Source organism: Erpetoichthys calabaricus, chromosome 4 (assembly GCF_900747795.2).
Source record: "Erpetoichthys calabaricus chromosome 4, fErpCal1.3, whole genome shotgun sequence".
In the NCBI taxonomy this organism is placed as follows: domain Eukaryota; kingdom Metazoa; phylum Chordata; class Cladistia; order Polypteriformes; family Polypteridae; genus Erpetoichthys; species Erpetoichthys calabaricus.
Window position 1 is genome coordinate 221411383 of NC_041397.2, and position 144179 is coordinate 221555561.

The following is a 144179-nucleotide window of genomic DNA, read 5'->3' on the forward strand; positions in this document are numbered from 1 at the left end:
TGAACACTATTAACCCAGCCGGATTAACACAACACAATCTTAGCCTTAAAAACGGAACAATAATCATGCTATTAAGAAACCTTAACACTAAACAGTGTTTATGCAATGCTACACGTTTAGTCGTCAACACCATGCCACACAATGTTATTGACGCAAAACTTCTTACAACATCACATGCTAACAATACTGTTCTGATTCCTAGAATTAACCTTACAAGTTCTGACCTGGAATTACCTTTTACACTTAAACGGCGACAGTTCCCCATTAAACCAACCTTGGCCATGACCATCAACAAATCACAACGACAAACAATACACAAAGTTAGCAACTACCTCTCTGAGCCCCTTTTTTGGACATGCACAACTTTATTTGCTTCCTATATGCGTCATCTACACCTTCACACTATGCTATATCTCATTCATACATCACGCTGTTTGTAATTTCACAACACCAGGGGTTGGCGAGCGAAGCGAGCAGGGGGCGGAGCCCCCTAGTATAATAGATCACAAAGTTTCTTTCCTGTTAAGAACTTCTCAGTGTCTCATCTAATTGTCGTACCAACATCCCTTATGATATATAAACACACACAAATATACATATATGTACATTTTGTTAGATTTTCCACATATGTGTGCAATGGTTGGGGTGCCAAGTCAGCTATACCCCATTTAATAGGTATTTTTTAAAGCAAAAGTCCAAAAACAAATATGTTTTCCTGTTGGCAACACCTCCCTTATTGTGATACAACAGTTGGTTGTTTAGAAATCCATCTACTTGTATTTTTGGGGGTCAAAAGACAACCCTTTGAAGCAGAGGTATGCTTCCTCTCCTAGTGACTGCCTGGACCTGAGGGGAAAGCAGGAGATACCATTAGCAACAGTGCACCTTCTTGTCCCAGGGTGGTATTTGTTGACTTAACAGAGTCATCCAGACAATCGTAATGGACATGTTCGTGACATACAACGCCCCCCCAAGAAAATCCCTTAGCAGACATGTAGACATAGCCCTAAGGCTGTGGAACAACTGATATGGAGTGCACCATCCTGATGGAGGGCCATGAACCTGTAAGGCTGGAGATCCAAGAACCATCAGGTGATGTGGGGGTTTGATTCCGGAGCGACAGCCACTGGAGAAGCGTGTGATTCTTCACCAGAGTGAACTCCCTCCCCTAGAGGTAGTATCGCAATAATATAAAGGCCCATTTGGTAGCATGAGCCTCCTGTTCACTGGAAGTATACCTTGTCTCCTAGTCCAGTAGCGTCCAGCTGAGGAACATTAGGGGATTCTCGGCTTTGTCGAGGATCTGACCCTATCTTGTACCCCAGAAACTTAGCTTCAGTAAGCTCAAAGTAACATTTCTGAGGATTGATTTTTAAACCTGCTGCACAGATGGTATATAGGAGAGCCAAAACATGATGTATAGGTTTCTCCCAGGTGCAGATAGATAGATAGATAGATAGATAGATAGATAGATAGATAGATAGATAGATAGATAGATAGATAGATAGATAGATAGATAGATAGATAGATAGATAGATAGATAGATAGATAGATAGATAGATAGTCTCAAGGGGAAATTCACATGACAAATTCAGATGACTGTGTTATTAATGTAGGTAGCACTTTAGGCACTATGGGGTCATAGTACAGTAGTTTATCCACCAGACACCGGAAGGTCACAGAGGCCCCATGCAGTCCAAAGGGAAGGTACTGAGATACCTGGTTAAGCTGGCAGAAATCATTGTAAAAGTGCCAACTTTTGTCTGGTTTGGTGACAAGAACAATAGAATTGGACCAGGGGTATGGCTCTTCTCAATGACCGTAAAGTTTAACATCCTCCTGACCTCTGTCTCTACTTCAGCTATTTTCACCTCAGGATGATGACAGAGGCTTTCTTTCACCATGACTACAGGCTCTGTGATGATGTCATGAGACACCACAGTAATCTGCCTGGGATTCAGGACAACCACCTTTTGCACTGAGGCTATGGTGACTTGTAGCTATCATTTCTGGTTGGGTGTTAAAGTCTCCCTGAAACTGAGCTTCCCAGCATCCATGCAGAGTGCTGCATAAGGTGCAGCCTCAGTCTCCACCAAGTTGACCCTTCATGATTTGAGTAGGTTCACATGATAGATGTGCTCCTTGACCTTCAATGGACTTTGCCAGTGAACCAAAAGATTGAAGGCAGATGTGAGGTCCAAAACCATAACTGTATTCCCCGGGCAGAATTCATAGAGGTTCGTTCCTCAACAGCACAAGCATGCAGGGCTTTTTCCAGATGTTCTAATACCAGGGTCCTGATCTTCAAAAAGTCCTCTTGCAGGTTGGCCACATATTCCACAATGCTTTCCAGGGTTGCCTGTTTTTTCTCCTAGTACTCTTTCACAAAATCCAGCAGTCCCTGGGACTGCCATTTGTATGAAAATTTGAACAGAGAATACCTAGTGGAGAATTGTGGAACCTTGTGATATGCAAAAAGCACCAGTGGAAGGAGCTGCTCCCAGTCCCTACCATCCTCACACACCACTCTGTGCAGCATCTGCTTAAGCATGCATGTCAAGCACATGTCAAGCCTATCCATCAGGGGGTGGTAGATGGAGGTCTGAGATGTGTTATGCTAAGGAAACTGACAGTATTCCTAAAAGTGTTCAATATGAAGTGTGTACCCTGGTCTGTGAGAATCACTTTAGGGATACTCAACCATGAGAAGACCCCTACGAGTTCCTGAAAAGGGGGATGGCTTCTGGATACTGGATTCTGGGTGGAGTAATCCACAAACAATAATAAATATTTATGATCCCATGCTGAAGGTTCAAGCAGAACAATGTCAGTCCCAGCCCACTCAAATGGAACTTCAGTTAGAGGCAGTGGGACAAGGGGTGCTCATTTCTAACATGGAATTTGGGTAAGCTGTCATCGGGACACAAAGCACAAAATATGAGCATCTCCTAATGAATACCTGGTCAGTAGAAACTCAGTTTAATGAGTTCAAAGGTTTTCTTGTCTTCCAAATGCCCCCCTAGGAGTTGGTAATGAGTTATCTCACATAACTCCTTCTGAAAGGGCGAGGGAATGAGAAGCTGACGTCATTCTTTGCCCTGATATTCTGCTTTCCGGTACAACAGATCATTGTTGATGTCAATATTAGCTCCTGTTGGTACAGACTCAGAAGTCAATTGACCATTAACTGAGTTAGGAAAATCTGAAATTTTTTTAATGGCTTGAGGGTAGGAGAGAGTGTTAGGGTGGAATGGAATGACCAGTGGATTTCATTATTGGGGTTCCACTTAGAGTGGATGTTACAAGCGCCGGTCAAGACACATCAGACACACAAGGATACAGAATAATGGTGCTGAAGGTACACGTAGGGCAAGAGATAACAAAAATTTTAAATGAATTCTATTCTTGTCCTTGACAGATAGCGTGTTTGATGACTAATAAAGGTCTTCATGGCACTGACACTAAGACATGGCTACTTTTTCATGTGCCATCCATTATATACTGTAAAAACAAGTTCTGGTTCTGTATTTTGCTATTACTGCTGAGGAAGTCTACAGGTTCAATTGACTTTGTCCAGGAAAAACTGAAGTAAAGAAATCAAAAGGATAATTGAAACTTTTATCTAAAGATAATGTGGCCTAGTAACTACTGAACCAGGGCGTAGGGGTCAAGTTTGTAGGTTGAAACCCAATAACTAAGTGTGTAGCACGTTACCATCTTGAATTCTAATTTAGGAACACATTCAAAACCAGTCAGAAGTTTTAGAACACCCTTAGTTTTCCATTACAATTTAAGTAGTTCAAGCCCAGCGAAAAGCCTGAGATGGTACTAACATAAGCAGCAAACTACAGGAGGTGAAAAAATTCAGTGCAGATTACCAAAAACTGAAAAATAATGTCAGCTATACAAAAATGCCTTTTTAAGGGAACAAATGATGGGGTAACAACTTATAGCATTTCACGTCTGGCATACCCAAAGCCACAATAGAACCAGAAGACAAGTTTCTGAGATTCACCAGCTGGCATGAAAGGTGCCCCACAGGACAGCTGTCAAAGTAAGTAAGAGAAGACTTTGAGCTGCAGGTTTGACAGTTAGAAAAACATTGCTAAAATTGCAAGATAAGAAAGAGACTTGACTGGGACAGTAACCACCGCCAGTCTCAATGTACTCTAAAATTAAAGTATAGAACAAATAATTGAAATATGAATACTGCACAGCTGTTGTCTTGTGAAGTGCCTTTCATGCAAACAGTTGACTTACATGTATGTAATTAGTAATCTGTCAAGATTGTAGTTTCATTCTGCTTTGAACTTGTTACAGCACTCTGAGCCTGCACTCAGTGAAGAGCACTATCCACAAATAAACTGAACTGAATTTAATTGAATGCTGTGCATCAATTCTATATCATAAACACAAGCATTAAAAAAACCCTTTTATCCATGTGGCTGGCTGAGATATTGTGTTTCTCACAAACTGAAATAAACAAAAAAGTATGATCAATAGACAAGGTTACGCGGAGAACAGGATCTAATTTTGAAATACAAACAACTTGAAGCAGGATTTATTTATCATGCACTCTTAAAGAGCTCATTAACATAAGTGTCTTTGCTTTTGCTGATAATTTAGTTTTTTAAATATTAGTAAGAGAGTGATACTTAATTTTGTAGTATCATCTTCTAAAAAAAGCTCAGTGTATCTCAGAAGGCAATATTGTTTACTTCTAAAAAGGTTTCATTAAATGTAATCAATTATTAATAGGTTCTCTAGAATGCATAAAGCTTTTTAAAAAGTCTATAAATATTTATTGTGCCATCACTATTCTGTCACATTGGTTTGCCTGAAGAAGGTTACAAAAAATTAAGGTAACATATTTACATTTCATATTACACTCATAATTAGATGTAATGTATTTGATAGTGATCACTAGGGCAAATATATTTTCCATCTTTCATTTTAATTTGAGCAATTCAAAATAAATCATATAAATCATAACCTGTTTTTATTCATTTGTAGAATAGAATATTATTGTTGACTTAAGACCCACCAGAACTATTAGATACAATGAAATCATTCAGTACAAATATTTTTATCTGGCTCCTGAAATGTATTCTTAGTTTAATTTAGTAGCTAAGCCTGCACTACTATTTTTCCCTTGAATATTTCTTTCTTTTCAGGCGGCACGGTGGCGCAGTGGTAGCGCTGCTGCCTCGCAGTTAGGAGACCCGGGTTCGCTTCCCGGGTCCACCCTGCGTAGAGTTTGCATGTTCTCCCCGTGTCTGCGTGGCTTTCCTCCCAAAGACATGCAGGTTAGGTGGATTGGTGATTCTAAATTGACCCTAGTTTGTGTGTGTCCTGTGGTGGGTTGGCACCGGGATTGGTTCCCTGCCTTGTGCCCTGTGTTGGCTGGGATTGGCTCCAGCAGACCCCTGTGTTCGGATTCAGCGGGTTGGAAGATGGATGGATATTTCTTTTTATTTTTCCTTTACCCCAGTGTTGTACAGCTTGTTTAGGTAATACAGCATATCAATCCCTTTACTGTTCCCATTTAATTCAATTACAGTGTTGTGTGGTAGCAGACACAGCCAGGAACAAATGTGTTGGAGTGCAAAAATTTGCTCTAATATGAAAAAAACAAAATTAATCCTGTATAAAATCTAAATATTAAGCTGTTAAGAGAGTCCTTGTTGCCTGTATGAACATTACAAACTTTAACATGCTCTGTTACAGAGAGTGCCTCATAAAATGCATACATTACATTTTTTCTTGTGAGTTTACCTGAAAGGAAAATAATAATAAAATAATAAATTTTATTTATGTAGCGCCTTTTCCATGCTCAAGGCACTTCACAGAGTTTAAGATAGAATGGCAGAATATACAATATATAGCATTATACAAACCAGATGAATAAATAAAGAAAATTAAGACAGTAAATTCAGAGAAAAAAAAAGCCTAACAGACAACATAAGTGATGGTCTCGCACACACACACAGGTTACATGAGCATCTTGACATAAAGGTAAACTGAGAGAAGGGTAATAAAGTCAAGTAGAGCTAAAATCTATACTATAAAAGCTGCTGTTATGATTTAGGGATTTTAGATATCACACATTTTATTTCTGTTCTCTTTTTGCTTTTAAATGTCTCATTTAGACTTGTTTTTAATTTTTATTGTGACTGTTATTTCTTTTCACACTACCATTTAGTTTATTTCAAGGCCTCTATTTTGAGTACTTTTTCATAACAGCAGCAATATTGTTGTTGGCAACAGTGCTTTGTTACTACCATGTTACTATCACATTCATATAAATAACATCGTGTGACATAATCGTGTGGCACACTAGTCTTGATGTCCAAGATTTTTAGATTCAATTAACAAACATTTTTTTTCTCTACTAATTAGTGCTTCATTTTCCTAGAGAGTTAGGACTTTGCCTGGGTTTCTGACTTTGAGTTTTGGTTAGCATTTTTGGCTGAGCTGATCCATTTTGATTATTTGCTTAAGACTCATTCATCTCCTAATTTTTTTTGTGTGCAAATTTCTTCCCTGCTGGTTCCACTCTGGCAGTCTAACCTGCCACTGTAAAGAGCTATGGCAAGCAACTGAATAGAAATGTGAAGCAAACATCTTAGTGGATGTTGTAAGAACACTTATCTGAAGATGTTAACAGTGCATGAATGCCAAAGATGAACCGATTAAATATTCTGTAAATGTCAAGTGTCTGAACAGTCACAGCATGTTGCAGAATTTTATAATGTTATAATAGCTCAATTAAGTAATAGATATTGTCCATGAATAATCAAAAAAGAAATATGTGAATCAGCAGTCAATAAAATGTGCGCACATTTGACTGAGACATTACATGTAAATAAATTGAACTTTGCTTATTGAGCCGGAAAGACACCATCTATAGTGCATTTGCCACCAGTAACATGCATGATGCAGACTGTCCTAAAGGGTGTCAGACTGAGCATTAAGGATATGCAGCACACAAGAAAAATAATCAGTGTGTGAAGTGATATTCTCATTGTCAATAACCATCAATAAGCATTGCACTTTTGAAGAAACAACATGTTTTAATGCAGACATTTTCCATATTCATTTAAAGTGCTTAAAACATGTACGACTGTCTCTGGCAAATGATGTCATTGCCATATTCTTCTTAAAGAAGAAAAAAACAAGTAAGTAAATGATTTAGACAGTCTTATACAAGACTTACTCTTTACCTAGGACTAGAATATTTTGAATGAGTAATGTCACTTCACACACTAAGACATACAAATGTTCTCGAATGCTGTAGAATCATGAATGCGTTATTTGGAAGCAAGCAGTGGCCATCCTCTTCTTAATGCATGATATTTTGGACAACCTACTAATGAATAAACAATCTGAGGCAAGTACAGCTGCATATCACAGCCAAATTCATTGTCACTTTTTGTGCCTGCTTTTTTTTTTAAACTGTACATTGCAAGTATGTGTATGCATACTGTAAATTTCTGGTTGTTCTGTTCCTGGAAAGGAATCTTTAATCAGTCAGTCAGTCATTTTCCAACCCACTATATCCTAACACACAGGGTTACGGGGGTCTGCTGGAGCCAATCCCAGCCAGCACAGGACGCAAGGCAGGAACAAGTCCCGAGCAGGGTGCCAGCCCACCACAGGGCACACACACACACATGGTTCTATTCAATAAGGGCGCGCACAAAAAGGCGACCTTCAAAAGGGCAACCTCAATTGGGCGCGGAGAATAAAAGCGCACATAAATAAAAGCGATCTTCAAAGGGGCGACCTCAATTGAGCGCCGAAAAAATGCGCGCGCAAATAAAGGAGCGCTTCAAAAGGATGACCTTCGGAGCGAATTAAATTAATTGTCCTTGATTATGCTAATAGACCGCATCTCGAATATCTACGTGGCATTGCACATAATCTACAGCTTCAAGTGTAACTTGCTTTCACCTTTTTATACATTCAGTCATTGCCTTAATCTAATTTTCTGTAATTTTGAAAACAAGGAAATATAGAAAGCTTTAGAAATAGTTCGTTAGAAGTAGTTCGTTAGAAGTTCATGCATTAATTAATTGGATGTTTTAATATTCTTGCTTTCACCTTTTTATACGTTCAATCATTGCCTTTATCTAATAAATTTTCTGTAATTTTGTTGCATTTGCCTTTATTCGCTGCGCCCAATTGACGTCACCCTTTTGAAGCACTCCTTTATTTATGCACGCATTTATTCGGCGCTCAATTGAGGTCGCCCTTTTGAAGATCGCTTTTATTTATGTGCGGTTTTATTCGCCGCGCCCAATTGAGGTCGCCCTTTTGAAGGGTCGCCTTTATGTGCGCGCCCTTATTGACGGATACCCACACACACACACACCCACACACCAAGCACACACTAGGGACAAGTTAGGATTGCCAATGCACCTAACCTGCATGTCTTTGGACTGTGGGAGGAAACCGGAACACCCAGAGGAAACCCACGCAGACACGGGGAAAACATGCAAACTCCATGCAGGAAAGACTACCACTGCACCAACGTGCTTCCCGGAAACTTTAGTTTCATTTATTTATAGGAAGGACCATATATATTTATGTTGTTTTTTTACATATGTCATTTTTAGAGGCCCTACTCTTGTCTGCCTGTACAGACAACCCCTCACTTCACCTCACTCTGGAATTGTTGATCATGTGTCATTTCTAACACACTTTAGGTTGATATTAAGTACAAGCCACAGCAGTGCAATTTTCACTCTTCTGAACAGAAATCACAAACCATGCCAATTAGTTACTTTGCTATTTTTGTCAAAGATATGGAAGCATTTTCTTACCACAAAATTATAGAAGTTAGATATCTCTTTCTCATTGGAGTCAGTACTTTTAGTCTCTCTGTCACTGTACTGTTTTTTTAAGTAGGGCTGTTGAGTGCAAACATGGCATGAAAAAATGTGTAAGTGCATGTGCACTGTGCCTTTGCATTGGAACCTACTGTTCAAGTCATTTTTTATAAAAAGATATTGTTATGGACAGGCATCTGAATGCAAGATCGGAATGGAGTAAAATTATATTTTTGAAATAGTCAAGTAGTGACTTAAGTTATGGATGGTTAGTGGGGAACAGAGTCACAAAGTATGCTGGTAAAAAACAATAAATTGTTCTTAAAGCAAACTGAAAAAATGCAGGAGTTTGGTGCAGGAAAATATGTTTACTGTTTAAATAACCAAATCTCCAGATATTATAAGCTCACCTTACAAAGGAACAGCTGTCCATTATAAACTCAGCATAATGCAAGTCATCACTGGATACAAATTACACTTTAAAGTGTTCATAGATACATGGATACAGTATTTTTGCATCAGAACCTTTTGACCTTCTACACTAAATTTACATACAATATATGTTCAAATAATTTTGAACTTAAAATTCTAGGTGAATTTAATTAACTATTTTAAGGCAAAGAAATAAAGTCAAAGCTTTCACTTTTTATTCTATTATTTATTTTGTGAACCTTCTTTTTTCATTTTAGGGTTGCAGAGAAATGAGAACTTACGTTAGTGCAATGGAAAAGTCACCAGTCCAACACATAGCACACTTCAGCACAAATGCAGAGTTATTTTGGGTCAATTTAGATCCACCAGTTAACCTAACATGCACATGTTTTACATTTTATATTAAAACTAGTCATTTAGCCCGTTACAATAACGGCCGCTAGAACAGTAGTGCATAAACATTAGTAGGAACAGTCTATATTAAATGGCAAGGGACTTTGACCTCATTCTTTTTGTTGGTCGTATTTTTCTTTCTTTCAGCCTTTCTTTTGTTGATGTTTACTTGCTGAGCTGACCGTTCTTCGTGGGCTGCCGCCGTGTATTGTGTGTCTTTAATTTTCTGTGACAGTAATATTGTCTTGTACGTCCGCTGGCTTGTACGTCCGTAATATACCTTTAATTTTCTCTGGCGGTAATACAGGCGTGCGCGTCGGTAATATGCCTTTAATCTCCTCTGACAGTAATACTGGCTTGTATGTGGCTGTAATATGCATCACTGTACTGTGTGCCTTTAATTTCCTCTCGCAGTAATACTGGTTTGTACTTCCGTAAAACGCGTCTAACTTTCTCTGACAGTAATGTTGCGCATCGCACCGTGCCCCGCGCATGCGCACTTCACCAGAAGACACGCGCATACGCACTTCACCAGAAGACACACACACACGTACACCTGGACACACAAAGGGATTTTATTAAAGAGGATAGCGTACTCATGGAAAGCTCAGACAGACATGGGAAGCATATAAACAAAGAACCTGAGCAGGTTAGGAATTGAACCCAGGTTCTTAAAGCCATGAGGAATTAAAATTAACTACTAACAGCACCATGCACATGTTTCATTCTACCATGCTTTGTTAAATAAGCAAACAAGCACACTCTTTAATAGTAACCCATTTGACTGAGAGACATGCTTTATAAAACTTGTAAAATACAATGGTCATTTAGTTTAGATCCATCCATCTATTATCCAACCCACTATATCCTAACTACAGGGTCACGAGGGTCTGCTGGAGCCAATCCCAGCCAACACAGGGCGCAAGGCAGGAAACAAACCCCGGGCAGGGTGCCAGCCCACTGCAGGGTGCACATACCAAGCACAATTTAGGATCGGCAATGCACCTAACCTGCATGTCTTTGGAATGTAGGAGGAAACTAGAGCACCCGGAGGAAACACACGCAGACACGGGGACAACATGCAAACTCCACACAGGGAGGACCTGGGAAGTGAACCCGGGTCTCCTTACTGCGAGGCAGCAGTGCTACCACTGCGCCACCCATTTTAGTTTAGTTATCCAATAAAAATATTACTGAAAGATGAAAAGATTACAATTTAATTCCTGACTGAGAATACCTTTGTAAAAAATCCTTAATAAGAATCATAATAATAATCACAAGACTCTCATAATAACTGGCACCAGTCCTTAAACACAAAAGACCTCTAAAAACTAAATGCTGATAGCAGAGGTGATAGAACTGTAGTGCTGACTGAAGAGAATGACATACTAAGACACCAGCTAAAACTGAATTCCTAAAAATGTGCACTTTCAACTCAGGCTACTATGAGCTTACAATGTATTTAATGTATACTTTCCCTACCTTTTAAAAATGATTACTAGAAACCAGAATGAAAGTACAAGAATAAAAGTAATATTAACTGGCCTGGTGTGCGTTTGTGCGTGTAAGAAAATGCGAACAGGGCTTCTCTCTAGGGGTTGACCTAGACCTAGACCTTGTGGTTGACCCTGTCAGGAAAGACTGTAGAATATGAGAATTTAAAAGATGGAAGGGTGTTTATTTAATTTTAATTCTCAGATGCTTTCTGTTCATAAATGTTGATTACACATTATAAAAAACAAAACAAAGAATCAGCCTTTTCAGACTCCATGTCCAGCCACAGATAGAATCTGTTGTGCTATATTGCATAGCTACTCCCTGTCTCACTATTATTGCATTATAGTGGTAATATATATCTGCATATACTTTTGGTTGTTTATAGTGTATAGTAGTAATATTTGCATATATTTTTGGTTGTTTATAATGTATAATATAACTGTATATTAGCTTATTATAATTATAATGTGTGCAATCTATAGGAATTTGTTTACTTGTCCACTGCTCTGAGATAGTCTATTTAAAACTGGTGTTATGAAGGTAAACATCATTAATATTTTTGACGTATTAATCTGTTACTTTTGTTGACAACAAAAACACTAGATAAAATGATATAGATATTATATCAAGTGATATAGACATAGATATAGATATTATATATAAAGTGATAGACAGAACATTTGCATATGGACTGTAAGATTGTCTATATAAGGAAATACAATGTAACAAGAAAGAAATTAATTTTTGACATATCTTTCTTTAAATTTTAATTGCACATTTCTACTGCTTATTCCAGGTAACCTCATGGAACTGAATATCTCCCAAAACAATAACAGTCAAGGATTTATCTATGGCAAAAATAAACAATCTAATTTTTACAGGGTAGTACTGGCACAGGTACTTGTGTGTGTCTTCCTCTACATCAACTCTGTGATGCTCTTTTCATTCTTTAGAAAGGAGGCCTTTCGACAGGATACTCGGTACATTTTGTTTGCTCACATGTTGTTTGTTGATACTTTGATGCTGATAGTAACAGACTTAGGAATGCTCCTGATGTACTTTTGTATATTGGTTCCAGGTGGGTATTGCATCCTATTCTGCACATTTATGGAAACCCTTACTTTCTACACACCATTAACTCTGACCGCCATGTGCCTGGAGCGCTACATTGCTATCTGTATTCCATTGAGACACGCAGAGATTTCCACAGTTCATCGCACCCTTTTTGGTATTCTGCTTATTTGGATACTTGGATTCATCTTCGGCAGTACTTCTTTATTCACTGTATTTGCTACACAGCCTGTGAGTTTTTATGTGGAGAGTTACATCTGCAGCTATGAAATAATGCTAATATACATCTGGCAATCTGATCTGAGATCATACATCTGCCTGGTGGTGTTCCTAGCAATATTCTTCTTTATTGCGTTGACTTATGTAAAAATCATGTTTGCAGCAAGAGCAGCTTCTGTAGAGAAAACCTCTGCCTCCAAAGCTCGAAATACTGTGCTTTTGCATGCTGTTCAGCTTGTTTTATCTTTAATTGTTCTGGTTTGCCCTTTTATTGAAACACCCATTTTGCAAATAAGTTTTCACATTTTTTCAGATGTGCGATACTTTAATTTTCTTAGTTTTACATTATTTCCCCGATGCTTAAGTCCACTTATTTATGGTATAAGGGATGAAAAATTCTGCTCTGTTTTTTGCTATTATATAATCTGTGGAATTAATAAATCTGTGTCTCCAAAATTACAGATGTAGAATGTAGATGCATTTTTGCAGTACCTAAAGTGTTAAAAACACAAGGAATTTATGAAATTTTTCTGACCAGTTTCATGAAGATTCTTATATGGGCTTAGGATTTAATACTGTAATAAATGCTGTCCAGTCAAATGTGCAATTATTCACACAAAACTGGAAAAAGTAATGCTAAATTAAAGCACTGTTTATAACACATTACATTTTATAAACAGCAACTATACCATGTTTAGTTACTTTCTTTGTAAGTAATGAGTAGTGTAACTACGTTGCTTTTATAAGCATTTATCCTTAGTGATATCATTTATTTATTTAACATTTTGGCACTCAAAATAGACTGGAAATAATACTATTCTTTTAATAAGATTTGAATTATGTTGTGATGCTTTTCTCTCGTAATAATTTAAAATATTAAAACTGCCTCTAAATTGTGTGTTATATATACTGTAATAATTGGTGTGCTGTATATAATAAATGTAAATATTTGCACTATTTTTGTAATAAACAGTAAATATGTTAATGTGTACTGTACAAAATGTGTAAGTAAAAGGTTATCAAATGTAATGGGAGTCAACAAACTCATCTAAATATATAGTACAATATTTATGGCCAGCATCTGTACCTCATACCTCAACTACAAAGAAACAGGAATCAGATGCTGCATTTCCGACATTAAGGTGTCCAGTACAACAGTTATTTTATTTCAAACACAGAAAACTTGGTTTGTATAAATCAAATGCAGTAATGCTGACCTTTAATCCATCACAAAGATGACATCACGCTTCATGCACTCTCAACTCTTCCACTGTAACAACACAGTAGCAGCTGCAAACAAAATGACCACAGACCAGCAATACTCATAAAAATCTAGCTCAAACCAAAATGAAAAGAAAAAATAAATGATATAATTGAATTTAGTGTCAAACAACAAAACAAAACAAGTGAAGAAAGTACAACAAAGAATGTAAGGACAATTTAAAATTGTATATAATCATAAAATTATGGAAAAAGAATAATATATGTTTACACATTTACCTTTACACATAGCTTTCTCTTCCATTTTAAGATCATTAAAGTACTAACATTTAAGATGGAAACTCCCAAAAGAGTTTATTTCTTTGCAGAAATGTATATTGTTGTAGGTGTAAAGCATTGTACATTGATGGGTATTATCTACAGTAGTATGTTTTTCTAGCAGAAATAGCAGACAGAACATAACAGATGATGGAATGACTAAATATACATAACAAAAATATTCAATACTCAGTATTGTAAACACAAAACACAATGTTGAATTACTCTTGAAGGTTCAACCATATTCTTCTAAACTGGATCATTCTGCATGCATACAACAGAAATTTCTATTTGGATAGAAGGTATCTGCAACTAGATTGGTATTTTGTGATGTACTGTAACTATAAGATAGACCGAGACAATGAAACTAAATTAATGCTAAAAGTAATGTTCTCATCCTTTTTAAGGCCTAGGATCTCTGAACAAATTTAAAACAATGTTCAAAGAAAACATTATTATTCACATTTTTTATAACAATAAAACATAATTTGAAACTGATACTGACAGGCAAGTATAAGATAAGAGAGCAGCAAAAAAGTTCTTGGGGAAAGTCAAGCTCATTATTGTAGATAACTGTCTTTTTAAAATTCATATTAAGTTCTAGATTTTTTAAAGTAATATTTTCAGTAGAGTCTTTCATTTATTACAAAGAAACTATGAACACAATTATACACCCAACCAGTCTCCATGATGTCATACGTTATGCAGTACAAAGGTCACATCCCTAGCATTATTTTGTAACAACTGCCAAACAAATGTTTTCACTTGTGATGTTACTATTATCATCAATACTATTAAAATAAATAAACACAAAACTGTACCAACACATCATAAACCAGCCCTAGCCTTAAGCACTTTGATGCTAATTATTTAAACTGTTTTTTCAATGGTTAAAGTTAGGGTGAGTGAATTACACACATATTGCAATTGTTCACTCTTCCACCATAAATGAATGTTGACTTGCGCAGTTATCTCATTTATTTGGAGGATTTAGGAAGTAATTTTTTTGTTTTGTGTCATTTTCACTTTTTCTACTAGTTTTCCTCTTTTTTGCTGTGAAAGTGAAGGTTGATGTTAAAATAAGTCAGATGCTGTCAATATGAGAAGTCGTGCAAGTCATCAATTTAAGGTAAACATCTCAACTGTGTGAAACCCCATGCAGTGAGAATTGGCGCCAGGCTACACTTTGGGCTCTAGTAGTTCATGTGTACTGAGTGTACCCATGTTTAGATCCAAAAGACTCTTTATTAACAGGTGCTAACAAACAAAAATAGTGAAAAAACAAAAATCAAAATCATTGACTAAAAAATCTAGTTGTAATGACACACACACACACACAGCAAAAATGGTTAAAATCAACAAAAAGCAAATATTTTCAAAAATACCATTCTTTCCTCCTATGCCACTCAAAAATCAGGAATGGAAAAGAAAAAGAAAAACAATTATAAGATCTTATTCAAAAATAAGCAAAAATTAAATTTTCTTCCTCCCTCCACTAAGCAATAATAAAGAAGAAAGATGAAAAACTATATACAACAACAGATGTCCTTCTTTCTCTTTCAATGAACGATCAGGAAAAAGGAACTCACAAACTATTTACATTCTTCTTCTTCTTTCGGCAGCTCCTGTTAGGGGTTGCCACAGTGGATCATCTTCTTCCATATGGTTCTGTCTTCTACAACTTGCTCTGTTACACCCATCACCTGCATGTCCTCTCTCAGCACATCCATAAACCTTCTCTTAGGCCTTCTTCTTTTCCTCTTGCCTGGCAGCTCTATCGTTAACATAATTTTCCCAGTATACCCGGTATGTCTCCTCTGCACATGTCCAAACCAACGCAATCTCGCCTCTCTGACTTTGTCTCCCAACCGTCCAACTTGAGCTGACCCTCTAATGTACTCATGTCTAATCATATTCATCCTCGTCACACCCAAAGCAAATCTTAACACCTTTAACTCTTCCACCTCCAGCTCCGTCTCCTGCTTTCTGGTCAGTGCCACCGTCTCCAACCCATATAACATAGCTGGTCTCACTATCGTCCTGTAGACCTTCACTTTCACTCTTGCTGATACCCGTCTGACACAAATTACTCCTGACACTCTTCTCCACCCATTCCACCCTGTCTGCACTCTCTTTTTCACCTCTCTTCCACAATTTCCATTACTCTGAATTGTTGATCCCAAGTATTTACACTCATCCACCTTCACCAACTCTACTCCCTGCATCCTCACCATTCCACTGACCTCCCTCTCATTCACACAAGGAAAAAAATCTAATTTCCCCTATCAGCATACTTGGGATTTAACTCATGCTCACCACTCCACCTTCATTCTGCATATTGTTCTGAAAGTTAGCCAGACACCCAACCCAGTCAAAAGACAACCTCTAGTGTCCACACTTCTGTTTTATAGGTCAAAGGGGGATTATAGTGCCCAGTCCCCACCGAAGCATTCACATTCCCCAATCATGGAGCACATAGCAACGTGACCATGGAAAGCGACATATCGATCAAACTGAAAGAGGCTCTAACAAACCGTCAGACAACTCAAAAGGGAAAGGCAGGGCTTCACCCAGGCAGTTCTCAGCAACAATGGAGAAATGCTGACCTGGACTAAGGATGTACAGTAGTCTGGCAATGGAAGGAACATTTTGAGGAGCTTCTGAACCTGATGGACTCGCCCTCTGTGGAGGAGGCAGAGACAAAAGTTAATGGGGAATCAATACCATTTCCTTAATGAAGGTCGCTGAGGTAGTTACCTCCACAGTGGCAAGGCCCCAGGGGTAGGCCTAGAAATATTGAATGCTCTAGACATTGTTTGTGTTTACATCATTGAAATGCCATTTCATTGTTGCGTGGTCTTTGGGACATATACCCCTGAAGTGGCAGACCAGGGTGGTGATACTCATTTTTAAAAAGCGGAGTTATAGAGTGTGCTCCAGCTATTGGAGGATCACAACCCTCAGCCTCGCTGGGAAAGCTAATAGCATGGCACTGGAAAGGAAACAGCCCAATTGTTGAACCTCAGATCCGGAAGATCAATGCAGATTCCATCAAGAACATGAAGCAGCGGACTAGCTCTTCATCCTCATGAGGATCCTGGAGGAGGAGTAGGAGTACACCCAGTCATGGACCACTATGGAAGGGTTGGTCAATGTTAACTGAGAGGCACCAGACCTCCTTGCAGAGCTAAGAACCCAAGGAGAAAAAGCAGCCTAGACCTGAGCTTGGGTCCAAGGAGACAGACCCCGGGTAGACAAAAAATAGACTGGTCCACTCCAGCCCTTTACTGTCACCAGTATTGAAAGTCAGGCTACCTAACTTACACCTGTCCACGACTAGATGAGCCCATGGACTGTGAATGGGTTGCTGGCAAAAAGGTACTATTATGTAGCTGCTGCTTTTCAGGTGCAGCTATGGTTAATGGACAGTCAGTCACTGTACAATACAATACAATAAAATTTATTTTTATATAGCCCAAAAATCACACAAGAAGTGCCACAATGAGCTTTAACAGGACCTGCCTCTTGACAGCTGCCCAGCCTTGACTCTCTAAGAAGAAAAGGAAAAACTCCCAAAAAAACCCTTCTAGGGAATAAATGGAAGAAACCTTGGGAATGGAAGTTCAAAAAGAGACCCCTTTCCAGGTAGGTTGGGCGTGCAGTGAGTGTCAAAAAGAAGGGGGTCAATACAATACAATACACAGAACAGAACAAATCCTCAATTCAGTATAAAAATAAAAATTTTACAAGTATGGAGCAGAATTTAACAGTAGATTATATCACATAATATGATTTGGATTTGTTTAGAGTCCTGGAGACCTCAGCCATCAAGCTGCCTCCCCCATTTGGCCATTCTACAGCTGAAACAGCGCTGGGCCAGCCAATCGGATGAAAGGACCCCTCTACCCCATGATTCATGCGATCCTCCATCAGGGATGACTTTACCTTAGGCAGGCAAAACTACTTGGCAGGTGGGCCGTGGCAGCAAGTGCCACATTTGAGTACCGAGAAGAGAAACAGAAGAGGTGAGGGTTAGTAACAAATTATAACTATCATGTTACTTATGTTTTAGTGCTAATGACTAACAGCAGAGATGCAGTCTGTACAGTTAGTCAGCAGCTCTAGTCAGGATATGCTAAACTGAAGTAGTGAGTCTTCAGCTGGGATTTGAAAGCTGAGACCGAAGGGGCATCTCTTATAGTAGCAGGCAGACCATTCCACAGTTTAGGGGCCCTGAAACTAAAAGCTCCACCTCCCACTGTTATTTTATTAATCCTTGGAATCATAAGCAGACCGGCATCTTGAGATCTTAATGTGCGCTCTGGTTTGTAAGTCATGATAAGTTCAGATAAGTAAGCCGGACCTCTGCCATTTAATGCTTTATATGTTAAAAGGAGGATTTTGAAATCTGCCCTAAACTTAACTGGAAGCCAGTGTAAGGATTTAAGAACTGGAGTTATGTGTTCATATTTTCTTGTTCTTGTAATTCTTGCAGCAGCATTTTGGATTAACTGGAAGCTATATAAAGAACAGTTTGAGCATCCAGTGAACACCGCATTGCAGTAGTCAATCCTACTAGAAATAAATGCATGAATTAATTTCTCAGAATCCTGTTTATTTAGAAAGCGCCTTAATTTCCCAACATTTTTAAGATGGGAGAAACATGATTTGGACAACTTTGTAATATGCGCTTTAAATGACATGCTAGAGTTAAAGATAACCCCTAGATTGCAGGCTGATTCAGTAAAATTAATGGTAATTCCAACTGAGTTAAATGATGACAAAATATTGTTGTGATCAGCATCATTCCCTCCAACAATTAACATGTCTGTTTTATCTGTGTTTAAAGATAAGTCGTTCTCATCCATCCTCTCTTTTAATTTATTAACACAACTAATTAAAGACAACATCGGAGAAACTTCATTTATCTAAATGAAAGGTATAAATGGGTGTCATCTGCATATGAGTGAAAATTAACATTATGTTTCCTAACAATAGATCCCAGTGGAAGCATGTAAAGTGAAAACAGTAAAGGTCCCAGTACTGAGGCCTACGGGACACCATATCTCATTTCTGTGTATAATGATGGAGTACTGTCAGCACATTTCTGGACATATTGGAATCGATTTCATAAATAAGAACTACACCAAGTGAGCACAGTGCCTGTAAGCCCAACATCATTTTCTAGCCTGTGCAGTAAAATAGAATGGTCAGTAGTGTCAAATGCTGCATTTAAGTCTAATAACATAATTACAGTGGAGTTTCCTTCATCAGAGGATATCATAATATCATTTACAGCCCACATTAGTGCCGTTTCTGTACTATGACCAGTGCAGAAACCAGACTGGAATTTCTCAAATAAATTGTAATGCGTAAGGTGTGACTGAAGCTGATTGACGACTACTTTTTCTAGTATTTTAGAGAGAAAGGGTAAATTTGAAATAGGCCTATAATTATTTAGTATGTGTGGGTTTAGGTCTGACTTTTTAAGCAGTGGTTTAATGACTGACACTTTTAGGGCATCAGGTACTGTGCCATGCAATAATGAACTATTGATAATGTTTAGAATAGGCGCTGCAAGAACATCCTTAGCACTTTTTACTAGTTTTGTTGGCACTGGATCTAGGGAACAAGTAGTGGGTTTCATTTAAGAAATTAAAGTTAACTGCACTTTTTGACTCTGGCTACAACATCTCCATTGTTGCCTGATGGTTTATCTACTTATGGCAATATGTTGGGAAAAGGGCTAGTCTTACCTGCAAACATTGTAAGACATTTTGCTATCGACTGCCACTTGTTCCATAATTTCCAAGGGCTGCACCCACACGTTACAGGTACAGACTACTAACTGCCTCCTTCAGATGGGAACTGTGGATTGATTACTTGCTGAAGTGTGATAGAAATGCTGCAAGTTTTGCCTAATGGTCAGCTAACCAGGGGCGGCAAGGTGGCGCAGTGGGTAGCGCTGCTGCCTCGCAGTTAGGAGACTCGGGTTTGTTTCCCAGGTCCTCCCTGCATGGAGTTTGCATGTTCTGCCCTTGTCTGCGTGGGTTTCCTCCGGGTGCTCCGGTTTCCTCCCACAGTCCAAAGACATGCTGGTTAGGTGCATTAGCGATTCTAAATTGTCCCTAGTGTGTGCTTGGTGTATGTCTGTGTGTGTGTGTGTGTGTGTGTGTGTGTGTGTGTGTGTGTGCGTGTGTGTGTGTGCCCTGCGGTAGGCTAGCACCCTGCCCGGGGTTTGTTTCCTGCCTTGCGCCCTGTGTTGGCTGGGATTGGCTCCAGTAGACCCCCGTGACCCTGTAGTTAGGATATAGCGGGCTGGATATTGGATGGATGGTCAGCCAACCACTGAGAATGCTCCATTTAGACAGCATTTCAAGCTGGACAATAACTAGTTTCATTGGGTAGTAGAATATTTATATGAGCTGGTGCATGCTCATTTGCTAGGTGCCTACTTAGGGTCTGATAAAATGTAGGAAAGCATTAAAACCAGATGATATTAATGAATGCTAACCGACCAAATTCCTCAAAGAGACTGACCACCCCTCGTCCCAATGTCAATAACTGACATGCCATTTGAGTGGGTCAGAACTGATATCGTTGGCCCACTTGAACCATCAGCTTGGGGTCACAAATACATACTTGTCTTTGTCAATTATGTCACCCAGTATCCAGGGACCATTCCCATAAGACTGGCTAGTAATAAAACCACTGCCTGGGAACTTGTGGAGGTCTTGGTGCAGGTGGGTACCTCTAAAGAGGTCCCTACAGACCAGTGAACCCCATTCAACTCTGGTACTTTCAGGGAAGTCGAAAAGCTCCAAAGCATCACCCATCTCAAGCTATCTGTCTACTGTCCACCAGACACAGACTGATAGGTTGGTTGAGCATTTTAACTAAACGTTCAAACAGAGGTTGATTAATGTGGTGCATGAGGACGAGAGGGATTGGGATCAGCTGCTGCCTCTTGTGCTTTTCGTTTACCAGGATGTGCCTCATGGCTTGACAGACTTCTTGCCATTTGGGCTCATATCCTGGAGACAGCACCAAGCAATATTTGATTTATTGAAAGAGGGCTGGAAGTAGTCACAACCATCCTTCAAAATACTCTAGTACCTTATACAACTGCACAAGTGACTTGACAAAGTACACTTCCTCCTAAAAGAACATTTGGAGTGCGTGCAGTGAACCTATTCGCGGTAGTATTGGCACCAAGGGCCATTATGGGCTTCTGTGAGTTTCATCCATGGGATTGGGTCATGGAGTTGGTCCCCACATCACATTCCAATGTTCAAGCTCACTGGCAGAGGACGTAAGAGAAGGAGCAGGGGAGGATTGTTGAGTACTCCATGATACAGCCCAACTGGCAGCTGTGGGAACTTGTGTGTCATGTAAATCTGTTAAAACACTGGAGGGAGAGAGACAAGGGGCCCTCCTGTCCACAAGGAGGATGTTCTTTGTGGACACCTTGTCTCTCAATTATGGGGAGCAACTCACTCAGTATCAAAAATGGGACCTAGAGGCAGCTATTCTGTCTGTTTTTGATATTGATAATATTCTTGACATAGTAAATTCGTCATTAGATACGGGGGTCTTCCCAGACTGTCTTAAGACTGCTGTAGTTAAACCCCTACTTAAGAAAAATAATCTTGACCCCTCTGCTCTTGAAAATTTTAGACCCATCTCTAACCTGCCTTTCTTAAGTAAAATTCTAGAGAAGTCAGTCATTATACAGTTAAATGAGCACCTCAATAAACATGCTATTCTTGATAAATTTCAGTCAGGTTTTAGAACAAATCACATCACAGAAACTGCACTCATTAAAGTAGTAAATGACTTGCGAGTAAATGCAGACAGAGGCCATTTATCTGTTCTCATCCTCTTAGATCTGAGTGCCGCATTTGACACCATTGATTATAATATTCTTAGAAATCGCCTTAGTCAATGGGTGGGCCTCTCTGGCAGTGTCTTAAATTGGTTTGAATCCTACCTGGCAAGGAGAAAATTCTTTGTTAGTTGTGGTAATTACAACTCAAAGACACATGATATCCTATATGGTGTTCCACAAGGCTCTATCCTGGGTCCGCTGCTCTTCTCAATCTACATGCTTCCGTTAGGTCAGATTATCTCAGGGCACAATGTGAGCTACCACAGCTATGCTGATGACACACAGCTGTACCTATCAATAGCACCTGATGACCCTGATTCTCTTGATTCACTAACACAATGTCTTACTTGTATTTTTGAATGAATGAATAGTAATTTTCTAAAGCTAAATAAAGAGAAAACTGAAATTATAGTGATTGGCAATAATGGATACAATGAGGCTATTAGAAACAAACTGGATGCATTAGGATTAAAAGATCAGGACGGAGGTAAAACGCTTAGGGATAACTGTTGACTGTAATCTAAATTTTAAATCGCATATTCATCAGACCACTAGGACAGCATTTTTTTACTTCAGAAACATAGCAAAAGTTAGACCTCTTGTATCATTGAAAAATGCTGAGAAATTAGTTCACGCATTTGTTTTCAGTCGACTAGATTACTGTAACGCACTCCTCTCAGGACTACACAAAAAAGACATAAATCGTTTGCAACTAGTGCAGAATGCAGCTGCTAGAATCCTAACTAGGAAAAGGAAATCTGAGTACATTTTCCAGTTTTGATGTCACTACACTGGTTACCTGTGTCATTCAGGATTGACTTTAAAATTCTGCTTATGGTTTATAAAGCCTTAAATAATCTCGCCCCATCTTATATATCGGAATGTCTGACATCTTATATTCCAAATCGTAACCTTAGATCCTCAAATGAGTGTCTCCTTAGAATTCCAAGAGCAAAACTTAAAAGAAGTGGTGAGGCGGCCTTCTGCTGTTATGCACCTAAAATCTGGAATAGCCTACCAATAGGAAATCGCCAGGCTAATACAGTGGAGCACTTTAAAAAATTGCTGAAAACACATTATTTTAACATGGCTTTCTCATAACTTCATTTTAATTTAATCCTGATACTCTGTATATCCAATTCATTATAATAACTATTCATGGTGGCTCTAAAATCCGTACTAACCCCTACTCTCTCTTTTGTTTCTTTTTCCGGTTTCTTTGTACTTTCTTTCTACTCAAAGCACCGTGATGTTCCAACATTGATGGATTAAAAGCCAGAAGTCTGCATGACCATCATCATCAAGTCCTTCCGTGAGAACTTTAAATACAAAGAGGACTATTTCATTTATGTTAGGTAGAATGCCTAGAAGGGACTGGGCGGTCTCGTGGCCCGGAACCCCTGCAGATTTTATTTTTTTTCTCCAGCCATCTGGAGTTTTTTTTTTCTTTCTTCTGTCCTCCCTGTCCATCGGACCTTACTCTTATTCTATGTTAACTAACGTTGTCTTATTTTAATTTCGTACTTTGTCTTTTATTTTTCTTTTCTTCATTATGTAAAGCACTTTGAGCTACTTTTTTGTATGAAAATGTGCTATATAAATAAATGTTGTTGTTGTTTTGGAGGTGATGGACACGAACCACAATCATGGCCCTTCCTCTAGGCTTCATGCTAATGCCAACGGGCTCTTCAGGGTCCACCACCTCATGATTAGATTCATTCCCCCCACTGGGGTGGCTCTGTAGAGGGGGTCATGTCACACATGTGCACAAAGGGAGCACTTTCAAGGCTCTGATAAAGGCTCTAATAATACTACAAGAGGGGGGGGAGTGTTAGGTGGTGATGTCGCTAACATTATTGTCTTTCCATCACAGCATTGAAGGACCACAATCAGAGGTGGGCTGATAATACCCCACAATCCTCTCAAGCCCTGACCCTGCAAAGTCAAGGGATATAGAAAGAGCAACATAAGTCAGGATCCTTTGCTTTGCACCAAACAGGAAACAAGCCAGGGAGAAAGAGTGCTACAGAGACTTACTTTACTCAGTAACCACTCGCCAAAGGAAACATATCACAGTCCTGATTGCCATCTGAGGCCAGTCATCTGTAAAACCTCTCAACATATTAATTAAAAAAATTAAAATGCCATGTGGTCTGGTTGGTCCCAGATGCAGCGTTTCTGTTGAAATTCAAATGATGGTGTGTCGCTGCTTTCTTGATTCAGAATCTCAGGTGACTATCAGCTTTGGCACTTTTTCTACTGAATAATATTCTTGAGGTAGAAGGTACAGGGGGGCAGAGTATTCCTTATTTAGGATATATTGAAGTCAATATTTTGTTTTCTGAAGTCACTGTAGGAACCTTAGAGATGGTGTATGTTCTTGCTCTTGTTCCTGAAACTAGATACAACAATGAAATTCCCTTTTTGGTGGTCACAAATGCATTAAACCAGATGAACAGGACAAGAACTGAATGCAGGACATGCAGTAAGCCAAAATTCCTAGAACACTGTATTTATACACAATGTGTTAAAAAACTGTGTTGTAGATATAAGATTGAGGAAAGGAATAGTCGAGTTGGAGAAGTAAAATTAAGAGGTAAAACCAATGTAACTTTGCTTACTTGAAAAAATACTGTAGTTGATAATTACATAAAAAGTTGTTCAGTAAGAAAGGATGCTCCAATCCTAATTAAAGCCACTTTGTGTGTAAGTCTTCACAACAGTCTTCAATTTTGCAGCTACTGTGTGTTTTTGGAGCTTCATTCCATAATTTACCTGAAATTCTTGTTTTGCTGATGATATCACACTTCATGCCCATCAGAAGTTAGCTGAAGTATATTGGTTGTAGAATACATTCCCTACAGTGCCAACTGGGAGATGTTCTAGTATGTCTAACACACTTATTACTTCAATGCAGAGCAAGTTAGTTTGTGAAGAAACTAGACCAGCAACTGATATATATTTTGACTTTACAGACACTCCAGTTGGAGATGAATGGGAAGCTTGAATGTCTAGGAAACTAAATAGTATTTCAAAGGTCTTTACTGTGCATGATTTAGATCTTGGATACACCACCAAGGTAAAACACTATATTCAGTTATCAGATCCAACACCCTTCAAGCAGAAAGCTCAACCTATTCACCTTTCTGATACTAAGGCCGTTAGACTCCATTTAAGGTGCTATGTTATGGTAAAATCATAAGGGAGCCAGAAAGACCCTTTGCTTCTCCTTTAGTTGTTGTTAAAAAGTAGAATGGTGTAATCAGATTTTGTGTTGACTATCATGAAATAAACAATCAAACCATTAATGATGGCTATGCCTTACCCAATATACTGTAGAATATTGCAGACACTTTTCAGCTTTAACAGAAGCCATGTAGTTTTCTGTTATGGATTTAATGTTTAGGTATTATCAGGTAAAAGTAGAAGAGGAAGAGAAACATAAGACTGTCTTTGAAGCCAAAGCTGTGGAATGGTCTGTCTGTTACTATGAAAAGTGTCCCTTAAGTCTCAGCCTTTAAATCCAGGCTGAAGACTCACTACTTCAATTTAGCATACTCTGAGTAGAGCTGCTGTTAAGCTGTGCATACTGCATTTCTGTTGTTAGTCAACAGTACTAAAATATAAGGAATATAATATTTATAAACTGTTATTAACCCTCCCCTATTCTGTTTCTCTTCACTGTATCTTCACGTGGCACTACTACCAAGTTGTTTGCCTATGTGTGGTAAGTCATCTCAGATAAAGGACCACTGGAATCATCAGACAGAAAGGTCCTTTCATCAGATTGGCCGGCCCAGCACTGACACAGCTGGATAATGGCCAATATATTGTCCTTATGGCCAGTAGGGGCCAAATGGACTCTGACTGTTTGGCTTTTTCAACAAATCTGCCCATGATTCTAAAATTAGCCGAGGGACAGATATTGTTGTTTTTCATTCATGTTAATTAGTTCTACTTCGTTTTGATGTATTTTAACAAAGAAGTATCCTTTGTGAGCTCGAGTCCAAACACCATCAGACAAACACCAGCACTTTATCAAACACACATTTATTAAACAAGTTCCGCACAGCACACAGTGCCCCCAGCACCAATCATCCTCCACAGGCCTTTCTCTTAATGTCTGTGAGCCGCCTTTCCTCTCCTCATGGGAGCCTCGTCCTGCTCCCACTCCCAACTCTAGCACCCTGATTGGAGTGAGGCGGCCCCTTTTATTCCCACCCGGATGTGCTCCAGGTGCCTGATGACACTCTTCCGGCAGCACTTCCTGGTGTGGCAGAAGTGCTGCCCTTGCAACCAGAAGCACTCCAGGCATCCCTGGAAGGTCCTTCCTCCACCTTCCCAGGTGTGGCGTAAGTGTCAATCTCCCAGGCTCCATGACACTCGGGGTGCCCCCTGGTGGTGGCCACGGGCCCCAGTGGGCTTGAGGCTTCTTGCTCCTTCCCCGTAGTCCCCTCAACATCCAGGGCGGTTGCCCCCTTGTGGCGCGGGAGACGTATAAGCTACCTCCTGGTCCTTCCAGGTGTCCCAGCTGGCTCTGACCCCCAGCTTCCTGTGACACCTTATACAGTATTTGATAGTTCTGTATTTAGTGAGTGGTATAATTTATTCTTGCACTTGGCCTTGAGAGTTGTCGCGGCACTCTGCATCTACACTTGGTGTACACTTGGGCTATACAAGAAATAAATTATTGTTGTTTGTTGCACCCCTTCAATTTTGGCAATTCAACTGAATGCACCCTGGGAGTCACAAATGCTCCTAATATGTTTCAGAAAGTTATGGAAAAGTCTGTTGGAGACATGAATCTAAAAGAAATGATTACCTGAGAAGTGTAATTTTTCAGGACATCTGTCAAGTTCTTTGGTCACATAGTTTCTGACAACGGAGTGGAAGCAAGCCCAGACAATGTATGTACTTTATTCACATGGCCAAGACCTCGCAAGATTAAAAAACTGAGGTAATTTCTGTCATCTTTGTAAAAGATTATTTAAAAATTGTATAACCTCTTAATGAATTGACTGTTTATTACCTACATCCAAACAAGCTGTCTCATCTGAAGAAGAAAACTAGTCCATGTGTAAATGTTGATTTCAAGACATTATTCATGAAAAAAATCACAGTAGAATGCCTAAACACTATGATACTATCATGGCTAAGCCAATGAAAGCTCCAGTCCTGGGTTTCACAAACTCTAAACAATCATGCACCCCACTTACCCATGCATGTCTACAGTGTCTTGGAGCTGGCCTCCACCAAGAAGAAGAGGGAAGATTACAAGTGATTGCATATACTAGCAGAGGAATATTCAGATATGAAAAGAGGTATGCCACACACAAACTAGTATTTTTGATATACCCTGTAGAAGTGGGCTACACATGACAAGGTTTTCGAGTTCTTGTATGGAGCAACATTCAGAATTGTAACTGATAACAATCCCTTGACATATGTAATAACTACAGCTAAATTAGATGCCACAGAATATTAATGGATGGGAGCTTTGGCTGTTAGCACATGTTTTCAATGACAGTACATTTAATTTAGAGCTAATGTATAATAATGACAATCAAAAGGAAAGTAGTGAGGGTGAGAAAATATCAACAATGCTAACTGTGGTTAATACTAGAAGTCGTATAGAACCAGATATCACCAACCAATTTGATCTGTGTATATCAGAATTTTAATAAGATGTAGTTGAAGAGACACCTGAAGCTAGATCAAATGATTTAGTTCCTGAACAAAATGTTTTCATAGATCCAAAACCGAAAGACTGAAATTATTATAGTTCTTCAGCAGATGATACTGATTCAACAGAATCAAGATTTGCTCCACAACTGAGACTACAAGGCAATGGGCTACCCCATTGCAATGTCATATTCATAGGAGTCCTATCTCAGTTGTAGAGCAGCCTTTATTGTGTGGTCTAAATGAAAGTCTTACCCAGGTCCTAGATAGTGGTGGTCACTTAGTGGTTAATAACATTCCAGAATTTAAAAAGTAGGGGTATTATTTATATTGCAGGAGGATGCCTGAGGACATACATCAAGTAAAGGCAGGAGAATGCAACTTGCATTGCAACAAAGTCCTACATATGCAAGTCTGAAGTAAGCTTCAAGTTCTACCTTCAGGTTTTAAATCAAAATTTAAGTTATAATGATTACATTCAAGCATGTCAAGTCAAGTCACTGGATTAAATTCAGCAAGTCAAGTAGAGGTATATTTGAGAAGACATGAGTAAAAAAGTGTTTACAATATCACCATTGTCTGCAATAAATCTAATTCTAATAATGACTGATGAACACCAGCATACAAACTGAGAATAGTCATTTTCAGAGATGACTATTCTTAATAAGAAGTAATAGTGATTGGTATATAAAAAGTTGCTTAACTTTAAAGAAATTAGTATTGGTACTATCACTTCTACAAAATTTTTCATTGGTAAACTGTGTCTAAAAAACACTACATTAAAAAATTGTTAAGGGCAATGCCACCTCAGAGTAATGCAGCTACATATTCTACATTAATTTAAAAAAATCTTTAGATAATTTTGCATATATATAAATGAACAACTACGGTGGGCTGGCACCCTGCCTGGGATTGGTTCCTGCCTTGTGCCCTGTGTTGGCTGGGATTGGCTCCGGCAGACCCCCGTGACTCTGTGTTTGGATTCAGCGGGTTGGAAAATGGCTGGATGGATAAATGAACAAAATATATCAACAATCCCCAAAAATTTACAATGCATTGTAATTACAAAAAAGTAAGTTTAACAGGATTTTATCACACATTTTTGAACAATGTGGCTGCATTATCTCTCCTCCACAACTAAACATTTGTTGTTGAGCTCCATCATCACTGAAATGGTGTAAAGCCTTCAAAGAAGTCAAATAGAGTTCTGAAATAACTCAAAATGTCCACATTTTCGGGGAGGAAACTGTCAAACCTTGTCCAGTCATGAAAAGTCAAGCAAATAAAAAAGTGTATTTTACAAAAGTGTTATGATCAAAAAAAGGCACAGAAGAAGATGCCTGTAATAGGCAATCCAGTAGCAAACGAGCACAAAAACAAAATTCAAATTAATGGTCTAAGACAAAGCAAAAAGGTCACCATATCCAGTAGTCCACAAAGGACCAAATCTCAATATACAAACAAGAAATCAAATGTGAAAACTATAAATTTTGGTTCCCTAAAATGATTTCATCACTAGTTAACCATATGAAAGGTTTGTTTTGTGAACCCAGAATCCACACTACCATCTTAAATAATTGTGGCCCGATTACATCAATCATCTTAAGTCCAGTCATCATGTAGTAGCAAAAAATTTGATAAAAATTAAGGCTGATTAATCCTCGTTAACACATTCAATTAACGTTCTAATATGGAACTTAGAATTCCCCTGTCATGTGTGCGCACATCCCTTTATACAAGCAAGATAATCTTTTGTGTGAGCATGCTGAGTTGTACTTGAGACAGTGCCATTGTTCACCTACAAACATCTCCCGGCTCCAGCATCTTCCTTCCACATAAATAAAAAAAGAATACTAAAAGCTGCATTATAAAAAGAATATCAGTATATATTGTTTTATGTTATCAACCTGATCAGGAACGGAGTAGCTATTTTTTCAAGGAAATTGCTTTATTTTGATTACAAGTGTGGGTTTCATATCTAAAAGTAATGCAAAAGTCATGCATTATTTGTAAAAAATGATCATTTATAATAATTACAGAATAGAGAATTACATATTTAGTTACTTGTTTGCATGTAACGAGTAATACAACTAAGTTAATTTTAAAAGTAAAGTTTCCCAACATTGGTTTCTTGTGGATTTTTGCTTTCTAGATCTGGATATGTTGTTAATAAAAAAAGAGTATCCCTCAAATGACCAGTGTAAATAAACTGCTGCGCTTAAGCAGTTGCCTGAATAAATAGTCAGAAAATGAATAGTGTCTTATTTTCCATCTTCATTTCAATTTAAAGACAATATTATTACTAGAACCAGTCAAAGTGGTAGAGTATTTTGCATTATGAGCTGGCTTAAAATAAATAAAATATATATTTTGTACTGTTGATTGATTAGTGTTTCACTGTTTATTCAGCTGTTTCTGTTACAAAAGACTGTTAATAAACTAAATGAACTAATTCAAAATGCCTAGGAAAGTATTTATTAAAACTGTTTGTATTAGAAAGTAATCAGTGTTATTTCCGCTTTATAGAAAAATATTAATATGCTTGAAGAAATTACAAATAAAAATTTGTATAATACAGAGTTAAAGTTGATAAAAGACTTGTTATTGTGCAATTAATCAAGTAGAATCCCAAAATTAAGTACAAAACAAAATTCTATATATATAAAAACTTCAAAATTCTAACAAAAAATAAGTATTATGGTTGAATATTGCAGTATTTTGCATTAATTTTGTATGCTGAAAATTTTAGTGGACTACATGAATGTTTGTTTCCATATACAGTATATGTCTTTAAATCATGAACATGCTGTTTTCCAAATAAAACTATTCTGCCACAAAAAAAAGCAGCAAGGCTAAGTAGGCCAGGCAGGAGTAGGAAATGAAGCTCAAAAACTAAACTTTAACAGTGTTCTAGCTGATGTGTGTGTCCAGCAGTGATGTGCAGGGAGGTTCTTGGCTGGTGAGGCACTGACTCCTTCAGAGTGAGATTTACAAATATATGAATCCAAAAGAGAGGCTTATTTACTATTTAATTGGCAGCATGCACACTGGCTACTGGCTATGTTTCATATCTCATCAGCATTCTTTACATACACATAAGTAAGGTACATATTTGACTAAGAAAGAACGTTACATTTACAGCGGCAAGAGAGAGTGGAGAGAATGCATTTGCTCTGCACCCTCCATGTGTTCTAAATTTGCCGTTGCAATCCCACAATTCATACTTATTCAATACAGATGAAAATATGGAGTGGTGTACAAAAAAAATGGATTCCAATTTTGACCTTAATTGAAATATTTAGTTGTATTTTAATTCTGATGCTTTATTCAATTTTAACACAGACTGTTCAACAAAAGGATAACAAGAAAAACAAAAGAATATTTTATTTAAGGTCAAAATTTAGTTTTTAAATATTGGATTTTTTTTCTTAGTCTGATACCATTTTTTATAAAATTGAAAACCATTTATGGTCTTACCTTTATTTGTAAATTAAGTCCACGTGCCTATCCTTCTCCACGAAAATCTCCATCACTTTCTTGTAAAAGTCCTCCTTATTTTCCTTTAGTTTTAAAAATCTTAATCTTCTATGTTGGCAGTCAGTTGGAACAAAAAATAAAAATAAACAGACCGCTGAAGTGCACTTTCTGATATCGCTAACTTATCGGCACCTAGAGCCTCTGCATAGAACAGCAGCAGCAATTAGCACCTGTTGGGCTCACATACGCCCTCTTCAGTGCGCCACGGTACTGTCTGCCTTAGCTTGTTACTTTTCAGTGAGGTTTTATGTCCGATCAGCAAGACTGAATATGTCACACATATTCATTAAATATATTATCCAGACTGTGTGTAAAGTCAGGGTATATAATAAACGTGTCTGCAAACATTATATTGCCGACATACAGAGAGACAGCAGCAGGCACGTGCCAATTGCGTGCATCAACCCAGTGTATGAGGAACATTGCAGTCCAAGGTGAGGTGAGGCTTGTTGCTGCCGCACCTCATGTTTCTCCCCTGTATTTGAACAGGAAATGAGCAAATTCATCAATTTTGACAATAAACATGATCAAAATTATTGGAATCATACAGAAAACAAATTTATAGCACAGACCAGTGGACAAATTTATTTTATGTTATCATTATTAGTTTTTTTACTTTTCATGATGACAGGTGAGGGTCCGCCTCCCCTGTCTCCCCTGACTGCACATCCCTGGTATCCAGATTTCCTCTCCCCCATGTACTATTCTCCTCCATACTTTTGTTGTACTTCTCTTACACTACCTCTCACTCTCTCTTTCTCTCTCTCAGACTCCTCTGCAGTTCTGTGAATCGGATAGCATCATAGGGCTGCTGCAGCCTAACGGAAAAGCTAACTAAAATTCTCTTACTTAGTATCTCCAGTTTTACTTCCATATTTTCAGCATCCTGGCTGTATTTAGAATTTCTCAGGGTTCCAACTAAATTTTCTATATATAGGTTGGTGCATAAAAATGTACCCCTGCACAAGCTATGGTGCACTATCCTGATTTTGGCATCAGTACAGACATAGTCAGGTGAAATTGTATGTACTTTCCCAAAGCACTTCATTTTGCTAGGTCTACTGCAGCATCTGTGTGCTGCCATGAGAGAAAACATGCTGTGTTCATTGAAAAAGCATATTTCTGTACTATTGTTGTACAGGAGTAGTATAAAGTGGTACAAAAATTGATCAAAAAAATTTAACAGATGTCCTAGCCAATCAGCATTTGGCGGAAGTCCCATCCCCTGTGTATTACCCGTCCACCCATAATGAACCCGAGTTAGCAGAAGTTTCGCCCTTTGGTCTGTATATGTTTAGTGGGGTTTTGAGAGGCAGTGGCCATTTTGGCTGTCATCTAAATTAGGTGGGTGACAATGTTGACCGTAGTCTGGAAATGAGGGTGGATGAAGACAGCCTTGTAAGTCAAGGCGGTAAGGAAGAAAGGTAGTCACCTATGGGCGGAGCAGGTATCCTAGTTCTAGGTGACCACAGGCACAAGACACAAAAATGTGACACGTGTTATTACAGGTAAGGTATTCCCTAATGATCTATAGATACATCTAGTAACATGCAAAATCAAACATACTTTTTACATCAGCCTTTTTGTCAGAAAAAAAAAATTCCACTAAGCCAGGTGTCCTTTCGGCGAGGCTTTCAACATCATTAATTAATTCTTTAACATCAGGTAGTAAATCATCTTTCTTTCTGTCAATAAGATATTTCAAAACAGCTGAAAGTTCATCTTTCTAATAATGCTTATGCTCCCCACTTGCAATCTGTCAAGTCAAAATAAAATAAATGAGAAACAGTTTTTTTATGGCCATGCATATAGACTTAATGCATTTTTATTAAAGTTCAGACTCACCTTGTCAAAAAACAAGCCACCTTCACCCTGTGTTACAGTTTCTTTTGCAGACTGATGAGTTGTTTTTTTTTGGCATCTCCTTTAAAGACAAAAAAAACAGTACTGGTGTGAAACCCAAGAGAGAAAAGAAAAGAAAATCTGTTTAACAGATGTATACAGTTAAATTACCGTTTTAGACTTTTGTGGTTCAGGTTGACACTTGTCTACTGAATGGTCATCTTCTACCTTTAAAGGAGAAACCTTTGTCTCTTCTGCAGGGATGTGTTTTGTTGCTGCAGAATCCATGTTTTGTTTTCTTCAGGTAAAAAGAAAGGAGATAGGAGATAGTGTCTCCATGATGGACTAGCAAGAATGCTCTACTGAGAAAGGCAGAAGGAGACAGACAGAAAGAAGAAGACAGAGAGCAGCACTTTAATTTATCTTTTGTCATCAGTACCTGTGTAAGAGATATATTAAATGGGTCTTGATTGGCACATCATTTACGTTATAAATCTCATGATGGGCACATCTGTCTTTTATTGGAATCAGATCCTGAGGAATTGCATCCTTCTATTGCCAGCATCTACCATCAAAGTCAAAGCAAACTTTATTGTCATCTCAACCATATACAAGTATACAGATAGACGAAATTGCGAAGCTCAGGGTTCACAGTGTAACAACATGAAGTGCAAATAAAAAATTAAAATTAGAATTAAAATTAAAATTAAAATTCAAAATTAAAACACAAACAAGACAAGACATTGTGCAAAGACAAGACAAAGAAGTAGCAGCAATATTGATGTGTAGTAAGCAATATGAACATTGATGCAATGTATGGTATTATGCAATCTAGATACATAAATATAGTCAATAAATATGTTGAAAGATAAGTATAAAAAGATTACTGTTCATGGCACTTTATATGGCTGAACCTTTGTGTGGTTTTATTCTTGTTAATCAGACTAAAGTTCAGATTCTAAAATGTCTTAAGCAATTTGTTGTAAAGGTAAGCACTTTTCAACAGAGAACGCACAACAGGGCTGTCCAATGGAACTACAGTTCCCAGTAAGCTCTGTACATGGGTGCATCAGCTCAGGAATTCCACCTTCTAACATATTAAGGGAATATACCACCCTGGGAGGCTGCCTCCCCCTGTCAATCCATTATACTGGCCTCCCACCCAGGTGATAACAATTAAATAATGTACAGATATTGCTGGGCTTCATTTATGTTAATCAGTTTTGAGTCACTTTTTTCCCATCTTTTTTAAACAAATCTGTCTTATGTGTGCTAATTATGTAATTAGCAATCTGTAATGTTTGTAGTTGCATCTATCTGTGAACTTGTCACAGCACTCAGTGAAATTACAAAAATAAGTTGAATTGAATATAATACTGTGCAATAAAATATTAATATAATATTCTTTAAATGCAGTATCTCATCAGTTACTGTACATAATAAACATAATTATTTAAAAATTAAGTAAAATACCACTCTTTATCTATATGACTGGCTTCCAATTTGAAATAAACAAAAGGTTTGCGGAATAGGCAAGGACTCAGATAACTGGATCTAACTTTGAAATACAAACAATTTGAATAAGTGCTCTTTTCAATAAGCAACTTTGCCTTTGCTGATGATTAAGTTTTTAAATATTAGTAATGAATTCTGTGTTATCTTACATTATCTAAAAAAATTGTGACTGTCTCAGGAGGCAATGTTGTTGACTTCTCAAAAGGGTTCATTAAATGTAATTAATTATTAATATGTTCTCTGTAATGCATTAAGCTTCTTAAAAATCCATAAATATTTGTTTTGCCTTCACTATGGAATCAAACTGGCTTTTCTGAAGATTACAGATAATTAAGGTAACATTTATATTTCATATTACATTTACAACTTATTTAATAGTAATCACTAAAGCATTTTTGAAATCTTTAATCTTAGTCTGTGTAACTTGAAAACACAATTGAAATAAATCAAAACCTGTGTTTTATCCATGTGTAAAATAGTTTGATGGCTTACCAATATTAATGTTGACTCAAGACACACCAATACTATCATGTGCAATAAAATAATAAAAACACAGTTTAACTTAGTGGCTAAGCTTGCACTGACATTTTTCATTGTATTGTTATCTTTACCAGAGTGCTGCACTTCTTGTTTAGGCAATACAACATATCCATCCTTTTATTGTACCCACTTAATTCAATTCCACGTTTGTGGAATACCAGTGGTAGCCAGGAACAAACCTGTAGGGGTACAAATTTGCTCTATTAATGAAAACCAACATGAACCCCCTGTAAAATCTAAATGTTAAGCATTTAGGAGGTTCTTTGTTGCCTCATAAAATATATATATTTAGTTTTTACTTGTAAGTTTACCTGAAAGGAAAACTATTTGACTTTTATTATGATTTAGGGATTTTAGACTTCCAAAATTTTATTTCTGTTCTCTTTTGCTGTTTTTATGTGTCTTACTTTGACTCATTTTTATATTTTATTGTTAGTGTAATTTATTTTCAAACCACTTGTTTGTTTATTTTGGTGCTGCCATTTTGGATACGTTTTCATAACAGCAGCCATATTGTTGCAGGCAGAAGTGCTCTCTTACTACATCATTCATATAAATAGCATCATGTGATGTCATGCTTGGACAGGATTAAAGATGGTGGCACACCAGTCCTCATGCCCAGAATTTTAGATTCAATAAACAAATGTTTTCGATCTGCTACTTAGTGCATAATTTTCCTAGGACTTTGCCTGAGATTCTGACTTTGAGTTTTAGTTAACATTTGCGGCTTTGGTGAACTGATTCATTTTGATTATTTGGTTCAGACTTTCATCTCCTAATCCTTTTTTCATATTTTTCCCAGTTTTCTCCAATCTGGCAGCAGCAATTGAATAGAAATGTACTGCGAAAACCTTACAAGTTATTGTAAGAACACATATTTGAAGATGTTAACAGTACATGAATTTCAAGATAAACCAACTGAACATTTTATTTGCAGTATTTGCAGAAATATAATATAAAATAGCAGAATTAAGTAATAGGAAATGTCCCTGAAAAACAAAAAAAAGAAATATATAAATTATAAGTCAATAAAATATGTGCATGTTTATTTATCTGAGACACTGCATATACATATATAAGGTACATTCACAAGTAAATTGAGCAGAAAAGACACAACCTATATACCCATCCCAATAGTATGCATGATGCAGACTGTCCTAAAGGGTGACAGATTGAGCATTAAAGGTATGCAGCATACAAGAAAAATAATCACAGTGTGCAAAGTGACATTCTAATTGTCAATAAGCATTGCTCTTTTGAAGAAACATTTTTTTAAAGTATGCATTTACTGTATTAATTTAAAGTGCCTATAAGATATGTATGACGGTCTTAGGCAAATGTATTTATTGCCATATTCTTCGTAAAGCACATTAAAAATGTAAGAAAATTGTTTAAATAGTACTATACAAAACTTACTGCTTATCTATGATTGGAATACTTTGTAATAATTGGAATATTTTGTAATAATAATGGAAATAATTTCTGATCACAAAATGATTATAGTCATTATTGCTAGCCTCTGTCATTGTACTCAGCCTATTTACTGAAGGCTGTCGAGTGTAAATATGGCATGAAAATATGTTAAGTGCACTTACATAAGGCTTTTGCATTGGAATCTGTTGTTCAAAAATACAGAAAAGCAGAATTTCGAATTTGTGAGGTTAGTGACCTAAGGTATGCGTTGTAGTGGAGAGTCACAAAGCATGCCTGTGAAAAAATGATATACATCGATTTTAAGGCAAACAATTAAGAAAGGCAGAGATTTATTAATGACAAGTATGTTTATTGCTTAAAAAAAATATCTCCAGACATTATAAGCCCACCAGATAAACAAAAGGCTTTCCAGTATAAACTCAGCATAATGCATACCATCACAGAATAATGCATACCATCACAGAATACAAATTACATGTTAAAGTGTGCATAGTTTTTATGGATATTTTATCTTTGCATTTGAACCTGTTTTACGTTCTAAACTGAACTTAAAAACAATATATGTTAATTTATTATTGAATTAGTCATTCTAGATGCAAATATAGTTAATGCCCTCACTTTCTGTCCCAAAAAAAGTCATAAGTCCACCACAGGGTACACTCCAGCAGAAATGCACAACTACTCATATTGGGCCCAATTTAGATCCACTAGTTAACCTAAAACATATATTTTTGGCATGTTAAAAGAATCTGTACTACTCAGAAAAAGCCCATACAGACACAGGAAGCATTTGAGCAGGCTGAAAATTGAACCCAGGTTCGTAAAGCTATGAGTAGTACTAACCACTAACAGCACCATGCATTTTTTTCTCTCTAACATGCTTTTGTTAAATAAGCAAAAACATCCATCCATCCATTTTCCAACCCACTGAATCCAAACACAGGGTCACGGGGGTCTGCTGGAGCCAATCCCAGCCAACACAGGGCACAAGGCAGGGAACCAATCCCAGGCAGGGCACCAACCCACCACAGGACACACACAACAAGCACACACTAGGGCCAATTTAAAATCGCCAATCGACCTAACCTGCATGTCTTTGGACTGTGGGAGGAAACCGGAGCACCCGGAGGAAACCCATGCAGACACGGGGAGAACATGCAAACTCCACGCAGGGAGGAACCGGGAAGCGAACCCGGGTCTCCTTACTGCGAGGCAGCAGCGCTACCACTGCACCACCGTGCCGCGCAAAAACATGTATTCTGTAATTATTGGAGACAATGAGAAGACATTGGAGGTATTATAAACAAAGACATTGTGCAGGCTGACAACTGAACCCAGGTTGTTAAAGCCATGAGGAAGCAACATTAACGAAAAGCAGCACCATACAAATTTTTATCTCTATCATGCATTTGTAAGCAAAAAAATACACTGTGTAATTATAATTCATTTGACTGAGATACATGCTTTTTAAAGCGTATAAAATACAATGGTCATTTAGTTTAAATTACTTATAAAAAGTTACTCGAAGAGAAAAATGATGAAGTATAATTCCGGTTTGAGAAGATCTGCACTTATAAATTGTAGAAATTCACTGCTTAACCATCAATAAAAAGACAATAAAATAACGAGACTGTTACAATAAACAGTACCAACCCTAAAATGCAAATGATCTCTGAAACTGAATGGTCATAGCAGAGGGCATATAACTGTAATGCTGACTGAAACGAACTATGTACACCAGCCTCAAATATGACAATTATCTGATGTGCCATCAGATGGTTTAAGTAATTGAATACCTAAAAATGTGCACTTTTAGCTCAGGTTACTGTGTGCTTATACAGGGGTGTCGAACTCTGGTCCTGGAGGGCCGCAATGGTTGCAGGTTTTCATTGTAACCACCTTCTTAATTAGTGACCTGTTTTGCTGCTAATTAACTTTTGCCTTAGTTTTAATTAACTCGGCTCAGACCCTTTAGTTCTTTTTTTTCAGGTGACCAAATAAGCACATTATCTGAACATAAAGAAAGGTGATGGTCTTGGTAAGGTTGATCTCTCAGGTCAGTAATTAGAAACAGAAAATCAACAGTTTGGGAAATGTCTGTTGTGAAAGAATGAGAGCAGCAGCAAGCCATGGATTTAAACATCAGGTTTAATTAACAGCCAGAATTGGCTTCTCATTAAGGAACTGGTTGGAGTGAAATTGGTTGGAGTTTGAAGCCCCAATTTAGCTGGTCACCTGTTGGCTCGTTTCATATCTCATTTTTGTTTGGCTACCATTTAATGAAGAAAATAATCAATTGAGAGGACTGAATCCTTAAAAACAGGGCTATTAAAATGATGGGAAAAGGAGATAATTAGCAGTGAAAACTGGTCAACTGTTAGAATGAAAACCTGCAGCCACTGCGGCCCTCCAGGCCTGGAGTTCAACACCCGTGGCTTATAATGTATTTAATGCATTCTTTTCATAACTATTAAAAATGATTATTGAAAACCAGAATGAAAGTACACTGCCAAAAATAAACTGTGTTATTATGTTATAATGTGCAATCTATAAGAATTTGTTTATTTGTCTGCAGCTCTAAAAGGTTATACATAAAGGTAGATATAAACATGCTATAAAGGTAAATAATTTTTTATATATTAGTCTGTTGGTCTCTTTGGGAGCAAAAAACTGTACAAAAAATGATATACTGTAGATATTATCCAAAGAAGGAAACATGAGATACTGGGGATTTTAAAAGTAAAGTTTCTGGTGTTGCTGTGTATTGATTTATTACTGAACTGCTACATTCTTGATACAAATTTAATGCATGTATTTGTATGAAGGATTTATTATGCATATATAGTATACCATCTGCATATAGACTGTAAAACTTGCCTAATAGGAAATACACAGCAAAAGGAAAGAAATTAATTTTTGACATATACAGTATTTCTGTAAAATTTAATTGTAATTTCTCTGTTTAATCCAGGTACCTCATGGAGCTGAATATCTCCCAAAACAATAACAGTGAAGTATTTGTCTATGGCAAAAATATACAATCTAATTTTTACAGGGTGGTATTGGCACAAGTACTTGTGTGCATCTTTCTCTATGTGAACTTTGTGATGCTCTTCTCGTTCTTTAGAAAGGAGGCCTTTCGACAGGATACTCGTTACATTTTGTTTGCTCACATGTTGTTCATTGATACTTTGGTACTGATAGTAACAGACTTAGGAATGCTCTTGATATACTTCTGCATATTGGTTCCAGGTGGGTATTGTATCTTTTTTTGCACCTTTATGGAAACCCTTACCAACTACACGCCATTGACTTTGACCGCCATGTGCCTGGAGCGCTACATTGCTATCTGTATTCCATTGAGACATGCAGAAATCTCCACAGTTCAACGTACTCTTTTTGGCATTCTGTTTATCTGGATACTTGGATTCTTTCTCAATAGTACTGATTTATTCATTATACTTGCAACACAACCGGAGAGTTTTTATCTGGAGAGTTACATCTGTAGCTATGAAATGATGCTGCTGTACATCTGGCAATCTGATCTGAGATCATACATCTGCCTGGTTATGTTTCTAGCAATATTCCTCTTTATTGTACTGACTTATATAAAAATCGTGTATGCAGCAAGAGCAGCCTCTGTTGAGAAAACCTCTGCCTCCAAAGCTCGTAACACTGTCTTCTTGCATGCTATTCAACTTATTTTATCTTTAATTGTTCTGATTTGCCCTTTTGTTGAAACACCCATTATGCAAATAAATTTTCAGATTTTTTCAGATGTGCGATACTTTAACTTTCTTAGTTTTACGTTATTTCCTAGATGCTTAAGTCCACTTATTTATGGTTTAAGAGATGAACAATTCTGTTCTGTTTTTCGCTATTATATAATCTGTGGATTGACTAAATCTGTGTCTCCAAAATTGGTGGAAATGTAGAATTCTGCTCAAAGTGGCACTCATTGATAATTGGGTTAATTATGCGATTTCTCAAACAGGATTAAGATAGCTAAAATCCAGAATGCTGTATTCATACATTGCACATTAATATTCAATAGCACTTTTATAGAATGTAAAATAACACAGTACTCTCAGTGCATATTAAACATATCAAAATTCCACCCTTGCAATGTTTGATCAAAGAACTAATATTTCTAAGTCTGTATAAATCACTTGCATTATATATCTAGTAACTCCACTTAATTTATATCAAATGGATTTGAGGTATAAACTAGTTACTTCATAGTTACAGCTAATTCAGTGTATAAGTAAAATGTACTGTAACCTGCAAAGAATACAATGAAAATTGTGTTCATGTGGTCTTTCTTGATATGCTCAATGTATTTACTTACTGATGGTGTTTTCTCTGTTCTGCACTTCTACCACTTTTACAATATCTAACATATGTCTTTACCACCTCTTCATCTGATGATATATCCTTAAAATTCTTTTAAAAGAGGAGCAAAGTAGGTCTGTATTGAAAAATGATTTATTTAGCAAGTAAACTGAATGCCTATTTAATTTTATTTAATAAGGAAATTTTAACAAATATCTTTATTACTTTATTTGGTATTTTAGCACCATAAATGTTTTCCTATTTGATTATTTCTTTCAGACACTTAAAACTGATGATTTGAGCATTATATTTGAGAAAAAACATCATGATCTGACATTTGTTTGTTAAAATATTTAAGACTTAAAGTTCCAAGGACATGAGTCCAGTTCACAACCAACCCCAGCTACACCCCGCAACAAGTCATTTGATTTTCTCCCACATTAAAAAACATACATGTTGGGTTAATATGTAACTAAACTGATTTGTTACAACAAACTGTAGGTGTGAGTGTGTTTGTGTTTATTGAACGACTGTCACTCTCCCAGGACTCACAGCACCCAGGACTGCTTGTTCTTCTTTACGCTGAAGATAGTTCTTAATAACTTTGGCTGTATGTTTGGGGTCGTTGTCCTGCTGCAGAATAAATTTGGGGCCAATCATATGCCTCCCTGATGGTATTGCATGATGGATAAGTATCTGCCTGTATTTCTCAGCTTTGAGAACACCATTAATCCTGACCAAATCTCCAACTCCATTTGCAGAAATGCAGCCCCAAACGTTCAAGGAACCTCCACCATGCTTCACTGTTGCCTGCAGACACTCATTATTGTACCGCTCTCCTGCCCTTCGACAAACAAACTGCCTTCTGCTACAGCCAAATATTTCAAATTTTGACGACTCAGTCCAGAGCACCTGCTGCCATTTTTCTGCACACCAGTTCCTATGTTTTCATGCATACTTGGCCTTGTTTCCACGTCGGAGGTATGGGTTTTTGCCTGCAACTTTTCCATGAAGACCACTTCTGGCCAGACTTCTCCAGACAGTAGATGGGCGTACCTGGGTCCCACTGGTTTCTGCCAGTTCTGAGCTGATGGCACTGCTGGACTTCTTCCGATTTCGAAGGGTAATAAGCTTGATGTGTCTTTCATCTGTCTGCACTAAGTTTCCTTGGCCGACCACTGCATCTACAATCCTCAGTGTTGCCCGTTTCTTTGTGCTTCTTCAAAAGAGCTTGTACAGCACATCTTGAAACCCCAGTCTGCTTTGAAATCTTTGTCTGGGAGAGATTTTTCTTTTGTTCGCTCACTTTGCATTTTGTAAATTGATAACAATAAACAATCATTATTTATATTTCTGAAAGCATTCTTTGTTTACAGCATTTTTTCACACCTGCCTAAAATGTTTGCACAGTACTGTATATATATGCACAGGGTGGAGTGGTGGCTCTGAGACTAAGGATCTGTGCTGGTATCCAGAAGGTTGCAGGTTCCAATCCCTGTCACTGCCAAAAAGAGATCCTACTCTGCTGGGCCTTTGAGCAAGATCCTTAACCTGTAATTGCTCCAGGGCACTGTACAATGGCTGTCCCTGCGCTCTAATTCTATGCAAAAACTAACAAATTCCTAATACAAAAAATTGTATAAGGCGAAATAAAGAACAAAAAAATATATACAGTATACATATATACAGTACACACATATATATATATACTGTTTATATATTTGTGTGTGTGTATACTGTATATGTGCCATAACAGAATGAATTATTACACAAAAAGAAAATAACTAAATGTAAATCAAGGGTAACTAAATGCAACTTAAAACTGAAAGTGCAAGAGGAGCTACCAACAGAATTTTGGAAGGTTAAAATGAGGTAAATGAGTAATGAACACTCCATTAGATAGCAGGGTTAAACTAATGGGGAAACCTATGCATCCCCTCCTATGAAGTTGTGCTAAGATCAATAGGACAATCTGCAGAACACCCCCCTTAGCGAAGTGGTGTTGAGAATAATGGGAGAATCGACAAGAGTCAGAAATTACTGGTGGTGTTAGCTGATTGGAGGAGGTAATAAAGTTCTGCATATTAAGAGTCAGATGATGTGATGTACTTTTGGAAGTAATGGTAATTAGAGAAAGTATAAAAGCAGATGAATTGCTTAATTGATCGCTCACTTCATTGAGTGAGACATTTGTGCATAACACTGTGCAAATAAAGACATGTTCTTCATTCTTATCTAGGCTCTGTGACTTCTTTAAAGATGGAGGAAAGTTTGTTCCACAACTGTGGCCAGTGAACAGACTGTAAGTGAGCCAGCAAGAATAGTTGGGGCACCAGTCAGGCTACCCCATTTAATCGTTGGTGTTTGCCAAAGAAAAAAATAAACAAAAAGCACATCAAATTCACAGCCAGATTGGCCAGTTTCAAGAAAATACTCCACATGGCGTGTTAAAGGGAGCTCCATCTCTTTTGTCATTTGGTTCCAGAATGAGCTGCCTTCCTGTAGGGTGGCTTGTTTATGTAGGTTTCAAAGCAAAAGACAGTGTTAGCGACAGCACCCCCTGTTATTGAGGGGTGATACCGCTTACCTCAATTGAGCCAGGAAGATGATCCCCCAGACACACATGTGACACTACAAACTGTAGGGTGAGTGCTCGACAGCTAGTTGCTATGAGCACCTACACTGTCCTTTATTAGGCATTTTTTATTTTCACATAAACTAAAACCCCTTTGCAAGTAAGGCCCCTGGGGGCACACCTAAGTTACCCTGATGGTAGAACAAAGAAACAAGAATTATGTACTCTTCTTCAGACATGCTTGGGCCAAATAAAAGTTATTTTACTTCAAGCAGAAAAATGTAAAATTTAATCAAATGCCATAGCATTGACTTTTAAACTGTCACAAAATTACATCATACTTCATGCTACATGGCAGGAACTGCAAACTGTAAACAAGGTACACAGAATAGTGACTTCCATAAAAAACTAAATTAAGGTATAAAAAATTACAACTAGCTCAAAACAAAATAAATTAAATAATGATGGCATTGAATCTAACATCCAACAAAGCCCCAAAAGAGAACAAAACAGTTGAAAATGTGCAACAAAGAACATGGGAACAATTTAAAATGATGGATAATCATATAAATATGCAAGAGGAATAACACATACTTTTTTACATGTAGCTTTCTCTTCCATTTTGTAATTAAAAAGTACCAAAAACAAGATTGAAAGCAAAAACATCAGTGCCTTTCCTTGCAGAAACTTATGTTGGTGTAGGTGAAAAGCATTGTATTTTAATTGTATGTGTAATCCACAGCAGAACTTTTTGTAACAGATCTAAAAATTATTAGGCAAAAAATAACATTTCATAGAATATATGTTGTATTCTTATTAAATGTACTTCAATTTAAGAACCTAGTAAATGATAAATTAATTACAAATATGTTATGAATAAAATAAATGTAAAAAATACAAAACATGTTGAGTCAGTATTGTGGGAAAACAATAGCAATTTTTATTTGGATAAAACATGTCTGCAACTACTGTAGGTCCATCAAATGTGACAAAGCGCAACTAATCAGATAGACTGGGAGAAGAAAAATAGTTTCATTCTTGTTAATTGTTAATATAGTAATCTTTTTTAAGGCAAAAGATTTCTATAAATGTGCAAAACAGAATATTCAACAAGCTAAAAATGTACGCATGGTATAACATTCAGGTGCGTTTGAGACTTGTGCAGGCACTGTAGCCCTCAGTGGGTTAGGTTGAGAAGGTACTGTAGGTTCTAGAACCTTCTCAATCCATTTCAGAGTTTCGGGGGCCAAAGGCTATCTTGTCTCATCAGGATTGGACGAAACGCTGAAAACAGGCTTGGACAGGACTCTACTCCATCACAGAGACCAATTTTCACACACACACACCCTCAAACACATTTGCATAACTTAAACTATATAAAAAGAAAAAAAAACTTTTGTGATTAATATCTCTTTCGCTTGAGCATGTCTGGCCATTGTCATTTTTATGAAATGGGACTTGAATATATATATATATATTGGCAGAGTTTCTTTGCAGCCTTTGTCAATTTTCATAAAACATTCGACTCGGTTGATCGAGCTGCCCTGTGGGAGATCCTGAGGATCCCCTCGAGGTTACTGGATATCATGGCCGGCCTGTACACTCATACTGTGAGTGCTGTGTAGAGTGGAGGCAGAACATCTCTGTTTTTCCCAGTTGATTCTGGGGTTCATCAGGGGTGTGTTCTTTCTCCTACTCTGTTCAGTGCTTGTATGGACTGTGTATTGGGCAAGGTCGTGGGGTCCAGCAGCTGTGGGGCATCTGTTGGGGAAGAGAGATTCACGTATCTTGACTTTGCTGACGATGCTGTGATCTTCGCGGAGTCGGTGGAGGCTCTGATCGGGGCGCTCGAGAGACTGAGCGAGGAATCTGAGTGTCTGGGCTTGCGAGTGTCCTGGACAAAAACCAAGATCCAGGCCTTTAATGACCTCTTGGCTATCAGCAGTATGTCTGTTTGCCGAGAGAGTGTCGACCTTGTCGAGAGGATTACTTACCTTGGCAGTTACATTCATGTCTCTGGTGACTCTTCCTATGAAGTCAGTAGATGGATTGGGAGAGCATGGGGGGTCATGAGCTCGCTGGAAAGGGGTGTGTGGCGCTCCCGATATCTATGCAAAAGGATGAAGGTCCAAATCTTTAGAATCCCGGCACTTCCTGTCTTGCTATATGGTTGTGTGACATGGACGCTATCCAGTAACCTGAGATGAAGACTGGACTCCTTTGGTACCTCTCTGGAAAATCCTTGGGTACTGTTGGTTTGACTTTGTGTCGAATGAGCAGTTGCTCATGGAGTCCCGAATGAGGCACATTATCTTCATTGTGAGGGAGCATCAGTTATGGCACTACAGCCATGTGGCACGTTTCCCTGAGGGTGATCCAGCTCGTAAGATCCTCATTGTTGGGGACCCGAGTGGCTGGACCTGGCCAAGGGGTCGCCCACGTAACACCTGACTGCGGCAGATAGAGGGTCATTTCCGGAGGGTGGGACTGGGCCGCGTGTCTGCCTGGGGGGTTGCAAACGGGGATCCCGAGTTGTTTTGTTGTGTAGTGGATGCGGCAACGCATTCTACCAGTGAATGCTCCCTGACTTGAACTTGTTGGACTTGAAAAGCTATTCAGTTATAAGAAATGTTAAGGAATAACAAAAGTGTAAGGCAAATTTTATTAAAGTGGGTTTCCATTTTGGATATCAGATAAATATGACACTCCAATGGTAAATTACAGGGAGACCAGATTTCCAAAGTCCCAAACCTGGACACGTGTGTTGTCATCTATGCCCACATATAAAGCCTGATCTCTTTTGTTTAATGCCTGCTTTATCTCATCATCATCAGAGAGAGATTAAAAAAACACTGTTACAAATTAACACAAATGATTCTACACAGTGGTTGATGTGGAAACAAGTAAATGTCAGTACTCTATTTTTGTCCTGGTTGTTAGTCCTCGTTGCAATGCTGTTCAAATTTAACAGAAGTTCTTCATCAACATTTCCTCCTTGGAAATTTTGGCCATGCTGTTTTCATCAGTTATTTATTGGAAAACATAGCGTGATTGGCCCTGTCACTGTGACCTCTTGTCACCCTAGTAAATTATACTGTGTGGCATGAACCCCAGCCAGGATGCCCAGGAGGACCGGAGGAGGGCTTGTGCCTCCTCCAGAACACGATGGGGCGACTGCCCTAGTTGCTTTGGGGCCCGTGGCCACCGCCAGGGGGCGCCCCAATGCCTTGGGAGCCCTGGACCTGAGCACTTCCGCCATACCCGGAAGTGCTGGGGGGAAGAGGAGCAGGGACGCCCGGAGTCCTTCCGGTTGCGCAGCTGGCACTTCCACCACACAGGGGAGTGTCGATGGAAGAGTGTCGGGAAGCACCTGGAGCCCATCCGGGGTGTATAAAAGGGGCCGCCTCCCTCCAGTCAATGGCAAGAGTCGGGTGGAAGAGGACGAAGCTCGGTGGGGAGGAGTGAAGGCGGACCAGAGATTGAGAAGGCATTGTGTTGTGTGGCCAGGACTTAAGGGGTGATTGGTGCTGCGGCACTGGGTATTGTGTACGTCAATAATTGTAAATATTGTAAATAAACGTGTGTGTGGTGAAACCATCATGTCTACCTGTCTGTGTCCGGGCTGTTCCCCACAACTGACAGTGAAACAGTGAATCATTGTAATCTGCAGATAATGGGGTTTTGAAGGTGGCTTGGTGTAAGGTTAATACTGAGTAAATATTTATTTGCTCTTGTGCATAACATCACAGGTTAAATCATTCATACCTAGATAACCTTTTGTTTTCCTTGCTTCCATTTAATACTTTTACATTCTGGAAGTTCATTTAACTTACCTGTTACAACTTAAAGCATTACTAGGACCGAAGTGCCGATGCACTTACTCTCTCTTGTTTGAGCTCAGACCACTGGGAAGACGTTATAAAGCAGAAACAATTTTCTGATACAGAGGTTTCTGCATAGGCCTCACTGGAATTGCAGACAGAGGATTCACGCGACCAGCCAGTGACAGTGACTTTCTACCCGTCTGCTGGTGTTTCATTAACTCGTATTGGGGTTCTGTATGTTATCAGTAGTGGCTATCGGGGTAAAAAAAGAGGAAAATATACAGAATATACAAGTTAGTGTAACCGCTGTCAAATTGAAACAGCAAACTTATTTGCTGTTGAAATCACAGAGAACATTTCTTCATTTTAAGACAGGTCTGTTTGCAAATTCATCAATGCCTTTGAATGGGAGAATGTGAAATTTTAAAACTGTCTACAGCACAATCTGTTCAAAATATCACAATGGAAATTGAACTGTCTCAACAAATTTCCTTGAAGAATAATTGTGCCACATTTCAACAAAAGTCTAGACAAAAGCTGTTTCACGCAGGCAGACTAATGTTTAGATAAACACACAGAAATGTTTATCTCATCAGGTGCTTTGTGTATTTTAAATATTGTTTTTGTAACAATGAAACATAAATTTTGAAGCTTGTGTTGATAGGCTAGTGTAACAGAGTAAGAGCACAGAATGGTAAACTTGTTCTTAAGACAGTTATTGCAGATACGTACTTTAATTAGATCAGATTTAGATTAGAGTCATTATTTTAAAGTAATATCTTCAGTAGAGTATTTCCTTTATTATAAGAAAAAATTAGCCATACTTATACATGTTATGATCTCTGATTTTAGTGGAGTGTCTGAATAATTGTATATCAATTGTAGGGTTTTGACATGTTTGACAGTTATTTCAAATAATTTCAACTGTGAGGTTTGTTTTTCTGTTTCATGCACCATAAGAAGGTTTTAAAAATTGTTCATATTTTTTGTGAAACTATTATTTTATTATAGATAAATTTAAAGATTTTAAGATAGCCCTATTGAAACAGCAACATTTGTTATTAAGTGTATAGGTTTGTCTTGCATTCTAATTCTTAAAGGTATATCAAACTATTGTTAATTTCAAAGCAAAATGCGTCCAATCATTTTGTTTATAACTAAATTAAATAAATAAACCTTATAAATAGAACCCAGTGCTTGATAATACTTAACACTAATTGATATCATTAAATGTTACTTCTCTGTTTCATTCAGTTTTAATATTTAATATTTTTAATTTGCCTTTTGCAAGTTTTATTTAAAAATTAACTCTTTAAGACATTATCAGACTATTCCAGACTGCACATGTCAAAAAAGCTTATTATTTATTTCAAAAGTTTCTTTTCATGCTGGTTTTGTCACCTGTCCAAGTTTTTTATACATCATTGCTGTTTCTCAAATTGTAATAAATCCTTTATAACGCCACTTTTTCATGTTCTTCCTGAATCAGGAGGAACACAAACCCCGCTTTTAGTTCCAGATAAGATCCTAACAATATCAGGCTAATTAGCATAATACTATCAGATGTTAAATAACGTTTTCCCCAACTCTTTGCAACCCCCGTGGAACTGGCTAAATAGATGACAGTTTAGCTAATAATATACTGCAGAACACGTAGGTTCAGTTGCAGTGTGCCGTGAGCTTGGGGTGATCCCTTGTTGCTCCGTTCTATGTTACTTAATTTCCTCTGTGACTTAGTATTTGTAAATTTAGTTTTTTACTGTCTTATATTTGTGATACTTGCTTGATATGGATATGGGCGAGTCACTGTTTCATTTTGAAATAATAATGTCTAGCTTAACTCTGCCCTTGACCATGATCACCGCACAAACCCTGGTCCTTTGACTTATATTCAAGAAGAATGCATTCAGTTCTTAACTCTTGGAATCGTAGTTCAAACTTACATCCCCTTCACCCTGAATGTTACTAAAACAAAGGGTGATTTTTCACAAACAGAGGGTAAAAGCCGTTTTCAAAGATAGTTGCCATATGTAACCTGGACTACCTAAAAGAAAGAATAACCCACAGTTTTAGTAAACTTTTAATCCTTGTGCTACTGCATATAATAGATATTATGTAACTATTCACTAAAACTTTTTCCTTCCTGATTTGCCTAACGTGTCCAAAATACGCCGTGTAGTGTATATGCTCATATAACATACTATAACCATTCTTATTTTCAGGGGTTCATAACTGCTGTAAAATGGAATGCTATTAGCAAGTCTTAACAGAATTTCTAAAAACTTGTATTATACAATGTACTCTGAATACCAAAGTGGTTATAGCATGTTGTTGAAAATGCTGATTTAAATTAAAGCCTGAACAAGATAACTGTTTTCTATTCAACAAATAAAAATGTTTAGTAAATAAAGAGAGGCTAAATACAATTTATAACAAAAATGGAACACCGATGGACAGCTGAATAACCAAGGAAATCTAATTTACCTTGAAGTGACACAGAGTGTTTTACAAATAAACCCCTACAACCTAAATCTACAAAGAAGAATGCCCAATTGCAGTGGTGAGCTGGATCCAAAGCTGACATATTGGTTGAAATGGTAAATTCATAGCAGAGCTTTTAAAAGTGAGTAGTCTGGATTTTTGCACAATATGATTAAGTTACTACTTACTACTGTCACAGAGACATTTTCAAAGGACTGCTGAAACTTAGAAATGTAGGGATAACAGTTAAAACCCTAAAGAGAATAATGAGTGGAGTGTAAGCAAAATGTTCTGATCCACCAAAAAATAAGGTTTACTGAACAATGCATGAGATGGAAAAAGGAGGTGCCAGATTTAAATAAAAAGAAAGTGCAATCCTGATTCTCAATAGCCCTGACTAGTGCCGTGTTAATATATTGGATACTCTGTGCCTGGTAAAGTAGCTTAAAACAGACCCCAGTAAACACACGCGCACTCAAAAACCCTCTGCTGAAGAAGCAGCGTTGCACCATTAAAAAACTCAGCGACAAAATTACCGTTAAAAAGAAAAAAACCCTTTTAAATCAGAAAGGAGGGTTTCTCGGAGCCTTATTAAGCGCGTCCATTCCTTTCATTACTAGTTTAATAGGTTCGTGAGTATAAATATGAATACAAATGCAAGATGTACCTGGTACCTCAACAACAACTGGCTCAAGTGCAACAGAAAGCACAAGCTTCCAGCGACCTTTTAAGCACTACGGAAAGTGAACTGGATAAGCAAATGAAATTCATACTTGAGTGCCGATGCAAAAGTAAAACTTTATACAACCGTCTTGCATCCGAGTAACCAATCTCTCTCTCTCATTCTTCCTAGGGCATGAAGCGGAAGCAGAAGCAGACAATGGCCGACAGTGAGATGAATCGCGTTGCAGTTGTAGTAGAGGAATTCCAGGCACTCGACGAATAAATTCAGAAACTCCTGTGCAGACGAAGATACCTTAGAGATCTGAAGGCTCGGCTGCTGGATAAACCGTCCTCGCCATCTGTAATCGGCGTAACATCAACCCCGCGTTGTGCCGCTCAAGTGAACTTCACCCCCGCGCCTCGTAGGAGCAACACCGATGATGACCTCGGCGTATTTCAGCTATGCAGGTGGGGGTTCAAGGCCAGAACACCTCCATCGACACAGGCAAGCATCTTAACTCAGAACCGGTTCGACCCTCTCCGCGTCCCCAGTTCACCTTCATCCCCTGTTGATGTAATAGTGGTAGGTGATTCTATTGTTAGAAACCTCAATATCGCATGCCCTAATAGAAAATTGTTTGTTTCTTGTTTTCCTGGTGCTCGTGTCCGAGATGTGATGAGATGTGCGTCGGCAATCTACGAGAAGCACAAGAACAGGGCAGTTGGAGCAATTGTTTTGCATGCCGGCGTAAACGATATAAGGCACCGACAACCGGACATCCTCAAGGCTGACTTCACAGCATTAATTAAAGACACGAAGGAGAGGACCCCATCGGCAAAGATCTTCATTTCGGGTCCACTGCCTCTCATCAGATGATCAAACGAGTACTACAGTTGTCTGCTAGGATTAAACAACTGGCTGCAGGGCTTCTGCAAGAATCACGACATCAGGTTCATCAACAACTGGGGCCTCTTTTGGGAAAAAACGTGTTTTTTCAAGCGAGATGGCTTGCATTCGAACAGTTTCGGCGCCCGGGTCCTCTCCGAAAACATATCTAAGGTATTTTGTTTATCTTGACTATCTATCTCTGCTCTTAACCCCTTCCGAAATGCTACTGCTATGCCAGGACATGATAATTGTTTAATAAAATCTTCCATAAAAGTGCACAACATAAATACTGTAATAACCAATCTCAATGCACGTAGAAAATCTAGGCAATACGGCATAAACACCAATAATTTAATTAAAATTACTACTTTAGATGAACAATATATTAAAACTATAAAAACAGATTATAGATTAAACAAAAAATACACACAGAGCGGCGCTAATAAAAATAACTTAGTTCCTGTTCCAAATATCAATAATGCACATAGTATTCATCTCTGCCCCTCCGAAATATTAAATATGGCTCTATTAAATGTTAGAGCTTTAACTAACAAGACGTTTTTTATCAACGATCTTATTAGTGATAAAAAAATAGATTTTATTGCACTAAGTGAAACGTGGCTTAGCTCAGATGGCGCAGCTGTTTTAATCGAATCTGCGCCTCTGGATTACAATTTTACTCATGCAGATCGCCAAGGAAAAAGAGGTGGTGGCTTGGCAAACATTTACTCAAACCGGTTAAAATGTAAAGATGTCAGTTTTGGTAAATTCAAGTCCTTTGAGTATCTCGCCGTTATTATCCATGGAGATTCTCACGTTCTAGTATTATCCGTGTATAGACCTCCAAAATTCAACGCGTCTTTTTTTGAGGAATTCTCTGACTTAATGTCAATTTTAATTACGAACTATGACACACTCTTAACAGTTGGCGACTTTAATTTTCATATAGATAATCAATGTGACCAAAAAGTAAAAGAATTTACTTTTTGGTTACATTGAAACTTAAAGAAAAGAAAGAAACTTCCTGGACTCTTTTGATTTGAGACAGCTCGTTAATCAGCCTACACATAATGCAGGTCATACGTTAGACTTAGTGATTACTAAAGGACTAAAAGTTGATATAAAGCAGGTCATTGATACGGGTCTATCAGACCATTTTCTTCTACTTTTTAATATAGAAATATGATAGAAAACACTCATGAGAAGCATATTGTTAAAAAACGCTTCTTTGACTCATCAGCAGCTTTAAAACTTACAAACATTCTAAGCAATCAGTCCGTTTATAGTGCCAACTATAATAGCGAGGATAATGTAAATAGTAAGGTGGAAAGATTTAATACTAAGGTGTGAGCTGCTGTTGACATAGTTGCACCTGAAAAGACAGTTAAAAAATTTTCTAGCATTGTTATACCATGGAAGACCCAAAGAGTGTCTGATTTAAAGAGAACATGCCGTAGAGCTGAGCGTAAATGGAGGAAGACTAAACTAACTATCCACTATGAAATATTAAAAGTTAAAATAACAGAATTCAATAACACAGTCCGTCTTGAGAGGCGCTGCTATTTCTCTAAGATTATAAATAACAATGGTAGTAATCCTGCGGTGGGTTGGCACCCTGCCCAGGATTGGTTCCTGCCTTGTGCCCTGTGTTGGCTGGGATTGTGACCCTGTGTTCGGATTCAGTGGGTTGGAAAATGGATGGATGGATGCTAGAGTCTTATTCTCGACGATTGATCGTCTGTTAAACCCAGGTAACTCAAAGGAATGCCTCCTAAGTACTTCCAGTAAAACCTGTGAGGCTATCACTGTATTTTTCAATCAAAAAATTAATGATATTAGAAATAACATATGTGGTGCCCGGCGGGCGTCCATGCCTGGCCGGGACGCCCAGGAGGAGTGGAGGAGGGCTTATGCCTCCTCCAGGACACGAGGGGGCATCCTCCCTGGTGGCTTTGGGGACCACGGGTACGGAGCTTGGAAGCTCAACCCTGTAGGGGCGCGTGGTCACCGCCAGGGGGCGCCCCAATGCCTTGGGAGTGTTGGCCCTCAGTACTTCCGCCACACCGGGAAGTACTGGGGGGGAAGAGACTTGTGGACACCCGGTGGACTTTCGGCTTCACCATGGGAGCTTCCGCCACACAGGGGTGTGGCTACGGAAGCCCTAAGGATGCACCTGGAGCCCATCCGGGGCATATAAAAGGGGCCGCCTCCCTCCAGTCAGGACGAGAGTCGGGAGGAAGAAGACGAAGCGTATTGGAGAGGAGTGGAGGCGGACCAAAATACTGAGAAAGGCATTGTGTTGTGGCCAGGACTTGAAGGGGTGATTGGTGCTTCAGCACTGGGTTTGTGCACTTTACTGCATTTATTATGTACAGTAATCCCTCCTCCATCGCGGGGGTTGCGTTCCAGAGCCACCCGCGAAATAAGAAAATCCGCGAAGTAGAAACCATATGTTCATGTGGTTATTTTTACATATTTTAAGCCCTTATAAACTCTCCCACACTATTATAAACATTTCACGCACAATTATACAGCATAAACCCTTTGTATTCTCTTAGATATTAGGTAAGATTCGTTGAAATTATGTATGTAAACACAGTTTACATACAGTAAAACCTAAATATTATTTTAAAGATATCGAGCGTCTCCGATATCACATATGTTACAGCCATTACGACAGACAGGCCACCATCAATAAATACGTACAATGCAAGAAAAATTGTATACAATAAAATGTGTGTACAGTGACACTAAACTATGTACATGTAATAAGTATTGTACGTAAATAATTAATTATGGTTACTCATCAACAATGACACGATGACTTGTCCGATAACGATGAGTTTAATTTTACTGCACAACAAAGGATAGCGTTACAGCTCTTCTAAAGGAGACTCTTCAGGCGACTGTTTAGCACCGCTGTTGTTCTTCTTCCATCACTCTTCAATCCAAATCCCTAAAGCAGGTTCCATCCAGACTACTGCCTTACAACGTCCACTTGCAACTCATTTTGCGCCCTGGTTAAAAGACACTGCGGCCGTAGATCTTATATGCTTTTCCTCCTTTTAAATAAAAAGAATCGTGGACTCATTTATGCTGTAATGGTGTCCTGCAGCGGTGTAGCTGTTTCCTTCCTTCAACATATCCAAAACTTTTACCTTTTCTGCAATCATTTGCATCTTCTGTTGGCGCTTGTGCACGTTAATTCTGAATGAGTGAGATTAGTACTTCCTGGTTAATGCAGCACTCCGTCGCTGAGCCAATCAGCAGCACACAGGAACTTAACCGCATGCTCTGATTGGGTAGCTTCTCAGCCATCCACCAATAGCGTCCCTTGTTTCAATTCAAATGCGTCCCTTGTTTCAATTCAAATGGGCAAATCAACTGAGGAAGCCCACTGTAGACCGCAGACATCCGCGAAGCAGTGAAAAATCCGCGATATATATTCATATATGCTTACATTTAAAATCCACGATGGAGTGAAGCCACGAAAGACGAAGCGCGATATAGCGAGGGATCACTGTATAATAAACGTGTGGTGGACTTTAATACGGTGTCCGTCTGTCTGTGTCCGGGCAGCTTATCACAGTGGCATAGTCAGCAGGATGCTCCGCCTGGTTCAAGGCGGGGACCTGCATCCAACAAATGTTCTGTGAGCGGCCTAGTGCAGCAGCGGCACCCCCACACGCACCGCGGGAGCGACGCATGCACAACCCCGTGTGAGCAATTCACCTCACGGCTCGCCACCGGTTCCTTAAATGGCCATGTTCTCCTGGTGCGGGGAGAAGAACAAGGACATTGCCGGAGTGCAGCGGGCTCCAGCAGGCACACTGTCGCCGAAGACGTCCGGTTCGGCAGCGCGGCGAGGACGGCGATACAAGAAGGCGAGTCCCAGGAGGTGAGTGCCCTGCCCAATGGCGACAGGCCCCGTGGGGGAAAGCTTACCTTTTGTGTTGCAGGCAGGGACTACCTGGGACTGCGTCAGTGGCAACGGTATGCCGTGCCTCAGGCTGTCGACGGCGCCGAGGCGGCAGTAGGCAGTACCACGAGAAAGGAGTCGCTGCAGCTCGATAAGCAGCAGCTGCTGCTGGAAACCAGGAAGGCACGTCGCCGCATCAGGAGACGAGGAAACAGAGCCAAAATGGCCGCGGACCGGAAGCCGCTCCCAGAGACTGGCTCGGGATTGGGCAGTGTGTCTGACGTGTCCGCCGATGATTGGATGGAGGCGGGCACAAGGAATGTCAATCCCGGGCTGAGAAAGGACACGACGGGACCGGTTGGAAGGACCCCCAGAGAGCAGCCGGCGGATTTGCCTGAAAAAAAGGTAAGGCAACCGCCGACTGGCAATCTGTCTTTGCTCGCGGCGCTGTGTGAGTTGGAGGAATGCCTCCAGCCTGCGGCGTCATTATTCCAGGTGTTACGCGTCCTCCGAGGGCGATTGAAGGAGCTGGAGATGAAGGCGACCACAACCCTGACGTCGCTGCGACAGTGGACAGATCGGCGCGGCGCTGGAGGCTTCAGCCGGAGGGACAAGGCGGGGACGGTAAGTAAGACCGCCCCCATACAAAGAAAGGGAGATCCTACCGATGGGGACCGTGATTTCAGTGATTGGGACCATGTCGGGAGGTCTCCGACAGCGGATGCCTCGGTGCAGGCTGCGCGCGTGGTGAGGGGAGTAACAGCGAGAGGGCAGGGCGGACAGGGGCTGACAAGTGCCCTGGGTCCTAGCGCCTGACGCCCCGAGCCCGCGGCAGACTCCCGTCGCTCTGCATGGACGCAGACGGGAATGGGGCTGAGCGTTGGTCATGTGCAGACTCAAACCGTCAGGGCATCCAAGAGGGAAAGGAGGGATCGAGGGCTGAGTGCCGATTCCTCCAACAGGAAAGGACGTGCTGCTGGGTACGCACGTCCAGTGAAGGGCCACTCCCCAGAGCCAGCGGAAGGGAGAGAAAAGCAGGCGGTCCCGTCAGCTAAAGGGACACGCAACCTGCCGAGAGGGTTCCGAACAGGCAAGTTCCGGGGTCCTGGTAAAGGGGGGGAGCGCTGCCAGAATGTGGCACAGAGGGACACCCGAGGAGGGTGTCCAGGCAGCGTCTCTGCCCCTGTGTTTCTATCTGTTGCAGGATGGGGCCCGGGACGAGCAGTAGGACCTGCTTCGTGGGAAGCCATCCCTCATCAGATGGACTGTCTGGCCGGACAACACTTCGCTGGCGATGGGGCAGCCTCGCAACCGGCGGAGGCTGCGAAGGCACGAGCGGCACTGAACAGCGGGGCGAGGAGATCTTGGAGGGGGTGCCGAAGAAGAGAGTTCCGGGGTGCCAGATTGGACCCTGGACAGAGAGTAGGACCCACTTCGGGGTTGAGCCGCCCTAACGGGGTGTGTCGCTCGGACCAACGGGTCTTCGCTGGCAATGGGGCACTGTGGTGCCCGGCGGGCGTCCATGCCCGGCCGGGACGCCCAGGAGGAGTGGAGGAGGGCTTGTGCCTCCTCCAAGACACGAGGGGGCATCCTCCCTGGTGGCTTTGGGGACCACGGGTACGGAGCTTGGAAGCTCAACCCTGTAGGGGCCCGTGGTCACCGCCAGGGGGCGCCCCAATGCCTTGGGAGTTTTGGCCCTCAGTACTTCCGCCACACCGGGAAGTACTGGGGGGAAGAGACTTGTGGACTTCCGGCTTCACCATGGGAGCTTCCGCCACACAGGGGAAGCCCTGAGGATGCACCTGGAACCCATCCGGGGCATATAAAAGGGGCCGCCCCCCTCCAGTCAGGGCGAGAGTCGGGAGAAAGAAGACGAAGCGTGTTGGAGAGGAGTGGAGGCGGACCAAAAGACTGAGAAAGGCATTGTGTTTTGGCCAGGACTTGAAGGGGTGATTGGTGCTTCGGCACTGGGTTTGTGCACTTTACTGCATTTATTATCTATACATATTAATAAAAGGCAAAGCCCTCACTGACTCACTGACTGACTGACTCACTCACTCACTCACTCACTCACTCACTCACTCACTCACTCACTCACTCACTCACTCACTCACTCACTCACTCACTCACTCATCACTAATTCTCGAACTTCCCGTGTAGGTGGAAGGCTGAAATTTGGCAGGCTCATTCCTTACAGCTTACTTACAAAAGTTAGGCAGGTTTCATTTCGAAATTCTACGCGTAATGGTCATAACTGGAACATGTTTTTTGTCCATATACTCTAATGGAGGAGGCGGAGTCACGTATCGCGTCATCACGCTTCCTACGTAATCATGTGAACTAAAAACAAGGAAGAGATTTACAGCACGAGTCAAACGCGGGAACGAAGGTAAATGACGTTAATTTTTGACTGTCTTTTAATACTGTGTAAGCATACATATTAACACATGTGCAATTAAACGTGTGCATTTACGGGGTGACTTCTCAGGCTTAAAAGCTCGCCTTTTATCAAACGCGGGAACAAAGGTAACTGACGTTGTTCACTGTCTTTTAATACTGTGTAACCATACATATTAACACATGTGCAATTAAACGTGTGCATTTACGGGGTGATTTCTCAGGCTTAAAAGCTCGCCTTTTACTAAAAAGGTAAATGCAAAACTATTTTCAATCATTCTATGATCTGCTTCTCACAACTGAAGGCACCGTGGCTGATGTTACGTCACTTGCTGTCCAACCATAAGCGTTACCTGGTAGGTAACCGGCCACTCACTTCACTCCCTTACGGGAATCGAACCTCTGAGGTTTTCTTTTGTTCTTAATTAAAATTTAAAAGCAATACTTCACCGCTGCTAAGTCCCTCTAGCGCTGATGTCCGAGGTTCGATTACCGTAAGCAAGTGCAGTGTGTAATTACATTCACGGCATTCGTAGTCTGATTCTCAATCTGATTGTATGGGTGGTTACCTACCAGGTAACGCTTATAGTTGGCCACCAAGTCAGGTCGAAGTGATCACTCGAGTAAAGGCAGCTTCACAAAAAAACAGATCCTTAACAAACTGTTATTAGTATATTTTCCCTCAATTTAAAAAGGTTTTATTTTCTTCTTAATAAAAATTTAAAAGCGGTACTTCGCCGGTGCGAAGTGTGTGGATTTGACCAACTGACACATACAGACATATTCATGAGTGCAGGTACTTCGGAAAGAAAGCACCGTGTAAACCTAAAGTTTAAATTAACTTCATAGACCTACAAAAGGTTGCCATTCATTTGAGGCAAGATTGCTTTTCTTCTGTACAACTATACATTGCATTCTCAAGAGTGTGCTTGCACGGCTTCGGATATATATATATATATATATATATATATATATATATATATATATATATATATATATATATATATGTATGTCTATTGCGGTGGGTTGGCACCCTGCCCAGGATTGGTTCCCTGCCTTGTGCCCTGTGTTGGCTGGGATTGGCTCCAGCAGACCCCCGTGACCCTGTGTTCGGATTCAGCGGGTTGGAAAATGGATGGATGGATGTATGTCTATATATAAATATGTAAGCTTATAAGTACTGCCTTACTTCTCTTTAAGAAAGGAAGATGTAATGATACTTGATTTAAACGATTCCATGTCTTCCTGGGTTTGCTTAGCTTATTGTCAATATCTTTACACGTTTTTTTAAGACTTATTGACTGAAACGGGCTTTCACGAAAAAAGTTAGGGCTTTGCTACAGGATACACCCTCCACAAGTTAAGCAAGTAAAAATAAAATATATATTTCTGTTTTATTTAAACCTTTTAACTTCGTATGCATAGCCCCATTTGGCTGTTTAATTTTTTTTTTCTTTCTTCAGTAATATTTAATCTCCTTAAAGAAAAAGAACATATCCATTTTACTTTTTTTGTATCTCTTTAGTAATATTTTAGTGTAAAAGGATAACCAGTATTTAAACCTTTTATGTTACTTTATACATTTATTTTACACAATGTTGAAAAATTAATAACAAAGCTACATATTTTGGCAGCTGCTGCTTTCATTTTCAATGAAATGAAAAAAGCTCTCCAAGACAAAACGTCAATGAAGAAGAAACAGTTTGCACTGTATGTATGTATGTATATATGTACATATAATAAGGAGCAATTAAAACACTGAATGCAGCAGTTTAAGATTGAAATAAGCAATTAAGGTTGGAGAACCTTAACAAGCGAGACCACTAAAATGAAGCATTAAAATGTCACTTAAGCAATATGTGCTTCATCAGCAATAATTGAGTTCTCGTTAAGGAACTGGGTTGGAACAAAAACCTGCACATACTGTGGCACTCCAGGACCGACGTTGCCTACCCCTGGACTAGATTACTGTAACGCACTCCTCTCAGGACTACCCAAAAAAGACATAAATCATTTGCAACTAGTGCAGAATGCAGCTGCTAGAATCCTTACCAGGAAAAGAAAATCCGAGCACATCTCTCAAGTTTTGATGTCATTACACTGGTTACCTGTGTCATTCAGGATTGACTTTAAAATTCTGCTTATGAATTATAAAGCCTTAAATAATCTCGCCCCATCTTATATATCGGAATGTCTGACGTCTTATATTCCAAATCGTAACCTCAGATCCTCAACTGAGTGTCTCCTTAGAATTCCAAGAGCAAAACTTAAAAGAAGTGGTGAGGCAGCCTTCTGCTGTTATGCACCTAAAATCTGGAATAGCCTACCAGTAGGAATTCGCCAGGCTAATACAGTGGAGCACTTTAAAAAACTGCTGAAAACACATTACTTTAACATGGCCTTCTCATAACTTCACTGTAATTTAAACCCTGATACTCTGTATATCCAATTCATTATAATAACTATTCATTGGTGGCTCTAAAATCTGTACTAACCCATACTCTTCTCTTCTATTTCCTTTTCTGGTGTCCAAGCCACCACCATCTACTCAAAGCACCATGATGTTCCAACAATGATGGATGAATTAAAAGCCAGAAGTCTGTATGACCATCAGCATCAAGTGACTCCATGAGAACCCTAACTACAAAGAGGACTATTTCATTTATGTTAGGTAGAATGCCCAGATGGGTTAGGGTTAGTTAGTTTTAGGGGTTAGGAGTTTTTTTTTTGTTTTTTCTGTCCACCCTGGCCATCGGACCTTACTCCTTTTCTATGTTAACTAATGTTGTCTTATTTTAATTTCTTATTTTGTCTTTTATTTTTCTTTTCTTCATTATGTAAAGCACTTTGAGCTACTTTTTGTATGAAAATGTGCTATATAAATAAATGTTGTTGCTGTTGTTGTTGCAAAGACACCTTTGTGAAATGCATACAGAAAAAATGCATGTATAGATACAAACTTTTTAAAATCTAAAGACGTAAGTAAAAACAGACAGCCTGGTCTCAGGGTCCCTGTGTATTAAGATATAATCTCATAAATACAGGAAGATATTATAATAATCATTTAACCAATTATTCAACAATACACTTGATACGTCTAAAAATCATCCGGACTTTGGGGCTACTAGTCTGTATTAAAATAATTACATTTCATTTAGCGAAATGAGTGGAAACACAGTTGCGGCATGTCTATTAAGCATTCGCATCGATATAAGCTCCTGGGCCCTGTTCAGGGTTTAGTCAATCGGTCTCCAACCAGCTGTCCAAATGAGAGTATATAAAACAAAAATGTTTCGTCATCTCAGACTTTTAAAAACAGAGAATTCCCGGCTTCTGTGAGATTCTGTTCGAACGAGTACGCATTTCACAAGCGGGTCCTTCTGTACGTAGTTCAGAATACTGACATCTTGTTATGTCAGAGCTAATACACAACCTGCCTGCGCTTTTAAACCATGCCTGAATATTCTCAGAGGAGAAACCCTGGTTGAATTTTCAGACGTCGAGACAAAACTTAATTGATTGAAGTACCCGTTTTTCGGTAACAGAAAAAAAAACTTACTATGGCTTACTTCAGTCCTATGAACATTGTACATTATGTCGTACACGTAGATAGATAGATAGATAGATAGATAGATAGATAGATAGCTAGATAGATAGATAGATAGATAGATAGATAGATAGATAGATAGATAGATAGATAGATAGATAGATAGATAGATAGATAGATAGATAGATAGATAGATAGATAGATATAAATATAAAATGCTACAACTTATACTCACACACAAGTGCGCTCACACGCCTACACACGCGCACGCACGCACTTCATGCGCTTAATTAAATCCTGCACGTTGTAAACAAATAATTTTTTAAAAGGGTGTTACCGGAGAATCAACTTGGAAATATTAATATTAAGAATAAAATATAAGGACTCAGCCATCCATTTTTTTTTTTAAATACTTGTTTGATGCGTATAAGAATCAATAATATGCCATACCGTGATCCTGGATGTCGGTGCTCTCTGGAGAATAGAATGTATTAACAATAATTATTTTTCATTTAGTCCTATCCATAAAAAATAGAAATCATTGTTCTAAGAAGATTTTCAAAGATGCACCATTTTCCCTTTCGAAGAGCTTCAGAGTCCTCTTTCAGTATTAACGGCATGCTGTGTAATGGAACGGTCTGAATGCTTATTTATATACCGAAAAGAGCGGTGTTTTTTTAAAGCAGACTTTATAATAAGGAGCTTGATTTCTTTTAGCAAATGTGTGTCCCTAGCACCGTTTTAAGACCGTTTTACATTGACCACAGGAAGATATGAACTTATGTTAAAGGCCTATATGTGTGATCCTGTTTCTTGTGTCAGAAAAAGGCTTGATCAGGTCACACCTGCTGCCTCTGAAGTGTGAATCAGACCCAGCCAGACACCCTACCCCTTAGCTTCATGCGGACAGTACATGTTTTGGAAAGGAGCTGAAAATGTCCGCCGTATTCGTGGAATAGCGATATGGTATTTTAAAGCTTTAAATGGGCTTGTTTTTGATCGATTTTTATACGTATCAAACGTAATTTAAAAGGGAACTGATGCATAATATTTAACTCTGTGTGATTTTTAAAACGCTTATATCGAGCTAGTTATCTCGTGCTTTACAAGCTATTCCTAAATTCTTTTACCTCTCATGGACAGAAGGTCTGGGCGCTCACGAACAGGCAGGGGTAGGGGTGGAAGATTACACACAGATGTTTGCAAGCATGCACGCACCGGGACTCACACAGCAGGGGCCTGTCAGTTTCCAGGCCTATGCCGGCTCATATGCACGTAGCAGCGCGCCGGCCCTCACACAGGTTGCAGCTTCCAGCTACAGACATTTGGCTGCTCGCTACTGCGCAGAGCACAGGCACTGGCCGGCTCATACTAGAGGGCACACGCAGGGGCTCACCCAGCGGGATACCTGTCAGCTCTCTCTACACATGCTCGCAGGGGCTGTCAGCTTGTATTTCTGTGAGATGAAAGAATCACATCTAAGGCTGTTTTACTGCAGAGTCTGTCTGTAAAATGGGGAATCAATGGGAAACCTGATTCACTGCTGCGGCTAGAAGCTTATACCTTTCTGCGAAAGGATTTTCTGTGAGATGGGAAGCTGTTTCATTTCGAACTGCGGCTTCCAGAGAGCAAATAAAAGTGGTTTACAAATGATAAAGTAAAGGTTAGATAGATATTTTAATCTCGTGATAATATTAAAAGCTTAGATGAAGCCGAAGAAGATGAACCGCTTTTTTATACCCCACTTTCAGAAGGGAGGGGACTTATTTGAATGTGTTCTTTTCACCTGTCAGAGGCAGGCAATTCATGCCGGGACATGTCGATCAGGCCGGCAGGGTATGGATAGGAACATGTCTGGACATGTCCTCGGGAGAAGGGGCAGGGAGGTGTGGGGGACCTGCCACAAACAGGTGTTGACAGACCAGGGGACTGACACCCATCAAACTGCTCTTGACACAAAGGAGGCCCAAGCAGGTGGGTGGGGGTTGAGGGGCAGGAGTCTGGGAGGGGTGCATCATTTAAATACCCCAATCAGGTGGAGGGGGTGGGATTAAGGCGGAGTCGGGGCAGGGGACAGGTTGTCATTCAGAAATCCACCGACAGGGGGGTGGGGCACATCCTTTAAATCCACCAATCAGGTGGAGGGGCAGGGACAGGCTGTCATTCACCAATCCAACACCTTAAGGTAATCGATCATCTTTGATTGACAGTTTGACAGACTGTGCCTGGCTTATACTACTTGGGTGGAACTCTTCTTGGGAAATTTCTTTAAGAATTTATTTTTAATACTAAAGTTAGTTAACAGTATAGAAGTTAGTGTATATATTGATTTAGAAGAGGCAGAGAATTGTATTAGTTCTACCTTGGTTGATAAATTGAAACTGCCCAAAGTTTCACTGAAATTTCAACCCAAGGTTTTTTTTTGTGGATGGTAAACGAATAGGCTTCTTATCTTCATTATTTCTGGTCTTTCATGGCTCCATAACCATAATTTAATTATATATTTGAAATTAAAAGACATTGTTTAGTGGAGCTCTTTTTGTATGAAGCACTGCTTAAATAGGAGCCTACCTATTTTTAGCCTTCAACAATACATCTTTCCAACTCTCATGAATGTACTACCTTTCAGGATGTGGTCAGTAAAAGCAAATTATTAGATGTTCTACCACACTGAAAATATGATTGTGCTATAGAACTATTATCAGACCCTAACTTACATAAAGGAAAGATTTACGCATTGCCAAAAACAGAACATGCAGCAATGGAGCAATATATACAAAATTCACAAACTCGCTTCATAAAGACATCTATGTAAGGTTTGAAAAGGAAATTTTAAATTAGTTAATTAATTATCAGTTTTTCCTTCAGCATTAATTTATCAAATAATTTGGCAACACTCCTACTTTATTTACCTTACTTTTCTCTGTTGTAGTAGGTGGGTGTCCAGAATTTAGACCTATATCAAGGTTCCTGAAGCACACTCATTTTAAGAAACAGAATAATACAATTTATTGATAAACACAAGGATTATAGAAATATGAATACTGCATATATATGTTGACATAAGATAGGACACAGACAGACTAGACAGACAGTCATATAACATAGAAAGGCTGGTTGCTTACCTACTATTAAGTTTTCTAATTTATCTTGGCACAGATAAATAGTTGTACGATACCAAGTCTTTAAAAATGATGTCCGATGGTGTTTGGTGTTGTTGCTAGGTTGCTGGTCCAGGTTCAAGTGGAAGATTCTTCATGCTACGATAGCACTCTTTCGCCCTTCTACATGATTCTCCATGGTGTTCTCTGATGCTGCTTTCTCAGCTTGATTTCTGCTGTTAGACCTTTTGCTGTGTCATCTGCTATTTTGGGAAAAGCATTACTGTTTCTGGCACAACAGTTTGGATACTGAAGTTTCCTTCTTGAAGTGATGGCAAACTGGATCTCAGCTCTCAGGATCACAAAGAGAAGAGTTTGTTTGATTCGGCTGTCCAAGGAAGAGAGGCTCATAACATTTTAGGTTTTAGAAGGTCATTTTGCATATTTCCCGTCCCTGAGAGAATCCCAGAGAGGGTGGCCTGAGAGAAGCCCTAGGCAGTTCAGTGAATATCCAGCGAATATCCCAGAGAGATTTTTCAGCATAATGCAGAGAGTTTTAAGGGAATGTATAACTTCTCTTGATTGGATTAAAGTCACTTCCATTTAAAAAACCACTCTATTCTAAAAAGTAAGTTATTCTGGCCCAGTTTTCATCCCTTGAATTTTAGGGCTTTATCCTTGTTTGAATCCATTTCATGCCTTCTGGCTCAAGAGGTCCGCAAAAGGATCTCTGGAAAGGTGTCAGTTCAACTGTGATTTACATCTTTGCTATCAGAGGATGTCCAGGCAGATCTTAGTGCAAAGAGTTAAGTCACTTAGCATGGAATACAAGTGGGTGTTTTTTGCAAGTGAAGGTCTGCTAAATCCGTTGTCTTACAGACCAGGGGCCTCATGTATAACGCTGTGCGTAGAACTCACACTATAACATGGTGTAAGCACAAAAGCGGGATTGTGCGTACGCACAGAAAAATCCAGATGCAGGAATCTGTACGTACGCAAAATTTCACATTCTTCCACTACATAAATCCCGATCAGCGTGAAAAGTAACGCACGTGCACGCGCCTTCTGTCCCGCACCAACTCCTCCCAGAATTACGCCTCTTTGAATATGCAAATCAATATAAATAGCCTTCTGTGAAAAGACAATGAGAAAAGCACAGGGGAAAATATAAGAATTTCAGCGAATACCAAGTGAAGGCAAAGGAAAAACGTACTATTTGTTGGTTTAAACAGTGGTATAATCAACATTGAAAGTTGATCGAGTGACAGAGTGTCGGAAAAACTCGAAAGATCAAATTCACAAAGTCGCACAGTGCCCGAAATAAAAAAGAAATCACATATCAAAGTCGCCATGAAAAGGCAAGTCGTAGCCCGCCGTCTGAGTGTCATATGAAAGCGTATTAGGGTACAAACAAAAAACATAGGCACACAGTGGGAAAAAAGCACGAAATGTCAACTTTAATCTCGAAATTTCCACTTTAATCACGTAGTTTATTTTGCCATTAAAGTAGAACATCATAAACTTCATCTTAAAATCGTTTATTTTACTAGTTTCTCAAGTAGCATGTTAAATGCTTTGTTTTGTGTTTGATCTTCTATGTGTGTGAATCACTACGTGCTTCCGTTCTTTCTCTTTCTCCGACAGGACACAGAATGCATTACATTCGAGATATTACAGCTCTCTGAATAATTAAAATACTGAGTTGTATACGTGATATCATTTTCATGATGATAGGAATCAAAGCATGTTATTAAACATGGGAACACGGTGGCGCAGTGATTGTTCATATCTCACGCAAGAGGCTTGCTGCACCATGTGCGACCTTCCATGAAATTATTTATTACAGAAGTACTGTCTCTTTCAAACGTACTAACCTCCAATTCCTGTCCATACTTTTCTTTCTCCAATCGCCACACAATCAGCTCTGTAATAGACGTTAAGCCATTTGTAAGCTTAGAACGCCAATTCTTCAAAACTTTTAAGGAACATTGAAATATCTTCGTAGTACATGTTTCATTATTCTATTCGTCTATCCTTCCAGTGTCGCGTCAGCACCAGCAAGAATACAGCACAAGGCAGGAGCTATCCTTGAACTAGCTATACGCTGCGGCACCGTGTCCTCACATGTTTAATTATTAACAATACAGATTATTTAAATGAAGTTAAAGTTTTATCTGTATACTATAAGCAACATATTTTGCTGCATTTCATCTTAAAAATGATATTGTCATCATACGCGCTTTATAAAGTAGCGCAGGTTGTGCAATATTATAACTGTAGTGTAAGTTTACAATGAGGTGATTGTACTTATAAGTACAAACAGTTCTACAAGGAGCACTTGATGGACTGATTGAGTGCGTTTATAGTTCTTGGGATGAAACTGTTTCTGAAACGCGAGGTCCGTACAGGAAAGGCTTTGAAGTGTTTTGCCGTGGTTGAGGTAGTGTGTACTTGAAACTGTATACCGATAATTCTCTTTCCGATCATCTTCTGCTGTGATTCACACTCAGATAAAGTGATATAAATACTCCGAGTGGTGCAGTGAGAGTAATATGGAAAAAGATGATCTGCTGTGGCAACCCTTAACGGGGGCAGCAAAAAGAAGAACAAGATGCAGTGAGCGTAACAACGCTAAAGCAGTTATGGTATTTGGAATACTATGGCTATTCCCTGGCTCATTATATTGCTACAGGTTAATTACAATCAGATGCATTACACTAATAAACAATATGAAGTTAATTTCAGTGTATTTATAAAGCCGCGTCAGGAATGTGGAGCTAAGAAAGAAAGGATGAGCACACAGGGACAGTAGTTTGACCATTCTGTGGACCATTATATTGTTACAGGTTAATTACAATCAGATTCATTAAATTTATGAACGATAAAGCCGCCGCCGTTCCTGTGTGATCACCCTTTCTTTCTTAGACCCACATTCCTGACGCGGCTTTATAAATACACTGAAATTAATTTCATATTGTTTATTAGTGTAATGCATCTGATCGTAATTAACCTGTAGCAATATAATGGGCCAGGGAATAGCCATAGTATTCCAAATACCATAACAGCTTTAGCGTTGTTACGCTCACTGCATCTTGTTCTTCTTTTTGCTGCTCCCGTTAAGGGTTGCCACTGCGGATCATCTTTTTCCATATTACTCTCACTGCACCACTCGGAGTATTTATATCACTGTATCTGAGTGTGAATCACAGCAGCAGATGATCGGAAAGAGAATTATCGGTATACAGTTTCAAGTACACACTACCTCAACCACGGCAAAAAGCTTCAAAGCCTTTCCTGTACGGACCTCGCGTTTCAGAAACAGTTTCATCCCAAGAACTATAAATGCACTCAATCAGTCCATCAAGTGCTCCTTGTAGAACTGTTTGTACTTATAAGTACAATCACCTCACTGTAAACTTACACTACAGTTATAATATTGCACAACCTGCGCTACTTTATAAAGCGCGTATGATGACAATATCATTTTTAAGATGAAATGCAGCAAAATATGTTGCTTATAGTATACAGATAAAACTTTAACTTCATTTAAATAATCTGTATTGTTAATAATTAAACATGTGAGGACACGGTGCCGCAGCGTATAGCTAGTTCAAGGATAGCTCCTGCCTTGTGCTGTATTCTTGCTGGTGCTGACGCGACACTGGAAGGATAGACGAATAGAATAATGAAACATGTACTACGAAGATATTTCAATGTTCCTTAAAAGTTTTGAAGAATTGGCGTTCTAAGCTTACAAATGGCTTAACGTCTATTACAGAGCTGATTGTGTGGCGATTGGAGAAAGAAAAGTATGGACAGGAATTGGAGGTTAGTACGTTTGAAAGAGACAGTACTTCTGTAATAAATTATTTCATGGAAGGTCGCACATGGTGCAGCAAGCCTCTTGCGTGAGATATGAACAATCACTGCGCCACCGTGTTCCCATGTTTAATAACATGCTGTCATTCCTATCATCATGAAAATGATATCACGTATACATCTCAGTATTTTAATTATTCAGAGAGCTGTAATATCTCGAATGTAATGCATTCTGTGTCCTGTCGGAGAAGAGAAAGAACGGAAGCACGTAGTGATTCACACACATAGAGCACATAGAAGATCAAACACAGAACAAAGCATTTAACATGCTACTTGAGAAACTAGTAAAATAAACGATTTTAAGATGAAGTTTATGATGTTCTACTTTAATGGCAAAATAAACTACGTGATTAAAGTGGAAATTTCGAGATTAAAGTTGACATTTCGTGCTTTTTTCCCACTGTGTGCCTATGTTTTTTGTTTGTACCCTAATACGCTTTCATATGACACTCAGATGGTGGGCTACGACTTGCCTTTTCATGGCGACTTTGATAAATGATTTCTTTTTTATTTCGGGCACTGTGCGACTTTGTGAATTTGATCTTTCGAGTTTTTCCGACACTCTGTCACTCGATCAACTTTCTTTTGTTGATTATACCACTGTTTAAACCAACAAATAGTACATTTTTCCTTTGCCTCCACTTGGTATTCGCTGAAATTCTTATATTTTGTGAATTTCCCATTGGGATTAATAAAGTATCTATCTATCTATCTATCTATCTATTTTCCCCTGTGCTTTTCCCATTGTCTTTTCACAGAAGGCTATTTATATTGATTTGCATATTCAAAGAGGCGTAATTCTGGGAGGAGTTGGGGCGGGACAGAAGGCGCGTGCACGTGCGTTACTTTTCACGCTAATCGGGATTTATGTAGTGGAAGAACGTGAAAGTATGCGTGCGCACAGATTCCTGCATCTGGATTTTTCTGTGCATACGCACAATCCCGCTTTTGTGCTTACACCATGTTATAGTGTGAGTTCTACGCACGGCGTTATACATGAGGCCCCTGGTGTGCCACTGAAGTCTAGCAGAATGGGAAATACCCCCTTTGTCCTATACCTAATAGTCGTATTAGGTTAGGATTTTAATTCAATTTTAAGAATGCAACATGTAGAGATTCCAAATCTGAGGTTTGTTTATGTGTTTCATACACCCTAACAAAGTTTTAAAATTGTTCATATTTTTTCATGATGTCATTTTTTCTTTGTCACAGGTACTGTTATTTTTTAGATCCCACTGCTATGATGCAGCAAACGTTTGCTGGTTGTGTGTTCACAAAGGTTGAGACCTTGACCTCATTAAGTTAAGAATTTAAAGGTCAGCATGAACAGCCACATTTTATGTAAATTTGACGGATAATCCCATGATTCGTTTTTCTAAAGGCTTCCTTTTTGATTATTTCCTGACGAATAAATCCTCAATCTTATATTTTGGCTTTGAATTTGTCATTGCATTTTGGTTCTCACAGAATATCTTTTGGATTTCTGTTTTTTGAATTTTGGTATGTTCTCTCTGACATTAACTCCTGGGTTTAATTTTGATTCTGGCTAAATGATCGGTTTGGCCTCCCATTAACAAATGGGACAAATCTTAACTCACATTCTTCTCCTGGTTCTGTCTCATTTAAAATACTATGCCAGGTCTTTGGGTTAGTACAGAAACACAGATCTGATAGTGTCTCTTGCTAAAAAAATAGAAGCACTTACACCTCCCATTAACAAAACTAACAAAAACTTTGATTCAGATTCATCTCCTGGGTAATTTAAAACACCATCTCCAGTCTTTGATTTAGTACAATACACATATCCAGGCTCTATGATGTGACATATTGGGCAGTATAGAGTTTACATCTGTAGCGTAATTTTGTAGTAACTGCCAAGCAAATGGCTAGGATGTGAGGTGACTGCAAGACAGAGCTCCACCAAGCCAGACCCATTCAACCGAGCTACTCCCACAAGGCCTGGACAGCTGTAGTTGCATTTTTGTTGAGTATTAAAAGGGGTGCCCTGACTGGCGCCCAACATTTTTTTGGTCTCCGTCCTTATTTCTACTCAGTCACAAAATGGACTCAGAAAACTAGATCTAATTGTGAAATACACATAACTAGAAGCAGCATTTGTCATGTTTTCTTAAAGTAACAAAAAGTTTTGTTTTTTTTCCTGGCAATTATAGTGTTTTAAATATTAGTAAAACAGTGGGACTTAATTCTTGAATATTTTATACTTTCTAAAAAAGACTGTGACTATCTCAGGAGGAAAAGTTGTTTACTTGCAGAAGTACAGTATATCATTAAATGTAATCAATTATTAATACATATCCTAGAATGCATTAGGCTTCTTAATAAAAATCTATAAATATGTATTGTGCCATCTGTATTCTGTTACATTGGTTTATCTGAAGAAGGTTACAAATAATTAAGGTAACACATTTATATTTTATATTACATTCATATTTAGATATTTATTTGATAGTAATCGCTATAACAAACACATTTTCAATCTATCATCTTAATCTGAGCTATTTGAAAACAACATTCATAAATATAAATTAAAATAAGTTAAAACCTGTTTTTTTATATGATGTGTAAAATAGTTTAAAAGCTGGTCAATATTATTTTTGATTTAAGACACACCCCAAACTTTTATGTACAATAAAATAATACAGCATTTTAATATGGCTTTTGATGTGTATTTTTAGTTTAATGTAGTGGCTTAGCTTGCACTGAGATTTTTCCCTTGAATAATTCTTTTTAATGTTTTCTTTACCACAGTACCATACAACTTGTTTAGGTAAAACAGCAAATCCATCCATTTACTGTACCCACTTAATTCAGATTCCAGGGTTGTGGGATACAAGAGGCAAGCAGGAACAAATCTGCAGGGGTGAAAATTTTCACTAGACATCTTTTTGTTTGTAAGGTGAGATTATAATGTTAGAAGATATTATTATTTAAATAGTAAACATATTTTCAAAAAAAAATTGTGCTGTTTTCCATTGTTCTATTTAAGTCCAACATATTATTTTTTTGCAGACATACTTTGTGACTCTTTCCACAATTTTCATTAACTACAATTTAGGGTTTTTTGATACCACACATTTTTCTCTGTTTTGTTCTGCATTAATATGTCTAATTTTGACTTTTTACATTTTTTATCATTAATCTTATTTATTTTTATGCCACCGTTTTGTTTATTGGCTCCCAGTCAGAATGCTTTTTCATAACAGCAGCCAATTTTTTGTCAACAGTGCTCTATTATTACTACACTCATATAAATATCATAAGGTGTTATCCTCATTTGGACAGGATTTAAGATGGTTGTGACACCAGTCGTGAGGGTTCCAATAAATAATTGTTTTTGCTATGCTAGTTAAGGCAAACATTTTCTGGGGTGTTAGTATTTTCCTTGGGTTTCTGACTTTGAGTTTTTGGCTGTGGGGAACTGATCAATCATTTTAATTATTTAGTTTAGACTAATATGAGGTTTTCACTATGAGTTTCCCTTTCAACCACTAATGATTTTTTTCACATTTTTTCCATGTTGTTTCCTCACTGTCAGTACAACCTACAATTCTGAAGAGATAGAGCAAGAAATAGAATTGCAATATGCAGTATGCTCCAGAATTACAATATATAATAGTAGTTTTCTTGAAAAACAAGCAAAAAGAAGAAACGAATTAGTAATCAACTAGGGGGCTTCGCCCCCTGCTCGCTTCGCTCGCCAACCCCCTGTGTTTGGTTTTCTGGATACATACTTTTAAGATTGTTGCTATTTCATTAATTTCACTTTTATTTCAGAACTTACATAAAAACAATATTTGGAATCCTTTGCGTCCCAATGTGCTGAATACTTTAAATGAAGTCCGTGAAACATGTGTTTAATGACTTTGTAACATAATTCAGGATAGGTTTTGGAATTTCAGCACAGACAAAGCGATCTACATCATCAGCAGTTAATAATATTTTTTGGAAAGTAAGCAATAAATGCATGTGAGGTAAAGCAGCCTTACAATATTTACATACTTCTGACATATCACCTGTGTCCATATATTCGATCACTATTCGCCTTTTAGTTATTTCTCAGAGTAATAATTTCTCTTTTTTTGCGCTAATGCAATGTTTACTTTCTTTTTTTGACACTGTCGTTTTTTTCTGCTTTCATATTCTGTATCTTGCTCTGAATGTGTTTCGTGCCTACGTTTTTTTTTTGAGTCTTTTGAATTCCAGTTTTCATTATCTGTAACCTGCTCTGCATGTGTTTGGCATCTTTGTATTATAACCTCTTTATGACGTTTTAGTTTGTTTTCTACTCTGTCTTTCGCCTACCCCCGGCGTTTTGAACCTGTGCCTGCTGTTTACCGTTAGTAATATGGGTAAGTAATAGGGATGATTGCACTTACTGTTAATATGGAGAGTTTTCTGTGGCTGTACTGTTAATAATGCATCACTGTAATGAGATTCACCTATGCTGTATAGTTTGTACGTGTGAGGATGACGTACGTTTAATACGGATCGTTCGTTTATTCTTATTACGCATCAGGTGTTGCGCCTGTGTTAGCTGTGGTTGTACTGTTAATATTGTATTACTGTAATGTGATTCAAATATGTTGTTTTGTCCGTATTTGTGGGGTTTCTGTATGATGTCGGGTGTTTGCTTGCGGTTTTTGTAGAAGTGCGTGGATTCTGCTGTGTAGCGTGGACGTTTATTTCAGTTGTGTGTTGTAGGCGAATACGCCTTTCGTAGTATCTGGCGATTTCCGTACTACAATTCGCTTTCCGTACAATCTCGGGCTTGATTTGTGAACCTTTGTGGACTCCGTAGTCTGTCCCGTTTCACTCTGGGGCGGGGATAATGTGATTCAAATATGTTGTTTTGTCTGTATTTGTGGGGTTTCTGTATGATGTCGGGTGTTTGCTTGCGGTTTTTTAAAAGTGCGTGGATTCTGCTGTGTAGTGTGGATGTTTATTTCAGTTGCACGTTGTAGGCAAATGCGCCTTTCGTAGTATCTGGCGATTTCCGTACTGCAATTCGCTTTCCGTACTATCTCGGGCTTGATTTGTGAACCTTTGTGGAGTCCGTAGTCTGTCCCGTTTCATCTCCGTACTGTAATTCGCTTTCCGTACTATCTAGGGCTTGATTTGTCAACCATTGTGGAGTCCGTAGTCTGTCCCGTTTCACTCTGGGTCGGAGGGCAGACTCCTGTGTTTTGTGTGGTGGTGTCGTTGCCTATGGGCGCGTTGCCTCATTTCTTATTTCTGTTAGTGGAGCTCTTTCGTTTTTGAGCCGTAATCTCGGGCTTGATGTGTGACCCTTTGTGAACTCCGTAGTCTGTCCCGTTTCACTCTGGGGCGTGGGTCTGACTCCTCTTTTTTGTGTGCTATGGGCGCGTTGCCTCATTTCTTATTTCTGTTAGTGGGGCTGTTTCGTTTTTGAGCCGTAACTCCTCCGTTCTCGGTGGATCGCGCTTTAGTTGAGCTGTGTTGTTTTTGAGCCATTAATCCTGCGTTCCCAGTGGATCACGCTGTTTCGTTTTTGAGTTTGAGCGTGGCTGTTGGTGCCTGCACAATATGTCTCCTGCGTCCACGGGCATGTACCTGCATCCATATCCGGTTTACCATTCTCGGTTTCACTCTGGGGAGGGGTGCTTTGTGTGGCGCCTGCACACTATGTCTCCTGCGTCCACGGGCAGGTCCCTGCGTCCATATCCGGTTTCTCATTCTCGGTTAGTAATATGGATAAAATGTGCGTACATTTGTCTGAGACACTGCTTATACCGGACATATAGAAGATATATTCATAAATGAATAGAACTTTTCCTACTGAGCAGAACAGACAACCTCTATAGTGCATTGGCCACCAGTAACATACATGACACAATTTATAATAGGATGTGCAGAATGTCCTGGCAGGTATAAGACAGAGGATTTAGAGCATGCAGCACACAAGAAAAATATTCTCAGTGTGTAGAGTGACATTATGATTGTCAATAAACTTAAAAAGTAAGTATTGCTCTTTTAAAGAAACATTTTTAATACATACATTTACTGTATTTATTTAAAGTACATATAATATACTGTATGTATGACTGTCTTACAAACAAATTTTAAAAAGTTTAGATAGTCTTATACAAAGCTTGCCATTTATCTGTGACTGGAATACTTTGCATCAGTAATGTCACTTCACACACAAGACTTATAAATATTCATGCAGTGTGCTGCAGTCATGTGTTATTTGGTAGCAAGCAATTACCATCATCTTCTTAATAATGTTGCTATTTTGGACAACTTCCTATTGTGTCAACAATTTGAGGCAAGTACACCTGCATTTCACAGGCAATTGCATAGTCATGCTTCGTGCCTTTAAGATGGACTGGCACCCTCTCCAGGCATTGTTTCTGTGTTATGCCCAATGCTTGCTGAAATTAGTTCCAATTCATAAGTGGGTCTGAAAAATAGAACCATGGATGTTTTTCTGTTTGTTTTTTAACCTGTATATTGCACATTAGTGTGTGCTTAAAGTAGATTCAAGGTCATTCTTTTTTATACTGACAAGAAAGCTTTAGTTTCACCCTTACAGTACTGCAGTATTTTCCTCCCCACAAGATGGAACAGAAAGCTGAAGGATGGACCCCACATATGCATGCTGTTTGTACATGTGTTGTTTTCAGAAGCTGTACTCTGTAAAGAGGACATCTCATCTCACTAGTGGCAGATTGCTGATCATATTATTTGTCACCATTTCTAATGCACTTTAGACATATTAAGTGAAAGACACGACAATGCAATGTTCACTCTTCAGAATTGAAATTACAAACCATGCTAATTACTTTGCGGTTTTTGTTAAAGATATGGAAGTAATTTCTGTGCAAAAAAATGACTTAAGTTAGATACAGTATATTTTTTCTCATTTATAGTCAGCATCCCTAATCTCTCTGTCTGTATACTCAGTTTATTCAATGAAGGCTGCTGAGCGTAACATGGCATGAAAATATGTGTAAGTGAACATACACTGTGCTGCTACATTGGAATCTGTTGTTCAACTTATTTTTGGGATAGGCATTTAAGTGTAAATTTGGGATGAAGGAAAAATGTATATTTCAATTTGTCAGGTAGTGCTTATATTGAGAAGTCAAGCAAAATGACACCTTTTATTGGCTAATTAATAAGATTACAATATGTAACCTTTTGGGGCAACTGAGGGCCATTCTTCATCTTGCCTGAAGAAGGGGCCTGAGTTGCTTTGAAAGCTTGCATATTGTAATCTTTTTAGTTCACCAATAAAAGGTGTCATTTTGCTTGACTTCTCACTACATTCATAATGGCTAACACGGTACAACACCCTAGTACTTCAGGTAGTGCTTGAATGGAAAAGATGTATGGTGAAGGAAAGAGTTACAATGTATACCTGTTAAAAAATAATACTGTAAATTGGTCTTAAAGCAAACAATGAAAAATGCATAGGCCTTGTGATGGGAAATATGTTTACTGTTTAAATAAATATATCTTTAAGCTCATCTTACAAACAAAGGGCTGTTCAATATACAGTAAGCTCAGCATAATGCATGTCATCATTGGATATGAATTACATTTTGAAGTGTGCATAGATTTATGGATTATGCATTTTTGTATCAGACCCTGTTTTCATTGCCGCATTGAATTTAAAAACAATGCATGCTGAGACAATCAGTCAATTCTATGTACATTTAATTACTACCTTTTTAAGTCAGACTTTCACTTTTTATAGTTTGTTTTTTTTTTTTTCAATTTTCTGAACCTACATTTTTATTTCAGAGTTACAGAGAAACAGGAGTTTGCTTTAGTGCAAATCAGAAAACAACTCTGGAAAAGTCACCAGTTTACCACGGGGCACACTCCAGCACAAATGCACAATTAATAATTTTAGGCCAATTTAGATCCAGCAGTTAACCTAAAACACAAGATTTTGGTATTTTACATTAACCTAGAATGTTTGTTGAAAACCCATGAAGACATTGGAGGTATTATAAACAAAGACCTTGAGCAGGTTGAAAACTGAACCCATGTTGTTAAAGTCATAAGGAAGCAACATTAACCATTAGCAGCACCATACAAATTTTTACATTAATTATGTATTAGTTAAATCCACAAAAAGTGCACTCTGTAATTATAACTCATTTGACAGGAAGACATGCTTTATACAACTTGTAAAATACAATGGTTATTTAGTTTAGAATAGATATTCTACAAATATTTTACTGGAAGATGAAAAGAGTTGAAGTGGCACAGTGGCACAGTGGGTAGCGCTGCTGCCTCACATTTAGGAGACCCGGGTTCACTTCCCTGTGTGGAGTTTGCATGTTCTCCCCGTGTCTGCACGGGTTTCCTCTGGGTGCTCCGGTTTCCTCCCACAGTCCAAAGACATGTAGGTTAGGTGGACTGGCGATCCTAAATTGTCCCTAGTGTTTTTGCTTGATGTGTGTGTGTGTGTGTGTGTGTGTGTGCCCTGCAGTAGGCTGGCGCCCTGCCCAGGGTTTGTTTCCTGCCTTGCACCCTGTGTTGGCTGGGATTGGCTCTAGTAGACCCCCGTGACCCTGTAGTTACGATATAGCAGGTTGGATAATGGATGGATGGATGGATGAAAAGAGTTGAAGTATAATATCCTGACTAAGAATACCTATAATGTACATTTGTAAACTGTAGATGTTCACTGACTAATCATGAAACAAAAATCAAAAGGACCTTGGAATAAACAACACCAGTCCTTGAATACAAATAGAATAGAATAGAATGCCTTTTATTGTCATTATACACATGTACAATGAGATTAAAAGCAGCTCCTTCAGTGCAGACATATATGTAGAACACAACAAGTAAATAAACAAATAAACAAATGGTGCAAAAAGTTGCAAAAAAAAGTTCTGCGACGCTATATACAAATGGAAAGAATAATAACTAAATCGAGTTATTGCACATTATTTAAATACTGGAAAGAATAAATAACTATTGCCCTATTGGGTTATTGCACATAATTTAAATATTGCACAATAGTGCTGATCATGTGCAGTGAGTAGTGGATGTTGGACCCTGAGAGTAATGATATTGTACAGTATACAGATATTACACAGTTATTATCAGTACCATTTAGATATTGGATATTGCACAGTTGATGGATAGAAGGAAGTCCAGGGGTTGGGGAGTTAGACTGTGTAGTCAGTGCATGTGTGAGTTTAGAATGGTTATGGCTTTTGGGAAAAAACTGTTCTTGAGTCTGTTTGTCCTTGTTGTGATGCACCTGTAGCACCTCCCTGAGGGCAGCAGGTCAAACAGATCAGAGCCAGGGTGGGAGCTGTCCTTAATGATGTTTTTTGCTCTGCTGAGGCAGCGGGAGGTGTAAATGTCCATCAAGGAGGGGAGAGGGCAGCCGATGATCTTCTGTGCTGCCTTTACTACTCGCTGAAGCCTCTCCCTGTCTGCCATGGTGCAGCTGCCGTACCATACTGTGATACAGTACGTCAGCAGGCTCTTGATGGATGAGCGGTAGAAGGTCAGTAGCAGTTTGAAGTGCAGGTTGTGATTTCTGAGGACCCTCAGGAAGTGTAACCGCTGCTGAGCCTTCTTGATGCCTGCTGTGATGTTGTCTGTCCAGGAGATGTCAGCGGAGATAAGGACGCCAAGAAACCGGAAGGTATGGACCCTCTCCACACACTCCAAATCCATCCATCCATCCATCCATTATCCAACCTGCTGAATCCGAACACAGGGTCACGGGGGTCTGCTGGAGCCAATCCCAGCCAGCACAGGGCACAAGGCAGGAACAAACCCTGGGCAGGATGCCAGCCCACCACAGGACACACACACACACACACATCAAGCACACACTAGGGACAATTTAGGATCGCCAGTCCACCTAACCTACATGTCTTTGGTCTGTGGGAAGAAACCGGAGCACCCAGTGGAAACCCACGCAGACACGGGGACAACATGCAAACTCCACGCAGGGAGGACCCAGGAAGCGAACCCACTGCGCCACCGTGCCGCCCCTTAAATTCAAATCACCTCTGAAATTCAATGGTGATAACAGCACTATAATACTGACTAAATAGAACTGAAAGAATGAAAGTACACTGCTAAATATAAACTGGCCTGCTGTGAGCGATTTTGAATTTTTAAGAGACTGTGGCCTGTGATAGGCATGGCTTCTCTCCAGGGTTGGCTTATGCCTTATGCTGGACCCTGTCAGGATAGACACTTATATTACATCAGAATATCAGAATTTAGAAGATGAAATGATGTTTATTTCATCTGAACTCTCAGATGCTTTCTATTGATAGATATTAATTACACTTAAAAAAAAAGAAACAACAATGTTTAGGTGCTGTGGCCAGCCACAGACAGAACATGTTGCGTTATATTGCATAGCTACAATCTACTTCACTAATATTGTATTATATTGATGATGTTTGCATACATTTTGGCTATTTAATAAAGTGTGTAATTATGATATTATTAAGATTTTAATGTATATAATATTTAGTAATTTGTTTACTTCTAAAGTCTAGTTAAAATCACCCTTTAAAGATAAACATCATTGAATTAAAATTGATCTTGTTTAGAACAAAAACACTGTAGATAAAATGATATAGATATTATCCAAAAAAGGAAATATGAGCTAATATTTTTCAAAATAAATTTTCTAATGTTGCTGTGTATTGATTTATTACTGAACTTCTACACTGTAAAAAATGTAATGCATGTATGTATGTAGGATTTATTATATATAGATTGATAAAGAAGGCATTACATAATGCATACATAGGCAGAAAATGTACTAAATAAAAGAGATAGATAGATAGAACTAACATTTGCATAGGGGCTGTAAGATTGGCCTAATAGGAAACTACATGGCAACCAGAAAAAAAATTCATCTTTGCCATCTCTTACTGTAAATTTTCTCTTACTTTTTTCTGCTTAATCCAGGTAACCTCATGGAAGTGAATGTCTCCCAAAACAATAACAGTCAAATATTTGTCTATGGCAAAAATATACAATCTAACTTTTACAGGGTGGTATTGGCACAGGTACTTGTGTGTGTCTTCCTCTACATCAACTTGGTGATGCTTTTCTCGTTCTTTAAAAAAGAAGCCTTTCGACAGGATACTCGTTACATTTTGTTTGCTCACATGTTGTTTGTGGATACTATGGTGCTGATAGTAACAGACTTAGGAATGCTCTTGATATACTTCTGTATATTGGTTCCAGGTGTGTATTGTATCCTATTCTGCACATTTATGGAAACCCTTACTTCTTACACGCCATTGACTCTGACCGCCATGTGCCTGGAGCGCTACATTGCTATCTGTATTCCATTGAGACATGCAGAGATCTCCACAGTTCAACGCACTCTTTTTGTCATTCTGTTTATCTGGATATTTGGATTCATCCTCTGCAGTACTGATTTTTTCGCTGTACTTGCAACACAGCCTGAGAGTTTTTATCTGGAGAGCTATATTTGCAGCTATGAAATAATGCTAATATATGTCTGGCAATCTGATCTGAGATCATACATCTGCCTGGTGGTATTTATATCAGTGTTCCTCTTTATTGCACTGACTTATGTAAAAATTATGCATGCAGCAAGAGCAGCTTCTGTAGAGAAAACCTCTGCCTCCAAAGCTCGAAACACTGTTGTTTTGCATGCTTTTCAGCTTGTTTTATCTTTAATTTCCCTGATTTGCCCTTTTGTTGAAAAGTTCATTATGCAAATAAATTTTCAGATTTTTTCAGATGTGCGCTACTTTAATTTTCTTACTTTTACGTTATTTCCCAGATGTTTAAGCCCACTTATTTATGGTTTAAGAGATGAAAAATTCTGTTCTGTTTTTCAATATTATATAATCTGTGGAATGAATAAACCCACTCTACAAAATTAGAGATGTAGAATTCTGATCAAAGTGGTGCTCCAGTTTATATCTAGTAACACCACTAAGTTTATATTAGATGTATTTGAGGTATAAACTAGCAGTTTCATAGTTACATCAAAAGCTGTGCACAAGTACAATATAATTAATCTACACAAAATGAAATGAAAAATGTATTTTTCTTTCAAAATTATTAAAATTATTGAAACTGCCTGTAAATTTTTAACTGGTAGTTGTTGATGGGTCTTTTGATCCAATGTAAGCTTTTATCTGGCAATTTATTAATTACAAAATTTTCATTGATCTGTATTTTTAGCCTTCAAATCTGTATAAGACATGAACTGTGTGTTGTATATAATAAATGATGTGCAATATATAATAAATGTAAATAACTGCATCATCTATATACTGTATATAAAAGTCAATGTGTGTATGTATGCATGTATGTATGTTCCAGCATCACTTCCGAACGCCTGGAGCGATTTTCATGAAACTTGGTACACATGTTTCACATTAGTCGACAAAAAATACTGTAGGGTGAAATCAACCCTAACGCATCCCCTTCTGGATAGGGTGGTGGGGGGGGGGGGTGATCTTGTATGCATGTTATCATCCAGTTGACACTCGTAACGATCACCAGAGGGCGAACTGGAGGTGACTGCCAGCATTCTTTATGTTTGAGCACCACTGCACCCCTGTTGCTTTTGAAATTAAATAGAGTTGGCCGGTTCCGAGCATCAGCTGGATGATAACATACATACAAGTCTGTAAGACAAGCACATTAGTGAGTCCTCATTTTTTGTTAATTTATTTTTATTTTTAAAGTTGTGGGGTTTTTGAAATTATATTTTTCTCATACAATTAAAAAAAAACACTTTATTTTCCTCCCAATGCTGGGTATTTCAGCTAGTTTTGTATATTAAGCATTGAAAACAGTACATTAATGTGTACTGTACCAAATGTGTAAACAAAATTGTATAAAATTTATTGGGGTTCAGCAGACTCATCTAAAGGTATTTATACAAGTCATCTCTGTGTCATACCTAAGCCACAAAGAAGCAAGAATTAGAAATGTTCCTTCTGACATTGTTAGATCCAGTAAAATAGTTATTTTAAGCCTAAAAATGTTGTTTTTATATAAACCAAATGTAATAATGCTAACCTTTAATCCCTTCACAATGATGATATTATACTTCACATTCTTCCAGCTATCTCAATGTAGCAACATGGTATCAATTTCAAACTAAAGAACCAAAAAGTGGAGATGCCTATAAAAAACAAAAGTAATGCTTTAAAATATTCCAACTAAGTCAAAACAAAGTCAAAAGTAAAAATAAATGCCATCCATCCATCCATCCATCCATTATCCACCGCTTATCCGAGGTCGGGTCGCGGGGGCAGCAGCCTAAGCAGGGAAGCCCAGACTTCCCTCTCCCCGGCCACCTCCTCCAGCTCCTCTCGTAGGACCCAGAGGCGTTCCAAAGCCAGCGTTCCCTCCAGTGTGTCCTGTGTCTGCCCTGTGGCCTTCTCCCAGTGGGGAATGCCCAGAACACCCCCCTTGGGAGGCGTCCAAGAGGCATCCTAACCAGATATCCGAACCACCTCAACTGACTCCTCTCAATGTGGAGGAGCAGCGACTCTACTCCGAGTCTCTCCCAGATAACTGAACTCCTCACCCCATCTCTAAGGGAAAGTCCAGCCACCCTGCGGAGAAAACTCATTTCGGCCGCTTGTATCCGCGATCTTGCTCTTTCGGTCACTACCCAAAGCTCGTGGCCATAGGTGAGGCTAGGAACATAGATAGACTGGTAAATCAACAGCCTCGCCTTTTGGCTCAGCTTTCTCTTCACCACGACGGACCGTTGCAGAGCCCGTATTACTGCGGATGCCGCACCGATCCGTCTGTCGACCTCCCGCTCCATTCTTCCCTCACTCGTGAACAAGACCCTGAGATACTTGAACTCCTCCATTTGAGGCAGTAATGTGTTCCCAACCCGGAGAGAGCATTCCACCCTTTTCCGGCTGAGAACCATGGCCTCGTATTTAGAGGTGCTGACTCTCATCCCCGCCACTTCACACTTGGCTGCGAACCGCTCCAGTGAGAGCTGGAGGTCACTGTCCGATGAAGCCAACAGAACCACATCATCCGCAAATAGCAGAGACGAGATTCTGAGGTCACCGAACAAGACCCCCTCCGCTCCTTGGCTGCGCCTAGAACTTCTGTCCATTGTGATGGACGACCGGCTACAGACTCCGGTCGCCACCCCCAGGCTGCCAGGAGGAGCCCTCCGGACAGCATGATGGTGCCCCGAGTTCCAGCAGGGCCTCATGGACTTTGTAGTTTGTATACACAGCCCTGCGGGATACCTTGGGGGCCACCGGGAGTCGCTGTAGGGGGGCTAGTGGGCTCTTATGTGCCCTTTAACCCGGGAGTGCGTCATCATCACGTGACAGGAAGGAACAACGTGCTCCCGGGCTGAAGAAAGGACTGTTTACCCTGACCCGGAGGGAATAAGGACTTGTGGGTTTGGCCAGGAACCACTTCTGGGTCAGGGGATATAAAAGGACTGTGGGAAAGCCCAGACACTGAGCTGAGCTGGGAGGTAGGGTGGCGAAGTGTCTGGGAGAGGAGGATTGGTTATTATTGTTGTGAATATTGAATATATGAGTAGTGTGGAGTGGAGGGTGCTTTGTGCACGTGATTGTACAATAAACAAGAATTGTACTTTTACATCATATTTGGAGTGGTACCTGAGGGTTCAAGAGGTGGACAAAAGCTTCTACTGCAACACCATATAACTTATGAGCAGAATCGGTGACAAAGGGCAGCCCTGGTGGAGTCCAACCTCAACAGGAAACTAGTCCGACTTATTAATGCGGACCAAGCTCCTGCTCTTCCTGTACAGGGACTAAATGGCTCGTAACAACGAGCCTTGTACCCCATACTCTTGGAGCACACCCCACAGGATGCTTCGAGGGACACGGTCGAATGCCTTCTCCAAATCCACAAAACACATGGTTGGTTGGGCAAACTCCCATGCCCCCTCCAGGATCCTGGCCAGGGTGTAGAGCTGGTCCAGTGTCCCACGGCTGGGACGGAATCCGCATTGTTCCTCTTGAATCCAAGATTCGACCATCGACCGAACTCTCTTCTCCAGCACCCCTGAATAGACCTTACCTGAGGAGGCTGAGGAGTGTGATCCCCCTATAGTTGGAGCACATTCTCCGGTCACCCTTCTTAAAAAGGGGGACCACCACCCCAGTTTGCCAATCCAGAGGCACTGCCCCCGATGTCCATGCGATGTTGCAGAGACGTGTCAACCAGGACAGCCCCACAACATCCAGAACCTTGAGGAACCCAGAGTGAACCTCGTCCATCCCAGGGGCCCTGCCACCTTGGAGCTTTTTTACTACCTCGGCGACCTCGGCCCCTGTTATGGACGGGCCCCCCCCCGGAGTCCTCCAACTCTGCTTCCTCTAAGGAAGACATGCTGGTGGGATTGAGAAGATCCTCAAAGTATTCCTTCCACCGGTCAATAACGTCTGCGGTTGAAGTCAGCAGGGCCCCATCTCCACTGTACACACTGTTGGTTGAGCACCGCTTTCCCCTCCTGAGGCGCCTGACGGTTTGCCAGAACCTTTTCGGTGCCGACCGAAAGTCATTTTCCATGGCTTCCCCAAACTCCTCCCATGCCTGAGTTTTTGCCTCTGCAACAGCCAATGCCGCCACACGCTTGGCCCGCCAGTACCCCTCAGCTGCCTCTGGAGTCTCACTGGTCAACCAGACCCGATAGGACTCTTTCTTCAGCTTGACAGCCTCTCAAACCTTAGGTGTCCACCACCGGGTTCGTGGATTGCCGCCACGAGAGGCACCGACAACCTTGTGGCCACAGCTCCATTCTGCTGCTTTGACAATGGAGGCTCAGAACATGGCCCATTCAGACTCAATGTCCTTCGCCTCCCTCGGAATGAGGTTGAAGTTCTGCCAGAGGTGGCAGTTAAAGATCTTTCTGACCAGTTCCTCCGCCAGACGTTCCCAGCAGACCCTCATTATTCGTTTGGGTCTACCTGGTCTGTCCGGTAGCCTCTCCCATCATCTAATCCAACTTACCACCAGGTGGTGATCAGTTGACAGCTCAGCCCCTCTCTTCACCCGAGTGTCCAAGACATAAGGTCACAGATCTGTTGACACGATTACAAAGTCGATCATCGAGCTGTGACCTTGGGCATCCTGGCACCATGTGCACTTATGGACACCCTTATGCTCGAACATGGTGTTTGTTATGGACAATCCATGGCTAGCACAGAAGTCCAACAACTGAATACCACTTGAGTTTAGATCAGGGAGGCTCAATCACACCTCTCCAGGTTTCACTGTCATCGCCGACGTGTGCGTTTAAGTCTCCCAGCAGGATGATAGAGTCCCCAGGAGCTGCGCCTCCCAGCGCCTCTTCCAGGGACTCCAAGAAGGCTGGGTACTCTAAACTGCTGTTCGGCGCATAAACGCAAGCAACAGTCAGAGTCCTTACCCCAACCTGAAGGCATAGGGAAACAACCCTCTCGTCCAACGGGGAGAACCCCAATGTACAGGTCTTGAGCTGGGGGGCCATAAGCAAGCCCACCCCTGCCTGATGCCTTTCACCCACAGCAACTCCAGAGTGGAACAGTCCAGCCTCTCTCAAGAGGAATGGTTCCAGAGCAGAGACCATGCGTAGAGGTGAGCCCGACTATATCTAGCCGGTACCTCTCAACCTCTCGCACCAGTTCAGGCTCCTTCCCTGCCAGAGAGGTAACCTCCCATGTCCCAAGAACTAGTTTCAGCAGCCGAGGGTTGGAACGCCAGAGTTCCCGCCTTCGGTTACCACCCATATCGCATTGCACCCGACCCCTATGGCCTCTCTTGCAGGTGGTGGGCCCAGAAGAGAGCAGGACCACGTTGCTCTTTCGGGCTGAGCCCGGCTGGGCCCCATGGTCGAAGGTCCAGCCACCCCCGGGCCTGACTTCAGGGTGGATCCCCGGGTACCCTTTCCCGGGCAAGGGAAACACCGATCCTTGAAAATCCTTAAATCCTTAAAAATAAATGATATAATTAAATTTAGCACCAAATAAAGTTCATAATAGAGAACAAAATATCTCAGAAAGGTGCAACAAAGAATGTAAGAACAATTTAAAATGATGAACAATCCTAAGATTATGGAAAAAGAATAACACTTGGATGTACACTTTCCTTTACACTCAAATTTCTCTTCCATGTTGTAATTAAAAAAGTATTAAAATTAACAGAAGCAGAAAAGTGCTGGAATTCTTATGTAGGTGTTGGTGTAAAGTACTAATGGTACATATTATCTACAGTAAAATTTTTTTGTAGAAGAACTAAAAATTATTAAACAAAAAATGTCACTTCAAAGAATTATTAAGTGTAGAGATCAAAGATTAACTTTAATTGAATAACCCAATATACTATACAATAATCACAAATTTATTATGAATAAAGGAAATGTAATAAAATTTCAAAAATGAATGTTGAATCACTATCAATGGTCAGCCATATTATTAAATGCATCATTCCATGGACTAAGAACAGCATCATCTGTGACAAAATTTTACTAATCAGATAGACTCAGACAATAAAATTAGGTTAAATCTAAATGTATTATTTTGATTTTTTTCAGGCCAAAGATTTCTATACAGATGCAAAAACATTGTTCAAAGAAAGATTTTAAAATATATATGAAATTTTCTATAACAATAAAATATAATATGAAGTTGATACTGACAGGCTAGTGATGATACAGTTAGATCAAAGTATTGAAAACTTGTTCTTGGGCCAAGACAAACTTCTTGTTTTAGATAAGTGTATTTTCCAATCCTAAATCAATTCTATAAATGTTTAACTTTTTTAAAATGATATTTTCAGTAAAGTCTTTCCTTTATTATAAACAAAACTTGCATGCACTTATACACATAAACGGTCTTTTGCATGATTTTTGCAGCAACTTCCAAACAAATGGAACACTGTTATGAAACATAAAACTGTTATGAATGGTATCAAAAGAAATAACCACAAAGCAAAAGAATTAATACTTCAACCCTGACAACTATAACTGTACCAACTGATCATAAACTGGCCATAATCTTAGATATTTTGATGCTGAGTATTTAAACTGTTTCCTTAATAATTATGGTTAAGCCCAGTGACTTGTACACACTGCTATTGTCCTCTCTTGCAACATAAATGCAAGTCGGCTTGTACAGTTATCTGTGCTGTTGTCAGGATATAAGAAGAAACTTTTTTCTTTTGTGTCATTTTCACTTGTTTTAATGGCCAGAGTAGTATAAGCCAGGCACTTTCTGTCAAAAATGATTTATGACCTTTAAGCCCCTTTGGGCCCCTTTGGGCTGTCATTAAGCCCCGCCCCTTTTTGATAGATGTGTGACCCTAACCCTTCCTAGGGACCTGTCAAGGGTTGGGTTGGGGGTGTTGATGGATGTGTGCCCCTTCCTTGAACCCGCCCCCACCCCTGTTTACCCAGGGACCTGTCAAGGAGGGTTTTGATGGATGTGTGCCCCTTCCTTGAACCCGTCCCCACCCACCTGCTTGGTTCTCCTTTCTGTCAAGGGAGATTTGATGGATGTCTGCCCCTTCCTTCACCCCGCCCCCTACACCCCTCTTCCAAGGACAAGTTAGGCCTGTCGGGGAAGGCCTCTGCCTTCACATCTATTGGTGGTCCGAGGTATGAAGGACTTGCCTCTGCCACGGCTCCCGGTCAGGCAGGCCCCGATGACTGGCCCCTTCCATTTCTTGCTCATTTCTCCTGAGGACAGGCTCAGAGCATGTTCCAGCCGGAGCGATCTACCTGATAGCCTTTCCTGCCTCTACTGTTTTGGGTAAGAAGTATTTAAAATATCTATTACTTTAAATATCTAAACTTTGGTTTAGCACTTATGAACCATTTTTTATTTTATCGAAGTCAAACAGAGAAAGACCCCAGACAGTCTTTGCACTGTCCCTGCTGTCAGCAGGCAGGCAGCCTCTGTGTGAGGCCCCAGGGGTCGAAGCTCCAGGCGTGTAGTTCGAAATATGAGCTGCCGGCTCTCTATCTATACAGCAGAGTACCTGAGTCTCTAAAAAGCTGACAGTCTCTGAGCCCCTGCGAGCAGGCACGTGTAACAGCTGTAAATCCCCTCCTGCTGCGTTCTGCGCAAGCATCCTTATCAGCAGCTGGGCGTAGCTGTAAAGACTATCAGCCCAGAGCTCTGCTAGATGCAGCCACAGGCTGGGAAACTGACACTCCCCTAACCCCTCCCTGCTGTGTTGTGCGCATGCACTTGAGTACGTCCTGCGCAGGCGCGAATTGTCCTACAACTGTAAGATATGAGCGTCCTGCTGGGGGATTCCCTTGTGAGATTGCAATCTCACACCCCCAGCCCCTTGATATCTAAAGGCTGTAAGTAATTAAATAATAGGCAACAGGGATCTTTTATAGCCCGTTTGAGACGTCTAAAAAATCAAGCCTCGGATGTATATTTTATATAAAGCCTCGGCTTTATAATTTATATAAAACAATCCCTTTTCCATCCCATTTTAAATATTGATCGATATAAGCCCCTGATATGTAAAGGTTGTACACAGTTAAAAGATTTTAAAAACATACACAATTAAATAATAGGCAACAGGGTCCTTTTATAGCCCGTTTGAGACGTATAAAAAAATCTATCCTCGGCTTTATAATTTATATAAAACAATCCCTTTTCCATCCCATTTTAAATATTGATCGATATAAGCCCCCTGATATGTAAAGGTTGTACACAGTTAAAGGATTTTAAAAACATACACAATTAAATAATAGGCAACCGGGTCCTTTTATAGTCCGTTTGAGACCGTCTAAAAAAAAAAAAAAAAAAAAATCAAGCCTCGGATGTATATTTTATATAATAAAGCCTTGGCTTTATAATATATATAAAAAGTATATCTTTATTTAAATAAGCTATTTTAAATAAGCAGCTGCCCTTAAGGAAGCCCGTGGCGAATATTTTCTAAAAGTTAGAATTGTATTCAGATAATCCCAGAATGAACGGAGCACAAATATTTAGCACATGCGGGAATCTGTCCCTTGGATCTTAAATCCAAAGCCTTAAACAGTTCGGACCTTTGGGGATAGAGAAATGCGTTTTAAAGCACTCTTTGGCAAAACCTTTGGGAACAATACAAACCTTACAGGCGTCTGTTGAGTCCTCTGGACCAGATCAGATTATTATCTTTAAACCCAGGTCAGATCATTCGGGGGACAGTGTGAAAAATGGCCTTACCTTGTGACATACAGATACTAGATGAAAGCGTCGGGTTACAAAGGTGACTTTTTAAAAAAAAATATTGGACTTTTCGGTGTCCGGTCAAAGGCCTGAATGTGAATCCGGACAACACACAGAGGTACAATTAAAATGTTTGTCGCACATCTGGCGTCACAAATCACTTCCAAAATACCGATCTTACTCCTTTAAATTGAGTTGTATTAGGGACACTAACTCAGTTACCTTCTTGCCAGCCAGAACGACAAGATGAATTTCAGCCGTGACGGTGCGTTTTCACAAAATTCTTAATGATTTCTACTTTTAATGCCTAGAACTAAATGAAATATAATTATCGTTCATACAGACTATCCTACAGAAAACGGCCTGTCTCAGAATCACGGTAAGCCCTATTCATGATTCTTATAAGCGTAAACGAGTATGTTTTAAAAACGACGGGGTGAAATCTTAGCGAATGACTCAATCGTTATATTTTTCTTTCTTAGAATTGTACATCCGAGCAGACTCAAAAATTGGTAAGGCTCTTTTTAAAATGATAAAACGTTCGCATAAAGTTTGGGAGTGTGTGCGCATGATCAGTTGTAGCCATTTATATCTGTACCGGGCATGTGTGAATATTTGAGTATAATGATAAAGTTTGTTGTAAAAAATGGACGGTTGATTCTTTTATTTTTTTGTTTTTAGAGGATTATATACCCATAGAGTCTCCGATTTATTATACGGAATTAGGTAAGAACCTTTTTTGAAAAAAATAATTGATGTATGTATACAATGTGTCTGCGCATGCTTTTGAGCTCACGTGCTTTTTTACTCGCTTGGGAGTGCGTGTACGCGAATTGGGGGAGCGCGCTCGGGAATAAGTGCTTTCATTTTGCTAAAGGTAATTATTTTAATAACGCCTAGTATCTCCAAGTCCGGGTGACCTGTAGACGTATCAAGTGTATTGTTCGTGTGTAAATGAATAGTTTTAAGATTTTAAGGTACTTAGGAGCTTATATCTTAAGAACCAAGTTGTCCCTTTTTAAACATCTTGGTGTAGGGAATGCGCGTGCGCTTTGTTAAAGCGTTTAGGTTATTTACAAATAACCTATTTAGGGGCGAGATTTTGTCTAGCTATGGTAAAATAGATTTTGTATATGGACAGGCATCTAGCAGAATAGAGCCTGCAGGGTGATAACGCATGTGTGGATTGCTTGTTTAAAGAGAGAGCATGCATGTTTGTTTTTTTTTTTTTTTTTAATGAACTGCGACAAGCCTTGGAAGCAGAGCTTATGCCTTTTTGTTTTTTTGTTTTAGATGCTAATTCTTCACAGAGTGAATCAGTTTCTCAAAGGGTTTCCCACAGCAGCTGTAAGTGTCATTTTAGATTTCAGCTTACCGAAGAAATATAGGAGGCATACATTTTTTGTGAAAAGAGGGCTTTAACTAAGAAGTTCATACTTTATTTTCAGGTCGCAGCCCCCCGGGTTTTTTAACTCAAGTGTTGGAAGGATCAGAAAATCTAGCCCTGTACCATGACTGGCAGAATCTACAAACCCCTCCTCTCTCTGGGGGTGGTGTTCAACATTCTCCGGCGCCTTCTGAGAACGGCATTCAGTATTCTCCGGCGCCCTCTGGGAGCGGCGTTCAGTATTCTCCACCATCTCTGACGCCATCTTTTTCTAACAGGTGGTCCCCTTTGTCGGCAGCGCTTTACTCTGACCGCGGATATCGGCGTAGAAGCCGCTATTCACCCCGATATTCCCTTCGTCCTGACCATCAGCGGAGACATCAAGAAAGACTGGAATAACTGACCGAACAACTTCACCATTTACTGGTGCAATTTGTAGAATTTGAGGCTCCTGTGTACAATTCCACACCCGAAATGTGTTTAGACTTGATGCATATGTATGCATTTTACATCCATCTAACCCATAATTAAAGGAGCCGTTTTATATTACTTTTTTATGAAAATATTATATTGTGTGATCATAATTACAAATTATTATTATATTGTGTGATCATAATTACAAATTATTATATTCTGTGTTCATAATTGCATATTATATTCTGTGTTCATAATTGTAGCCTTTGATTAAATTTAGGTCATGCCTGAAAGCAGCTCTAGCGGAAGCAGTGACACCGGCCGTTACGGTAGTGGCAGTGATACAGACGGGGGATGTAAATATTCTGGAGGGCGTAAAGGTAGGAAAAGACCGTCCAGTGAAAACCTGAGACTATTAAAAGAGATGTCTGATAACTTAGAATATTCCATAAAGCCTCCTAAAATCCCCACCCCTCCGCGATCTCCTCAAATTGTTCAATCACCACACCCAGTGACACATCCGATCGACAATTTTGATCTCATTAAGAATGCGCTGCAGGTTCTAAATTCTGATGAAATAGCAGTAGTTAACGCTCTGCTGGAGCTTTTGAAGAATACCTCTTCTGAGGCTGGAATGTCTTCAGGCCCGGCACAACAACCTAATGCCCTAGACACGAATGTAAAAACCCCGCAAACTTTTACCTCGGGGGTGGTCAGGGTCCCCATGCTCCTCTGGGGCAAGTAGCACCCCGCTTCAACACTTCTCTGTCAGCGACGCGTTAATACAACCTTCTACCTCAGGGTGCCGCAAGGTCCATCTTCAGCACTCGTCTGCTGATGATTTAAAAGGGTCGGATACTTCAACTCCTCAGACAGGCTCCGGAGGGACGAATCCGTCCGGGGTAAACTCGACTCTCGAAGAAGACTCTCCACAGCCCTCTACCTCGCATCAGCACTCGCCTGCTGACGATTTAACAGGGTCGGATATGTCTGAAGCAGATTCTCCAAAGCCCTCTACCTCGCATCAGCACTCGCTTGCTGATGACTTAACAGGGTCGGATATTTCAACTCCTCAGACAGGCTCCGGAGTGACTAATCCGTCCGGGGTAAACTCGAGTCTCGATGCCGACTCTCCACAGCCATCTACCTCGCATACGGACAATCCTTCCTCTCCAGACCCGTCAGTAAGCTCCCCGCAGCCCTCCGCTTCTTATTTAAATAATTTATCTATAACGGAGCATCCAAAATTTAACAATATCGAGATTAGACACCGCTTTAATTTTTCTGAGGACTACACACTTGATTCATTCGCCGAAGTTTTTAATCATATACACGAGGCCCTTCAACAAATATTAGACAGTTTTACGAGCACTTTGGATCCTAGGGATCTAGTGCAGTTAGAATTACAGGCCGAATCACTCAACCCCAGTGTTTTTTCCCTAATCCCCGTGGGTATGTTTTCTGTGGAGGATTTTTTTAATCAAATTGAATTACTTCTTCAGAGTCACGCTACTATTTTAGCCGATTCCAGTCTGACGCTAATTGTTCAGGTAGTGAGAGTTCCATCTGGTGGCGGAACTCCTAGGCGTAAAGGTTGTACCCTATTTAACGATATAATCATTCAAAAGAAACAGAAACACCTTTGGATCTCCTTCAATCCGGATGATCAGTGCCATTTTGCCAGGGGTTTGCTGGCTGTATTAAATGCTAGGTTCAGAAACAATCAGAAATTGTGTGAAGAAGAGGCACGTCGATTGCACGTCAGGGTCGGATTATCAACGGACAACGTTTTCAGATATTGAAAAATTTGAGAGGTTAATGGGAATTAAAATTATCGTCTGGTACCGGGAACCGAACACTAATGCTCTATTAAAATTTTAAGCGTCCGGTGCCAGAAAAACAAAGACGGCTTTCTTGTTTTTGCATCATGAACATTATTACGGTATTTTGAATCTAAAAGGCTTTCTGGGATTTGACTACATCTACGATTTTTGCTACACGGGATATTCTAGCCTGTCACGACATAGTTGTGAGCAGCACTGTGACGTCTGTTTATCTACAGACTGTCGTTGGGTTGACGGGGAGGCTTTTCGATGTTCCGATTGTCAGCATTTCTGTCGATCAAGGTTTTGCTTTAAACTCCACAAAACGCGCAAATGGAACAAAAAGACACGCAGATCTGAAAGTATCTGCGATGTCCATAAAGTCTGCCCTCTCTGCAAACAGAGATACAGCTTGAAAGCCTCTTCAAAACCTCACAAGTGTCGAACCAAACACTATCACGTTTGTAGAATGGTCATGAAAGAATCGGATGAAAATCATCAGTGTTTTATTCAAAGTTTACCGCAAAGACTGCCCCACGAAAAGTACGTGTTCTATGATTTTGAGTGCCGTCAAGATGATGGCATCCACATCCCCAATTACATCCACTGCATGCATTGGAATGGTCAATCGTGGAGTTGGGCCGGGGAGGACTGTGTCGCAGACTTCTTCCATAGATATCGACATCCGAAATACCAAGAGTACACGTTCATAGCTTACAGTTCTAAGGGGTATGACGGCTATTTCCTAATGAAATATCTCGTCGAGAGCGGGCAAACTCCAACAGTTACAGCTCAGGGTTGTAAACTAATTTGTTTTATAGAAGAAGATTATGACTTGAGATTTATCGACTCGTTGAGCTTCTTACCTATGAAATTGAGCGGTATGCCCAAGGCACTGGGATTCCAGGCTCAAAAAGGATACTTTCCCCATTTCTTTAACACCATTGAAAATCAAAATTACATAGGGCCGTACCCCAAACCTAAATATTATGGCATTCAACACATGATGAGCCAGGAAAGAGAGGAATTTTTGTCTTGGTACGATTTGATTAAAAGCGGTACCTTCAACTTTAGATGAGAAATGGCTTACTATTGTAGAAACGACGTGGTTATTTTGAGAACAGCGTGCATGAAATTTAGAGAGGAAGTGCTCAGGATTGGTAATATCGATCCTTTTCAGTGTATGACCTTAGCTTCTCTCTGCCTGGCCATGTACAGACAAAATTGCATGCCTGATAACGCGATTGGAATAATTCGGAGTGATCATTACAAAAGCACTCACAAAGCTTATTCTAATGCTTCTATTCAATGGCTGATGTTTCTTTCCGAGAAGGAAAAAATAAACATTCAACACGCCCTGAATCACGGTGAAGTAAAGATGGGGCCCTTTTATCTAGACGGTTACGCTGAAGTTCAGGGTGTCCCGACGGCCTTTGAGTTTGCCGGATGCTTTTATCACGGTTGCCCAGAATGCTACGAGGTGCAAGTTAAACATCCTCTCATGGGGGCGCCTTTTGCCGATTTGTTTAAAACGTTTGACGACAAGCTGAAGGAATTGCGTGAAAAATTTAAACTGACGGTTAGAGTGCTCTGGGAACATCAATGGGAAAGCATGAAAAAAGAGGACTCGGAGCTTCAGGATTTCTTAAAACGCTTTGAGTTTCCTGAACCTATCAATCCCCATGATGCCCTGTATGGAGGGCGCACCAATGCTATTGAGACTCGACAGGAGGATTTTTTTGTTTTTGTTCTTTATTTCGCCTTATACAATTTCTTGTATTAGGAATTTGTTAGTTTTTGCATAGAATTAGAGTGCAGGGACAGCCATTGTACAGTGCCCTGGAGCAATTACAGGTTAAGGATCTTGCTCAAGGGCCCAGCAGAGTAGGATCTCTTTTTGGCAGTGACAGGGATTGGAACCTGCAACCTTCTGGATACCAGCACAGATCCTTAGTCTCAGAGCCACCACTCCACCCTGTGCATATATATACAGTACTGTGCAAACATTTTAGGCAGGTGTGAAAAAATGCTGTAAACAAAGAATGCTTTCAGAAATATAAATAATGATTGTTTATTGTTATCAATTTACAAAATGCAAAGTGAGCGAACAAAAGAAAAATCTCTCCCAGACAAAGATTTCAAAGCAGACTGGGGTTTCAAGATGTGCTGTACAAGCTCTTTTGAAGAAGCACAAAGAAACGGGCAACACTGAGGATTGTAGATGCAGTGGTCGGCCAAGGAAACTTAGTGCAGACAGATGAAAGACACATCAAGCTTATTACCCTTCGAAATCGGAAGAAGTCCAGCAGTGCCATCAGCTCAGAACTGGCAGAAACCAGTGGGACCCAGGTACGCCCATCTACTGTCTGGAGAAGTCTGGCCAGAAGTGGTCTTCATGGAAGAGTTGCAGGCAAAAAGCCATACCTCCGACGTGGAAACAAGGCCAAGTATGCATGAAAACATAGGAACTGGTGTGCAGAAAAATGGCAGCAGGTGCTCTGGACTGAGTCGTCAAAATTTGAAATATTAAGGGCCTTGCTCAAGGGCCCAGCAAAGTAGGATCTCTTTTTGGCAGTGATGGGGATTTGAACCGGCAACCTTCAGGATACCAGCGCAGATCCTTAGCCTCAGAGCCACCACTCCGCCACTCATAATGTTAACAAAGTAATAAATATACTTTAAAGACAATATTAGCATTTGCTCACGAAATACAGTAAATCTGAGTAATGTGTAATAGTATCGCCTAATTACTTACTGTACATAAATAAATTAATGTTAAAACAAGATTTTTAATAAATAAACAGTTTTGAGGAAATTGAATCAAAGAGTCTGGCATAAGTGATGTACTGGGTGAGGGCCAGCTATTGTTTGTTGTGTTCATCAGGCCTTTAAGCATCCTCATTCCTTGGTCTGAATTACTGTATAGCCCAGGGGTCGGCAACCCGCGGCTCTTCAGCCTCCTTGTAATGGCTCCTTTTGGCCTTGACAAAAAAAAAAAAAAAACATGAAAATGAATAACGGCAATTTCTTAATTTAATTTGTATATAATATATGTAATATATATAATGTTTATTTACTACTACTACTGTTATACACTTTAACATCTAATTTTTATTTTTATTTATAATTTGTCAACTAAAATATGCGTCACATCTACGTCTATAGCCCTCGCCTTTACCTGCAGGTGGCTTCTGGAGTGTGCGACCCCTGCACTAACCATGAATAAATCCCAAAAATGAAAAATCCCAGAAGAGAACAGAGAGTTTAATTCTGCGTGGACAGAAGCATTTGCCTTCACCGCCAACGACGCTGGCTTACCGGTGTGCTTAATATGTGGCGATAAATTATCGAACAACAAAAAATGTAACGTTGAAAGACATTTTCGAAACAAGCACTCAGCATTCACTGAAAAATACCCAAGTGAAGATGAGCGAAAGAGAGCAATTTCGGAACTGCAACGGAAAGCTGAACAGAGCAAACATACTTTCAAAAAGTGGATCACTTCTCCACAATCAACTACAGCTGCTAGTTTTGTGGCAGCTCAAGAGATCGTAAGGAGGGGTAAGCCGTTCACAGACGGAGAATACATGAAAGAATCGTTCATAAAAATATCAGAGCATCTATTCTCTGACTTTGAATGTTTTGGTGTTTGAGCGCATGATGACAGTGTTTGCCAGAGATGTACAGAAAGGTACACTCTCTCACTTCCCCTCCCTGAGAGAGTTCAAAGCAGTGAACATTCACATAAATTGTGTTTATTTCCACCGTACAATTATTGCAATGCAAGCTGCATTTAGAGAAAGATTCAGTGAGTTCAGAAAGAAAAAAAAACACTCTCTCCTTCCCTGGACATTGACCCATCCCTGCTGAACACATCCGCATTCACAGGAGTAAGTAAGCCCGATCTAGAAATTGAACTGGCCGCATAGTGGATAAAGATTTATGGGTGTCCAAGTTCAAATGCCTGACAGCGGATCTTGAAGAAGTCGCCCGTCAGAAGGCTACTCTCGCTAAAGAGCACAAATGGACTGATATTGAAAACCTCCCCAAACCCGACAAACTTGTTTTCAATACATGGAGTGCCATTCCCGAAACATATATGAACATGAAAAAATATGCATTTGGAGTCCTGTCCATCTTTGGCTCAATATGTGAGCAAGTTTTCTCAAGAATGAACTTCATAAAGTCCAAATATCTCTCCCACCTCACACATGAGCCTGCAGTCCTGTGTGAAGGTCAAAGTCACATCGTATAGCCCCGACATAGAACAACAACAACATTTATTTATATAGCACATTTTCATACAAAAAGTAGCTCAAAGTGCTAGAGATGATCTGCAGCGAACTTCAGAAACAGAAGTCACATTAAACAGGTGAGAACAATAGCATTTAATAGGCTAATATTTAAAAAAAAAAAAAAAAACACATTTATTTCAGACCCGGAGCTGATGTAGGTTTTTTTGTATGTTCAGGTGCTTCAGTTGATTGCTGGCTGAGAGGGAAACCTGAAGAGGATGAGAGCACACTGAAATGGAATTTTATGTTTACTTTTTTAAAGCTGCTAAGCTACAGCTAAATTTTTTATTTATATTAAAGTGGGCTAGTTTTTATTTTAATTTTATACAGGTATAGGAGGACTCAAATAGGCCTGCAGAGTTCAGTTACATTTATTTCAAAGTAGGCCTACACATGCACACTGCACTTCTGTTTGTTGTATTCCGTGGTTGTAACATGTAAAATCTAAAAAAAGATTAAAACTTTTAAAAGTTTATAAGCTGTGTTATGTTTTGCAGCTCCAGACTATTTTTCTTTGGAGGAAGAGGGAGCAAAATGGCTCTTTTGATAGTGAAGGTTGCAGACCCCTGGTATAGCCTATGTTATTTTAAGTAGTAAAGCTGAGTGCTGCTCATAATAGCTACATCTTAATCTTTGAAAACATACTGTATTTTTAATTCCAGACATGATAATCAAAGACTACAATAAAGCCTATATTAAAATAACTTTGGTTTAAATGACAGGCAAAACTGTCTGCTAGTGAAAGAATTTGTAAAGTCGAACAAAGTCAATGAACTGATCTTTCATATTTAACCAAGAGCCTTTCATCATCCGGTGTCCTGGTCTTCATTTACTTACCTGATCTGAAGTTCACTAGTTCTGCCTGTCTCTGCACTGGCCTTTTTTCCTGATAGTTCAGTTTTTCTCCCAGATCCCAAAAGCCATTTAAGTTAGGTTGATTAGTGATTCTACAGGGCCCTCCTCATGGATGTGTTTGTGAGTGAGTCTGTAATGGGCTGACACCCCTTTTAGTAGACCTTGCCTTGTATTCAGTTCATCTTGGATACACTCTGACCCCATGCAACCATTAATTGTAACGATATGATTTGAGAATATTATTCTATGTTTTATCATTTGTCACATTTCCTTAAGATATTGATAAACAAGACCAGTAAAAGAAAATAGAAATGGATATTTTAGCAAAAGGTTTAATTAAGTAAAGATGAAACTGACTTTGGTGTAGATATAAACTGAATAATAACGAATCCTTGGCATCTAAAATAATATCTGCATTCCCATTTGACTCAGTTCTTCCTTTATATTATTTGCTTTAAAAATAATCTATTACTTTATTTTTCCTTCCAAATTAGCATCAGTGGTCTCAAGAGTAATGTTGCTAACAGCCAAAGACAGACTTCATTAAAGCTCATAAATTGTTTAATTATTGTTTTTTTTTTCTGTTCAGTAGTGTATAAATGTGTTAAAACAGTTTTATCACTCTCAAGGGCAAAGACTTTAAAGGAATGTTAAAAGAAATGTTATTTTAATATTGGCTTGATAGAATGTAAGCTTTAAAAATAAATTCTGCATTTAGGTGAATATTCTAGAATTGTAAAACTCAGGTTAGCTGCCAGATGGCATGTTAGCATAGTGGACTCCAGGAGACCAGCTTCACATCTGCATTTTTTGTTCTCACCATATATGCGCGGGTTATTCTCCTGGTAGTTTTAGTTCCTCCTACAGTCCAAAGACATGCTTGTAATGGAAACGGGAATGGAAAATCTAACTTTGTCTAAAATGAGTTAAGACGTGTGTATTTGAGACGGGTTCCCCTCCTGCCACAGTATGATGTTTCCAGAGTAGTCTTCTTCTCCTCACCACAATGATACAGGAAAGGCAGGTCCAAAAAGGTTGCCTAACTGGAATGGTTCTCTCAAGGATTTGCAAAATGCGCGATCTTCATGTGTCATTTTCTTTTAGAAGAAATATCAGCTGTTGTCTAAGAGATTTACAGTTCTTAACTAAAAACATGTAAAAATTGTTCACACTCTTAAGTATCCAGTATTATATCTCTATATACAGTATGTAAAATCCAAAGTCTGTCTGTCTATCTGTATGTCTGTCCTCTTTTCACGAGAAGAACTACTTGATGGATTTAGATTGTTTTTTTTTCTATAATTTGCTTGAACATTTTACGACTTCTGTCAGAATGCTAAGTATCATAGTTCACTTGCGGGAGCAATTTATTCGTGCTAATCTGAGACAGAGGCGGAGGGCTGAGGCGGAGGGCGAAGTGTGGTGCCAGGAGTGGCAGGGCCCTCCTCACTCACGCATCAGCCTCTGTTTGAATTGGTCTACCTCTGGCCACATTTTGGAGTGTACCTTGCCTCTGCTTAGCTAGCGATACCTGTTTGTTTATTGGTTTTTAAAGTTTGACCTGTTTCACTACTACATGGGCAGAGCTGCAGGGGACAGCTAGTTCTTTATATAGAAAAAGCCTATTTAGCTGCTACTTGTCAATGCAGATTGTGTTTATATTCTACAACAAGAACATTTATTAATATAGCACATTTTCATACAAATGATGGAGCTCAAAGTGCTTTACAAGATGAATAAAGAAAGGAAAATAAAAAAACATAAAAATAAATTAGGTAATACTAATTAACATAGAATAAAAGTAAGATTCGATGGCCAGGGAGGACAGAAAAAAAAAAAAAACTCCAGGCAACTGGGAAAAAGTAAAAAAAATCTGCAGGGGTTCCAGGCCACGAGACCACCCAGCTCCCATTAGGCATTCTACCTAAACATTTATGAACAAGTTATAGATAAGTGTTGTTTACAGGGAAAGCATCATGCATTCATATTCTGAAATCCAAATGTGATCATTGCAAGATAGATCAAAAAGTGCAAAAGGAAAGCTATTAGGCCATATTGTAGGTATGGCAGCCATTTTATGTTTTGATGTTTATAGTTTAATAAAGGATGTATAATTAGTATTCACCCTGTTATCTTTAATATGATAATTGCTGAGTAAAGTTGGAAATATGACGCATAGACTTTCTGTGTTAACAGACTGCCACACACTATGAATGCTAAGGTGAAGAAATTATTTTTTTTCTCTTCTACTATTAGTTAAATTCTATTCAGAGGAATACAGTGTGGGAAATCCAGTATATTGTTATGTAATCATTTTTACTTTAACAGTATATGTTGTTTCTCCTTTATTTACAGACTGAAATCATGGACTTCAATACTTCCCAGAAAAATACAAGTAAGGTATTAATACTGTCTCAATCAACCATTGTGTCTAATTCTAAGGTGGCAGTCGCACAGGTATTACCTTGCATCTTCCTTTTTATAAACTGTATCATGCTTTTCTGATTTTAAAGTAAAGATTCCTTACAACAGAATAGTCAATATATTTTGTTTGCTAACATGTTGCTTGTAGACACTGTGATGCTGTTAATGGTGGACCTGAGAATATGGATGTTGTAGTTGGGGGAAAATGGGTATTGATTACCCAAGTTTGTTTTTGAAAGGAAGGGGCTCAGAGAGACTGCTTATGTATAGGGCCCAGAGTTCTGTGCTACACCCCGTGCCTCAATGATGCTGGATTGCAAACTTGTATTGCTGCTGCAGTCCTAGAAACCAGTGGGTATTCATATGGAAAAACAGGGTGTACCTCGTCAACAAAGATAACTCCTGCCCCAACGGGTAGTGCCATAGCTAAAATATTGCAAATTTAATGGCGACGGCCTCTTGCTTAATCACCACATACCTGGTTGTATTATTAATAAGTAGCCTTTGTCAGAATTCCTCAAATCTCACAGACTTACAACTGTTTATAAGGTATCTATACTAATAAAAGGCAAAGCCCTCACTGACTCACTCACTCACTCACTCACTCACTCACTCACTCACTCACTCACTCACTCACTCACTCATCACTAATTCTCCAACTTCATGTGTAGGTGGAAGGCTGAAATTTGGCAGGCTCATTCCTTACAGCTTACTTACAAAAGTTAGGCAGGTTTCATTTCGAAATTGTACACGTAATGGTCATAACTGGAACCTCTTTTTTGTCCATATACTGTAATGGAGTGCAGCTCGATGGCCGTGGGAGGCGGAGTCGCGTATTGCGTCGTCACGCCTCCTACGTAATCACGCCTCCTACGTAATCACGTGAACTGAAAACAAGGAACAGCCACAAAGAGCGCTGAAGAAAACATTCATTACACAATTGAGAAGGCAGCGAAACAATAAGAAGCGAGCGAGTGACGCATATGTAAACCGTAAGTTTAAATTAAGTTTATAGAAACGCTCCCCCTGCCGTTTGCAATACCATATTCGCGGGGATTTTGAAATATATATATATATATATATATATATATATATATATATATATATATGGAGATATGTATATATATATATATATATGTGTGAATGTATGTATGTATATATAGTATGTATGTCTATATATATATATATATATATATATATATATATATATATATATATATATATATATATATATATATATATATAATGTAGATATGTATATATATATGTATATATATGTAGATATGTTTATATATGTAGATATGTATATATATATGTATATATATGTAGATATGTTTATATATGTAGATATGTATATATATATGTATATATATGTAGATATGTTTATATATGTGTAGATATGTAAATATATATATGTATATATATATATGTGTCTGTGTGTGTGTGTATATATATATATATATATGTGTGTGTGTATGTATGTATGTATGTCTGTATGTGTGTATATATATATGTCTGTGTATATATATATATATGTATGTGTATGTATGTATGTATATGTGTATGTGTGTGTATATGTGTATATGTATGTGTATATATATATTGATATGTGTATATATATATATATGTATATATATGTGTATGTGTATGTGTATCTGTATATATACATATGTGTGTATATATGTGTATATGTAGATATGTGTATATGTATATATATGTATATGTATATATATGTTTATGTGTGTCTGTGTATGTATATATATATATATATATATGACAGCAAAACTCATAACAATGACAACACAATTACATTGACAATCATGTTATGTTATTTTTAAAATGTTTCCTTTTCTTTTTCATAACCTCTTTAACACTCTACTTCTCCGCTGCGAAGCGCGGGTATTTTGCTAGTTATAGTATATAACTTCTCCTCACCTTTCCTTCTACATCTATAACTTCAGGTAATTAGGTGTAGTAAAAGACAAGCAGGAGTTAAGTTACAATTTAAACAATGTATTATTGGTAATATTCATAAATAATAACAATAGGCAAAGTACATTTGAGTATTGGCAACCATACAAACTGATAAATGTTGATGTGTAGTTTCAGGCGGCACACAGACTTGTTAGTTACTTAAAAATGTCTCTAGTTAAGGCATCATTTGTGGTCAGCTTTCTTCAGAACAGGCCGCATGCCTGTCTCAATATGGCTTCCGAGCTGTGCTCTCCATTGTGTTATCCTTTTCAGTTCATGGTGTGATGGTCATCAGTTTGGTAAGAGAGAGAGAGAGTGAGGGAGTGAGCAAATTTGTTGATGTTCTGTCCAACCCCTAGAGATAACAGGATGTCATGGTACTTAAAGGCTTCTGATACAAGCCAGTTCCAAACAGCAATACTTCAGACCAATGGGGGAATAGAACATCTTCACACCTGCCACCCCCCAAAACCATTTGTTGAGCTAAGGTTTGCCAGTTAGGCAGCCCGACTTTCCTATGGGGGTTGACTGAGAGACTTCAGAGAAACATTAGCCAAACTTGTTTAAGGCACTTCCCCCCAACTCTGTCGTAAAATTCAAAGAGACCCATTCCTAAAAGTCAGTGGTAAACATGAATGCTTCTCACTAATGTAACACTAATATTACATTGCTTTGCCTAAATTACAAATAAAGACATACAAAATATTTATCAACTTGTATGCAAAATTTCACATCACAACACTGGTCTATCAGTACAACAGGTTCCAGCTGAGGTACATGAGAGGGTGTTCGGCTCTCAGACCAGTGTCACAGGTGTTGGTTTGGAAGAAAAAAGGTAAAGCAAAGTTAAGAGTGATTAATAGGCCAATATCATCCATCTTTAGGGTCAGATAACACATCAGCAGCACATTTATTCATATCAAAATAGGAGCACTGCACCTCATTGGTGAGAAAGGGGACCATTTTTTGAGCCCATTCATGTCAAATCCAGCACTGCTAGCCGCAGTCCTTTAAAAGATCAACATAAAAGTCTTAACATGGACACATTGGAACCAAGATATGTGACGGACCTTGGCCCCTACCTATGTGCCGTGCTTCAGCATCTGCAAATTAGTTTCATTTTGCATTTACCTGGAGCTGTTCAAAGAGCTGATGTATAACTTTGATTAGGTCTGCCTGATCACCATTTCCTGCCAAGTATGGCACATGTGACCAGTGGGGCAGGTCACAAAAAGTCACCAAAGACTGTTGGGGCACCAACCAGGCAACCCTGTTTAATGTAAACAGAAAAAATGAGGAATACTTGGCAGCACAACAATAAAGTCATTCAGCAATGGCTGAATGAAAGTCTCTGTCAGCAGTAAGACTGAGATCATGTGGGAGCTCTGTCATCTATTAAGTTCAGGTCACGCCATCTTGACTGGATGACTCACTTACTCCAACATTCATCAACATAAACTCTATTTCCGCTTAAAACTAAAATTTGGCAGGATTGTTCATCTAGAACACTAGGTATCCGCTAAGAAAACTTTTAAATATATTAATATTTAGGGTTAAATTCCCCAACAATAGAAACACCAAATACTCCAAAATTTTAAAACACTACTTTGACTGATTTGTGTAAAATTTAGTGACATTAGAAATGAAAAAGGAAACTAGATGACCCATGTTTTTCTATTGGTCTACATTGTTTGTCAATATTTATAAATATCATGCTAATACACATACTCTGCACTGCTCTGAGACAAAGCTTTATGCAAATGAATGACACAGCAGGAGCAATCAATTGGCTGCATGAACAGTACCACTAACCAATAGTGTGGACAGATGAGACAGTGTCCTGGACAGAAAAAAAGAGATATTGGCATGTGAAGTGAGGTATGCAAAGGAATAAGAAATTTTGGCAAAGCTCAAGGAAGATACAAAGCTCACTGGTTAGCAGGTACACTACAAAGTTCCATTGAGCATGCCAGGTGCTGTGGCCGTGAGTGCAGGTGCTGCTTCACCAGAAGTACAAAGGGATTGAGAGAGAAGTAGAGGAGGAAGTGGTGTTCTTGTGTCCAAAACAAGCCAGACCAATGCCATCAGTTTAAACTTAACAGGTCCTCCATGAGCTACTCAATTGTAATTTAACATTCTCATCTACAGACTTTGAAAGGGGATCCCCACCCTCTACCCTGCTCTCCAAAATCCTTTACTTATACTTTCTCATTTGTAGTCTTTAAAGGGGAGGTAGGCACATACAACTGAAGATAAACACAAAAAAGAAATACTTGATTGAACAATATAAACAAGTGAAAATTAAAATATACAATTAATATTAATACATACTCAAATTACACATTATTCCTATTAAGTACCCATTTCAATTGAACAGAATATATTTTCCTGTAAAATTGGGATTTGCAATGACCATCAACAACAGCTAAGTCACTAAGAGAAGCAGGAATGGATCTATGGCCGTTATGTTTACTGATTGCTGATCCGGCTCACCCAGAGCATCACCTGTTCCAAAGACTTCTTTCTGAGAAAGCTAAAACAACATGTCACATAAATAGTTTTTTTCCACGTGCAGTTTACCTTACTAATCAGGTCTGAGCTTATACTCACTATCTGTGTATACCTGCACTGGATACCTACCTGGAAAGTCCCAGTAGGAGTGTAGCTCTTGAAGTGACTCTTGGCCTTTGCTAAGGTATTCTGAAGTGTAGTACCCTCAGAGGAAGTGACCCAGGGGCAGTAACAGGCCTTTGGCCCTTGCTAAGTTATTCTGCAGTTGCATTGTATTCGACCTGTATCTCAGCAGGAACAGTGACAGGCCTTTGGCTAATGTTGTGTTTGAGACAGGAGTAATACGTTAATGTCAGACAGGCAATTTTTTCAGGGTGTACATGTAATCAAGGCTACTAATTTAGGCATTTCCAGTATTATCTTGTCCACCAATATAAAAAGAACCTTAGTGGTTAAAGTACCTTACCTGTTCACTTTTACATAGGAAAAAAATGTTCTTTGTTTCACTTTTGCTTCTATGCAGTTTATGATCAAGTTCTGATTGTCTCATCCTTCAAGTTTAAGCACCGTTAAACAGTTAAAAATTTAATTCTTTGGTTTAAATGACAGGCAAAATCTGCTAGTGTAAGAATTTGAAAGTTGAAGAATGCCACAGAACTGATGTTACACATTTAATCAAGAGTCTGTTTTTATCACAGGTGGCATTTTAGCACAATAGTTACTACCAGTACATTATGGATCCAGTGTCCCGGTCTTCATTTGCCTATGTGAAGTTCACTGGTTCATCTGCACTGGCTTTTTCCTGATAGTTTATTTTTTCTCCCAGATCCCCCATGCCATTCATGTTACAGTAGGTTGATTTGTGATTGTAAAGTGCCTTCATGGGTGTGTTTGTGAATGAGTTCTGTGATGGACTGGCAACTCTTTCAGTAGATCTTGCCTTGTACTCAGTGCACCCTGGACAGACTCTGACCCCATGTAACCATGAATTGTAATGGTCTGATTTGAGAATATTATTCTATGTTGTTTTATCATTTATCACAATTAATTTATTGTCTAATGACACTAGTAAAAGCAAATATAATTAGATATTATAGCTCAAGGTTTAATTAAAAAAGAGAAAGCAGACTTTGGTACAGACATACTGTAAATGGCATATTCATGAACCTTGGCATCTAAAATAATATCTGCATTCCCATAAGATTCTTGTTGTGAATAAGTTCTTCCATTATAAACCTCTTATATTATCTGCTTAAAAAATATCTGACTTATACTTTATTTGTCCAAATTAGCACAGATTATCTCAAGAGTAATGTTGCTAACAACCAAAGAAAGACTTAATTAAAGCTCATAAATGATTTAATTATTGTTTTCACTGTTCAGTAATGTATAAATATTTTGGAACAGTTTTCTATCACTATTACGCATTTCCAAGAAGTAAGCTGAAGACTGAAAAGGTGGTACTTTTGCATTGTAGAAATGTTATTATTAATTCCAGCTTGATATTATGTAAGCTTTTAAATGAATTCTGAATTTAGGTGAACATTGTAGAAATGTTAAGGCTCAGGTTAGCTGCCAGTTGGCATAGTGAATAGGACTGCTATTCCAGAACTCCAGCTGACCAGCTCTAAGTCTGCATTTTTAATTTCTCACCGTATCTGCTCAGGTTTTTCTCCTGGTGGATTTTTTGTCCTCTCATATACCAAAGACATGCTTGTTATGTAAACTGGAAACTCTAAACTGGCCTGACTTGAGGATGTGTGTGTTTGAGTGTGCCTTATCATACACTGGTTTCCCATCCTGCCGGGGGCCTGATGCTCCCAGGGTTGTCTCCATCTTCTCACCACAATGACATGGTAAAGTCGGTCCTTAAAGGTTGGTTAGCAGAAATGGATCTCTCAAAGATTTGCACAGTGCAGGATCTTTACGTGTCATTTTCCATTAGATGAAATATTAGCTACTGTTTAAGAGATTGTAAAGATTGTATACACTCATACGTATACATGGCAATATATTATTTATATAGAGAAAAGTGCTAATGGGTAAGTAATGGTATATTTTCTTCTCCCCTTGTTATGTGTTTTCCTTTTCAGAAGTATACAATGTGGAAAATACAGGATATTTTCCTTTTATGAATTTACAAAATATGTTTAGATGTGTTTTTTCTCCTTAATTTACAGCATCAAATCATGGAGAGGAACACATCCCAGACAAATACAAGTAAGGTGTTAATACTGTCTCAGTCAACCATGGTGGCTAATTCTAAGATGGCAGTCGCACAGGTATTAGTCTGCATCTTCCTTTATATAAACTGCATTATGCTTTTCTCATTCTTCATTAAAGATTCCTTTCGACAGGATAGTCGCTATATTTTGTTTGCTCACATGTTGCTTGTGGACACTATCGTGCTGTTAATGGTGGACCTGGGAGTACTAATGTCCTATTTCTACCTCCTGCTGCCTGCTGGTTTGTGCATCCTAATCTGCACCTTCATGGAAGTCCTTACTACCTACATTCCATTGACTTTGACTGCCATGTGCCTGGAACGTTATATTGCTATCTGCATACCACTGAGACATGCTGAGATCTCCACAATCCAACGAACTATGCTTGGTATTATGCTTATTTGGATTTTGGGATTCATCTTCAGTAGTACTGACTTATTTATTATAATTGTAACACAGCCAAATAGTTTTTACTTTGTAGATTATATCTGTAGTTATGAAATGATGCTTCTGTACATTTGGCAGGCTGACTTGAGGTCAGTCTCACGTCTGCTCCTTTTTCTAGCAATATTCATTTTTATACTATTCACCTATGTAAAAATCATGTATGTAGCAAAAGCTGCCTCTGCTGAGAAAACTTCTGCCTTCAAAGCGCGCAATACAGTTATTCTTCATGCTGTTCAACTTCTGTTGTCTTTAACTGTATTGATTTGCCCTTTCGTTGAAACAGCCATTATGCAAGTAGATTTTCAGGTTTTCTTAAATGTACGCTATTTTAATTTTATTATCTTTACTTTGTTCCCTCGATGTCTAAGTTCACTTATTTATGGTGTCAGAGATGATAAATTCAACATGGTGTTTCAACATTATCTCATATGTGGATTGAGTAAAAAGGTATCTTCCTCCATATTAAGTGGATAAGGAAAACAGGGGAAAGGTGTTTCCTTTACACAGAATGTCAGTATATATTTACTTAATAGTAAAAGACTCAGCCTGAACATCTTTGCTGCCACAGAAGTAATATCTCCAGTTGGCGATGTAGCTGAGGGTTCATAAAACTCTCAGATTAATTTTGTACCAGAAGCCTGCAAATAACAAATGATAAATGACAATCCAAGTTTATCAAATAAAATTCTACTACATCATTTATAGAGTTAATAAGTTATTTTTGTGATGACCTTTAAAAATGAACACAACTTTAGTCTGTCTTTCTATTTTTCTGCTTCAATTTAATGTACAGACTTGAGTAAGGCATGTGGTGGATGAGCCAAAGACTTTGTATAATTGAAGTAAACCTATATACTTTTGCATTTTGTGGCTTTTTATGTCAGGAGCTTGTTTGTAACATTTCTGTATCACTTGCATTTTTAAAAAATGAATGCGAAAGAATTAAAAAAACATTTATAGATTACACCGAATAACATGGGCAGTGAAACACTTTGTTCTTGACAACTTGTTAACGTGTTAAGAGCTGCAGTTCCAATCACACTTTTGATTGATCAAACAAGCTTATTTAGCTGCTTTTTTCTTAGTTCGTGTCTAAGTAATCCCATACAGTTTCAGTCATGTTGAGGTTGGGGCTCTGAGATGGCCAATCTAACACTGTTACTGCTCCATCTGCGGACTGCCACTCCAAGACAGTCTTAATTGTGTTTGCAGTTGTTATGCTGAATGATAAAATATTTATTACTAAGTCATTTTCCCAAACATAGGACTTGATGAATCAATAGCTGTTTCTGTTTTGCAGCAGTCATTATTCCATAAACTTTGACCAGATCCCTGGGACAGTTGAGCTAAAATGCTCTCCCTGACCATGGCAGAACTGCATTCACATTATACTTCAGATAGGCATCAATGTACGTCTCACCAGCTCTTCTTCTGACATACTGGCATCTTTTATAAATGTAAAATTAGAACTCATCACTACATAACACTTTCTGCCGCTGATTATTGCTTCATGCTTTTGTGGTCTTTCATGTGCAAAAATATCTTTGTCTTGTCTTTATGTAAGAAAGGTTTTGTAGCTACAACATACCCTATAAGACTATTTCATTTCAGATTTCTTTACCCGATCAAAATATGTTCTTTGGGGTAAGATGAATCCTCTGGATGGTGAACATGCTATTCACTAAATTTCCCTCTGCCCCTAAGGAGTGTGATTTGTATGCAATGTTCATCAGCCGAAGACAGATTTTTGGATTTTCATTATATTTTCTGTATTCAGTTTACCTAGATTCTTCCAGTTTCCTAAGGACAATTTTAACATTAAAGCTCAAAAATCCAATGTGGTGTGTAGTAACAGACAAGTTTCATTTCACTTACTGTTTTGGGTCTCTGACACTAAAATTTGTTTTGCAAGGGACTTCCCATTTACACAAAGCAAAACTCACCAAGTGTTTTTTACTCCTTCAAGCACTGTTGACACTTTCATGTTTGTTCACTTAGTTCTGTAGCTGTGTAACACAAGTAACCTGATGCACACCAGTAAAATCTATTCTGTTCACACCTTGTGTTGACATCACTACAGAGGATGTTTTTTAAAAATGTGACAGGCTGCACGTTTTCTACACAGAGACACATCAAAACCATCATACACAATTATCATGTTTTATCCACAGAAAAAGTTACTAATATTAAGCTGCTAATGTCACCCAAACCCCCTCACCTCCCAGAACCATTATGTAGCAAATCATCCTTTCTTATTTTCAAATTTCATTTCTCTCTATGATGTATTGTCATTACTGCAGTTGCCAAGATGGTCATTATAACTGGCATCAAAATGTCTGATGATGGGAAATAAGTCTGATATTTTTTTTTTTCACTTGGGTTCTTTACTTAAAAAAATAAATGAGAAGCAGACAAGTGTGGAATTAATGCAATGTGGCAGGCGGCAATACGATGGTGCAATACCTCCCCCTGGACTCTAGATGGCCGCCCCCCCTGGGTTGGAGCGGTGCCTCAGTTTCCCGCAGGGCTCCATGGAATTGGAGTTGGGTGCTGCCCTATTGGGTCCCGCAGGCACCGCCAGGGGGTGCTGCAGCTGGGACTCCTGAGCCCGTATGGGCAGCATATTCGCCACACCCAGAAGGACAGCCGAAACTCGGCAATCAACCACCTGGAGTATTTCCGGGTGGACTGTAAAAGGGGCCAGCAGCCACCACTCCGGGAGCCAGAATCCGGAGGAGGAGGACGAGGTTGCCTGGAAGGAGTGGTGGAGGAAGAAAAGAGTGCTTTATTTGTGTGTTTTATTTGGTGTTTGTGCTTGGAACTGTGTACTGCCTGTGGGACACGGGGAAGACGTGCACCCACAGGTGAAGAAAAAATAAATATATTTTTGTTTATTTTACGTGTGCCTCCATGTCCAGTCTGTGTTGGGTTGGGCACCTATATAGCACCTTTCACAGCATGTAATCACTTGCAGACATGAACTAAGTGCCTTTTCTTCTTGTGTCAATAGCACAAATTTTGCTTTAAGTGAAATGCCATTTTGTTCCCTAAATTGTTTTGCAAAGTTAAACAAATTAGATGCACTTTGAATTGTTTCAGTCATCACTAGTTGTGCGTTATTGTTCACTTAGTATAGCCTTCGAGATACAAAACTATGCTTTTTCATCCATAAAAGCATGTTAGCTTTAATCCAAATATATTCCAAGATTCATAGTTACCATGTAACACACTCATACATTTTAAGTTACTCCACTAGCACCTTGGTTTGGCTAATCAATGCTTGTTAATTTCATTCACGAGTGCTGTTGGTTAGCAAACAATCAAATTGTTTGGAGTGCCTCAAAGAGAAGCTATGGAAATTGAACCAGAGGACCTAACACTTTTGCTTAGTGGTATACAGTGCATCCGGAAAGTATTCACAGCGCATCACTTTTTCCACATTTTGTTATGTTACAGCCTTATTCCAAAATGGATTAAATTCATTTTTTTCCTAAGAATTCTACACACAACACACCATAATGACAACGTGAAAAAAGTTTACTTGAGATTTTTGCAAATTTATTAAAAATAAAAAAACTGAGAAATCACATGTACATAAGTATTCACAGCCTTTGCTCAATACTTTGTCAATGCACCTTTGGCAGCAATTACAGCCTCAAGTCTTTTTGAATATGATGCCACAAGCTTGGCACACATATCCTTGGCCAGTTTCGCCCATTCCTCTTTGCAGCACCTCTCAAGCTCCATCAGGTTGGATGGGAAGTGTCGGTGCACAGCCAATTTAAGATCTCTCCAGAGATGTTCAATCGGATTCAAGTCTGGGCTCTGGCTGGGCCACACAAGGACATTCACAGAGTTGTCCTGAAGCCACTCCTTTGATATCTTGGCTGTGTGCTTAGGGTCGTTGTCCTGCTGAAAGACGAACCGTCGCCCCAGTCTGAGGTCAAGAGCGCTCTGGAGCAGGTTTTCATCCAGGATGTCTCTGTACATTGCTGCAGTCATCTTTCCCTTTATCCTGACTAGTCTCCCAGTTCCTGCCACTGAAAAACATCCCCACAGCATGATGCTGCCACCACCATGCTTTACTGTAGGGATGGCATTGGCCTGGTGATGAGCGGTGCCTGTTTTCCTCCAAATATGACGCTTGGCATTCACACCAAAGAGTTCAATCTTTGTCTCATCAGACCAGAGAATTTTCTTTCTCATGGCCTGAGAGTCCTTCAGGTGCTTTTTGGCAAACTCCAGGCAGGCTGCCATGTGCCTTTTACTAAGGAGTGGCTTCCGTCTGGCCACTCTACCATACAGGCCTGATTGGTGGATTGCTGCAGAGATAGTTGTCCTTCTGGAAGGTTCTCCTCTCTCCACAGAGGACCTCTGGAGCTCTGACAGAGTGACCATCGGGTTCTTGGTCACCTCCCTGACTAAGGCCCTTCTCCCCCAATCACTCAGTTTAGATGGCCAGCCAGCTCTAGGAAGAGTCCTGGTGGTTTCAAACTTCTTCCACTTACGGATGATGGAGACCACTGTGCTCATTGCGACCTTCAAAGCAGCAGAAATGTTTCTGTAACCTTCCCAAGATTTGTGCCTCGAGACAATCCTGTCTCGGAGGTCTACAGACAATTCCTTTGACTTCATGTTTGGTTTGTGCTCTGACATGAACTGTCAACTGTGGGACCTTATATAGACAGGTGTGTGCCTTTCCAAATCATGTCCAATCAACTGAATTTACCACAGGTGGACTCCAGTTAAGCTGCAGAAACATCTCAAGGATGATCAGGGGAAACAGGATGCACCTGAGCTCAATTTTGAGCTTCATGGCAAAGGCTGTGAATACTTATGTACATGTGCTTTCTCAATTTTTTTATTTTTAATAAATTTGCAAAAATCTCAAGTAAACTTTTTTACATTGTCATTATGGGGTGTTGTGTGTAGAATTCTGAGGAAAAAGATTAATTTAATCCATTTTGGAATAAGGCTGTAAAATAACAAAATGTGGAAAAAGTGATGCGCTGTGAATACTTTCCGGATGCACTGTATATGTGGAACCATCATAATGTTTTGAACATAAAACTGAAAAAGGTGATAATTTTATAAGTAGTGAAAGATTAGTATCTGTATAGTAAAATATGTGAAATACAAGTTTCTACTATTTGTGGTTTATAGTGAATGTTTCTTGTTTCTCAACCAAGTCAACATATAGGTAAAAAAAACTATAAATGAGCATCACGCTTTCATTCAGTTTCTATTGCTAGAAAACAATACTCAATGAATTTAGAGATTCATTTTTGCCTGGTCAAAAAGTGGCAGGACAAAAGAATGGTGGAAAAATTCTAGCCTGGCAAGATGGGTCTCAAAGATGGTCAGAACGTCTTTCTAGCCCTCAGCACAGATGACAGAAGAAATGGTTGCCACCACAGATGTATCTTTAATGGAGAATTCAAAGGTGACATTTTGTGAGACAGAAGAGACTATACAAATTAGTTATGGGTCATTTGAATCCATTCTTTATTAATAATTAAACATTAGCAGGGTCTGTGCATGTTGGGTGTCCAGAAAAATTGACTTCTGAAATGTTCCACAAGGAATCTAAAGGTATTGTTTTCAGAGTGGAAAAAAATTAAGAAGTGCTTCATAGCAAGAAATGAAACTTTAATAGGCTCATATTTTTTATTTTATGTTCAATTCTGTGTTTATTTTTTTCTGTATTTTTAAAGGTTTTGGAACATCCCAAATTCAGCTAAGTCTCTAAGAGAAGCAGGAATTGATCTATGGCCGTTATGCTTACTGATTGCTGATTCGGCTCACACAGAGCATCACCTGTTCCAAAGACTTCCCACCGAGAAATGTCTTTGTGCAGTGAAAGCTAAAACAACATGTCACGTAAATTGTTTTTTTTCCACTTGCAGTTTATCTTACTAATCAGGTCTGAGCTTATACTCACTATCTGTGTATACCTGCACTGGATACCTACCTGGAAAGTCCCAGTAGGAGTGTAGCTCTTGAAGTGACTCTTGGCCTTTGCTAAGGTATTCTGAAGTGTAGTACTCTCAGAGGAAGTGACCCAGGGGCAGTAACAGGCCTTTGGCCCTTGCTAAGTTATTCTGCAGTTGCATTGTATTCGACCCGTATCTTAGCAGGAACAGTGACAGGCCTTTGGCTAATGTTGTGTTTGAGACAGGAGTAATACGTTAATGTCAGACAGGCAATTTTTTCAGGGTGTACATGTAATCAAGGCTACTAATTTAGGCATTTCCAGTATTATCTTGTCCACCAATATAAAAAGAACCTTAGAGGTTAAAGTACCTTTCCTGTTCACTTTTACATAGGAAAAAATTGTTCTTTGTTTCACTTTTGCTTCTATGCAGTTTATGATCAAGCTCTGATTGTCTCATCCTTCAAGTTTAAGCACCGTTAAACAGTTAAAAATTTAATTCTCGCCCCTTGATCTGAATTATAGCCTGTGTTGCTTTAAGTAATGAAGCTGACTGCCGCTCATAATAGCTGCATCTTGATCTTTGAAAACATATTTTAAATTCCAGATGTGATCACCAAAGACTACACTAAAGCCTATATTCAAACAACTTTGGTTTAAATGACAGGCAAAATCTGCTAGTGCCACAGAACTGATGTTACACATTTAATCAAGAGTCTGTTTTTATCACAAGTGGCATTTTAGCACAATAGTTACTACCAGTATATCATGGATCTGGTGTCCCGGTCTTCATTCCCTTACCTGATTTTTGCCTGTGTGAAGTTCACTGCACTGGCTTTTTCCTGATAGTTTATTTTTTCTCCCAGATCCCCCATGCCATTCATGTTACAGTAGGTTGATTTGTGATTGTAAAGTGCCTTCATGGGTGTGTTTGTGAATGAGTTCTGTGATGGACTGGCACCTCTTTCAGTAGATCTTGCCTTGTACTCAGTGCACCCTGGACAGACTCTGACCCCATGTAACCATGAATTGTAATGGTCTAATTTGAGAATATTATTCTATGTTGTTTTATCATTTATCACATTTCCTTAAGTTATTGTCTAATGAGACTAGTAAAAGCAAATATAATTAGCTATTATAGCTCAAGGTTTAATTAAGAAAGAGGAAGCTGACTTTGGTACAGACATAAATGGCATATTCATGATCCTTGGCATCTAAAATAACATCTGTATTCCCATAAGATTCTTTTTGTGAATACATTCTTCCATTATGAACCTCTTATATTATCTGCTTAAAAAAATATCTGACATACTTTTTTTTCCAAATTAGCACCACTTGTCTCAAGAGTAATGTTGCTAACAACTAAAGAAAGACTTCATTAAATCTCATTAATTATTTAATTATTGTTTTCACTGTTCAGTAATGTATAAATATTTTGGAACAGTTTTCTATCACTATTAGGCATTTCCAAGAAGTAAGCTGAAGACTGAAAAGGTGGCACTTTTACATTGTAGAAATGTTATTATTAATTCCAGCTTGATATTATGTAAGCTTTTAAGTAATTTCTGAATTTAGATGAACATTGTAGAAATGTTAAGGCTCAGGTTAGCTGCCAGTTGGCATAGTGAATAGGACTGCTATTCCAGAACTCCAGCTGACCAGCTCTAAATCTGCATTTTTAATTTCTCACCGTATCTGCTCAGGTTTTTCTCCTGGTGGATTTTTTGTCCTCTCATATACCAAAGACATGCTTGTTACGTAAAATGGAAACTCTAAACTGGCCTGACTTGAGGATGTGTGTGTTTGAGTGTGCCTTATCATACACTGGTTTCCCATCCTGCTGGGGGCCTGATGCTCCCAGGGTTATCTCCATCTTCTCACCACAATGACATGGTAAAGTCGGTCCACAAAGGTTGGTTAGCAGAAATGGATCTCTCAAAGATTTGCACAGTGCAGGATCTTTACGTGTCATTTTCCATTAGATGAAATATTAGCTACTGTTTAAGAGATTGTAAAGATTGTTTACACTCATACGTATACATGGCAATATATTATTTATATAGAGAAAATGCCTACTTCACCATGAATAATTTTCCTGGCTGCTGTAGCACTTATGTTTGTATTTTGTGTGACCATTTTCCTGGATGGTGCATGTCAATACAGATTGAGTTTACTTTCTGAAATTCAAATGTGACCCTTGCAAGGTACATCAACAAGTGCAAAAGGAAAGCTATTAGGCCATATTGTAGGTATGGCAACCATTTTATGTTTGGATGTTTATAGTTGAATTGATGATGTATAATTTGTATTCACTCTGTCATCTTTAATGTGATAATTATTGAATGAAGTATGAAATATGATGCACAGACTTTTTTGTGTTAATAGACTGCTTCACACTCTAAGTGCTAGTGGGTAAGTAATGGTATATTTTCTTCTCCCCTTGTTATGTGTTAAATCCTTTTCAGAAGTATACAATGTGAAAAATACAGGATACTGTTATGTAACCTTTTATGGAGTTACAAAATATATTTAGATGTATTTTTTCTCCTTAATTTACAGCCTCAAATCATGGAGAGGAACACATCCCAGACAAATACAAGTAAGGTGTTAATACTGTCTCAGTCAACCATGGTGGCTAATTCTAAGATGGCAGTCGCACAGGTATTAGTCTGCATCTTCCTTTATATAAACTGCATTATGCTTTTCTCATTCTTCAGTAAAGATTCCTTTCGACAGGATAGTCGCTATATTTTGTTTGCTCACATGTTGCTTGTGGACACTACCATGCTTTTATTGGTGGACATGGGAGTACTAATGTCCTATTTCTACCTCCTGCTGCCTGCTGGTTTGTGCATCCTAATCTGCACCTTCATGGAAGTCCTTACTGCCTACACTCCATTGACTTTGACTGCCATGTGCCTGGAACGTTATATTGCTATCTGCATACCACTGAGACATGCTGAGATCTCCACAATCCAACGAACTATGCTTGGTATTCTGCTTATTTGGATTTTGGGATTCATCTTCAGTACTACTGACTTATTTATTATAATTGTAACACAGCCCAATAGTTTTTACTTTGCAGATTATATCTGTAGTTATGAAATGATGCTTCTGTACATTTGGCAGGCTGACTTGAGGTCAGTCTCACGTCTGCTCCTTTTTCTAGCAATATTCATTTTTATACTATTCACCTATGTAAAAATCATGTATGTAGCAAAAGCTGCCTCTGCTGAGAAAACCTCTGCCTTCAAAGCTCGCAATACAGTTATTCTTCATGCTGTTCAACTTCTGTTGTCTTTAACTGTACTGATTTGCCCTTTCGTCGAAACAGCCATTATGCAAGTAGATTTTCAGGTTTTCTTAAATGTACGCTATTTTAATTTTATTATCTTTACTTTGTTCCCTCGATGTCTAAGTTCACTTATTTATGGAGTCAGAGATGATAAATTCAACATGGTGTTTCAACATTACCTCATATGTGGATTGAGTAAAAAGGTATCTTCCGCCATATTAAGTGGATAAGGAAAACAGGGGAAAGGTGTTTCCTTTACACAGAATGTGAGTACATATGGTTTACCTAATAGTAAAAGACTCAGCCTGAACATCTTTGCTGCAACAGAAGTAATATCTCCAGTTGGTGATGTAGCTGAGGGTTCATAAAACTCAGATTAATTTTGTACCAGAAGCCTGCAAATAACAAATGATAAATGACAATCCAAGTTTATCAGATAAAATTCTACTACATCATTTATAGAGTTAATAATTTATTTTTGTGATGACCTTTAAAACTGAACACAACTTTAGTCTGTCTTTGTATTTTTCTGCTTCAATTTAATGTACAGACTTGAGTAAGGCATGTGGTGGATGAGCCAAAGACTTTGTATAATTGAAGTAAACCTATACACTTTTGCATTTTGTGGATTTTTATGTCAGGAGCTTGTTTGTAACAGTTCCGTATCACTTGCATTTTTTAAAAAATGAATGCGAAAGAATTAAAAAAACATTTATAGATTACACCGAATACCATGGGCAGTGAAACACTTTGTTCTTGACAGCTTGTTAACGTGTTAAGAGCTGCAGTTCCAATCACACGTTTGATTGATCAAACAAGCTTATTTAGCTGCTTTTTTCTTAGTTCGTGTCTAAGTAATCTCGTACAGTTTTCAGTCATGTTGAGGTTGGGGCTCTGAGATGGCCAATCTAACACTGTTACTGTCCTGCGAATCCTCAGGATGTCCCACAGGGCAGCCCAATCAACTGATTTGAACACTTTGGGAAAATCGACAAAGGCTGCAAAGAAACTCTGCAGATATTCACGTTTGTGCTCCATGAGAATCCTCAGTGCCAGGATGATAGTCGATGATAGACTTCTTAGGCGTAAAACCAGACTGTTCCTGTTGCTGGTAGGTGAGCAAGTGATCACGGATTCTATTGAGGATGACCCTAGCAAGGACCTTACCCGACACTGAGAGCAGTGTTATCCCCCTGTAGTTGCTGCAATCCAGGCGATCACCCTTCCCTTTCCAGGTAGGGACGACAAGTCCCGTTTTCCAGTCAGTTGGGATGATGCCAGTCTCCCAAATGGAAGCAAAGATTGCTTGCAATGCTAGGAGGACAGCCTTACCACCACCCCGGATACCGCGGATCCCTGCAGCCTTTCTCCTCCTCAGCTGGTTCACCACCTGTGCAATCTCAGTGAGTTTGGGTGGTTCACAGCTAATTGGAGGATCAGCGTCAAGAACCGTGGACTCAGAGATATCCAACATCCTAGCCTGAGGATCAGCTTTGAACAACTGCTCAAAGTAGCCATCCCAGCGGGTCACAACTGCAGTGTCATCCATAAGGACCGTTCCATCAGCTGCCCTGACTGCGACTCTCTGAGGAACAGATTCAGATGTGCGCAATGCTTCGATTCCTCTGTAAGCAGGACGTGGGTCGCTAGACCACAGATGGTGTGTCACTTGCTCACAGATTTCTCTAACAAATGCCTCTTTATCTGCCCTCAGAGAACTCGCAGTCGTCCTTCTCAGTTCCTGGTACAGAACAGAGTTGACATTGAGCCGTGCGCTGCGACTACTCTCAATGATATCCAGGGTGCCCTGCGAGATGAAACACGTCCTTCTGGGAACACCGGTAACACCAACACAACCCTCAGCAACCTTTAGGGTCTTGTCACGGAAGTTCTCCCACATCACATTAGGATCGGAAGTCGTACCCAAATCTGAAAGTTCCTCACACAAACTGCATGCAAACTTATTAGAAACAACCTGGTCTTGGAGTCTGGCCAAGTCCAGGCTCATTTTCCTAGTAGGTGGTAACCTACTGGACCTAAGCTGGATCCTAAGAGTAGCAACAACAAGGCTGTGGTCAGAATTCACAAACTGGGCACTTCTGTAGACCCTGCAGTTTTGCAAGAGCCTCCAGCATCTGCCCACGAGGATGTGATTGGTCTCCTTCACTGCACCACCAGTATTGGAGTACTAAATCCAACAATGCGGTTCAGGTGCTGGAACCAGGATCTGATCTTTTGCAAAGTCAAGGAACATGGAGCCACTTTCACCATGGTCACCAGACCCATGGGGACTGAGACAATCCTCATAGCCAGCCCTGTCAGTGCCAGTGGCTGCATTGAAGTCACCCATGACCAGAGGATGTCACCTCGTGGGCACCTATCAACCACAGAGCGAAGCTGCGAATAAAATGTCTCCCTCACTGAGACATCACTCACCGCGGTTGGAGCATACACTGAGACAACAGACAAGGCACACAGAGAGTGCCGTAATCTGAGTCTCATAATACGCTTGTTGAAAGGAGTGATATCGGACACCATCGGAAGAAGCCAATCCGCTACAGCAACAGCTACTCCCTGAGTATGACAGCCATCAGACTGACCAGACCAATAAAAGGTGTATCCACCTACAGAGATCTGGCCAGTCCCTGGTCTGCGCACCTGAGAGAGTGCCGCCACTGAAATGTGGAGTTTATGCATCTCCTCCGACAGCAGAGGAAGATGATCATTTTGCTGGAGAGACAAGACATTCCATGTGCCCACCCGTATGGGCCGCTTCAAATTGGGACCCGAGAACTGCCGTGCGGCGGGCAACATCTCAGCACCACACCAGTTCCAATCCCCAACAGACCTGACCCTATTGGCTCTCCAACGGTTTCGACTCTGCCGGGGATGGGGCTCCCGAGGGCTTTACCCCATCCCTTTCATGATGCGAGCAGCCTTCATGTGTGCGGCTGCAGCAGAGCCACTCCCATGGAGAGCAAAAAGGAGTCCTTTCTGTAGTCTCGGAGCTTTGTGAAGTTTTTTTTTACGGTGGCTGGAGTGCCAATCCTGCCACCAACCCCCATGATTTCCTTGCAAGTTGGAGGACTGCTTTGCAGGGCCGGATGCAGTTTAACGTCATACCCAGGACACCACCACAGATGTATCTTTAATGGAGAATTGAAAGGTGACATTTTGTGAGATAGAAGAGACTATACAAATTAGTTATGGGTCATTTGAGTCCATTCTTTATTAATAATTAAACATTAGCAGGGTCTGTGCATGTTGTGTGTCCAGAAAAAATGACTTCTGAAATGTTCCACAAGGAATCTCAAGGTATTGTTTTCAGAATGAAAAAAATGTAAGAAGTGCTTCATAGCCAGGAATGAAATTTGAATAGCTTTATATTTTTTTATTTTATATTCAATTCTGTGCATATTTTTAATTTTCCTGTATTTTTTAAAGGTTTTGGAACGTCCCAAATTCAGCTCCATTCTCTTTTTATGATTTTGGCGTCAATTTGGATTAGTTGATACATTTTCTTATTTCTTTTGTTTTGTTCTTACATGACATCATTTTTTTGGTTGGTGCTCACATTTTGAGAGATATATTGTTGTTAGCCATGTGAGCCCAGAAGTTATATTATTGAGGCTGTGGAACTTGACCCGGACACAGACAGGCAGACACGTTTGTATTACCCCATACACGTTTATTGAGGTAACTCCATAATCCAATAATAAACTCACAGACTCCAATACCCCACAGTCCAGGCCAACACAATGCCTTCTCTCTCTTTTCTTCAGACCGCCTCCTTCTCTCCTCCAGGGACCTTGTCCTCTCTATGCTCCCGACTCAAGTCATCCACTGAAGGGAGGCAGCCCCTTTAAATAAGCACCCGGATGTGCTCCAGGTGCGTCCCCGGCAATCTCCCACCAACACGCCCCAGTGTGGCGGAAGTGCCGGCTGTATCTCCGGGTGTCCCTGTTCCTCTTCCCCCCAGCACTTCCTGGTGTGGCAGAAGTGCTGAGGTTCAGGGTCCTCCAGGTATTGGGGTCCCCCTGGCGGTGACCACGGGCCCCTACAGGGTCGAGCTTCCCAGCTCTGTACCCGTGGCCCCCAGGGCGGTCGCCCCCTCGAGGTCTGGAGGAGGCACCAGCACAAGGAGGTACCACCCCGATCCGGGTACCACAGTGCATCATCTTCTACATTCAGTATCCAAGATTATAAATAAAACATAAACAAACTCTGTAATGTTCATTAGCTAAATAATTAAATAATTATTAAAAAGACAGGATATTGGCTTTGGTTCATTTTGACTTTGAATTCTGCTTAGTGTTTTGTGTTCCGACAATTGGACATTTTGACATTTCTGGTTTTGATCTTGTTTTAAAATTTTGTTTAGCTTTACCCTTTTTGCTGTCATTCTCTAGTTTACCTTGTTAAAAATTGTCCCTTGGGACATAATTTGTTCTATCAATTCATGATAGGTGCATGATATTGACCAAGAGTCCATACAACAACAGACAAAATTAAAACATGGTCATTCTGTACTATGGCACAATCATATACTGGTATTCTCTTTCAAGCTACTTTAATATTCAAAAAATCATGAAAAAAAATACATGTGTTGCAAATTACTTCACAAATCATTTCAAATTGCACACTTTTCAAATCTGGAAGACCATGACACCACAAAACTTGTGGAAAAATGTGGAAATCTTTTGCTCTACCATATTCGCTAAACATTATATGTAATAAATAATACTGTTTACAGAATATTGTGTGAATCCTTTAGAAATTATTACATATGTCCAAGGCATCTGGTTTCACCCAATATGGCATATATAATAGCCAGGGTGTGCTTAGCAAGTGTCACCTACATGTGATTGGGAAGCAGCTAAAGGGCCTGAATCATAGTAGTTCCACACCAGACCAGGAGGTGGCGAGGTGCACTGACTTTCTCTCTCAATCCTCTGCAGACTATCTGCGGGAAATCCTGCAAGGTTCCAGTGCATATGATGACGTCACTTCCGGTTCTGTCGTCTTTGATGACGTCACTCCTGGTTCCGGCACATGTGATGACATCACTTCTGTTCCAGATGACATCACTTCTGGTTCTGGTCTCGATGACGTCACTTCCTGTCTCAGCCTTTAAAGCTGTTTTGGACTCTGACCTGTGAAAAACTCTCAAAAAATTACCCATTTGCAGTCAGGGCATAATATACACGTGCTGCCCAAACCTTGTCTTTGGATTGTTCTTATGACACAAGATTGAAATTTCTTATATTATTTTATTTTAATTGCCTTCCTGTGCACCTTGTGATTTGTTAACTACATCATAATTATAGAGCTGCCATCCAGTTTCTGCAGACAGTTCATAACATTGTGCCGAAATGTTAAAAGTAAAATTTTATATGTTAAATGAGTGCATAATTCACAAGCTGAATGTGCTCTGGTATGGGGGAATTTGTGTGTGTATAGGATAACATTTGATTTCTGTTTGTTTTGTTGCAAGTTTCAAAACGTATTTTTCACTTATAAACCCCTGAAATCACCTATTCCCGTATGTATTTGTCTCAGCAGTTTAACCCAAAAGAGTTATTAAAATATATTGGAGCCATTGGGGCACAATATTTTTCTGACATCAACTAAAGAGCACAGATATCATGTTCAACATAGGTAATTAGTGGAGTCCCTCAGAGCTCTGTCCTTGGACCATTACTTTTTCAGATTTATATTTTTGACATTGATTCTGGTATAGTTGGAAAATTGTGAAATTCACCAATTACACTAAAACTGAAGGGATGGCAGACACTGAGGAGGCAGCAAAAATAATTAAAAAAGACCTGGAGAACCTTCATGACTTGGCAACAACCTGGAAAATGCAGTTTAATATAAGGTAGTGCAAAGTGCTAAACGTGTGGAAAAGCAACATCAGTTATAAATACAAGATGGGAGACACTGTCATATAGAAAGCAGCCTCTGAAAAGGATTTAGGGGTATATGTTGACACAACATTTTCATCAATTAAGCAATGTACAGAAGCAATTAAAAAGTGAAATACAATGTTAAGTTCTATCATTAAAACTGTTGAATATAAGTCAAGGGATGTTATATTAAAACTTCATAATGTAGTTCTGGTAACCGTGGTACAAGAAAGACATAGCAGTACTGGAAGCTGTGCAAAAGAGAGCAACTGAGTGCATCCCAAGACTTAAGAACATGTCCTACTCTGACAGACTCAGAGAAATAAACCTGTTTAGTCTTTGTAAGACTTGCCCAGACAACACCAGTCGGAGACCACATCTTTATACAAAATGTCTTTATTTTACTCACACACAACACAGCCCCGCACACAACACTGTGCCTCTAGCCCGTCACCTTTCTCCTGGGCCTTTCTTTTACTGTCCCTGGGCCTCCTTCTCTCTCCAGAAGCTTTGTCCTGCTCCTGCTCCCGACTCCAGTTCCCTGAGTGGATGGAGGCGGCCCCTTTTATCTTTACCCGGATGAGCTCCAGGTGCTCTGCCTGACGTCACTTCCTGGTGTGGCAGAAGCGTCAGGAGAGCACCCGGAAGCACTCCGGGTGTCCCTGAAAGGAGCAACGTCCATTGGTGTGGTGGAAGTAAATATGTCCCAGGCTCCATGAGGCTCGGGGTGCTCCCTGACGGTGGATAGGGGCCCCAACGGGTTTGAGCCTCTCTGCTCCCCTTCCATGGGCCTCTTCTACTCCAGGGCTGTTGCCCCCTCGTGGCCCGGAGGACAGCTGTGCCACCTCTTGGTCCTTCCAGGCGTCCCGGGCGAGTCTGACCTCCAGCCACGTACCACATCTTGAAAAGAGGAAAATGTGTGGGGACCTAATCCAAGTATTTAAACTCCTCAAAGGCATTGATAAAGTAGATCCAGTAACATTCTTTTGCCTTAAGGGTGAATCACATACTCGAGGACAATGGAAATTAAGGGGAAGTGCATTTTGGACTGAAGCCAGGAAGTACTTGTTTACATAAAGATTTGTGGGACTTTGGAACAAACTACAGAGACATGCAGTTGAAGCTGAAACCTTGATAAACATTAAGAAAAATCTGGATGGGATATTGGGACAGCTTAGCTATTAGCTAAAACAAACGGGCTTGCTGGACTAAATAGTCTCCTCTCGTTTGTCAAATTTCTTATGTTTCATATGTATCTCCTAAAATTCTCACAGTCATAAAATGTTATTTAGTTCAATAAATTAATTGCTAAACTTTCATCCTTCTACCTTTCCCAATATAACTACTGAAAACTGAGAAAAACTTTATTGATAAAATTAACACAATAAGGACTAACATGCACTCACTCATGCAATTATGAGCCAAAAGTATGTTCCAATGTCTTGAACCACTATCAGCCTGCGTCTCTCCCTTATCTAATTTATTTAATGTTACATATGAACCAGCTCAGTGGACAATATTCTCTTACAATTTTTAATGGATGTAACACAAACAGTAACACCAAGTATTCTCTCTATATAGCTGTTTTGTAAATGGTACTGTTCCGTCTTATCTTACACATGCTGTAGTAGAGCTGTAGTAGAGCCTCTTATAAAAAAGCCTAACTTAGATCCCTCAATTCTAAAAAAATTTTGACCCATATCTTAATTTTCATTTTTATCCTTGTTCTTAATTAAATATGACAAAGCTTATCAGTCAGGGACACATCATAGTACAGAATCAGCCCTTGTTAAGGTGTCCAATGACTTACTCTTTGTTGTTGACTCTGGTTGTTTCACTACTTTGATTTTGATAAACCTAAGTGCTGTGGTGGGTTAGCGCCCTGCCCGGGATTGGTTCCTGCCTTGCGCCCTGTGTTGGCTGGGATTGGCTCCAGCAGACCCCCGTGACCTTGTGTTCGGATTCAGCGGGTTGGAAAATGGATGGATGGATGGATGGATAAACCTAAGTGCAGCCTTTGATACCATCGATCACTCAGTCCCTCTTGGATCATCTTATGAATATGGTTGGTACTCAAGGTACTGCCTTAGAATTGTTTAGTTCCTATTGTGCACCAGAGGACTCCTTCACAGGCTCAGTACAGATAGAAAATAACCCGCCAAGATGAGAGGGGGAGTTGCTGCTAACTTTATCTTCTCTTTCTTCTCTGAGGAGCTGCCCAGTGAGGTCACCTAACCCTACCCCTTCTGGTCCGACTGCCATAAAAGCTGGGAGACCCTGGAAGCGGCATCTTACAAGACCATAGAAAGTACAAGATGGAGCAGAGTAGCAATCTTTTAGTTTATGAGAAACACAAAAGTGGAGATTATTGTGAGGACACACATTTTTCTTTACTTTTTCAAAAGTTTTTCGTTTGTCTGGTGATGAAAGGGGACGACACAGCTGGCGTCCCAAAAGTTCTTTAAGTTAGGGACTATAGTTCCACTGCCCAACCACACTAAATAAGAGATAGGACTTTTTCAGAGAAGATTAGTGGCTTTTCTTCTTCGTCATCCCCTATCACCTGTAGGGTTTCATTTTGTGCACTGTCTTGTTCTTAGCATATGTTTTGTGAAATAGAAAGAAAAAAAAGCTCCACAAAAACAAAGTATTGAGGACCATCCCCATATATTGTCCAACGGACAAAAATTAAGCAGAAAAAAACGGTTGAAATGACCAAAAGTATTGTAATGGTAGCAACTATACAGTATGAGAATGAGAACAGGAAGTGGTTGGCAGGAAATGACGTCGAATTCAGGAAACAGAAGCAAAGTCATCCATAGTGGCCGGAAGTGATGTCATGGCTGACACCGGAAGTGACATCTTGGTGGCCATTTTGGAAACCAGAAATGGAAGGACTTATTTTTCCTCAGTTTTCCTGTTGGTAGATTAAGAGATTCGGGTAAGTACCATGTGACAACCCTTTGTCTCGCGATGTTTCACTCACCTTTAGGCTTTTTGACTGCCTCCTAAACGCACGTGTGTGACATGACCCCCCCACCCCCACCCCCAGCTTAGACCCACCAGGTCGGGCAACCTGCACCGAGAGGTCGTGGGCAAGGGAAAGGGCATCTGCATTGGCCTGCAAGGAATCTTTACAATAAACAACACTAAAACGATAAGGTTGAAGGTCCAAAAAACACCTAGTGACACAGAGATTAGACTCCTGGTGAAGGGACATCCACTGTAGAGCAGCATGATCCATCACCTGTGGGACTTCCTGATAGGCAAACAATATGAGGGGTAGTAACTGGTCCCAGTTTCTCCCATCCTCATTAACTACTTTTCGTAGCATCTGTTTTAAAGTTTGATGAAATCGTTCCACCAACCCGTCTGTCTGGGGATGATAGACCGATGTTTTCAGATGTTTTATCTTGAGTAATTTAGCCACCTTCCTGAATGTCTCCAAAGTGGAGGGAGTGCCTTGATCCATAAGAACCTCTTTGGGGATCCCTACACGCGCGAATATCCCTACTAATTCCTTTGCGGTGTTTTTAGAAGTAGCTGAGCACAGGGGAACAGCTTCTGGGAATCAAGTGGCATAGTCTACTAGAACTAAAATATATTTATGACCTCTCAATGAGGGTTCTAACGGTCCTACGAGGTCAATACCGACTCATTCAAATGGTATATCAATAAGGGGAAGATGAACAAAAGGAGCACGGTCCCTCCTAGGAATCTGACGAAGTTGACATTCGGGACAAGTAGCTCAAAATCATCGGACCTCCTCGTTTATCCCTGGCCAATAGAATCGGAACTTAATTCTTACCAATGTTTTTTCAGAGCCTAAATGGGCTCCTAGAAGTTGAGCATGCACTAGTTCACATACTTGTCATCGATAAGTATGTGGTACTAGGAGCAATGCCCTCAGTTCACCCCCGTGTTCTGTCACTTGATACAAGAATTTGTCTTGTATTACAAAGAAAGGCATCAGTGGCATGGGATCTAGGGATGTATGACTGTATGTATGTAGATACTATTGCATTCCTTGCAAATTTTAAGATATCAGTGTTCCATTGTTCTCTTTTAAAGGAAGATGGGGTAATTAGAAATTGGGCCGATAAATTTTGAATAGGGTCTCTGGTGACCTCAATGGGAGGGGCTTCTGCCACCACGTCCTCTACGTTAACTGTACTAGCTCCCGCAGAGGATGATGGGACATCAGCTCCCTCATACTGAGTACCTAAATGGATCCTAGTGACCATTGTACACGGCATGGAGGCAGTTGGAGTAGAAGAACTTTCCATTATTAAGACCAAATTCTTTTCAGGAGCAGTTGTGTTTGTACCGCTGTTAATTTTTTTCCAGTCTCTCCCTAATATGACTGGAAGTGGGGGATCTGGTAGTACTGCCATGGTTAATTTGGTCACGACGTGATCTACTGAAATCACGCAGTTAGCTGTCTTATAATATTGAATGTCCCCATGAATACACTTTAGGCTAATTTTTATTCTAAGCCACTGTCGCGGTAAAGGGCAGCATGGTGGCGCAGTGGTAGCACTGCTGCCTCACAGTTAGGAGACCCGGGTTCACTTCCCGGGTCCTCCCTGCGTGGAGTTTGCATGTTCTCCCCGTGTCTGTGTGGGTTTCCTCCAGGCGCTCCGGTTTCCTCCCACAGTCCAAAGACATGCAGGTTAGGTGGATTGGCGATTCTAAATTGGCCCTAGTGTGTGCTTGGTGTGTGGGTGTGTTTGTGTGTGTCCTGCGGTGGGTTGGCGCCCTGCCTGGGATTGGTTCTTGCCTTGTGCCCTGTGTTGGCTGGGATTGGCTCCAGCAGACCCCCGTGACTCTGTGTTCGGATTCAGCAGGTTGGAAAATGGATGGATGGATGGATGTCGCGGTAAAACGAATCGGGAAGCAAAAATGGAAATATTAGTCCTGGAACCTGTATAAGGAAGAGACAAAGGGTTAATCACAGTGGCACAGTACCTTTCTCCCGTAACCAGTGAGCAATCCATTGGTTCATTGGTGAAGGTTGGGGACAGATGACCTACCTCCCAACACTTGAAACAGCGGGGAAGGCCAAAATGTTCGTCAGGAGTTCGTCGAGAGGGCCCAGGGACTGACCCATGTGCCTGTTGGGTACAGCGAGAGAACCGTTCTGATCGCCCTGATTTGCAAGCTGCCCAGTGATGTTCAGCGACCTTGATCAAGGTGTCCATATTTCCTGATTTGCTGGGCGATGTTTTCAGGGAGGGCATCAACAAAGATCTCACACGCTAATAGTTCGGCCATCTTCTGGGAGTTGTTAATATTGGGCCATAGCCAACGACACACTTTACTCCACGCCTCAAACGCTTGTGTTCTTAAAGGTCATTCGGGATCAAACTGCCACTCCCTCCATTCTCTTCCCTGATGTTTAGGAGAGATGCTGTAGCGTTTGAACATCTCTGTTTTTAAAACGTCATAGTCTGTAGCCTGCTCCTCAGTTAAATCGTAGTAGGCTCTCTGCACTATCCCCTTCTGGTAGGAGGCCAGTAGGTACGCCCATTCCAACCTCGGCCATGTGTTCTGCTTAGCGGTTCGCTCAAATACCAAAAAATAAGTCTCGATATCATCTTACTCAGTCAAGTAAGTTAACTGTGTCGGTAATGACCGAGCAGCCTCCATCCGTACCGCGGCTGCAGCGCAAGCCTCGGATTCGGTTAGCTGGGTCCGAGTTTCGCCCATCTGCACCTTTAAGGTATGCAGTTCGGCCATAATGGTGGAGAGTACAGTGTTCAGATCCTGTTCTTCAGTCATCTTTGAACAAAAATATCCTGCCGGCTACGCCAATTGTGGAATATAAAGAAAAAAGAAGCTCCACAAAAATGAAGTTTTACTGATTGCCCCCGTATATTGTCCAACGGACAAAAATTAAGCAGAAAAAAACGGTTCAAATGATCAAAAGTACTGTAATGGTAGCAATTGACAAAGGACATGAAACAAAATGGCATTTATATACAGTATGGGAATGAGAACAGGAAGTGATTGGCAGGAAATGACGCTGAATTCAGGAACCGGAAGTGAAGTCATCCATAGTGGCCGGAAGTGATGTCATGGCTGGCGCCAGAATTGATGTCTTGGAGGCCATTTTGGAACCCGGAAATGGAAGGACTTATTTTTCCTCAGTTCTCCTGTTGGTAGATTAAGAGATTCGGGTAAGTACCACGTGACAACCCTTTGTCTTACGATGTTTCACTCACCTTTAGGCTTTTTGACTGCATCCTAAATGCAAGTGTGCAACAGTTTCCATTGAGTCAAAGACTGCTGTACCAGTGCTGGCTGCAATGCAAATGGAGTCACTTACTTGCCCCATTTTTAGTGGGTGAGGCACAGCATGCATATCATGATTTAGGTGAAGAACTGGTAGCTGATTGTCTCATCTTGAAAAGGGAAATCCTCGCCCACTACACACTACAGACTGTCCACCACCTGCCATGCACAGCATTGGCAGATCCCTTTGAAGGACATGGTAAAGGAAAAAAAGCGTGTTTAGCACCCCAAGTGGCCACTTACAGTACAATGTCCTTCCCTTTGGGCTGCATGGGGCTCTGGCAACTTTCCAGCATCTGCTGGACAGACTGTTCCGGCCCCATAATGCCTGTAGTGTTGTCTATTTTGATGATATTGTCATCTTTTTCCAACACCTGGGAAGAACACCTACTACAAATTCAAAACATCTTCCAGGTAATCCGCAACACCGGTCTCCGGATCAACCCCAAAAAGTGTTATTTTGGGTTTATTAAGGCTAAACACCAGCACGATGTGGTGGGTGATGGATGAATCAAGCCACAGGAGTCAAAAATATCAATCATTCGAGATTGGGCCCGTCCACAAAGAAAAGGCAACTCCAGGCTGTCTTGGGACTAGCAAGATACTACTGCAGATTTGTGCCTCACTTCTCCAAGTGAGCCACACCTTTCACCCAGCTGATGAAGAAGAGGTCAGCCAATATGGTATTGTGAAATCAAAAGGCAGAAGCAGCATTCTGTGACTTAAAAGAGGCCCATCTGCTCTGGTATTAATAACTCCTGATATCTCTATTCCCTTCCTCCTCCAGACCAATGCCTCGAACACTGGCCTCAGCACTGTATTAAGCCAAGCCATCAATGGACCAGAACACCCCATCATATACCTCAGCCGGAAACTACTGGACCATGAGACGACATAAGTGGCAATTGAATGAGAGGCCTTGGCCATCAAATGGGCAATCACCCAACTGCAGTATTAACTTTTGGGATGTAAATTCACGTTAGTCACAGACCACGACTTGCTGCAGTGGCTATGCTGGCGATGAGACTGGAACCAATGGATTTCTCGCTGGTTTTTGAGCCTCCAGCCCGACAAGTTTGAGGTACAACACAGTTGCGGGAAGCTTCACGCCAACGTCAATGCTTTCTCCTGCATCCATGACCGCACAGTTAAGTTTGGTCGCCCCTCTGAGCTCAAGCTAAGGGGGATGCTATGTTGTGCATGTGCATTGGGCATCCCTGGAAGGCCAATGAAAGCCACAAAGCGGAGTTTATGAGTGACCCCAAACCAGGGATTAGTGCAAAGATGCACATTTTTCTTTCTATTTTCAAAAGTTTTTTGTTCATCTGGCAATGAATAAAGGAGACAACCCATTTGGTGTCCCAAAAATTCTTTAAGTTCAGGACTGTTGTTCTCAGCGGTGGGTTGGCGCCCTGCCTGGGCTTTGTTCCTGCCTTGCTCCCTGTGTTGGCTGGGATTGGCTCCAGCAGACCCCCGTGACCCTGTGTTAGGATATAGCGAGTTGGACAATGACTGACTGACTGACTGACTATTGTTCTGCCACCCAACCACACTAAATAAGAGATATGAGTTTTTCAGTGAAGATTTGTGGCTTTTCTTCTTTGTCACCCCTATCACCTGCAGGGTTTCATTTTGTGCCCTCTTATGTTCTTTGTATATGTTTCCATTAAGTTAAATTTTTCTTATTGTCATATGGAGAAGTTTAAAGGTAGCAGTGTCATATTTTTTTTATAGCATTTTAATGGTTTTGTAAGGTTTGTGTTTATGTTTTATTTATGTATTAATGCATTTACTTATTTGCTTATTTATAATTTTACATTTGTATATACAATATATATTGATATTATGTTAAAGTTGTTCTCATTCTGTGTTTATGTACAGCACTTTAGTCAACATTTGTTGTGCTTAAATGTGCTTTATAAATAAAATATTGATTGATTGATTGATTGATTGATTGATTGATTGATTGATTGATTGATTGATTGATACTGAGTACTCATTTCTTTCATGTCATCAACTTTGTTTTGCAACCTGTCCATAAATGCTCTCCATTCCTAGCTAGCACTCACCACATTTAACCTCTTTGTGGATGGAGAGGAGTGGAAGTAAAATTGACAAGACTGAGACTGTAAGGCTCAATCTGTTCCTTTTTTCCTTTCATGTGAAACTCAGTAAATAGCCTCTTGATGTGAAGGTGTGACTGAGGTGGAAATGGAGATCCTTATATTATAGGACCTACATGGACCACAAATATACAGTCATATGAAAAAGTTTGGGAACACCTCACAGCTTACATAATAATTTACTCTACTTTCAACAAAAAAGATAATAGTGGTATGTCTTTCATTTCCTAGGAACATCTGAGTACTGGGGTGTTTTCCAAACAAAGATTTTTAGTGAAGCAGTATTTAGTTGTATGAAATTAAATCAAATGTGAAAAACTGACTGCGCAAAAATTTGGGTACCCTTGTAACTTTGCTGATTTGAATGCATGTAACTGCTCAATACTGATTACTTGCAACACCAAATTGGTTGGATTAGCTCATTCAGCCTTGAACTTCATAGACAGGGATGTCCAATCATGAGAAAAGGTATTTAAGGTGGTCAATTGCAAGTTCACTTTGACTCTCTTCAGAAGAGTGACAGCATGGGATCCTCAAAGCAACTCTCAAAAGATCTGAAAACAAAGATTGCTCAGTATCATGGTTTAGGGGAAGGCTACAAAAAGCTATCTCAGAGGTTTAAGCTGTCAGTTTCAACTGTAAGGAATGTAATCAGGAAATGGAAGGCCACAGGCACAGTTGCTGTTAAACCCAGGTCTGGCAGGCCAAGCAAAATACAGGAGCGGCATATGCGCAGGATTGTGAGAATGGTTATAGACAACCCACAGATCACCTCCAAAGACCTGCAAGAACATCTTGCTGCAGATGGTGTATCTGTACATCATTCTACAATTCAGCACAATTTGCACAAAGAACATTTGTATGGCAAGGTAATGAGAAGAAGCTCTTTCTGCACTCACACCACAAACAGAGTCACTTGTTGTATGCAAATGCCCATTTAGACAAGCCAGATTCATTTTGGATCAAAGTGCTTTGGACTGATGAGTTATTTGGTCATAACAAAAAGCGCTTTGCATGGTGGAAGAAGAACACCGCATTCCAAGAAAAACATCTGCTACCTACTGTCAAATTTGGTGGAGTTTCCATCATGCTGTGGGGCTGTGTGGCTAGTTCAGGTACTGGGGCCCTTGTTAAAATCGAAGGTCAGATGAATTCTACCCAATATCAACAAATTCTTCAGGATAATGTTCAAGCATCAGTGACAAAGTTGAAGTTACGCAGGGGTTGGACATTCCAACAAGACAATGACCCAAAACACAGTTCGAAATCTACAAAGGCATTCGTGCAGTGGGAGAAGTACAATGTTCTGGAATGGCCGTCACAGTCCCCTGACTTGAATATCATCGAAAATCTATGGGATGATTTGAAGCAGGCTGTCCATGCTCGGCAGCCATCAAATGTAACAGAACTGGAGAGATTTTGTATGGAAGAACGGTCAAAAATACCTCCATCCAGAATCCAGACACTCATCAAAGGCTATAGGAGGCATCTAGAGGCTTTTATATTTGCAAAAGGAGGCTCAACTAAGTATTGATGTAATACAGGGGTGGCGAACTCCAGGCCTCGAGTGCCGCAGTGGCTGCAGGTTTTCATTCTTACCATCTTCTTAATTAGTGACCAGTTTTTGCCGCTGATTACTTCTTTTAATTAACTTGATTCAGGCCTCATAGTTGTTTCTTTTTCTTTAATTAGCAGCCAAACAATAATGAGACACAAAACAAGCCACCACATGACCAGCGCCCCTGTGCCCATTACACAATATCTGAAATTAAAGAGAGGTGATGGTCTTGGTAAGGTTGATCTCTCAGGTCACCAAAACATTTTGATGGTGCTCTTAGAAAGAACAGAAAAACAACAGTTTTCGAAATGTGTGCTGTGGCAGAATGAGAGCAGCAACAAGCCATGGAATTAAATAATGGGTTTAATTAACAGCAAGAATTGGCTTCTCATTAAGAAAGTGATTGGAGTGAAACTGGTTGGAGTTTAGCTGGTCATCTGTTAGCTCGTTTCACATCTCGTTTCTGCTTGGCTGTCATTTAATGAAGAAAGGAATCAATTCAGAGGGCTGAACTCTTCTAACAGGGCTATTAAAGTGATGAGGAAAAAGTTAATTAGCAGTGAAAAATGGTCACTGATTAGGAAAAGGGTTAGAATGAAAACCTGTAGCCACTGTGGCCCACCAGGATTGGAGTTCGCCACCCCTGGTGTAATATCTCTGTTGGGGTGTCCAAATTTATTCACCTGTCTAATTTTGTTATGATGCATATTGCATATTTTCTGTTAATCCAATTAACTTAATGTCACTGCTGAAATACAGTACTACTTTTTCCATAAGGCATATCATATATTAAAAGGAAGTTGCTACTTTGAAAGCTCAGCAAATGATAAACAAAAATCCAAAGAATTAAGAGGGGTTCCCAAACTTTTTCATATGACTGCACATCTGTAACTGAACAGGTCCACTTTTTTGGCAGGTGTATTCAATTCTTAGGTAACTGGGAGACACAAACTGAGTAAAGAGTGATCACCAGACAATTACAATTTTAACTTTATTTTCTTAAAAAAAATTTGCTTTGACATGCGAGGTGTGACTGATTGGCGGTGAGACTGCACTTTAACACTAGGCTCATTTTAAGTGGGGTGTGACATTCTAACCCTGATTTTTCTTTAAGGAGTTACAAAGCTATGGAGCATTTTGTTTTATCTGTTATAGCTAAAAGAAAAACACTCTACCATGTCACCCTGGAAGTGAAAACCTTAATTTAAAAATGTTAATCTGCAAGAAAGAAGAAAGGGACCTATATTTAGAATAGGCATGTTTATGTTTGTCCACTCATATCTGCATGCTGTTTTTTTGGATCCATTCTTTTGTTCCCTTTTTAAAAATGCAGTGTGCTAATTTAACCGGTGAAAAGGTCTATCAAGAAAAAAAGAGCATTGCTGGAAGTTTCATTTCTTTTAAACTGCCAAGTGGAAGAGATTAAAGCATAATCACTAGGAATGGTAATTGTAAGACAAGCATATGATGATTTACTGGGCAAACGTTCATAATAGAGCTGTCAGGAATGGGCTTGGGTTCTGCCCCTGGTCTTTCTGGTAACCTGTTTTTTGCCAGGCTCATTCTGTCAGGGTCTGTTGCTTGGCTATATTTAATGGACAGCAGTCACATGATTTGGTGGCATAAAAAGGAGTCTAGCATAAGGACTTGGGCTTATAAATTGCATTTTTGCCTTTGCGACAGCTGCTTTCTGGCGTTACTTTTGGTCTGCTACTCTTGTTACATTTGATTTCTTGACCCTCGCTTTGCCTTGTTTGTTTTTTTCAGTATTCCCTAAAGATTTTTACCTGCATTTAGAATTCTGTTTTTTTGCATGTGTTTAGAATCTGCTTTGTATTGTGTTTTTGCTTGCCTGTGGCCTTTTTTCCACTCTCTGTGTGTGACCACCTGCCTGAAGTCTGGATTTTCTTTCTGGATCTCAGATTTGTTTAAATAAATTATTTGCACTCTCATTGTCATGTCTCCCTGTGGTGGGCTGGTGCCCTGCCCAGGGTTTGTTTCCTGCCTTGCACCCTGTGTTGGCTGGGATTGGTTACAGCAGACCCCCGTGACCCTGTAGTTAGGATATAGCGGGTTCGATGGGCAGATGGATTGTCATGTCTGTATCATCATTTGTTTTCCCCAATCTGAATTCCAATATAAATGCATGTGGTCAGTGACACTTCATATAGCAGGACCTTGCAAAGCATCCCTCCAACCTGCTCTTGGCCATGGAGGAGCTGGGGCCTCCACGTCATGCTGTGTGTGCTTCCATTCAATGACAGAAAATACATTAAAATGCATTCTCTAACTCTCTGTGTTGTAGTTATTGAAGTTTCTAATGTAGCTGATAGCAAAGATAAATTAACTTACTGCTGTAGGCCATCACTAAAAATCCTTTTTTGAAACTAACAACAAAATTTAAATTTTATAACTGACAATGTGCTAATGAATGAGGCTGATGAAAACACATTGCATTATTGATGCTTAAACACTAGTCACGAAATTCTTTAGAGAGTTTGAAAAGAAAAATAACCAATTACTGTTCTCAGACTAACAAGTGTTTATCCAAGCCATTCTAATGGGCCTCTTCCTCTGAGAACTGAGCTGAAAATGACTCACCACCAAAACACATACACTTGGTTGTAAACTATATTGTTTAAAAATTAATGAGCATTTTAACAAATAGCAGGAGAATTAACAACACTGAATGCCTCATCTTCCTCCAGGGAAACTATTTATCTAACTTGAGTCTACAGTATAATGTACTTGTTAAATGTTCTCCACTAACTTGGAATTCTTGTTGACTCCTTAGTAAATTTTAGTTCTTTAGTGTTTTTCTACTGTAATGCAACCAGCACTTTAATATCATTTAATATTTTCTTCCTATTTGTGCCATCTAAATGCTACTTAATAGATTTTTTGAATCAGTAATAAGGAATATGTATTAATCATTACAGTACTGAAATAAGTGCAACTTACACATAACTTATACAGGAGAGAAATTAAAAGAAGAACTGTACCAGAAAGAATGGAGGCTCACACCAGCATGTAACAGACCAGAGGATACTGTATGTCCACACATTATGGTCATAATCACAGTGCACACTTTTTTAAAGGGGCTCTAAGAAGACTTAAGAAAGAGATGACTACATGCTCTGGATTGGAGTGAAAAATAGAAAAAGGCACTTCTTTAAATTAAAAAAATACAGAATAATGTGACTTGCTTCACAAATCCTTGCGTGCAGCTCAAGTTGTAAATGAAAAGGGACAAGATAATTCTCCAGATCTTTCCACTAATTAAGCAGATTACAATTAGCAAAATGGATGCAAAATAAAAAAACAATAGAAAGTGTTTTATTTTTTTAAATCTGCATGTATACATGTGCTTATTTTACCTTTTTTACAGGGACCAAATTAAGGGGAACACAAGGGGACAATGTGTGTATTGGTACAAGATGTCACATGTCTGCCTCTTCCTTGCAGCTTGGAAGCAGCCAATCCAGGGAAAGAATTGTGACCCTGGCTTAGCGTGACTTTTTGTGGCCAGAGAAGGATCTGATCCCATTAGATCCTCATTCTCACTGTCTCCAACCACAATGAAATATCACTAAAAGATGCTCTGGTGCTGTCCTTAGACTATGGGTAATCTCTCCATGTCCCCAGTCATCTGTAAATAAACAAGGTTTTCCTTGCTGAGAGCAAAATCCACTGTTCGTTTTTCATGTCTTTTCTTTTAAGGTACTGTATGTATTGGGAATGAATTATGTGGCCAACATAATTCTTGGTGAAAATTGGATCAAGGTGGAGTTGTGTGTAGCATTTCTGCCTGATAGCTCCAGAAAAATAGGACTGAATCTTAGCAGGTGTCATATGTGTATGGAGTTTGGATGTTTCCCCTTTGTGTAAGTGGGTTTTTCTCAAGTTCTTTTGTTTTCTTCTCACATCCTAAACATGTTCAGATTAGATTGGTTGATGAATCTAAACTCCGTGTCTCCAGAAACTGAGCTTTCCAAGGCTGGGATCCCGATTGTCCAGGCAAGCTTTGGCTCCCTGCATACCTACATTGCACTAAGCAGGGTTGAGAAATAGATGGAAATAAATTAACAATAACATGACATTAGCCATATTTCAATTTGTAATAACTTTAAAGTTATCTAATACTGCTTTTCTGCTAATACCAAGAACTTTACAAGGCTTGAGGAAAGCTGGTCTCAGATGTGTTTTCCATTACAAGCAATAACTAAAGTTGCTATTCTTTATACACTATATGACCAGTTTGTATACACCTGACCGCCACATCTATATGAGCTTGTTGAACATCCCATGCCAAAACTATGAGCATTAATATGGATTTGCCACCCTCCTTGTACCTAAAACAGCCTCCGCTCCTCTGAAAAGGTTTTCCACAAGATTTTGCAAAAAACAATTACTGGGTGTTATATAATAATCTGTACTTATGTGTGTTGTATGTTTTGTTGTCAGTTTTGAATTATTATTTTTCAGATTTTTACATTTCTGATGATTTTGTTTATAATCAGTTAATTGTTCATTGTCTATTTAAGTTTGCCTATGTTCTTTGTTCCTTGGTTACTCTGACATCACCACTCCATAACCCTCCCTCTGGATACTTAACCCGGAACAGGGAAGGCTCAGGAGTAGGAGATCATTCAATTTGTGCAAGAGTTTGTGAGAACCGCTATTTTCTTTGAATGTTTTGCGTCTGTTTCCGGTTTTCACTTTTGAATTGTAGATTTGTATTTACTGTAGTATTGCTTTTAGGTAACTCCTTGTGCATATTTTTGTTCTTTTGATAATTTTGTTTTGTTTAAATAAACATTTTTTTTTGTGCACAAGCACAAGGGGGTTTTCAGTCATTCTCCTTCTTTTGGCACTTCTTGCTATATTTTAGAACTTTTAGAACTAGCAAGTTATTTTGCTAGCTCTCCTTGTTTGGAGCCTGCAAAGCCAGAAGCCTGCAGCTAGCAGTTTTTGGGACTAGTTGGATTTAGATTAAATCTCCTCAGATAAGATGGCTTGGTTATTGCCCTGCTTTTATGGGCCTTTTAGGCTCATTTTGCTGTGCTTAGACTCCAACAAAAAACTCTGGACAGAATGAACTTTGGCTCATGTTCAGTTTTCAAGTCATCATTCTGCCAAGAATACCTATTAACATTGACATTATTGTCTTTCCTTAATAATAATTCTATCTCCTGGTCTTTCTTTTGCACTATCTGTGGCTTCTGCTGCTCTCATTGTAACAAATGTGTGGACGATAAATCACTGACCCTGCTACAAACTAAGTAACAATCAGTTTATGGGGTAATTATTAGTCTAGCCAAATCTCTGTAGGAGTGTAAAATAAACAACTGCCCTAATTTCATAATAGAAATGTAACTTCATATTTTAGAGCATAAAGGAATTCCAGAGTTGTGTTTTTTACTATGGAGGCTTTAGACATTGTCACACACATGCGACTAGGAGCGAGCTGAATGGACCAAGTGGAGGTGATTACCCGCCGGGCCAGAGGATGTCGGGGTGCTCTAAACCTATTTCTGTCATCTCTGCAGACCAAATACAGGAAAACCTGCCTGATTTAATGTCACTTCCTTTTCCAGTGCCCAGACTGACGTCACTTCCTGTTCTGGCACCCAGACTGACGTCACTTCCTGTTCTGGCACCCAGACTGACGTCAATTCCTTTTCCGGCACCCAGACTGACATCACTTGCTGCTCCGGTCAAATGACATGACTTCCGGTTTACTGCCTATAAAATCTCCATCTTGCCAAACTAGTTCAGTTCGATCTGGGAACTCAGCCTGAGAACATCCTATTGTTTCTTTAAACCTTTTGCAGCCAGGGACAAAATATGGGTGGCTGCCCCAAACCTTTTTCAGTGTGTTGAGACTCATTCTTTCACAGCATGTTATAGTAAAATGTCTTAAACTAGAAAATATCCATAATACTGTACACAACTCAAATTGGGCTTGCAGGAACAGAAACTAATGACTTGAATTCTAACATAAACAATTTAATACTTCTTGTTTATAACATTTTAGAAATGGTTTTAGAAAGTTTTTTAGCAAAGAGTTACTTAAACAAATATACTTCCTAAAATACCTCATAAAGGAAAAATGTGTGAATGGAAAGCCAATTGCCAAATATTTGACTGGAATTTGGTACTTTTACACCCTTACATTAGGTGTCTGTATTATGAACAATTAACATGTTTGTTTCAGAAATTTCAGTGTCAATAATCATCTTCGGATTCACTTAGCTGCAAAAATATCTTCTCCCATATTATGTTGGCATTTAAAGAACTTGGGGAAAAAAGGGTTTTAAATCCAGTCTTGCTAAGGGTAATCCCCTTCTGCTATCTTGTCTTATAAAAGTGATCTTGAGAACAGAATCAGTTTATTAACATTCAGTAACCAAAGGTTCCTGGGAACTGACCCCCAGAGGCCCTACAATTGTGCTATTGATCTTCTAACTGGAGCACCTTTATGTAAAGGGAAAATGTATGCTCTTTCTAAGATAGAAACAAAACCTATAGATGATTTTATTAAGGAAAGCTCTGGTAATGATGTTATTCACTTCTCCAGTAGTCTAAATGGGATGGTCTTCTTTATCATTGAGAAAAAGAATAGTCCATTATATTTGTGTTTAAATTATTGACAACTCAATAACATAATATTGAAAAACAATTAGCCTTTAACACATCCATATGTTGCACCAGTAGTTTTGCAGTCCTTTTGTGAATGATATTTCTTGTAGTACTTTAGGAATTTTTGTACTCATATATATATATATATATATATATATATATATATATATATATATATATATATATATATATATATATATATATATATAGTGATGAAAATAGGTCTCCAAAACAACAAAAAAGAGTTGGGGACCGTCCCCGTATAATGTCTAAAGGACAATGAATGCAAAAAGGCAAGAATTTAGATCAAAGTACTTTACAGTAATCAAGCAATGTACATGAGAAAAGATGGCATTTTATACAGAGAAAAATGGTGGACAGAAATGAGTTGGCAGGAGATGATGTCATGGCTGTCAGATGGAAGTGACATCATCTTTGGAAGCCGGAAATGATGTGGTGCCAGAAGTGAGGTCATCGGGTTGGACCCGGAAGTGACGTTGTGTCGAAGGGACCGGAAGTGGCGTTGTCCTTGGGAGTCAGAGGTGGAAGTGATGATTGGACGCCATCTTGGGAACCCAGAAGTACAGAAGGTACTTTATATTCTCCTTTTTGTCTGATGAGAGAGAGAGAGAGAGAGAAAGAGAGGCGTTAGTATCGTATATCAACCCCCTGTCTCGCGATATTTCACTCACCTCCGGGCTTGTTGACTACCTCCTAAGCGTGCGTGTGTGACAATATATATAAATCAGAGATCATGGATCCTTAGTTTTGACTGCATTGCGATGTTCCTGTATATGTGTGTATACAGATGGGCATGACTCGCATGGTATGTTTTAAATTCCTTCCATCTCTGCTGCTGATTTCTTGCATTTACCATTAAAAAAGATTGTGCGCAGAGTGAAAGAAGAAAGGACCCAGGATCTCTGATTTACACACATACAAGTTCGACTGAACACACATACAAATGTGACTCAGTGCAAGTAAAATTCAAAACTAATACTTAAAGTGCAAGAGAGCTGGCTGAAATGTGGCTATGCAATGAAATCGCCATTAACACACATTTTGACATGAACCCAGCATATGCAGGCAAGAAAAGAAGAACATGTACATAATAAATAAGACCAACACTCTCTGAACCCCACTTTATCAATAACCCACATTCCCCCCAACCCAACCACCCCCATCCACCTTCCCTCCCTTCCTTATTTGCTATATTTGCCTTGGACTGTAAGTCTATAATTTTTTCTCTGATGATGATTCCTGATAGGAGTCGAAAGGAATTTTAGGAATAAAAAAACAATTTTAAGATGCATGACGCATTATATATATAGATAACAGTGATGAGCGAGCCATGATGAATTTGCTTCAATTGTACTTCAGTGAAATCACGAAAATGTTCAGCAAGTTTGCTAAACTTACCGAAATGCATTGAAGTCAATGGAAAAGGAGAAACGGAACTTGTTTTGAGTACAGTGATCCCTCGCTATATCACGCTTCATCTTTTGCGGCTTCACTCCATCGCGGATTTTAAATGTAAGCATATGTGAATATATATCGCGGATTTTTCACTGCTTCGCAGATGTCTGCGGTCTATAGTACGTGTGCTTCCTCAGTTGATTTGCCCATTTGAATTCAAACAAGGGACGCATTTGAATTGAAACAAGGGACGCTATTGGCGGATGGCTGAGAAGCTACGCAATCAGAGCACGCGGTTAAGTTCCTGTGTGCTGCTGATTGGCTCAGCGACGGAGTGCTGCATTAACCAGGAAGTCTAATCTCACTCATTCAGCATTAAGATGCAAATGATTGCAGAAAAGGTAAAAGTTTTGGATATGTTGAAGGAAGGAAACAGCTACACCACTACAGGACACCATTACAGCATAAATGAGTCCACGATTCTTTTTATTTAAAAAGGAGGAAAAGCATATAAGATCTACGGCCGCAGTGTCTTTTAACCAGGGCGCAAAATGAGTTGCAAGTGGACGTGATAAGGCAGTAGTCTGGATGGAATCTGCTTTAGGGATTTGGATTGAAGAGTGATGGAAGAAGAACAACGGCGGTGCTAAACAGTCGCCTGAAGAGGCTCCTTTAGAAGAGCTGTAACGCTATCCTTTGTTGTGCAGTAAAATTAAACTCATCGTTATCGGACAAGTCGTCGTGTCATTGTTGGTGAGTAACCATAATTAATTATTTACGTACAGTACTTATTACATGTGCATAGTTTAGTGTCACTGTACACACATTTTACTGTATACAATTTTTCTTGCATTGTACGTATTTATTGATGGTGGCCTGTCTGTCGTAATGGCTGTAACATATGTGATATCGGAGACGCTCGATATCTTTAAAATAATATTTAGGTTTTACTGTATGTAAACTGTGTTTACATACATAATTTCAACGAATCTTACCTAATATCTAAGAGAATACAAAGGGTTTATGCTGTATAATTGTGCGTGAAATGTTTATAATAGTGTGGGAGAGTTTATAAGGGCTTAAAATATATAAAAATAACCATATAAACATATGGTTTCTACTTCGCGGATTTTCTTATTTCGCGGGTGGCTCTGGAACGCAACCCCCGCGATGGAGGAGGGATTACTGTAGATTATAATGGTGCAGTGGTCTTTTAAGAGGCCCTGGGGGCTAGGAAAGCATCTTCCAACTATGTTGGACTGATTAATACTGCTAAATAATGATCTGAACTTTGAGGCAGCCAAGCTAACCACTGTGCCACTTTGTCTCTATGAGATAAGATTGAAAGACATCAGAAGAGTAAAATATCTTGCAGACAGTGGAAACAGCAGCAGGAATTCACTGTGGCTTGGCCTTCACAGATTCTATAGCAGGTACTCACCTATCTCAAATTTAAAAGTATAGTTTTTTTTTCCTAACTCTCTTGCTCACTCACTGCTTTTGCCTCCAAGTAAACACAACACTAAAGCAGGTGGATTCTATACTCCTTCCTGTATGCAATAACTGCACAGCAATCTGGGTAATACTATTTAAGGGGTAGGCTCACATATTACATACAGGTCACATACAGGTTCATACAGAATTGTTAAGACACGAATACAATACAATTCCAGTTGCCTTCTGCATGTGTGTTTAAATGTTTTCAGAAGTTTTTTAGTATACCAATAAAACAGTTTCTGTTAAATCTATACCAGAATAAGAATTTCATCTAGTATAGCAGTTCATCCAGCACATGGCCTGCTACTAGTATCAATGTAATACACTTGTGATGGATGTCCAATAATGGCTTCTACAGCTTTGTGATGTCATTATGGCTTCATACAGCAACATGGGATCCTGGGATAAAAAGGTTATCTAAGCCAGCTGCACACTGAATTTTCTGGAAAGTATTTGCCAAACAAGGCCACAGATGAACATAGTAAATCTGCTGTGAAAAACACTTTGGCAATTTTTGCCAATTCACACTAATAGTATAATATCCTTATTTACCTCCAAATTTGAATTAACACAAAGAGCCTTAATTTGAGGTGTCCTGGCTTGGCAGGAAAACAGATAACTAATTTCTTGAGAAAATGGGGAGATGCAAGCAAAAGGCAAACAACACCCCTTTCCACTGACCTCATGATCTCCCCCATGCTCTCCCAATTTGTCTACTGACTTCTTGGGAAGAGTAACCAGAGAGATGAATGTAGCTGCTGAGGTAAGTAACCCTCTCAACAATGTCAACACTCTCTCCGCAGACATACACACTGCTGATAGCTGTGCCCAAGAGGCCATTAAAGGCCTGAATCTTTGTTTTTGTCCAGGACACTTTCAAGCCCAGACACTCAATCTCCTCAATCAGTCTTTCGAGAGCCCTGATCAGAGCCTCCATTGACTCCACAAAGATCAAAGCATCATCGGCAAAGTCAAGATCAGTGAATCTTTCTTCACTAATGGATGCCTCACAGCAGCTGGACCCCAACACTCCAAGCTGCCCAACACCCAGACCATGCAAGCATTAAGCAGAGTAGGAGCAAGAACATGCCCCTGATGAATCCAAGAATCAACTGGGAAAAATACAGAGGTTCTGCATCAGCACTCACGGTACCAGTGCACAGGCCAGCCATGATATCCAGCAATTTTGGGGGGATCCAGTAAAGTCTCAGGATGTCCCACAGGGCAGGTCAATCAACTGACAAAGGCTGCAAAGAAACTATGCTGATATTCGTGTTAGTGCTCCATGTAAATCCTCAGTGCCAGGATGCAGTCGATGGTAGACTTCTTAGGCATAAAACCAGACTGCTCCAGTAGCTGATAGGTGAGCAAGTGATCATGCAACCTACTGAGGATGACCCAAACAAGGATCTTACCAAGAGCAGTGTTATCCCCCTGTAGTTTCCACAATCCCAGTGATCACTCTTCTTTTTCCAGATAGGGTCAACAAGATGAACACAACCCTCAGCAACCTTCAAGGCCTTGTCATGGAAGGTCTCCCCCATCACATTAGGATCAGCAATCGCACCCAGTGCTGCAGGTTCTTCACACAAACTGTGTGCAGACTCATTAGAAACAGCCTGATCTTGTAGTATGGCGAAGTCCAGCCTCATTCTCCCAGCAGGTGGTAGCCAACTGGATCTAAGCTGTATCTTCAGAGAAGCAACAACAAGTCTGTGGTCAACATTCACAAACTGGGCACTTCTGTAGACCTTGCAATTCTGTAGGAACCTCCAGCATCTGTCCATGAGGATGTGATCAATCTCTTTCACCATACCACCTGTATTGGAGTACCAAGTCCAACAATGCAGCTCAGCCTGACCTTTTGCAAAGTCAAGGAACATGGAGCCACTTTCAACACAGTCATCAGACCCATGGCGACAGGCAGCCCTGTCAGTGCCAGTGGTCACATTGAAGTCACCCATTAACAGAGGAATGGTATCTCACGAGCACCCATCAACCACCCAGAGAAGCTGTGAATATAATGTCTAATTCACCGAGTCATCACTCACCGTGGCTAGAGGATACACTGAAATAACAAACAACGTTACCCAGAGAGTGCCTTAATCTTAGTCTCATAATACATTTGTTGAAAGGAGCGACATCGGACACCATTAGGAGCCGATCTGCCAGAGCAACAGCTACTCCCTGAGTATGACAGCTTTCAGAGTGACCAGGTACTTAAACTTGAATATCTCTGGTTGCCAGCCACACTTTTTGACCTACTTTCAGAATCTTTACCTTGTGCTTCCTATCCTCAAAGCGCTTAAAAGTCAGTTCAACTTTCATGAAATTTTTATGAACAATGTCTGATTTATCATGGATTTTTTTAACATAATCCCCAATACATGGAACAGTACGCAGAGAGGACAGTGAGTCAAACAACCGGGGACTGAATCCAAACTGTTATTTAAACTGAGACGTCTTTAAACAGTACATTGCTAGAAAAATTCTGCCATAGGCCATATCAATCAAATCATCCTGTTTGGAATTTACTGTATAATGTAAATATTTTTCCAGGTCTTGGTTAATTGTTTCGGTTTGCCCATTGGCTTGATGATATCCAGATGTTGTGCATCTTGCACCCAAACTGTTCACAAAACACTTTACAAAACTTGGAAATAAACTGTGGATCCCTGTCTGACACAATAGGAGATGAGAACCCATGCAGACACACTACTCTGTGTAAAAAGACATCTGCCAGTAATTTGGCTTATGGTAGCCCCTTTAGAGGAATGAAGTGAGCACTTTTAGAAAATGTATCTACTAAAACCAGTGATATAACCAATGGAGGGAGACAGATCTGTGACAAAGTCCATGGAAATGTGCTCCTAGGGATGTGATAGAAGAGAAAGAGGCTGGAGAAAACTCAACTGAAGTCCAGAGGT

At 39.6% G+C, this 144179-nt stretch overlaps 2 protein-coding genes and 1 long non-coding RNA gene across 4 annotated transcripts; all 3 read left to right on the forward strand.

Moving 5' to 3' along the window:
• The first annotated feature begins 11953 nt into the window (after positions 1-11953).
• On the forward strand, positions 11954-80068 carry LOC127527490 (odorant receptor 131-2-like). 2 transcript variants are annotated; one of them, XM_051926473.1, is made up of 2 exons: positions 11954-12050; positions 79082-80068. In XM_051926473.1, the coding sequence occupies exons 1-2, from the start codon at positions 11958-11960 to the stop codon at positions 79931-79933; spliced, it is 945 nt and encodes a 314-aa protein (XP_051782433.1). In that variant the 5' UTR covers positions 11954-11957; the 3' UTR covers positions 79934-80068. The 2 variants fall into 2 exon arrangements, with proteins under 2 accessions (XP_051782433.1, XP_051782432.1); XM_051926472.1 differs by lacking the exon at positions 11954-12050 and adding an exon at positions 34751-34781 and having other exon boundaries at positions 78981-80068.
• Positions 80069-89045: 8977 nt separating this feature from the next.
• LOC127527493 (uncharacterized) lies at positions 89046-90154 on the forward strand. Its single transcript, XR_007934796.1, has 3 exons — positions 89046-89111; positions 89528-89581; positions 89683-90154. It is a non-coding gene; the product is annotated as an uncharacterized LOC127527493 (long non-coding RNA).
• A 15195-nt stretch (positions 90155-105349) lies between these two features.
• On the forward strand, positions 105350-116271 carry LOC127527489 (odorant receptor 131-2-like). The gene is made up of 2 exons (XM_051926471.1): positions 105350-105374; positions 115081-116271. Exon 2 carries the CDS (start codon positions 115090-115092, stop codon positions 116044-116046), a length of 957 nt encoding a protein of 318 aa, XP_051782431.1. The 5' UTR covers positions 105350-105374; positions 115081-115089; the 3' UTR covers positions 116047-116271.
• The last annotated feature ends 27908 nt before the right edge of the window (positions 116272-144179 follow it).

Coding starts and splice junctions, on each gene's coding strand:
- LOC127527490 (XM_051926473.1), top strand. CDS start 11,958: ATGGAACTGAATATCTCCCAAAACAATAACAGTCAAGGATTTATCTAT. Junction 12,051..79,081: donor ACAGGGTAGTACTGGCACAG/GTACTTGTGTGT, acceptor GTATTGGCACAG/GTACTTGTGTGTGTCTTCCT.
- LOC127527489 (XM_051926471.1), top strand. CDS start 115,090: ATGGAGAGGAACACATCCCAGACAAATACAAGTAAGGTGTTAATACTG.